This window comes from Ascidiella aspersa, chromosome 7 (genome assembly GCF_963924565.1).
Source record: "Ascidiella aspersa chromosome 7, kaAscAspe10.2, whole genome shotgun sequence".
Classification (NCBI taxonomy): domain Eukaryota; kingdom Metazoa; phylum Chordata; class Ascidiacea; order Phlebobranchia; family Ascidiidae; genus Ascidiella; species Ascidiella aspersa.
Window position 1 is genome coordinate 15,356,393 of NC_139453.1, and position 124,514 is coordinate 15,480,906.

General features: G+C 36.1%; 5 protein-coding genes and 2 pseudogenes across 6 annotated transcripts; 1 reads left to right on the forward strand and 6 right to left on the reverse strand.

The window, feature by feature from the left end:
- Positions 1–2,113: 2,113 nt before the first annotated feature.
- Positions 2,114–15,864, reverse strand: LOC146137993 (uncharacterized). 2 transcript variants are annotated; one of them, XM_083393748.1, is made up of 19 exons: positions 15,378–15,864; positions 13,841–13,945; positions 13,146–13,317; positions 12,166–12,374; positions 10,580–10,691; positions 10,248–10,338; positions 9,673–9,762; positions 9,250–9,406; positions 8,589–8,747; positions 8,270–8,394; positions 7,165–7,345; positions 6,453–6,687; positions 5,314–5,495; positions 4,994–5,068; positions 4,837–4,927; positions 4,285–4,382; positions 4,045–4,162; positions 3,298–3,602; positions 2,114–2,896 (listed from the first exon to the last, which is right to left on the reverse strand). In XM_083393748.1, exons 2-19 carry the CDS (start codon positions 13,874–13,876, stop codon positions 2,768–2,770), a joined length of 2,565 nt encoding a protein of 854 aa, XP_083249874.1. In that variant the 5' UTR covers positions 13,877–13,945; positions 15,378–15,864; the 3' UTR covers positions 2,114–2,767. The 2 variants fall into 2 exon arrangements, with proteins under 2 accessions (XP_083249874.1, XP_083249875.1); XM_083393749.1 differs by lacking the exons at positions 13,146–13,317; positions 13,841–13,945; positions 15,378–15,864 and having other exon boundaries at positions 10,580–10,684; positions 12,166–12,344.
- Positions 15,865–18,616: 2,752 nt separating this feature from the next.
- On the reverse strand, positions 18,617–34,349 carry LOC146137994 (uncharacterized). The gene is made up of 15 exons (XM_083394885.1): positions 34,252–34,349; positions 32,549–32,744; positions 30,856–31,209; positions 29,703–29,909; positions 29,354–29,464; positions 28,791–28,853; positions 28,076–28,325; positions 25,012–25,251; positions 24,313–24,444; positions 23,903–24,064; positions 23,520–23,816; positions 22,731–22,911; positions 21,647–21,824; positions 21,094–21,311; positions 18,617–19,924 (listed from the first exon to the last, which is right to left on the reverse strand). Exons 2-15 carry the CDS (start codon positions 32,593–32,595, stop codon positions 19,653–19,655), a joined length of 2,712 nt encoding a protein of 903 aa, XP_083251011.1. The 5' UTR covers positions 32,596–32,744; positions 34,252–34,349; the 3' UTR covers positions 18,617–19,652.
- Positions 34,350–42,486: 8,137 nt separating this feature from the next.
- Positions 42,487–52,969, forward strand: LOC146137995 (uncharacterized). The gene is made up of 15 exons (XM_083393263.1): positions 42,487–42,567; positions 43,292–43,499; positions 43,771–44,124; positions 45,092–45,301; positions 46,171–46,284; positions 46,350–46,412; positions 47,519–47,747; positions 48,453–48,683; positions 49,250–49,381; positions 49,710–49,871; positions 50,458–50,754; positions 50,898–51,078; positions 51,398–51,575; positions 51,932–52,158; positions 52,437–52,969. Exons 1-15 carry the CDS (start codon positions 42,492–42,494, stop codon positions 52,709–52,711), a joined length of 2,937 nt encoding a protein of 978 aa, XP_083249389.1. The 5' UTR covers positions 42,487–42,491; the 3' UTR covers positions 52,712–52,969.
- Positions 52,970–64,868: 11,899 nt separating this feature from the next.
- On the reverse strand, positions 64,869–100,677 carry LOC146137996 (uncharacterized; annotated as a pseudogene).
- Positions 100,678–101,488: 811 nt separating this feature from the next.
- LOC146137997 (uncharacterized) lies at positions 101,489–103,681 on the reverse strand (annotated as a pseudogene).
- A 4,699-nt stretch (positions 103,682–108,380) lies between these two features.
- On the reverse strand, positions 108,381–114,186 carry LOC146137998 (plasminogen receptor (KT)-like). Its single transcript, XM_083393528.1, has 4 exons — positions 114,021–114,186; positions 113,428–113,534; positions 112,139–112,248; positions 108,381–108,763 (listed from the first exon to the last, which is right to left on the reverse strand). Exons 1-4 carry the CDS (start codon positions 114,144–114,146, stop codon positions 108,654–108,656), a joined length of 453 nt encoding a protein of 150 aa, XP_083249654.1. The 5' UTR covers positions 114,147–114,186; the 3' UTR covers positions 108,381–108,653.
- An 8-nt stretch (positions 114,187–114,194) lies between these two features.
- Positions 114,195–118,982, reverse strand: LOC146137999 (mRNA (2'-O-methyladenosine-N(6)-)-methyltransferase-like). Its single transcript, XM_083393527.1, has one exon. It carries the CDS (start codon positions 118,923–118,925, stop codon positions 117,387–117,389), a length of 1,539 nt encoding a protein of 512 aa, XP_083249653.1. The 5' UTR covers positions 118,926–118,982; the 3' UTR covers positions 114,195–117,386.
- Between the last annotated feature and the right edge of the window lie 5,532 nt (positions 118,983–124,514).

Below are 124,514 nucleotides of genomic sequence, written 5' to 3' on the forward strand. Positions count from 1 at the left end.
ATACATCTGCGTCGAAAGCCAAGACTTGTTACCAAATTGAAATGCACTAATTCTCTAGGGTTCGGTTTGTTTGAATGTATATGACGAAGGTATTAATTTTATACTTACATAAAAATATCTGCAATGGTATATATTTCTTAAATAGCTATAACTGTGAAGCAACAATAGACTTATATTATGGGCCTAATACTCTTTCCAATACCATACAGTTAAACAAGCTTTTTATTGCATATAACCGATTAAATAACTTATTTTTTTATCCGTATTTTCCTCCGCAACCCCTGAAACAAAATTTCGTCCCTAAATTTAAAAATTCCTCCCTGAGCCAATGGCTCCTTTTGAGAACTACTGTTGTAGAAAATCTACCTTTTCTAGATGGTTCTTAATCTAATCTGGATGTTCTTTCATAATCAGCTATTTTGTTACAAATTACAAACTACAAATTCATCAAAGGAAGCGCGATATTCATTGAAAAGTGTTTTTTGTGTATTTTTGGTCTGAATAACGAATTGCATAAAATATTGCCTAATTTGTTGTTAACAGTCTGTTAATCAAAAATATTATAGAATATATGTTATTTAAATTATCAACCAATTGTTACAGTCGCCTATGCAAAACGGCCATGCCATTGCCAAAACGACAAAGTTATTAAATTCAGGTTTATTCTCTCATGTAGGCTAAGTCCTATACAAATCACCCAACGAGAAAATTAGCCCAACACAACTTTGTGGCTTTTTAACATTCATGGTGAATTACAGCGTTTATCCTTTATTTGTGTATATTGACTAGCAATCTTTAGAAAAGTGTGAAAGTCACGTTCGCTACCTTAAAGGGCTCTCAGCTACGGTTTACGTTGCCTTGGATTTTGCTACTGCTTTTCATTATGTTTTACTGACACTCGATTGGCAAATAAAATGGCGGACAAGTTAGAATCGCGTTTGGTTTAGGATTGAGCTTTATTGTATTTCATTACTAGTTGCGAAAAAAAAATTATAGCCTACGTACCCTTTATTAAATTTACAATTGTAAGGTATATTATGAACAAATATTATTAATTTCGTAACGATCCGGTTTTGTTCTGCTCCCTAATTCTTTAATAAAAACTTATAATTTTACTGTTGCATTTTGTTCTGAAAAATAAAAAAACACGCCTAAGTGCATTTATTATTTTTTAATCTAACGTCGCCATAACGATGTCGTACGTTAACCAGTTTTACCACAATAGAAAAAAAAGATTTACAGAATTATTTTAAAGTGATACCATATTTTGTGAAAAACAATATTCGTGGTTTTAGTTAATTGATTAAATTATTATCAAAGATGTACTACGTTGTTTAGCTTTAATTGGGCAACTTGCAAGCTTTTTCCATTGAAACGCCACATTTCTTGAACTAAAGCTATTTTCAATTCGTATCTATTTTGCTGTTTTTTACACTGGGGTTAGAATGTATACCAGGAATTTCACTTAAATAATAAGGTGGAAAATTATCTCATAAATAGACGTTTACAACCATTCTTTGACAATCGAATAATTTGCAAAGTAATCTCCGTCTACGCCAATATCATTTTTTATATAGGTGTTAAACTATATTATCAATAAATGCACGAGACAGAATGTGTATTGTAAGTTGTAACACAATTAAAGTAATTATCCGGCGTTGGGATTTAATATATCGTATTTAATGCTGTATATGTTGCAGCACAAATTCCATTAAGTTTAGAATTAAAATTTGCGAATGTGAGGATCATTATACCACATTGCTCAATCGGCAAGTTAATGCCCCATTTGATGCGATTTAAACACAGCGCCAAATGCGAAGCGTGTTTGTTTTTCGAAGTTGGTGAAAGTGTTGAAAAATATTTGTTGATTTATTCGTCTGACGCTCGGCGTTAAACTCTTTACGTAAGCCCAAAGTGTCTGTTAGGGTGATAAAGCATTTCACCGAAATAACTGACATGTAAATATATATATATATATATATCGTTTTAGCGAAATGACTTAAACATAATAGCGTATCCTGTTTGCAACCTGCCTTAGAAATGCTATGATAAAAACACATAAACATGTGCACTTCACATGATTGTATATTTAAACATTATGAATAACGCAGCATTCAAGTAGCACGATTTCAAGAGTAGGCTATACAAAAATACACATTTACTAAAATCGGTGACGTGTACAGGGCAATCACACCTATTATATATGAGACGTCAATGAACATCAGCTTTAATACCTACATGTTTTTTCGTGTTGTATTAATAATGTGTTTATATATCCGTTTCATACAAGGTTTTTGCTACACGTTATTGAAATTATTGAGTGTAAATGTATATTGCACTTAAACTATAATGGTACATACAAGTAACGTGTTTGTAATGTTTCTTCAAATTCAACAGCTTTTTTCAACTAAAATCAATGTTTTTGTGATATACAAGCGTTTCAGATGAAAGTCGTTTAGTATCAATGTAGTTTACTTAAAAACCAAACAGATCAAAAACGCGCGCAAGCGCCACCAGGCGGCGAAATGAATTTGTCTACATTGGTGGAGTGTCAAGACCAAAGACATAAAAATAAACGACGTAACGGAATAGAGCCTCAAGTATTCGAATAATTTCATTTATGAAAAATTATACTACTTTCAGGGGAATACTAAGAACGATATTCGTAAAGATAATATCACAGACTCGCTCAGCAGCACTAGAAATGGATTTTGCAAGTGTTTCCTTTCTTCTCGTGTACTAGAAAAAATATATAATCTAGTACTGTTTAACTTTTAGATTTGTACATGCTCGGTTTGGGTTGGAGAACCGGTGGGGATAATATCGATGATGATACCTGGACCACTTCGACATCTTCATAGTTGTTACTTGCGGAGTTTTCTTCCGACTCTGTTTCCTATAATAAGCATACATGAAGCTAGTAACCCTGCTAAAATTCTTGTTTATTGTGTTTGCAATTTCCTTGTGTCGGTAGGTTATCCGTAATACAAACATGAAGATATTTTATGTTTATCCGGCCTCTTTATTTACGAAAAGCAACTTAAGACTATGTTAAAAGCAATAAACGATCTGTCCAATAAGTAACGCAGACTAATATATTATACAGCTTAACTTTTGATAATGAAATTTGGGTACATGTTTGCTGAGAGAGATTGACGGGAAGTAATAAGCTACTGTGAACGTAACCACACAACGTCGTCGGTTTAAATAATAAGAGATATAATAACTACAGATGTCTATTTACTTCGACCTTAGACTAAATGCAAAAGTTTCGACGCGATTGGGACAAACACTTACTCCGATGGCAGCAGCTGAACTTATTCGTCGCAGCGCGTCAAGGTCGAAGTTTGGCCTGTCGTTCTGTAACGACTTTCTAGGCGCCGGAATCGGCCTGGCTTCCTGCTGCTCTGCTGAGTTAGGTGGGGGCGCCGCTGGTCGCCTGGCTAGAGTGCCGTTCATGGAAAGGTACGTCGTGAAGTCGTCTGCGTTTGATGCCTCCGATTCCAACGACGGCGAAAGGCAGGGCAACACGTTGCTAGACGACGAGGTGCGAGACGAACCCCTGCTCTCCATTGAGTGGTCGCTAGGCTCGAAGCTTGAAGCTGTTGGCGAAAGACAGCTTCCAGAAAATGGTAGAGAGAGTATACAAACGTTTGTTGATGCCCGATTATACTTAAGCCGTGACCAAATGCCACCAGATAGTAGGTAACTATCGGACAAATCTCCTCATGCATATAATATAAAATACTTATTTTGGATAGAATTATATTAATGAAGGCGGTTATGCGTGAAGGCGGTTATGTTTAAAATTATTTTGCATGCATTTTCACTTGGCAGTCACGTCATCAATTTTCCTTACGCCATTGTCGACTTCTATGCTCACACTTTTACAGCTATCATCTCGCGTCTCAGAAAATAAAATACTTTACATTAGCTCCAAGCGGTCTGATTTACTTTTTGGAGATGTTAATTAAAATAGCTGATGCTCTCCAAAAATGGAAATCCCAGTCATACGCAAATATTGTGCTCCTTGCTGTCACTTACTGTGTGAGCTCTTCGAACCATCCCTGCTTGGGGGTTGAAAACGCGGATACACTGATGGAACGACATTGTCTGCGAATTTTGGACGATGCGTATTTGCGCTGTCGGGAACGCGGTCGCCCTGTTAAAAACTTTCCGTTTAATTAGTATTCTATTTACAAAAAAATTACAATGTCTAAAAATATTCTAGTAGCTTTAATTACTTATTCGATCTTTTAAATAACTTATAAATTGACAAGTTACCATGGACATGTAAATCGCTTCGTCGCTTTGTTGATCTGTATCGCTTTGTCCTGATGTCGAGCTGGACGTTTGCGAACAATCCGATTGCATAGAGGACGCTGTGGGTTAGAAAAAATAAAGTAGGTATGAAAGTTTAAGCACTTATCCTTGAGCTTGAGTATACTGTAGAAGCTTCGTCATTTAGTTGTCATGTACACTGCACGGAACGTTTACAAGAAAACCTTTTTGAACAGGGGCTCTTTAAATCGCCTTGAACTGAAATATCAAGTCAGAAATAGTAGGGTACCCAATTGAAAAGTTGAAGTATTATTGTCGCATTTTGTTTGTCTAAATGTGCTTTTTCACGGGTATCCCACATCAATTAAAATTGTAGAAATATAGGCAGATAACACAGGGTACTTGTCAATGATTTATCAATCTAATATAAAAAGGTGTTCGTGGATTTTAGGCTGCACAATTTACTTTAAGTTAAATAGCTTGTGTACACAAAAATAACTGCCTAAAATGATTTTAACTATTGCGTTAATCTTCGGTAATATGCCTATAAATCACCTCGATCTTTCGGTTCAGCGACATTCAGCTTTTCTGGTCTTGGTATCTTAAATTCAGAAATTTTTCTCTCACTAGTCAAACAAACAGGCACCTGCGAATGAAGAAATATATTATGTTATCAAATATTTTATAATCGCTTCGTCTTGCGTCAAGGTACCTCAACTGCTGTTCGCAATGAGGCTTGAACATTTTGGCTGGCATTCCGAAGGCAAACCACATCTCTTTCGGTGATCTAAAAACAAATCAAATTTGTACTGCAGAGTGTTAAGACTAAGTAAACCCCAATAAGTCGGCATTATATTTATGTCAGAAATTCACTTAGAAAAATAATTTTCCGACGATTTAGTCCCCACAACTATCTCCCTTTGGACAGTTATGGCAGTGGTTGCTTAGGTAGGGTAATTATTTTTTATCCTGAATTGATTGGTGTTAAGTAACCCACAACATACATGATTAGGCAAAGTATAGGTCACTTACAATTTCCACACATGGCAGCATTGTCACCCCAGGCCAATTGCGCAACTTTGGGTAGTTGTTAGTCTGCTGTTGCTCACTTGGATGACAAACTGTTAGAGAGCCCCGACAAGTGGCCACCTCGTGCAAGTTGCTACTGGCAATCGTTTCGTCTACGTGAGCGCTGCCGATAATCGCTGTTGTTTCTATTTTATTACAAAATAAACCAAATAATATTTCAATTCAAACATATATTTGATGTGTCTTGTAGGACAAGTGAGTTCCAGGTTTTGTGCATGCAACATAACATCGCAATTAGGTCTCAAATGTGGTTGATAAGAAATCGCCAACAACATTATTAACATATTTTTTTATATTTAGGAGCAGCAGTGCAGTGTTAAAGTCAGAACTATTGCAACATCGTAATCAGGTATGTGGAGTCGGTTTATTTGCCCGGTGTCAAACTGGGAACCCGGACTTCAGTACGACTACTCAAGTTTTTCCCTGGAGTCAGACACGGAACTCTTAACTCGAGTAGGACTACTCAAGGAAACTCGAGCAGGACTATTCGAGGCAGTTTCGCGAGTCCGATGTTCAGTTATGCAGTAGCTAGTTGACAATAGGGATAACCGCACAATGTACATTGCAAGGTAGAGTAGCAAAGAATGGTTTATTTTCCATCCACAAAATGTGGGTTGTTGAGATATGTGACACGTTTATCTTTGGGTTGTAGTATCGACTAATTTTACTTAGTTTTAGCTAAATTATTACTAAATCGTTGTTTTTTGTACTATTACTTTACCCTATGGCCACTCTTTGGCCTTTAGATGGCTCCTACCACCTGATTTCTCCTTCTGTGTAGAAGTGTGTTTGTTTGTTTATTTGAGAAACTCGTGGGAAAAACATAAATTACAAGCACCCTACGTCGGCGAAGGCGAGACTCGACTACTGCCGGAGTCGGAAGAGGGAGTCGGGCATTACTTTTCTAAACGAACTCCACAGCACAACCCTGGTTTTAAACAAGTCTATGGTTTTTCGAAAAACAAAATACCTTTATTCATCTTAGATAATTGCCTTGCCTTTAATGCGGGATGGCAACCTTTACATAACCGTTGGTAAGCCTGCAACAAACAAGTGAAAAAATATATGCGGTATGCGCTTACCAGTGACGATTTCGCGCACGATCAAGATTTTCTTCGTGGCGAGGGGATCGAATCCCAACATAGGATCGCACTTGTCCACTTTCACGCGACATGGCAGCGCTTGCTTAAACAGGTCACAGGTGCGCAAGTCGCATTCCGACTCGCCCGATAACTTGAAGCTGCCGCGCAGGTACATCGGGTAAGTAACGGAGTGTGCTGGCAGACCTACGCCCTCCGATACCATGCAGTGGAAAACCTATGCATGGCAAATGTGTATACTTTTGTTAAAAATTAACAAAACATTTGTTCCTTTTAAACTTTACCAGGATTTTAAACAGATTGACAGGCTTTTAAAGGCCTTGGTAACCTCTCAAAAATTTAAAGATATCGCAACTATTTGGTTTAAATATATGTAGCTATTAATTCTTTGCATAAATTGCCGAAGTTGGCTATATTTTGAAAGATTATTTCGGTTCCTTAAAAAATAAAAAATAAAGGAAAACATTGAAGGGAACATATTCTACACCAGCTGACACTGCTGTTTTGGCAATCAATTTTTTACAATCTTCCACTCCACTTTATCGATTTTATAATCCAACGATTTAAAAAAAAAAACTTTATTTAAATTAACAAAGATTTATTTAAATTAACAACTAAAATATCGTAAGCAAACGATTTTAGTTTTTGGCAACAAAGTATAGCCTGTAAGCATTGAAAATAAATATTATGCAACCTCAATCATTTGGTTGCTTTTTATTCTCGGAATGGTTGTTTTCTTGATAAACTTCACGATTTCTCCCTCCCGACACGCGTCCAAATCGTGTTCCTGAGGGTATGACGTATGCGTAGTGACGTAATGAGCATTGTTAAAATCACAGGGAACGTCACCAACTCGCTCATAAACCACGGGAACCCTTAAAACCGTAATAATTTTTGCGATAAAATAAGGTTACCACTCACATGGGATGACATAACACATTGCAGTCATTGCACCCATATGTACGTGTAGAGCAGGGGTGTCCAACAAGCGGCAGGGGTGTCCAACAAGCGGCAGGGGTGCCAAATGTGGCACGCGACCTAATAAAAAATGGCACGCAAGCCCTCCCCCCAAAATACTAAAATTGTTATTTAGCCAATTGCCAAAAAATCTCAATTTGTTATTCAGCCAATTGTCAGAAAATACTAAGTTTGTTATACAGCCAATTGCAATTGTTTGTTCACAATATACCTTTGTTTGTTCACAATATAAAACAATCGCGGCAATCACGACACCAACAATTACGTAAAAAAAAGCGCTTTTATGATTAAAAAGAACTGGTTCGGTTACGAAACTTTGGCACAGGAAGAAGTTATAGGATAAAAATTGGCACGCCGGCATGTTTGAGTTGAACACCCCTGGTGTAGAGGTATAAAACATTGTAATGTACGAGTAGATGTATAAAACATTGTGGGAAAGTTACAAAAAGTTTGTTTTACAATATTCAGCCTTATCCGTATAAATCAAAAGCGGCCTGCGATCTACAATAAAGGGACAGAACATGTCGCTAAGTATATGATATCAACCAGTATTTCAGCGGTTTTGACGTGATAACCAGAGATATAGTAACGCACGATTGAGGTCTCAGCATTATTATAAAAAAACAATATATTTTGAATATTATTTATTTAATATTTAAGGCCAATAGAATCCTTGCTTTAAATCTGACGCCATCGCCTGCCCTAACTAACATGTTTTATTGTATACTGTTCTGATGTGATCAATATCTTAACATTTCGGAAATCGTCCTTAATTTAACATGTTTGATTACATTTATGCAATTTTTATACAGTAAAATTACTTGATAAATGATCCTCCGTATTTAGCGGAAAGTAGGTAGTTTTGCGATTCTGGTGAAGAAAGTATCAGTTTTCTCACTTTTCGTGTACGATGTAGCGCAATCAGGTTGCCGTAACGAGTCGGTGACTGCAAACACAAGAGTATAGCATTTTTGGATTTGGTTTATATCGAAATAGTATAAACATCGACTATTTATAGTATATCAGTGTTTGTAACTTGGAATCATGTAATGTAACATAAAAGATTAAAATTTTCGTAATATAGTGAACACTATACAAACTTAAATCTATCAAAAAAATTTCGAATAATGATTTTCATACCTTTCGGTCCAAGGTAGCCTTGGCACCACTGGTCACGACAGCAATAATGGCGTCAGTTCTTTGCGATTGAGGTAAAAGAGATTCCAGGTCGAAATCCTGAAGTCTATTCCCCGAACTGGAATTGTCCTGCGTCGCTTCTTTGGGCTTGATTTCGGTTACCTGAGACAATAAAGCATACAAAACGATGATTTAAGTGAAAAACGTAACTAAAGGAATGACAGAAGTGCGTGCCAGAAACAAATGGGCTTTGTTTAATTCTTTATCGCTGTAATTTGACAAAGCTGCGAATTCTAGCAAATCAAACTATAACAATCATTACTCATAGGTGTCATAATGCTTGTTTAATTTCTCCAACGATGCACGCCATGTGGTTTTCTTTTCGAAACTGATCTGTTTTTGTTTACTCTCGCTATTTGTAATAAACATGTTTCCGTCTGATTTTTATTAAGACTTTCGTTATCAACTGAAACACACATAGATAATATTATCGTTGTCCTAGTATTGGGTTATACCAAGATGTGTTACTCAATGAAATGACTGAGCTTTTTGATGGTCAACTGTATATGTCGAAAATTACCGAGCAGTACACATTTTTAATTTAAAACCAACTTTAGAAAACATGTGTAATATTGCAGTTGCTATTACTGTTATGCACACTTACATCCATTTTGAAATCGGCGTTGATTGGAATGACTCGAGAATTTTCAGAAAGGGATTTGCTCACATGAACGAGCTTCACCGGCTGAAAGTTCATTGGCCCGTTCCTCCAGATTCGAGGAATCATCCAATGCTCTTCCGGTTTTGATTTTCTTTCTTCGCTGTACAGTTTTGTAAGCGTTGTTTTTAGCATAGAATATTTTGCCTGAAATTACTAATGTTACGCATAGGCCCTATATATTTCCTGTTTAAATAAAGTATTTGACAACCACAGTCTTTCCACCTATATTTTCTTTCTTTTGAGTTTTGTACAGTTTCTGTTGTTGTAAAATGTGCTCCGCTTTTACCATTTAGGTTTAAATTAAAAAAAACATGTTGATAAAATACGATTTTCATGGTTTCGCTGACTTTGTATTCACCACTATACCTTTGGGGCCTGTTTTTCTTTTTAAACCACGAGGATTTCTTGTTAGTTGTGGTAGCAGCACCGTCGTCGTCTTTATAAATAAGTTGGATCCTGAAACAATTTAAATAAACGGTAGGCAGGAAATTTTTACAACTTTCATAAATCGAACGCTACAAACTGTTAAGTAAGTTTAGGACATGGAACAGACCTATATGGACTTTGATTTTAGGCGCTACATCACGCTTAGCTGGAATTAATGAACTACTTTCTGTTTGACTTGATCGAATGGATTTATACATACTCGGTTCAATTTCGGTTGTGGTGGAAAGTACAGTTGAGGCAGTGACGTTCACAGATTTTGCCAACAACTCACCAGATCTTGATTAAATATTACCTTAAAACCTTATCATATAGTTTTTTCATCGTCCTGCCTTAATTAGAAGAAAAGTTTTCATCAAACCTACTTATTACGCGTTAATTGTCCGTTGTATTTTATTTTTTATATTACAAACCAATTTCTGTTAAATCCAAATAACGTGTGAATACTGCTAAATGCATTTTTGTTTTTAAATCAATTTAATCAAGTTTAATTTTACCTTAGCGGTAAATTAGAACGCCAGAGGCCACATAATTCCTGCAACGAGTATCCACGCTCTGGTATTGGTTCGTTCAGGAGCATTATTGGATCTGTTGTTTTGAAATAAATAGACAACATTTGACCTTTTCCGGATGTGGTTTCTAATCCACTATACCGATACTATACCATAAAGAACAATAACAGATAATTTAAGCCATTCATCATAATATATCTATTGAAAAAATTCAAATGCATTTGCATGTGTAGGCTATCAAAAAAAATAATAAAATTGGTGGAAAACAACACTAACTTTAAAAAATGGCATGGTTGTAAAACAACAGTAGAATTTACCAGTTTTCATTTGAACAAACGTCCTTTTAAGGTCCCCTGGAAGTAGAACTTTTGCTCCTAATTTTTCTATTTTAACTTCCAAAAACTCCTTGTGCGAAGTCGCATCTTGAACCTAGAAATTAACAAAAATAAGGAACCGCTTTGTAATCTAAACAGGCATTTGGTTGTTTATTTTTACGTGCAGTTATAGATAAAAACATATGTCGTACACATTAATTTTATATCATGGGTTTCAGACGCGACTGAGAACATTTTATGGCACTTTGTTTATACCTAAAAGTGCGATGTTTATTTAGAGAATTTTCTTGATTATTGAACTTTAACATTTCTAGCCACCAAACCCTGGTCAGATCGCCACTTGTGGCAAGAAACATCATTATCTGTGTCCCGCGGACACTGTTTGTTTTAGGGTGCGAAATACAGTGCTCGTGTTCCCCTATGTAGCCTACACAAAACAATGAAAATATTCATAAATGCATGACAGATTATAGAACGATGGAGGTACCAGCTAAAACCTCTTAAAATTGTTTTTTGTCAAGTTAACTATGTATTCTTTCGCACTTCGTGCAATTTTTTTAGTCAAAGGCGTAGATACAGAACGATAGGGGTACCTGCTAATAATACCTCTTAAAGTTATGTTTTGTCAAATTAACTATATTACCTTTTCGTACTTGATTGTTTAGTCAAAGGCGTGTGTTTTTTGCCAACATAAGCTGAATAAATTACGTTTTTATTGGTAACTTAAAATAAATAAACTATAAGACTTAATAAACCTTACAAATCCCGCTTCCTGAAATAATTTTTACGCCTATTCTGTGTGACCAGATGCTATAGTCCCATGTAAACTATCTTTCAAAAATCAAATTTCAGCAAAGATGTTCTACGCAATTTTTGCCGTTTATGCGAATGTATAACGTATTTCACATATGGTGATGATATGCTGATACTAGTGTACAACTTTTGAAGCAGAATAAACGGTTCTACGTTTTGCTACTTTTCACGAGGTTGCTGTGTAGCCTGACTGCTACTGTAAAAACCCTAATAAACAAAATTCATCGGGATAAACATCATTGTGTTGGGTGGGTTTTTATAGGTATCTTTCTGAAGTAAAAGTTTTTCTAATTTGAACCAAGTCAAAGCAATTCTTTGTGCAAAATTGGACTTTACTGCAGTTTGCCTGTTTGCGCACGATTTTTTTCCGTGGATTACTGGTTTCATGGCGTCACGTTTCACCATAGCAAACTAAACAAATACTAACCTACTGTATTTAGCCCGCGAAGAATACGCAGATGTAATTATGGCCTCAGGCATGACAAAAAATGAGGAATTTGAGATTGAAACACTTGCTATTATGTTTGTTGCGAATGTTTTGTCGGTGTCTTTAACAGGCTACTGTTAATATATACGATTTAAATCACAAAGCATCATGTTGGGACGTTTTTTTATGATAAAATAGTTTCAAAACTTACAGATATACTTGATAGAAAAAATTGGGGAAATTTTATTGGAAAAAATTCCAATTAACCATCGCCTTCTTTATAAGTTCAACAGGCGAATAAACACAAGCAATTTTTAATTTTATGTACCTTGCCAATTATGAGAAGCATTTGCCATTCTACTATTTGTAAGCCTTCCAATTCGAAGCTTTCGTTTGGGTAAATAACATCATCGACCGCCGGGTAAATATCGAGCAGTTCTCGGACAGACTTGAAGGCGTGTGTATCCGTAAAAAAGGGAAGGACGCGAAACTTGCTTCCTATCGTCACTGGGATCGTGATCGTTTCGCAATTTAAATCTGCGGTACAAGAGCGTCAATTCGTTCCTGTCTTAGTCAAACTTATTTTGTTCAAGACTTAACTCGACAATGCGTTTGGAATAATAGATATGATTAGTGTTTGTGTATAGCGGTGCTTATGATAGTTTAGGCGATGTTTTTATCACCCTCGAAAAGACAAACGTAATGCAAATATAGTTTTACTTTTTAGGAGTTTATCACCTATTTTTGTTTAATTATACTATATTTAGCAAGAGTAACACCCACAAAAACAAGCAAATTTAATTTACGGTGAATATTTGGCGTTTTACTTAAATTTGAATAGTGATCATTGCTAAAAAATATAACTAACACTTGACGAAAATGGATTTTTTACCTAACTAGGTTTGATCCCGAAGGTCACATAAAAATATAATTCTGCCAAAAATAAAAGCAAAAAACTTTTTCAGTGTGCTCGAAGGACCATATATATTTCTTTAAAAAAACGAGGGCAAATCCTTATTAAAAGAGGATGTATTATATCCTTACCATATAAGTTGTCCGCCTCAAATCCTCCCACCCTAACCCAAGTTCCACAACCTTAAACCGAACGATGTAATTCGTTGGTTGTACTTTGCATCAGTCTATAATTCGGGTTACTATTTTGGCACGAGTCAATTATTTCTCGGACGAAATTACATCGGTGCGAATTTATACGTTTTTCTGATATAATAGCATATTTGCATTTCTCAACAAAAATGTTTGTACCGAGTGTTCAGATAAAATGCAAGCTTACATGAGCAATTTGCCTACCTCCGTCAGTCTGTACAAGGCTCAGCTCGGCATGTGTGACAGTGACGTCACGAATAAATAGTTCGTCGCCGACTCGAATATCGGTGTCGTCACGGTCTGTCAGTTCGTTGATGGAGCAAACACGGACCCTTAGACGGGGATCTCCAGATAACAAGGCATTGTGTCTCTCAACCTACAAAAGATCAATTTAATAAATTGCAGATTCTTCTTTGATGTAAACACCGTGACGATTATGTCCTGGGATATTTGTGACAAATTTTCCATACGTTTGCCTGTATATCATACATTTATTGTCTTATGATTACTATGTAAAACTACTGACAGACACGTCATATAACATAATACGACATTGTAATTGTTAGAATAACGAAAAACATAGAAATTCGAGATAACGTACAATAGTTACGTCATAATATATGTTGTTTTTAGTCGAAGTCATGCGGAATGTACAAATAAAATCGACTTTACATATATATTTAAGAGGTCAAGATGTTCGCGCAAGGCGGGTAAAACATTTCGTTGATTTAAATTGATAAATTTTACTCACAAGAAGATTTGACAAATTGAGAATTTAGCGACATGATTTGAATTCGCCTGTACAAAATGTGATGTAACGTTGTTAATTTTTTTTATAATACTTAAAAGTACATAACAATGCAATAAACTAAATTTACGCATTCAGAAGCTTTTCTTACCACTTCTTTAAAAGAAAATGTTGTGTCCAGACACATGTCGCTTTTTCACTCCTTATTCAATCGTTTCTCACTTCAGGCGACTTTGAAAAAATCTAAACTCATTTCCTGTTGTGAAAGACAAACAAAATTGTTATTTAAGGTGTAATTTGTTCTCATCTAGGCTTATACCAGGGCTTTCAAATCTAAGTTCTTACATTTCATGGTGAACCCAATCTAACTTGCTTTCCAAGATTACAAACGCGCTATTGACAGATTTTCAAATCGCCAAGAAATTAAAATTTTGCCACGTCTGACTTCTATCAAGCATAGGCCAAAGGGTTAGATTGCACAGAACATAAGTGTACCAATCAACCTAAATTGAATCCAAATCCAACGTTCAAATCTCAGTAAGGAAAAACAATGATATTAAAACTTTATATAGCGATAAATTATTGCGAAAAAAATTCAAATACCATCTAATTTATTTATTAATAAAACGACGTCATTAATCTCTTCTCTCATCAACGATTGACAGATTTTAGAAAAACAATATCGATTTCGTGTTTTTTGTGGGCCACACACAATATAGGACGACCTATCTTGCGCACATTTGTTTATTAATTGTGCTTGTTTTGCTTTTGTTTTTATTGTGTATTTCGAGTTTATGCAGATATAGTAGTCAGCTAACACTGTACAAAACTTCCAAATGGTGGGCGATAAAAAAAGTAAGGATATCACTATATTAAACGATGTTTAGCGGGTCATTATAATGTTTCTGGCAACGGCTTGAATTCGGGACACCCTTGCGTTGGAAACTACAATTTAGTGTAGGCACAACTACGTCGTAAAACAATTTTATTGTTAAATTCCTGGTAAAGCAATATCAAATTGCCGCTCATGCTTGCATAGAGAACAGAGGTACTATCCTTAGAGGACATGGGTATTACTACCGTAGGGCGTAGACCCATGAACAAATAATCTAATGGAAAGCCAGAATCGTTTGATTAGCGCTCAAGTATATTTTAACTTTTCAAGCGTGCCTCAGTAAGAAAACACCAAATGTTGTGCTTTTTAACACTTGTCCACTTCTAATCTTTATTGCTGTTGCCGTTCTTCGCTGGTAAGAGTCAGCTCGTAGACTACTTGTTACGCTATTCACCATATTTCAAAAAATATTATGTAGGCCAGGGCATTGCTGCATAAAAAAACTATTTGATTTTCCTGGGGGAATTGATGCTCAATTGCTTCTACCAATGGTAACCTGCGTAGACCTAAACGACGTGACCGCTCGCAAGACTATATTTACACAATAAACCGAAAGTGTTGCAACACGCTTCAGGCCTACTCCAATTTTAAAATGCCTGCAATACAAAGAAATGGATGATGTTGGTTTGCTTGATATCAGCTGATACATTATAAATCACGAAGCCGCATTCATATAATTGTTTTGTACACACAAAGTTTTCACGATTTTTAATATAGTTTTAATGCATTTAAATAACATAAGTGCCGGTACAAACAATTTTAAATCAACTAAAGTTAGTTAAACAAGACTTACAAATGTCGTGCCTTTGGACGTCTCTTCGTATTTTATACACAGTTCTGTGGTGCACAAGTATACCAGTTTAATCAGATGGTTGGCAGACTCCTATTTACTTTTAAAACGTGGTATGACATTCAGTTATTTACAAAAAGCGAAGTACAACTTTACAAGTGGGTACAAAACCAAAAAGTGAGCTGGCACTTTTTAACAACAAATCATATTACAATATTGTCAAGCTTTCACACAACCGTTGTCCACAAGGTCAAAGTAGAAACATTTTCAACATTGTAGTACAAATACTTCGTTAATAGGTAACACCTCAGTTTAATTATACAAACACGGAAACAAAAAACAATGGTACATTTTTCAACTCGAATTTCCTTATAAATCCTTTCTGCATTACACTTCACGTTTAAAAAAAGATCAATCAAACCAGTTAGGCACAACTCGTGTAAGCATTTGGCAGTTATTGACATCGCGTACTTACAGATTACATAATGTACCAAAACAGACAAGCTTGTTAAATTTAACAGTTGTTTAGGAAGGTTTACCCCCAGCCTCATCGTAATCTAACACTAGAATCCACAAACAGAACATAATTATACTACTTCCTATTAACCTAGTATAAGTCTACGGCTCGCAGTCGGTTATCGCTCGACTGCACACATCAATATTTGCTAGAGCGTAACCCAGTTGTGCGCCTGGAAGCAGGTGCTAGTTGATGTAGCTAGACATTGATCTAAGGTTCATGCGTGTTATGTTTTCGCGCATGGTGGGGAAGCTTAAAAATATATTTTGTACATACGTTCAATTCTTTAAGCTATTGGTTCTTAAAAGTTTTTCGTTTGACGCCCTTGCAAAAGTTTTCTGGGCTTACGGCGCACCCAACTATACGAATTTTAGTGATATTTCATTATTAAAAAACACACAAGAAAAAACGCAAAAACCAAGTACACATATTATACAGTATACCTGTAACAGAAATTCATAATCTCAAAGTTATATTTATGGCTATAACCAGGGTTACCATCTGCCAAACCAAAAAATAAACACGCTACATCAAAAATAAAAGCACGCTACTGATGACCAGGGCAAGAGCCAGGATTCCGAAGGTGGAATCCAAGCTTTTAGGAATACCGTCATGAAATAAAGTAAAAAGTGCAAAACACGTATTTTGGTATGTGCAAAACGTAGCTTAGTCAAAAAAAAATTTTGATCGAAAATTGGTAAAACCTTTTATTTAAGGGACCCTTGGGTCCGGGGCATTTTGCTTGTAATAAAGTTTTTCTTATAATAAAATTATTTTCTTTGAATGATTTGCTGTAATTCCAAAATTTTTTGTCTTTTTCAGAGTAACATTGTGGGCGATAATTCATGTTTTTCCATATATAGGTCAGTGTTTTTCCTCTATATAGGTCAGTGTTTCTCAACGTTGGGCGGTACCGTCCCCCCCGCGGACAAACTGAGCACATAATTCTAAAATAAGCACGTTTCTTAGAAATAAGCACATTAGTGTTTTCCAAGACACTGCATCCGAAAATAAGCACAAATCTTAGAGATAAGCACGGTATGGCAACCCTGGCTATAACCATCAAATATCCGTTGTGACGTGGGGTATAGCTTATTTCTACAAACTTCATTGAATTTTGGAAAAATCTGTGAAACCGCCACTAACATTTTTTTGGCGTTTCTTCGTGATCGATAGTTTGTTTTAATCACGGCTGTGTCTGATCTGAACATTTTGCTTTACATAAATAAGAGGTGCCAAAAGGGATATAATGCGACAGAAAATAGTATCGTTAGATAGCGGTACGACAAACTTCACTATAGTTTCGTCGTGCTTACAAGATGAACTACTGCAGACAGAATAGAAGCTTCTTACCAAAGCTGTTAGGCTTTTTACACTCAGCAATTCGATACGTAACTTGTAAGACGTAATGCCCATGGGAGTTGCATGATTTTGGAAATGGTAGACACTTGCCTGCCAGAAGGTTTAATTGAGCAAAATGCTCTCCGGATTTATTTAGGAATTGCGGATGTAGATAACGCCTAAGTTTAATATTCACCATGCTCTTATGTCTAATACTATGCTGCAAATGACATACTGAGGTTTCTAACTTGCTATTTTCGCAAAGAACTGTAAACCCTTAATTTATGTAACTGGCATAATTATTGCGGACTTTTTGGTCGATCATTCTCGGATATAGAATTGTGCCTAGGTTTTAACATTCTCTCTTACTTTGCATTAATTTAATGACTACTATATAGCAGTGCTTTTCAGCCGGGTGTATCGTACACCCCAGGGTGTGCCATGATTTTTAAAGGGTGTACCACTTTGGTGGGGTGTACAGGGGTGTACCAGATAACGCATGACAATAGGCCGATGACTAGCTACATGATAGCAGTTGCGCTATTTTGCCGCCTCTTACTTCCCGTTGTGAGGTCATATTCCTATTATATTATATTATTGTGCGACCAGTTTGACCTGTAGTAACCTGTTGTTTTGACGTGACTTTGTGGCTATTCGACAAGCACAAAAAAATCACGCTGGCCTGATGTGATGACATACTTATACAAGGTTTTACGAAATCATTTCTCAAAATTGCGCTTTGAATAACGGCTTAAAATGGGTTAACACCAATTATTGCTCTAAAAAGGTAAACTTGAAAAAAGTAATAGTAGGTATAATTTTGATTTGACATGAGCAAATCATTTTTACATCAATCGCAAAAAATGTGATTTTGCTTACTTATTCTCTAGGTCTAACCTAACGTTTAGTCGGCAGTTACAACCATATGTCTGAATTTATCAGCTTTGACATGAAGAATCAAACGTCCAATGTACTTCAACTAAAAAAAAAAGCAAAGCACTTTAGGAAATAACTAACACATTACTTACTATTAGGCTACGTCATAATTCAGTAAGATAAATTATTGAGTGTAGAATGTTTTTCAATCCTAGTCAAAGTGTCCGAATTGATTGAAAACGTTCTTGTACAGGTAACGAAAACTAGGCACACAACTCATAACAGGCACGTGATACGCACGTTTCTTATAAATAATTAAATTAGGAATTTCTAAGACACTGCACTTAAAAATAAGTACAGAATTGTAACCCTGTAATACAATTTTCTATTAAAGGTTTAATTGTTTTTTTTCGTATAAAGTAAGGTACCGTATATTATGTTAATGTAATAGAAAATGTGATTAAACATATGGAGGAGAGGGCGCTAATTTTATAGCTTGCCACGGGCGCAAAAATAACATGGCTATACGCTTCTGCTCTGGTTTAGTTAAGAATGATCACTACGCAGCACTGTGCACTGTACAATCGCGATAGCGCTAGTAATTAAATAGAATATACAAATTGTATTCATTTTCATTTGAAGTACACAGAATTACAGCAGGTATTCAGGTTTATTGGAGTAACAAAAATTGCTAACAAACACCTTTTTTATTTTTATTTCGCTTTTTAGTACGTGCTTGTCGAGGATTTTGGAGAACAACTAGCCTGCAGTAAGATTTGAACTCACGACATCCGGCCATACCGGGACCGTTGCTTTAGCAACTGAGCTACAGGATCATAGGGAAGTGAGTAAAAACAACAAATATACGCCAATGATTGCTACATTCTGTTGGTACAAGCAACTTTTCATTGAAGGGTATCTACGATACCATATCATTCAATTAAAACAGGTTTTTGTGTTGTAAAACTTGACTTTTATCCTAATATGTTTTTTAAACCAGCATGGTTCCTCTTAAAAACGAAAAACAGATCAACGCCAATCTTCAAACCAAGAGGACACCGGGAACCAAGCGAATTTAAACCGTACTTCAATTGTAAATTGTTAACATTGTTTGGTTGTTTCGTTTTCTTGGTTGCTAAAGAGGACCTGAGTTGTGACGTCAATTTGTAGTCATTGTTCTGGTCGTTAGGGTTTGGTGACTTGTTTCCGGGCTTTTTTTTTTGTTTCCGGGCTTTTCTTTGTGTTGTATGTCTTGTTGTTACTTGTTGCTTGAAGCTGGTGTTGAATGGTTTGAGTTTGCTAGTAGAAGTTGTTTGACTAGTCGTTGTTGTTCATGGCTATTTTGGGTAGTATTTGTTGTTTGTTCGAATATTTAAACTTTTTAGGCTCTTTTGGATCTTATAGCATGTTATGATTAACAATTGACAGTTTTGGAGCAGGTTAGTCCAAATATAAACAATTAAATTATAAGAATTATATTTTTAACCTCGAACAGAAGTTGCTTTAACAAAAACGAAATTGATTTGATACAGAGTAAAAAGTTTTTATAGTCGCGTCGATGCAATATTGTTTGAAGTTGAAGTAGAAGGTTTTTTTTTTTTTATTAATTGCTTGCATTTTTCCAATACTAGTTCCCAAACGTTCGAGTATATAATTGGATTCAGGGCGCTGTTGATAGGCAATAGAACGATCGCTGACACGACGTATGCCACGCTGGGAACTTTAACTCCACTGAAGTTAATAAAGGCCATGATGGTAATAGGAACCCAACAACAAAAGTCAGTAAGCACCAGGCGAAATATTCTTTTTTGAATTTCTGAAAAAAAAATTGCGCAATTACAATACAGTTATTGCTGACAAAGGTTTGACAAAAACACTCCACAGCGGTATACAAAATATAGTGGGTTGATATGTAATCCCAACAGTTTATAAGTCTAAATCAGGGGTCACCAAACTATACGGACCAAGGGGAAAAATTAATTCTGCTGGCCCGCGGCCAATTTGTTTAACCAAAGTAGAGTACAGTTGAAATGCTGTGGGGTGCAATTAAAAACCAAGTTAATGAAGTTCGACCAATCCAGTTAATAAAGTTTGACGGAAATATCTAGCCCACGATCGTCAATCCTAATAGTTACTTAGACCGCGATAGCCAGGTTCTACGTTATCCAGCCCCTTGCTCAGAAAGCTCGTTGACCGCTAGTCTCAGCTTTGTCGGAAGGTCATTTATTAAAATAACAGAAATGTATAAAATGTAGTTCATTGTGAAAGGTTTGAAAGTAATAACATAAATTACACATGTTTAGACATATATGCTTATAAAAGGAAGGAACCAAAAGCTAAAGGTTGTCAAGGTTGATTCAACGCCCGCCTTATATTTACTTACCGAAAATAAATTAGGTCTCTATATTTCGTCATCACCAATTACAGCGTTACAATTTTTTGCCAACGATGTTGACGTGGCGAAAAACAAACGAAAATTGTATACCATGTAAATCAGAGGTTACCTGGAGGGACGCCGTATAATATGGAGGTACCAATAAATTTGCGGCGGCACAAGTAGTTTTACAGTTTTAGTTTTATAGTAGTTACTGTTGGTTCTATGTTACCCACCTACTGTTAGGCTTTCTTTTGTTCTTTTATACTTCACAATTTTCGTTAAAATTTGCATGTGAAGTCGATTTACGTTCGTGTTCCTTCACAAGAATTCGGGGAGGATGGTAGATTGTTTAGGGATTGTTTTGGGATACTATTTATTCTCACTTTTGCGGTGTTCGGGCTACTTATGAAGTGTATGTTTTAGTCAAAACAATCAGACGATAAAGAAAACTACAAAAGTGTGAGTAATAGAATCAAAATTGTGAATCGCTGGTCCACACTTGTAATACGTGTTGGTAATATACATACAATTTTACATAATGATAGGCATTATAATCGAATAAAATCTGTTTGACCCTTCAAACAAAGCACAGCAACTTGTTAACTCACCAACACTCTGATTTTTAGCTCCCGTGCTGGAACTTCTGCTATTCTCGTTTTTGAACTTTTGCATTGCAATAGATTTTGTGCCAATAAATGCATAGGCAGTGGCGAAGTAAAGGAAAACGATAAAGTTGAATGTGGTAACCGAGAACGAAAAGGACCATACTTTGTCTTTTGTTGTTACAAATATCTTCGGGATACAGACGCTACTTTCACTGTAATAACTAAAAACCGGCATGAAAACATTCATGCCATCATGGTTGGAAAATATTTAACGTTATACAAACTGAAAATTTATACATTTTATTAAACATATATATACAAGGGTCGTAACTAATCTGAAAGTACATTTTTAATTGTTGGATGTTTTTAATCACTAGAGTACGGTTACGTCGACCGACTACTACCGTCGTCAATAAGTACACCTTCACTATACATTGTACAAGATTAGGTATAAAATAAACTTGTTTGTAAAACAAAAAATCATTTAAAATAATATAGCTCCGTTTTTAGCAATGGTTTGACCATCGCTTTTTAATATGACAATAATTCAGCTTACCCGAATAAATAAGTTACGTTAAAATTCGGAAGTGTAACTGCTTCCTGCTTCAATAACGCTTCAAGCTGCTCCCATAAATAGGCATCACGGGCTTGACCAACAACAGATCCATAAAGTGGTGGTTTTTCATGGATGGTGGGTGAATAAATTGTCGCCCGCTTCAAAAGATTTTGAAAACCTGTAACAATGGTAAAAAAAACTAGAAATATTTTCTGGATAAAACTCGTATAGAGCAAAAGTTATAAACGGAAAACCTATGTATGATACTTCGCAATTTCGATTGAGAAGTGACACGGAATATCACCTGAAGTAGAATAATTGGTGAGGATATTGGTGCACGATCACGTTTTCTTGCAGAACCAAAACCTTGTTATGGAGGGATGATAACATAAACAACGATACTCGCTTCTTTGCCTTATTTGTTACACGTATACCATTCGTAATACAAAGGTTAACCCGTTTTGATTATCTTTGTCTATAAATGTAGAATGAATCTTTACACTAACAAGTTTGACTGCACTTAAGCCATAGGACCGAAATTAAAACAACATAAAGATCTTAATAGAATACAGTTGGAAATACGACGAAAATAAGACCTAATAGTTGTAACGTCTAATCGTAAGAGAGCTAAATTGCTTAAATCCAAACCCCACCAACTTCATCCCTAACTCCCCTAACAATCTCAACCTTTACCAAATTTATGACGCGCCCATTACCCGCTGCTAGCCCCAAACAAAAGCAAACAATCTGGTGCTAAAACAGCGGGGCCCCACGGCTTCGTACAAACTAAAGGGCAAAAACGTCAGAAAAAAAAATATCCTCAGCCAGACAGACGTCCCCAATCGTCCCATCTCTCTCCATACAGTTTTTGGCGTTATTGTGAAGGCCGTTAAATTTAAATCTTATTCAGACAGGTTTAAATCTTGTTCAGAGGATTTTAGATCTTACTTTTTGTGGATATAACTTCATATTTGGCTTTATTATGTCATTGGTCTTAATACTATGGTACCGGTATTACAGATTATGCTGCTTTGGACAGTTTATTGTTGCTTTGTAGGTCCTATTGTGTTTACTTTTAACTTACTAGAAAAATTTACAGTTGTTTTCTCAAAGAAAAGGTTATCTTTCATCAGGGCAGTGCTGGTGAAGGTACTCTGCATTCGCGGAACAGCTGGAAGCACGGCAATTAAAGTGCTTATCAACCAGCAAAGCAGAATAAGGTAGGTCACTATTCTCGGCTTGGGAGTCGTCATAGATTTGAATGGCTGTGAAGAGAAGGATGACAATTGCAAAGAGGGCAACATTTGTGTTGCACTTACTTAATTGAGTTAATAAATATGTATTTAGCGTTCAAACGCTATGCTTCAAATAGCAAAATATTCAATTGACGATATTAAAATGAGAAACTTTTAGGAACATACTTATAAAAGAGCATATCGAGAAACCCAAGACAGTTTAAAGTATATAATCATGTGCCCAAGGTGCTGTTTGTTTGCAAAAGAACACCTACATCCCCATCTACCAGCTTTGCCTCTTGTTCGTTGCGTAATGATTCACTTTTTGACCTGACGCGTATTCTGGTTTAGCAATGGCCGAGAACGATACATTTGTGAACATTCTATGTTCGCAAAAAAAAAAACTATTCTCAACTTGCAATACAAGAAATATAATAAACGCAAAAAAGCCAGTTTAAAGAGTTTATTCTAGCTAGGATTATTTGTGGAACACATACACACTCCACATACACCCTCCTAAATTTACATATTTTTCATAAAGGTGGCTAAATCTCGCTAATTGCCACGTGTTCGAAACTACACATGCTTAAAATCAAGTATATTATAATGAAACATCTCATAAAAAAAAAACATTTTACATTAAGAAGAGTGTAGAGTCTAAACGACGTTAGCAAACCCATAGTGATTACTGACGATTCGCTCGAGAGAACAACCAATATCCCCATCGCCAAACACGTGTTGCCCGACCTCCAAGCAAGGTCATTCGAGCAGTAAATCCCACTATAGCGTGCTCCAGCCGCACCGAGCATTAACAGATATATGCCCATCAATATGTCGGAAAAGGCCAAATTCAATACGAGCATGTGATTGATTTTGAGTGAACGTGATACGATATCCTTTGATCTCAGGAGACGCACAGTCCTGATCAGGACGACCTGAAAAAACAGGGTCGGAATTAATTTAACGAACACCTCGGCCTACAAAAAGACGCGGCGTAAGTAAAGCTATTAATAACCGGTACCATGTTTCCAGCTAATGCTAAGATTGCCATTATCCAAACGGCTGCACGTAAAACTGGATTTGCAATGAGTTCGTAACGCGACGAAAGGACATTATCGCCAGTAGATTGCTTGCTTGGACATTCGTCGCTCCAGTCACTGCAATCTCCGACGCCGTTGAACATCTTTATACAAATACAAACACTATTCATAAACGAATAGTTTACTCGAACACGCGAATTGTAGCAGTATAGGTTGGTTGCCACCAAGCGCGTTTTGCTCCTGGCGTCAAGCGCTATAGTATCAGCTAATTTTAAACAGGACGTGTGTTTTGGGTGGCATCAAAACAACAAATTACTAATAATATATGTTTTTTCATATGACGATATTTTCGAAGGCCGTACAAACAAAGGTGAATAATAGAATTACCCACCAACTTTCGTCGAATAAATAACGGTTTGCCATTTTCACAATAAAACCGCTTAGTAGTCGAGCAATTCATTTCATCACTAGCATTGTCGCAATTGATTACAAAGTCGCACTTTTCTTCCTTGGGAATCGATATCTAAAAACAAGAAGGTGTAGACATAGAATGTGTTGATTATGTTAAAATATGTGGCCTACGAAACCTACAAAGGTTTATATGTATCATACCTCGGTTATACTATTTAATAAATTAAGCAACCCCTAATTATACTTATATAAAGAACTTGTAACCAAACAGAATAAAAAACTTTGAGCGTCATTTCTAAAGGGTTTAGTTATATCTTTGTTTTTTGTTACCATAAGAAGTTAATATTGTCTTGGTAAGTTTAAGGGGGGATCCAGTGGGGGCACGTGGACGTACCCCCAAACTAGATTTTTTGTTGTCTATTATTCTTAAGGTTACTTTTATATGACGTCACGTTAAGATTTCAGTTTCAGGCGTCATGTTCTGAAGTTACTTTGTGACGTTGCGTTATAACGTAACTTTGAGACATCACGTCTGAAATTTTTAATAGACCCTCTAAACAAAACAAATCTGGATCCACGCCTGGTGAGTTGGCAACATTACTGGTAATTGAAAATGTACGTAAGTCGTAAGCGACAAGCGTGTAGCTAACATAGAGTTATTTGATGTTTCAGTTTTAACCTTGGTGTTATTTAACCCCTTGCAGTAATATCGCTTCTTGCACATTTTCCTCAGTTCGTCTGCCCGATTAATACAGTCGATAATTCCGTCACATCTTTTTGTTCGGGGTATACTTGACTTGTGATCGATGGATTTGCATCTGAAGCGACCGGGGCAGTGACTCTCGTCGTTTGCAATTCTATACTTTTTCGGTTGACAGTCAACAACGCTGTCGCACACTAGTGAAATGTTTATTCGGAGCTGTGGAAAACAAACAAACATCAATGAATGGATTGCTGCGTATCTACCCAGTTACAATTAATTACAATAGCATATAACTAAAACAGGGATCGAGTTGCAGATTGCTAACTATACACCCAATGTGTGTCTTCAACCCTAATACAATGTACCATAAAATGTATATTAAAGTATAAGTTTCGGTATATTGGTCTTGTTTAGAAATGTCAATGTAAAAAATCAGGGCATTGCTTGTAGTATGGACAATATTTTTACGGTCGTCATGTATCGGTTAAACTTAAAGTGGAGTTGCGACTCAACTTTGTTTTCTAGATCTGAGTCGGACTCATTTAGTCCGGCTCACAACCGTGATTTCGAAGCGATGAAGGTGATTTGATTTGTTAATCAACATTGAGCAAACTAAAAAAACTTTTACCTGTCAAAAAAGCTAATACAGTTGAAAACCACAAGTTTTCTGTAAAGCGAATAATAATGTTTTTCTTAATTTGCTGTAAGTCTAAAACGTCTAGATTTCTGGATGTTAAACCGTAACAAATAAGAACTTTGTGGCGAAGCAATAGGCGAGCGCTTTTTTAACGGAGCGTCGGAGCCCTGGTGCGGCAAGCAAGGTTGATAAATGAGCCACAGTAAAATAGAAATAACAAACAATGCTTTTAATATTATAAAATGTTTTTGGTTAGCTTGTTGAGCATGTACTTTAACGATTTATGCAACTAATAAGACCTATATGTTAAAAAGAGAGAGATATACTGGTGGTCTATAGCAGGGGCCCGCAAATCATTTTTGGCGCGACCCAAAATTACTAGTACCAAGGTCTCGCGACCCAAATAATTCTCGAATTGTTTTTAATAAATAGCTTTGTTAAAAAACACAGCAACTTATTGTGTCTCTATTTATTAAGACAAATCTGTGTTATGCGTTTTGTTAATTTTAAAAGAGAAAGAGTTCTGTAACACAACTGAAAAGCAGTCTTGAGTTTTACTACTTGTGATGTCTCATTCGGATGACAAATATGATTTAGCAACCAATATGAGTTCAGGGGTTGCAGCCCCATCAACTCCCCGCCATAACCCCTTCAACCACTTTTTGGCGCGGCTTACTAAAAATGCCCGACGTCTCGCAATCCTTTTAGGAAACTCAACATTATAAGGCGAGGATCTGGGGATTTTCGAGAAGGCAATATAAATTTTAAGACATGATGTTACAAAATTAAACCAAACGCGACATTTTAACACAAGAACGTTAAATAACCCTGCTTTGTCCAGCTTAACTCAATGCGCCAAGCGCAATCAGATTGCCTGCATCTGGTTTTAGTTAGCAAAACTTTTAATATAAAAGAAATGACTATAAGTTACATTTTCATCACCTAGTGTCCCACAACTGTATAGAACGCATTAAACACATAAAGATTCGCGTAAAACGAGAAAACGTTTGCATATATTTAATTGAGTGCAACCTGCTCACGACGCTTTGGTTAAAAAACAGAAAAAAAGGCAGATTAGTTTGGTGTTTCGGCAATGGCCAAAAATAGCGTCGGATTGCAAGCGCTTTTTTCTCCGCCAAATCGAACGAAGGTCTCGACATTTTATGGGGCTTAGTGTATAGATTTCGCGTGACAATGCTAGTCGCCCTTATAGTAAGACGGCTCTCTTGTATATAATTTAGTGCACTAATGAAAACAATAAAAACTTACCAAATATAGGCCGCAATTAAAATATATTAAGGCTTTCGCGACCCAAACTTAATGGTCCCGCGACTCAAATTTGGGTCGCTACCCACTATTTGCGGACCCTGGTCTATAGTACCCAAAAACAATTCGCGCTCGTTTTGCTCTCCTCGTGCGCTTACAATGCTTTTAGAGTTCTGCACATGCGCCTTGACTTACCACAGGTAGTTTAACAAACACTGGAATATACATTAAACTAAGTTAAAAAAAAATTGGTTCACACGGATACCTTTTAAATATTCGATTTACAAGGTTTCACAAACACGGGTAGTGGTAGCAAGACCTGGGCAAAATACGGCCCTTCAAGCATTTTAATCCGGCTCGCGGCTCATTTATCTTAAAATACAAACCAGGGAGACTTTCTACATTTGGTTAAAACATAAACATTCACTCTTTCCAGGGACGGATTTATGTCCCCGCCAAACTCTATTTTTAACCTGTTTTAAGGACTAAAATGGAAAATATTTTTCCCTTTTTTCGCGATCTGTTTTGTCTTTCTCATAAGTTCAACGTATTTTTTGAGCGTCTTTACAGACAAAAGTCGCCCTCTGCACTGTGCCACTCTTTCAAACGAAAACATTGTGAAACTATACGAACGTACATTAGTAAAACTTAAAACTTAAAGACTCAAAAAGCAAAAAAGGCATTGTAAGTTATTGTGTGTGAAGTTTTTACGTTTTTAGCCTTGAACTGTTGGGTTAATGTCCCCCTCAACTTGATCATGCTAACATATCAAAAAGAGCACATATACTTTTTCTGTGTTCAATGCTTCGCATCCCCTCCGCAATGCGTCAATTTTGAATTAAATATTGCATTTTAAACGAAATAGCCGCGATTTTTTCGCACTTTGCGAAATGCATTGCGTCGCCTTTTCTTCAAATTGTGTTCTTTAGCTTACTTGTTTTATAACGTCATAGTGTGACGTCATATTACCTGTATTTAAAATCCTCTTTATGACCAGGCCCGCCACATCATTTTATGTTTCTTATGCGGCGCGCGGTAAAAATACTTGCCCACCCAGGTCCTATATAGAACATACCAAACAAATCTGACAAAAACTTTTTTGGTCGCACGAAATAATTTAATATAAGTGAATAATACCCGTTTTCCACGAAAACCCTTGCAAACAAAGGTTGTGCGGTTTGTTGGAGGTCTCCACGTACAATCAATGCTCAGTTTGCTGCTACTGGAATTTTTTCCACTGCTGATTGCAAGACACTTTCCCGTGCATTCATCCTCGGCCGGTTGATTAAACAAAACGCGTTTTCGACTCTTGAGTATACATTGTTGAACTTCGTCACAATAGACAGCAGACCTTCTGAAGCACGTTTTGGCAGCAAGATGTGAACAACTGTCAGACAACATTGTTTCATTGTCAAATAAAGAATTTTTGACGACAATTATGTAGAAAAAGGACCTTCCGTACAATAGGCGTACGAAATTGAACAAATTTCGTATAAAAAAAGGATTAGGCGAATCTCATTCAAACAGTCGACTATCAATAATTTAAATGCCATAGTCAATATTATTCCTACATCGAACACAGCAACTTGCCCCACTCGGGAATTTCAAAATGCGATTATTATTATTGTGTGTAGGTTTCATTATTATTTATTAGTTTTACTTAGTTACTCATGGAATAATATCGTTGTGTATATAAATTTATACTGATATAAAATCGCATGTACGTATTAATATCATAGGTCGGCCTACTAAAGGCATTTATTTTGTATATATTCGTATGGCCAATTTATTAGAAGGAACATGACATTAAAAAAACTGATAAAAATATCATGCAGTATATTAATTTACGTACCGACATCTTTCATACGGTTTTGTAGCGTTAGCACATGGAATTGTTCCACGACAGAATGCTGCACTGTAAGAAAAATATGATTCATGGAGTGAGACTCGGTAGATGCATAAGCATGTTGAATTATACTTTGGGTAAAAACTAATTTGATTTGCGATAACATAACTCATTTTTGAGCCATTTATTTTTAAAGGCTAAACACAAATGTTATAGTTATCGTTGATAAAAACGTATCGCGTAAACACACTTAAAATATTCAAATTTGTTTGATTCGTAACTAACGAACAACTTGTTGATAGAGCAAAAAAAGTTCGACATAATTAGACTTGCAGTAATTTGTCGGCTGGCCGATAGAGCTGGAATACCTAAACTTCGAATTACAAAGTCAGCTTTTTAGCAGCCAATGCACCTCATAAATAAAACTCCCTGGCTGATTTTGGTGATACTTTAAAAGCAATTATGGTTACATACGGGCATTCATCTGTTCATACAACGTAATGACAAGACAAAAAAGGGTACGGTATGCCAGAACGAATATATTACAATAACAGTCGACCTTCGCTTACTTTTCGTCAATTGCATTTGCACAGTCAACTTTTCCATCGCAAACTTCGCTTCGATTTATACATTTATTCTCAGGACAAATCACTTGGCCCGGTAAACAAAGCATTTTGGTCCTTTGAGAAATGAAATAGTTTAGTATTCTGATAATATAATGTGATAGTTGTAAAGCTGTTATTTTATGGAAACTTTACCACGATTAACATTCAAGCTAAAAAAGACCGGTGAAAAAAAATATACCAGTATTCATTCAAACTGGAAGACTGATGAGACATTTTCAAATACCATCTAATGAAATGACAATGTTTACTAACTTAAAACAACCTTTTCAATTGTAAATAAAAAATATTTTACCTTTTTGATACTGATTTTTCATTAAATGGCATTTCAACATTGGCGCAAATCGTTGGAATATTTCCTTGACAAAGACACTCGTCACTTAAGTCGGGGCAGTCGAAAATACCGTCACATATGCTTTGCTTGTTTATGATCATGGAATCGTCAAGACATTTGAAGCAACGTCGCCAGTTAAATTGTACTCCACTTAAATTGCGTATGTCCCTGTACGATAAAACAGGTTGGTGGGGTACATACCAATTCCCAATCACTTGAAATCTTAGTCCTGAATCACGGGTTTTCAAACCGGGGAACGCGTACCTCCAGGGGAGAAGTTCACATGTACGCAAGCAAGTCCATTTTAATGGAAGACGATTTTTAGTAACATTAATTCAAAGAATTTGCTGATAGAAGTAACGATTTTTCGAAGTATTTAATTTTACTTACAGGGTTTAAAACTAAAACGACTATGCAGCTCATAATTTGGTTTGCCTCTAGACGTAACAAATTATTAAATATTTTCACAATACGTAACCAACATTTTGTTTTAACAATAATTTCTCGCCTTTGGAAATAATTATAGTTGATCGTAAGAAATGAGCGTGACGTTACTCACCATCATTATGCAACTGTAACAAATATCAGATTTGATTATAATGTAAGACAAGAATATTTGATAAATTTCGGCACTTTTATAATAGTATACCGGTAATAGGCCGCAAATTACCTTTGAATAATGTTTATGGTTATATTGCAAGGAGACCACATTATGGTTTCTAACCCTAAAAACTGTTTATTCTTTTTTTTAATGTTTAGTCTTTTTTAAGTTTAAGAACCCCTGCCTTAGCTTATTCAATAGCCTGACAAAATACAACAATGATTTGTCTTAAGATCGTGTTGCTTTAGTTAAAATGAAAAACTTCATCAAAAAAACTTTCCAAAGATCTATCTAATCTAACAAAAGAAATTAAATCTATTTATCTGGCAAAATATAGACGCAAAACACCTTGTCTTGTTTAAACATTTAATCACCATGTTAATTGGCAAGGCTGAAGATAATTACAGGAAAAACAGGTAAGGAGAACCGGAGAGGTGAAATTAATAGACCAAAAAACATTGCAATAAAATGTCTTTAGACCAATTGAAAAAAAAAATTATTTTTAAAACTCACGTTGGAACACCACTTAAGCTACCATTGGGTTTTTCGTAACACAAATCAGCTCCGTCGTCACAATCTTGAATCCCGTCCCAGAGCAGCAGTTGAGGCAAGTTGCATTTAATAGAATTCTTTACGCATTTAAAGCCAGGGCCGTTTGGCCAACTGTCTAAGGTTGGACAGTCGTTACAGGTGACTCGGTCACAGACAGTCGAACGCTTTAGGCACGTTTTACCGTCCGGACAAAGAAAGTGCGTCGAACAGCCGTGGTCGCACGGGGAGTAGCCAACGCATGTAAAAAATCCACTGCAAAATTGTTTCTCCTTCAGGAGACAAGTTTTGTTTACCGGCGTTTCGGCGTTGTTGCACCTGTCAAGTAGATAAAATCACCACGAAACACATATGCTATGTTACATCTAGATTAGTAATTCTCAAACTGTGTGCCGCGACACGCCTGTGTGTTATGAATGATTCTTCCGTGTTTTGTGATTTTTTTGTTCCGGTAACAATGAAAAATAAACTATTATATTACGTTTAGGTATGTAAGCAAGCAAACTATTTCTTAACTGACAATATTAATGTATTTACCTCTTGCCTTGCCATGCATTTTAAGCGTGCACTCTAATCTAAAATTTGAGATAGTAAAGAAGTGCATATTCTTATTTTGGTACCATATATAATTAAATCATTCGAATATTTAAATCAAATTTATAATTAACAAACAAATACTCGTTGCTGTTGAAATTAGGTTTAGGCTGCCAGTACATAAGTTTTCAAACTTTTTTTTCGTAACCCTTCTGCATTTATGGCGTACTTCTTAAAACACTAAATTAAAAAGACAAAACACGCACGCGTTTTTAAGGTTGGAAGCCGTGAGCCCGTGACTTTAGTGTATCCGCTGTAAAAGTATAAATTTTGGCAAAAATAAACTTTCGGCCTTTATCGTGAGCCTAAATTGCCTAAAGAACCTTGACTTACCTCATCAGCCCTATCAAACAAGTATTCTTGACCAACACAAAAACGTTAGCAACGAATTATTTTAATCACTGTTTAAAAAAATGGTCAATGCGGCAGTAAATGAACACGTTCGCGAACCGACTAAAATTACCCCTTTGGGTAAGCGTACTCCGGTTGATATTATGGAACTCGTCAGGTGTTTAAATCATAGGGTAAATACTATGCCACTTAAATTGCGATAAACTATATACACATATATGTGTTCAATAACTGTGCTCTAGCCCTTCTGAAGCTGCTTTTTGATCAAGGATTGCGGTTGTGGCAAGCCTAGGCCTATGGTTGTTTCTCGACTCGCTCCTTTATGAACCTTTCTAAATCAGTTCGTAGAGCGACGGTCCCGGTATTACCGGAGGTCGTGAGTTAGAACCTCACTGCAGGAGATGTGTTTTTTAACCTGCCTTACTTGTATCATTAATAGACAGATTTGGTTCGTCTGCGTTGGCTTTCGGTGTACCGTGTACCATATTGCGAGAGTAATTGATTGAACTAATCGCTGAGGTTTCGACCATTCTGGAATTGTACACATCTCATGTATGTTTTGAACATATAGGCACAACGAGTAAACTATTATAACAAATATAATAGGGTTACATTTTTTGTCAGAAACGTCACTCGAAAAGATGACAGACTTTGTAACTTCCGTAACTTTAGAAACATTTACACCTGACAATATCATGTTAATTAAACTTACCTCACAACATTGTAGTTTAGGTTTAAGGAAATGTTTTTCGGAACCATTTCGTCAATACCATTCCGACAATCAGTGGAGTTGTTGCAGAATAATTTTGTTCTCATTCGTGACCATTTGCGACACTTTCGATTGGATTTTTGACGTTTTGGAACGTTATGTTTTAAAATGCCATTCAGATTGCGCTTTCTTTCTTTCTCTGAATAACATACCCAAAATAAATATTTTGCTTATGTTGCTTAGAAGCAGTTTTGTATAATGACTTAAGTCAATGACTTGAAGTGCACTTAAGTATTTTGTGCAAAATGACTTAACTTGACTTAAGTCTTTCGGACAAAAATGACTTTTCTTGAACAAATAACTTGGGTTAAAACCAAATGTTTCATTATGGGTTATTTATCTGATTTTTGCAAATAAAACAATTTTCTTTATCGCGCTTTTCTTGTTTTTTAAGTTGAGTTATTGCTCATAATGGACGAGTTTCTGAGTGTAATAGATAACATTTAATTTTGTATGACAAGGATTTGGACTTGAAATTCACTTGCTCAAATTATGACTTGGCTGGAACTTGACATGTTTTCCGAGAGAATTGGGAAAGAAAAAGGCACGCACAATGCAGTACATAGAACTTTTGTGATCTGTAGAGAGGCAAAGCTTGGCACAGCCTCTCGCGTATTTCAACGATTTTGAACGCTTGATATGAATAAGGCAACAGAAATTGGAAAAAATAAAGCACGCTTTAGGTATAAAAAACGTAAAATTTGCGGGAGAAGGAATATGGACTATAGGAATTCATACAAATTAAATCACCCAAAAACATGCAATGTGTACTATACTTTAGCAAATAATATATATTCTGTGATAACCATCTCTTTAATATACGTTTGGCTTTGCCAGATGGTGGCAGGAGAGGCACTGCCTCCCCTGACCGCACGTCCCTGCCTGTAACGCATAACCGGGCGCACCAGCTTATTAGATTACTTAATTAACATAATGACAAATAATAATATGCACTATATTCATCCGCACTTTCATCCGTACGACGTTTGTCATCCGTATTACAATTTTCTTTATCCGCATAAATGCGTACCATCCCACGGGAAAAGCACTGGTTTAAACTAACAAAATATTTTTAATGAGTGTTTTTATAAACAAAACGCTTTATGTTTCCCAAGGTCAAAAATCAAATGTTGACAACCGGTAGTTATAATAATCAAGCAACGGGTTTATACCAACCAATGTAAGCCGGCAAACTCATTAAACTCATATAAACAACAAACTTGTATAACAAATTGTTAGCCTATGTCTGGCAAAGAAGAGAGCAATGATTCTCAAACTGTAAACTGCCGGCACACAAGTGTGCCTCAAGAAATTGTTGCTCGCCAGTATTAGAAAAAAACATGGAAGCAAGCATGCGAGGTTTTAATGCACAACAATAAAAAACTAGTAGTACTTTAATATTTACCGAATACATTACATGTAGTAAAGGAGATGGTTAGTTTTGGTATATATATGTGTGTTTTGCAGAAAGGTACCGCGTTATTTGTTTCACTTTCTTAGTGTGCAACTGTGCATCAACGAAATTAAGCTTGGAAACCACTATGCTACAGAATCGGTTTCAGATTCTTTGTTGTTTTGTTATACGTAATGCAAACTAAATCAGTATGTAAATAGGAATCTAAAAATAACAAAATATGGTTGCTTACTCTTTGTAACCTTTGCGCTTGATAATACAAGTAGAACCAAAGCCAGGACTATATAAAATCTCATGTTGCAAATACAAATTTAATGTAAAAATAGCTCTGAAAGTAGTGCAATTAAATATAACACAGATATGAACTGGTAATGATGTTATAAAAAGGCAATATTTTCGCATTACTGCAAAAACATATGGTCTGCTGTTAGATGGTTCTGAGACCTGATGTTAATTAAGTGAAGCTAGCGATATGATCCACTAACGACTAACGTGGATTGGCTTTCCAGAATTGCGTTTAAACTATCGAAAAACGATAAATAAACATAATTAATGCGAGATTGCTGTGATAACGTTTATTGTTTTATACAGCCTTGCTCCTGCACATCATTCACACTTTTCAGTTTTGTGGCTCACTGGGTTGCTCTCATGCAGTCTTATAAACTTTACCGGATAAACTTTATGTTGCAATGTATTCATCACGTTCGCAACGAATTAAATCGCTCCCAGCTACAGCTCGATCGCTCTAACAATGTCTAACGACGTTTTGCGGTCTTTCGGTTAAGCTGTAGCTTATAGAGAAAGAGATCAGTTTCAGTAGAATGCCTTTCTAAGAAAATGGTAGTTCGGCACGTAATTTAGCTGTAATGATGAACATAATTTTTAGCCAAAAGCTCTAAAAAGGCACAACTGTTTAAGAATTTATAATTGGTCTTAGCTGCTGATATCATAAATAAAAAACTGGAATTATTGACCCTTGCCATACTGCAGGTTTTCAAACTGAACATGCACCCATTCATTCATGGCGGTATAGCCCACTTCCTTTTTAAACGGCCACAGGTAACAGAATCCTTTTACATAAATAGTGAGTGGAGATAGTGGTTGATTAACACGTGCACCTGACCGACCACGTACATCTAAATAAGGCATGAATAACTCAAAACAGTTTAGGGCCGTCAAACAAAAAAACGTTTTTTAAGGGACGCATGATAACATTATTAATATGATATGTTAACAAGGGAGGCGAGGGTCTCACTAACAAACCTTAATATATTGTCGTTGTCAGATAGGTACTCACCTTAAAATTTAGCCCAATGGAAGCCAAATATATCCAAATTCCTTCTCGGTTGATATTTTAAACCAAAGGTCGGCAACCTACGGCCCACGGGCCGGATCCAGCCCGCCTATGTGATTTATCCGGCCCGCCGCCCCTTTGACAAACTAAAGACACTAGTCCATTTCAATACTTTTTGACTATTTTAACTACGTAAGTGCGAAAATTTTCGCGACAATGATGTTTCTACGCCTGGTTTGTTTAGGTTTGGATGCTGTCTTTTGAACTATAGATCAGCGCGTGTTTACCGTTGTGGCGCGAAAGGTTGCCAAATCGGGAAACGTATTCAAAAATATTGGATAGATATTTTTTAACTTTTTTATTTTTTATATTCGGCAATGTAATAAAAACTTGCCTGAAATTTTAAAGGAATGCCAAAAAAATAATCGCGCTCGATCGCTCGCCAGGTGCGCCCGGACTAAAAAAGATTAACAAACACTGAACTAGATTAACTTCGCTGGAGCATATTATGAAGATTAGTTGTCTTACGACTTCACGTTATGACGCTACTTTGTAACGTAATCTTGGATAATACCTCCTTGATTGTATAGTCGAATAGGTTGTAGCTTCAATTTGCCCTAACCAAAATTGAAACAACTCGCAAAAAGTTCACGACCCAACTAAAATTACTTCTCAGCCCACTATAATAGTTGAGCAGCGCTATTCTAAAGCGCTGATGTGTTTTACCGTCACAACAGGGGTTAGGGTAGAATATTTTTTTTTACTGGAAAAGATTATGTCATTACAGGAAGCCTGCAGTTATCGTACTACACAAAATTCTCTAACTAAAAACCTAGTTAAATACATTCAACGAGATGGTGAGTTTGACTGTTGAAATATAACAATGGCCCGGTGAAAAGAACATTTTTTACTGGGACTATGTATTAAAAATATTGTTTTGCCGAAACGCCGTTCCCAACCGCCTAATACTTTCTCCACTGCTTCACAAGTAACGATACGCTAACAATATATGCAATCATTAAACGTGCTATTCGTAACAATGCGAAAAGTCGTGTTCTGTGTGTTATATTGCGTTCTAAGGCAAACGTAACGTATATCTAGACCAGATCCACAGTGTTCGCTTTATATATAAACGCAGAATTACTTGAAAATATCAAGTAAACGAGAAATTTCCTAAGTAAGTTATACGATAGGTTTTTAAGTAAGTATTTAGGCCATTACTAAACTCAAACCCACTCATGCGCGTTTAAGATTACAGTGAAAATGTTGTTTATTTAACTACACTAATCGTTTATATCTAATGTGTTTTTTTTTTTATTTAAAATTCATTCCCTTCAAAAATTTTGCAGTAGAAAAGATCGTTAATATACCATTACATGGGGCTGCAGTTTCATTTCCTTTAAAGTGAGTTTTAGCAGTTTAGGAAATGCTATCGTCCAAACTACGAGGTTCGTTCGTTTTTTCTTAATTGGGCGTTATCGTGGCCCGTATTTTACTTAGACTGCATCCTTAATTGTTTCCTGCACCATCCTATGAGGAAAATGCGATCGAGCGCATTTTGAACTGAGGTATTGGAGGCTTGATTTGTAATCCTGCGTTGTCACGTAAAGACATCTGAGTAGCGTCGCTTTACTTGAAACAACAGATTTTTCATCTGAATGGTTTTCAGAATTGTATGTTTTTGTCATGCAGCTTATATAAATTAGGCTACATCAAAATGTGTTGGCCGCGCAGGTTATCAAAAACGAAAAAGAGGAACGCCAATACAAAATGGTCAATATACAAACCAAATAGTATATTTATACTAGTTTGCTAAAATACTTCTAGAGAATAAGTTAAAAAAAGGTCAGTTTTGTTTGCCGTATTTTTCAATCTATTTGCCGTATTTGGCTAAACAAATTGTATTTTACCTTTAAGCCTTCAAACGACTTTAAGGATCAAACGAATGCAAATAAAATACACAACATAGAGGTACAAGCGCTAGTGGTACACGTTCGCAAGTACGTGGTCGGCTGGTCGCGGACTGACGCAAAAACAAAGAAAAAATGGAAGGTCAGTGCTTATAGGCGTACTTTGGATGTTATGAACGCTTGCTATACGGCATAATGTGACAGAAAAAACAAATGCCGATGATATCCAGCGTTAATAGTAACGATTTTGAGAAAAAAAATTAGCAACACAAATTGTGTCAACAGTGCCCCCTGATTTCCAGAAGTTATGGTCGTTGGCCTACAAAAAATCTTCAGCCAACAAATTCTTTCGATGTTCTCCCAGGCTTTGTAAACTGATATATATATGTTTAAATCAGGGGTCGGCAAACTTTTTCTAGTCGCGGGCCAAACCAAACTCAGAAAGGTCTCTGCGAGGAAACGCGATAACCATTAATAGTTAATCTAGTTAAGTGTTTATTAACATTTTTGTGTCCACCTGGCGAGCGAAGCTCTAGCGATTTTTTTTTGCTATACGGACATCTCTTTTAAATTTCGTTTTTATTACATTGCCAAAAGAAAAACAAATTACAAATATATTCCCAATATTTTTGAATACGCTTTCCGTTTGTCCGCGACGCACTTGACAGTCTTTCACGGCGTAACGGTAAAGAAGCCCTAATCTAGATAAAAAGATAGCCTTAAAACGTAAACGAACCGGACGCACAAAGATGATTCGCGCCAAGCGCGAAAATTTTTTGCTCTTACGTAGTTAAAATAGTCAAAAAGTAATTGTAATGGACTCGTGTCTATAGTTTGTCCAAAGAGGCGGCGGGCCGGATGATTACATTGGCGGGCCGTAGGTTGCCGACCCCTGGTTTAATTAGTCTGTCAAATGTTAGAATATTTACGTTTATTTGACTAACTTACTTTTTTTAATAATATATTTTTGTTGCCCTTCATTTATTTCAGCGATATACAAAGGTTTGTTGGTGCGATACTTTCAAATGACTTACAGTTAGTAAAAACAACTAGCATTATATCGATTTTCGTGTAGCAGCCTTAATGTACTGAGTTCAATCCAAAATCTCGTACTTTTAACAGATTATAGTGGTTTGCAATTAATGTAATTTTGATTTACTCGTATTTAATATGCCAAAAGTTGAATCGGGCCCGCTTTGTTGTCGTGAAACTTTGTGTTATTGACAGTAAACAGATATCCTGTGCAGTTGCACGACATATGTCTGTTTGTGTTTATGCTTTCGAAACGCAGTAGTTATAGCAACAGGTTTTCTGCGTCGTGCTCTGACACAAATTTGGACACTCACGCTGTCGAAGTGCGTCATTCGAAAACAGGTCTAAATAGGCCAGATAACTCCTAAATGTGAACATTGTAATCTTCGCGTCGAGCACGTGGTTTGAGCGTTTAATACTTACTCATTTCCTATTGCTGCCTTCAGGCCATACTGCTTATAGAAATATATACAAGCTTTAAGTCTCCAGCTCCTTTTGGGAAAAATAGCAGAAACAGAGCAGATCAAACACAGAGTCGTTGTTACGGTCATTTAGTGAAATGTTTGTGTGTTTAGGTAGGTCAGGTTTTGTACTATATTTGCCTTATTTATCGATAGAAAGGACAATGTGTAGCCACAGGGTATACGAACACTGATGTTAAAAGTGGAAACACTTTAATAAATATTTTGCAGATTTTAGGTAACCACTTAAATATTAAGACAACGACAATAATAATTGATTGCACATTTCTTTTTAGGTCAATTGTTTTATGAGCTCACGATTACGTACTTTATACAAACATGCAGTTGGCTGCAACTATATACGCTTGTCATATCAAATCAACCACTATTTCTAGCCCACAAGTTATTTTATTTAAGCTACTATGTATATAACGTACAAACAAAAATAATATCATTTTAACCAATTTAGAACAAGCCATTTTTACGCAAAGTGGAGCGAATATGTCATATCTCAAACAATAGGCCCTCGACCGTGTGAACATTTTGTGCAACCCGCGATGCACTTTAAAGTACCGGTATATCATAATACTTTCGTTTCTAGTGCCTCATGTGTTTCTTAGGCGAAATACCTTTTATGAGTTTTAACCTAATATTGAGATGTTTATCTTTGCTATTTCTTGCTTATTGACCTTTTGGTTTGCAATTTTTACTTTTTGACGTAATAGTTGTTATCACAAATATAATTGACTAGACGAAATACCCGGCGTTGCACAGGTTAAATAGAATATTTACCAGTTATTTTAACTGGGTAAAAGTTAATTACACCACAACAATCACCATAATGTACGAAGTCTACCTGAATTTTGTCTGGTTAAACAAAATGAAACTATCCAACATACTATGTGCTCTTTATCACTATTGCACGTTACGTTGTTGCGTGTTAAACTACTGGCCTCATGTTATACACCATTAATATGGAAGATAAATATGGTAATCAGAATAAACCCAAAAAGTAATTGTTACGGATAGCGTAAGAACTTCGTAAGAGGCATAAATAATGCAAACATATTTTTGTAATGTCATAACAAATTTGCTTATGCCTAAACGTTTACACTGCGTGTCACTAAATAGAAATTTTAAATCAAGTGATGTGTGTCAAACCATGTCATATCGTGTGACGAAAAAAAAGGTTAACCTAATGCTTCCCCACAATCAGAGTAACACTCCACAGCCTATGTGAAAGCGGCATTAATGGAATGGCGTGTTCAATTATGTGATTTATCTGCGTGGCTCTAAAGATCTAATTCTTGGTTTCCGTAAATTGCCATTTATTTTTGCATTTGGTTAAAACAGTGTAAAATTAACGTATAAAAAGCATTTTTGTGTCTGAAATAGGTCACTAAGGGTAAGGCGCGAACGCGCTCTGACCATTTAATCACTAATCACGTGTTGCCAGCATTGTATAATCTTTTTCCGGAAGCCACATGTTATAGCCGATAATTAAAAAAATACATTTAACATCATACCAAATTGCAACGTTTTGTCTTTTTTAAATGGAGCTACTAAACACACAACCTTGGCTAAACGTCTCGCACATTTTACGTAACGAAAACCCTTGACATATGTCGATCAAAAATTACCAACAAACCTTAAATAGTCGTAGCACCAATTGTTCAAATTGCGCGAAACAAGCAAATGCGTCATCCCGGTAGGTACCATGCATCCAACGAAAGAAAGTCCCGTTCGAAAAGACAATGTGCTTAGTGTTCAAACCGCTGCACACGATACTTTGCAAACTCAGCATGTCACACATCTTTCAAGTAACGAAACCCAGTAACATTTGCCAATTGGGAACAACTCTTAGACGTAAAACTTTAAGTTGTAGCAGCAATTGTTTAGACCTCCTTGATAGGGTATATTTAGGCAAATACGTAATCCCGGTGCTAAGCTGCGTCCAACGTCAGACAAACCCGTAACCCGTTAAAAAATATAAATTTATTACTGTTAAAACTGCGACAACAAACGCGATATTTTGCGAACTCTGCCTAAATTTGGCCTTGTTAAACGTACGTCTTTACTTGGAACTTTGCGCACGTTCGTTAACATGAATTATAACACCTGGTGTGCTTTTTACGTAATCCCGGTACCATACTTCTTTGAACGTAAGTAAAATCTCGCTTGAAACTAAAAATTGGTTACTATAAAAAAAACAATATGTCCGCGCGCGCCCGGGGAGAGGCAAGCACACGACGGGGAGTCGCCACTCCTTTTGTTAGTCGACGACGACGTGGCTTCTCACAAATCTTCTCTTTTATATATATAAAGATGTACGCTTTCAACATCTGCAGCATAGCTGCAAGCGAGAAAGTAAATAAATTTATTTCGGTAGGGCCAATAAGTTGTGTTATCAACTGCTCTCGGTGTATAATGTATATGTTTACAAACAAAACACAGACATGCGCCACGTCCGCGACCTAAAAGCTAAAAACCAAAATATATTTGCGTTTGAACGACGTAAACGCAAAAATCTTTCGCTTTTTGCATGATCTATTTAGCTTGGTAGTATGTTTTAGTCCGTTTGAGGTTATTGTTTTACCCTAAAGGCGCCGTGCACATCATGACAAATTCACACCAAGTTTTAAAAACTTAATAAATGCCTTATTTTTTTTTATTTGGCCCTAAAGTCTTGTCAAAGTCATTTTGATTAATGCTATTACATGAAGAAGTATGCAAATATTTTTTGTGTACTAAATGCGCCACGTCTCTTTTTAAATATTGTCTTGTCAAGTTTAAAAAACGCATTTTAACAGTGTTAAAAAACGCATTTTTATGCTACACAGCGTAGCGCATGCAACGTCTTATCTCGGCGCTTCTGCATTATGTGTTTTCGTTCGGCCAGTCTGCATTCTGTGACAGGTACACACCAGTGCTTTTTTCTTTTTTAACGCAATTTGTTTGTCTATTTAAATCACGGAAAACGTTTTGCTAGAAATTCGAACGTGAGGTGGGCATACAACCTGGATTGCACAACTGCAAAACTAAAATTTGACGATGCACACATGACTTCGGCGAGAAGTGCCGTGAAAAGCAGCCTGACTTGACTATAGCTATAGGCCTATAGCTATAGCTTGTATAAGGTCTGTTTGACAACACATAGATTTCTGTTCAGTTTCATATCTAAAAAAAGGTGTCAATGTAATTAAACGTAGCGCAGCTTTAAAATTTAGACTTATAGAAAAGTCATACAGGTGTGTTTTTATTTGAAAAGCAAGACGCCTTCAGCTATAATAGTCGCAAATAAATTGCCTGCATTTTAATGCTTTGCGCCTTGCCGGTTCAAAAATCGCTTTTAATTTTTTTCAATTAAAATCCCTTCAGTATATGGCGTTACAACTCCAGCCTGTAATATTCGCATTTTGTTAACGTAGTGGCCATTTTTCCAAGAAAAGGAAACACGAAATCCTTCGTCGATAGAAGCCTACTGATAAACATTTGGAGAATGGAGTTTAGGTCGTGAAAGTAAATCGAATCGGCCTATAAACCGTATGCACATATATATTTAACCCGTTGGCTAATCCGGATACGCATATTTGCCCCGTCGAACACATAAACAAAACACAAAAAGCTCTGAGAAAAGGAGATAGTTTGCAAATCAGGCAAATGCTCGCTAAATTGTTTGTCGAAGTTGTTTTGTCTGTCATATTCAGAATGTTGATTCTTATCCTTTCAAAAAAACATGTTATGGTTTGTCCTTTGTTGCAGAAGTAATGCCAAAATGCGAATATTTTATGAGGTTTTGTTAATCATGATTGTCATATTAAGTTCGACGTCGATGCGCGCTAAACGGAAAAGTAAGTGATGTTATATATATACTGAGTTTTCCGTTTTTCCTAAATGTACTATTGCCAAGGTAAACGAATCTTTTTAATGGTAAAAACCGCAGTGTAAAATGGTTTATCGCATGGCAGGTCCTCCATTGGTGAATACAAGGACGGGAGGGGAAGCACATCAAACGATTCAGCCATGTTTAATCACGCATGACTTTATTGTTCATATAATTGCCATTATAATGGAAATCAACTGTGTCCTATATTCTGTTCCAACCTACTTATGTATTTAGCCGATTAAGTACCGTAGAAATGCACAAAGACTGCGTATCGAATCGTAAAATCATGTGAGACTTAAATTTTTTTTGAAGGATTGCGCAAATACTGTTTGGAAAAAAAACTTTTTGCTTACAAAAATCTATAGTTTGCTTAGAACGCATTTTAAATAATAGTAATTTGTTTTAAACGTAGTTCTGCGGTTTGGATAAAAATAAGGAAAAGGGGGATTTTTAACAAAAAATTAAAATAATACAAACACAACTTTTCACATCTTTTATATATTTGATAAACATTTGTTTTGGTCTCAGGGGCTATTTTTACTATAATTTACCAAAATTGGCAAATCCCTGAAAAGGTTTTGACGTTGGTTTGAATCTCATGTGAACATTCTGGAATTTCGAATCTCTGGTTAACATTTCTGAATTGTTCTACTAATTTAATATAATTTATCGAACGCTACATCTTTCAGAACGCATGAAACCACCCAGAATGCCAGGAAAATCGAATTCACCGAAAATACAGCATCTTCCTGACATGGCTTTTCCGTCGGAGTGCACTAGTTGGTCAACATTAAACAATAAAGACTTTTGCGACAACACGGTTCACTGTCCAAAAGGACTAGACGAGATGAGCCCCTACACCAATATAAGCCTTAACCTCACCTATCCAGTCGTACAGTAAGCTGCTTTTATTTCTATATTATATACCTAGCTTGCGTGATTGATAAATCTACGCAGGTTCAAAAGGGCTGAGCTACGCAGGTTCAAAGGGCTCGAAAATACATCCCCATATTTAAAAGGGCTAGAAAACAGTGTTTGTACACGTATGTCAATGTATCGTTCATCGAATATCAAACGGTTTGATTCAATCCAACATTGAATTAAAGCAATTTTCGTTTTGTAAAATATCCTATGCCCTATGCATTTCACAAAAAAGTTAAACATTTAGTTGCAACAACATGGCCTCGTCTATCAACAAAACTTGTCTCCTGAAAGAGGAACAGTTTTGCAGCGGAGCGATTTCCTGCGTTGGCTATTCCCCGTGCGACCACGGCTGTTCCACGCACTTTCTTTGTCCGGACGGTAGAACTTGCCTGAAACGTTCGACTGTCTGTGACCGGGACACTTGTAACGACTGTCCGTCCTTGGACAGTTGGCCAAACGGCCCGGGCTTTAAATGCGTAAGGAATTCGTTGAAATGCAACCTGCCTCAACTGCTGCTCTGGGACGGGGTTCAAGATTGCGACGACGGATCTGATTTATGTTACGGAGAGCCTGATGGACGTACAAATGGTATTGCAACGTAAGTGATGGATTTCCGAAGCAAAATGGTTGTTGGCAGAGTATAGTTGATGGTGTTTAACAAAAGAACATGTCCTAAAAACAAATAACAGTTGATCAAAGCCTAGTGGTGTGAAATACAAAATATTAAAGAGTTCATTTTAACGTAGTAGGTTTTTTGTAATTACAAACTCCATTAGAAGACCAGGGCACCCGATTTGATGTAACTTATAATACATACTTGCTATATATTCACTTTGGCTTCTATAAAAAATATGTTAAATAACTTCAGGTAAACTTCGCCAGCCGTCCTGTTATTTTTTACTCCTCAGGCTACAGGCATGTTTATAGCAATGCAACCATATGGCACGTCTTGCTTTTTTTCCACCAACATATTCACACAAGAGTAATATTTTATTGTTTTCCCCCTTACTACAATTACATTTCGTTGATACCAAGGCCTAATGTGCGGTTGCAAAATAAGCGGGTTACCCACAAAGGAAGAACCGTAGCCACCATCTGCTGATCCCTAAATAGATACAGTAATTATAAATTACGCGTTAATCATAATCCAAGGAAATATATTAGGAAATAATATAAAGTCATCATGTCTATGCAAAAAAGTAATTAGCATGGTCACGCCAAAGTGTGCACTTGTTCTGTTTGGAGTCATTCCAAGTTGAAATTTTAATTAAAACTACATGAACGAACGATATTGCGGCTGGTGTTAGAACATGGGGGTAGCCATAAAACGTCTATAATAAGTGATTTTAGTATGGACAATAACTGTTTATTAACGATCTTCTCACAAAAGCTTAAAATTTGATATTTTAACTAAATCTTCGTTTTTAAAGTAATTTTGAAAAAGAATAAACTGAAGAAAGTAAATAAACATTTCAAACAAAAATAACAATTTATATTTTTTAATCTGGGGTTCAGCTTCGAAATTGTTTATTAGAAAAAAGTTTCACAAATTTTATTTATTTCAGCGATATACGCAACGAAAACGGAGTAAAGTTGAACACGGATCGCTGCTTTGAATGTCTTGACGGTACAACGATTATAAACAAGCAAAGCATATGCGACGGAATCTTCGATTGTCCTGATCTGGCTGACGAATGCCTATGTGACGGTGATATCCCAAGTATATGCAATAACGTCGTGAAGCCCCTAATTAGTACCAATGAGGAAACAAAAAGGTTAATTTGTTAATGCAAATAACATACAAAATAAGAGCCCAATTCATAGGCGTCCACCCTGCTTGTAAAGGGCTGAATTTGCGTTAGATTTTTGGGGACCATAATTTAGCCAAACTGTGCAGTTTATTTGTTGTTCATGCTTTCATCAAGACAAAACATGTGACATGCCTAGCTTTCGGAGCAAGGCTCTTATTTAATGGAAATCCCAAACTCTTAGACAAGCTGCACAATGCTTTGCTTATAAGGGGTTATTTTTTTCAATGTTGTTTCTTATATTTATCGTCATGCAAAAGTAACTTGCATCTTTTTGCGATCAATGCGGTCACAATATAACTAATATAATTGAAAAAACACATTCTTGCTGAAGGAAAACTCGGTAAACAAAATCTGCCGTCAAACAAGCCCTCTTTTAGGTTTATTTGCTCGTTACACAGTTATGCGTTTACTAATTTCCTATGGTTATACGTTTACTAATTCCCTTTAGGCAAGACACCATATTGACTTGACAAAAAATTTTCTTCGATGTAGATAAATTGAGAAGACGAAATTTTAGATTTAAACGTCATATTGCGAAGAACTTCGCAGAAAAAATAATAGATTGTTTTAACACCCGAATCGTATGATTAAATCGAAATTACAAGCATATTAAGATCGCCTAAAAGTTTGCTGATCTACTTATTTTTACATAAGGCAATAGTTGAAGAAGAATTCCTGTTGTACATCACCAATTTTTATTTTAAGTCGTCCAAGCAATTTTTGTATCATTAAATTGTGCTTCCGAATAAGGTTTTCCTTTGACATGTTATCGAAATGGCGAAAAGCCTTTGAAAAAGCTTTTTTAACATTTTATCATGTTGTCGTGAACTCAGATTAAATTCTTCTGCCTGTTTAACTGGTCAAGTGATGTGCGGTGAGAATGAATGTATAATTCGAAGTGATGTTTGCGACGGTAAAATCGATTGCACAGATGCCATTGATGAAAGGTATGTTCACAGCATAATTTACGCAATATAAAGTTTTTTTTCAACCTTGTGTATTGCATTCTCAGCGTAAGCTTTTGTGATGGAACAAAGCCGTGCGCTGACGTCACTACTCCATTGGAGCTGTGCAGGTTAGTACATTTTATACTTGTGTATGTCGTTAAAAACGCTTCAGAGAACATTAGGAATGTTTTATCTTTTATGACTAACCCAAATACATTTGCGATTTGCCAAAAAAAGTAATTCCCCCTGAACAATTCACGTTTTACACAAGCCAATTCCAATTGCCCATCGACCTGTTCGATAATATCTATAAGCCTATATAGGCTATAGCAGTAATTGACATCCTTTTTTGGGAATAGTACACTTTTATGTTTGCTGAAGAACTTGTACACACCATACTTCGCAATGCATTAACTTAGAAACATACGAACAAAATCCTTAGTGTGAGCGTTGCTGTTCAATTTCATCAGCCATTTCAGCAAGGCGAGGTAGTAGCCTGTTTCGAGTAGGCCTACCTTACTGTAGCTACGTATTCCTATACAAGTTGAATAGCTAGGTATTCTTAAGTTGCAGCATGTATTGTAGGCTACAGTCCAGCGAATCTGGTCATAAACCTGTCAATTTATTGTGATGCAATATCATACGCTTATGATATTGTGGTTTCCTGTACCTCCCGGTAGTACACCCCATCAAGGTAATACACCCATAAATAATGTTGGTAAAACCTAAAGTTACACCTCGTTAAAAAGCACTAACGTACAATATATATGCTCTATTTTACGAATAAACCCTTGAAACCAATACGACTAAATTAACATTGCCCAATTTAATAAACACGCGGTCTTTTATGATTTTATGCAAATCCTAAACTAGAGGTATCTATATTAAATCAAATGTGGCTTTTCGCGCAAAAAGCTATCAGTAATTCATATGTAGGTTAAGAATAGGGACTGGGTATTTTTTTTAATTTCGTATACCCATAGAGCACTAAGAGCACTAAAGTATTAGTGCTGTATGGTTTACCACAAATCGTTCTCCGAGATTTTGTACAATTTTAAAAATATTTAAGCTTTTTGAAATAACTTAGTTTAAAATATAAATGTAATATGCAAAAAATACATTAGTTTGGTGTTTATGTTCGTGTATACACCAATATAGCATTTTAAAATTAGTTAATTAACAAGTTCTATTTCTTTGAAACAAAATTAATATATCATATATGACGATTCTGCAGATGTTCTCATCTTGCCAACAACACTTGCTTCCAAAAAACAGCGACTTATTGCGATGATGAAACAGAGTGTCAAGCTTTACGTTATAAGTACGACTATCCAGCGGAGGACGAATGTTTTGGAAACTGCCAAACCAACAAAAGTGATTCATTTCACAACTCTTCAGATGTCGATTGCTCCCTACCGGATAGAACGCGCGACTCATTTAACTGTCGAGGAAATGGGACAGTGGTAAGTTTTGGACTAAATGACTAGTCCAAGCAAAGTCATTAGTCCAAAATACTAAAGTAAAGTCATTTAAAGAAAATAACTAAAGTGCACTTAAGTAAAGCAATTGACAAGTCATTAAAACAATGGTATTTTTTAACTACATTTTAATATTTTTTGGGGGAAATAAAGGTATTTATTTAAAGAACAGAAGGAGATATACTCTAGTTTAGTTTAGTACAAAAAATGTAAGTAAGAAAAGTCCAGTAAATCGACATCATCTTATAAAGACGTTTCGATACGCACTTGTATCCTAATCAGTTAATGTGACTGAAATATGTTTAAACCTCATTTATAAAAGGTTCTCATTTTTCATTAAAACAGTTCTCATTTTTCATTAGGAGTTTCTAATCGTTCGGTCCGCATAAATTAGCACCTTCACTTCAGGTGTTAAACAAGTATAGCTGTATTGATAATAAGTTGTCAACGTTCAATTTTGGGCGTACATTCTTGTAGACAGCGACTTTATAGTAGCCACAATCTTAACTCGTCTAACTCGTCTAAAGCCCCTCTGACCACTTCAGATTTGCAAAAATTAACATCATGGGTGGAATGCTGCAGAAAAAGTTTGTACACTTTCTTTAACCATATATATTTTTAATGCTCAATAATAGATTACTCCGGGTAATGTAGAAAGGAGATAATAATACCTGCATGTTTTATTTACAGCTAAAAATAAATATAACCAAGCTATGCGACGGAATACTTGACTGCGGAGACAGTTACGTCATTCGCAACGACGAGGGAAAATGCCCGACTCGGTTCAGCTGTTCAGCCATGGACGGTAAAGTCAGCATCCTAAAGGTTCAAAGGTGCAATGGATACACAGATTGCATCCATGGACTTGACGAAAGCAATTGCCGCGGAAGATATCAATGTTCAGCACTGAATGGAACAAAGGCGAGTCCGTTTACTAATTGTTGGTCGAAGTCAGTGGTTTTTATTCAGTGGTGCGCCACCCTAGAGGTACGTTAAACAATTATTTGGGGTGAGGGGGCGCGAGCAATACTCAACAATAGTAAAATAGTGATTTTCGCGCTTGCTGTTGACACTTTTTTAATGCAATCTTACGCCTTGTTGGGTTGAGGTGTCAGGCTATACCCCAACATTAATATTTGTACCACGTATATTTTTATGTAAGCTATAATTTTCTTCGGTGATTAGGACTCAGTTTAAGTTTCATATATGCCCGAAAGTTTGGTCGATAACAGCATTTTTCTTTTTTTATGTCTTATTACGTCATGGTACGACGTAGCTTTGGTACGTCGACTCTAAAAAATTAAAAAAGTGTCTAGTAAATTATTTTCAACAATGGATTTTCTAGCGGCATGGTCAGTATAGCAAGTTTCCAAAAATTAGTTTATTTCTCATTTTCTTTATAATTCAGTAATTTCTAATCAACAAACATCCTAGTCATTTCAAAATGCTGATGTATTTTTTATTAAAATTTGTTTTTTTATTACTAGGAGTCTATAGCAGAACGCGAAAAGTGCGACTTTGTGATTAACTGTGATGACAGCAGTGATGAATTAAATTGCACAACAACAAAAAGGTTCTATTGTGAAAACGGTCAACCGCTGTTCGTTAGAGCTCGGCAGGTGATACCTAATTTAGCGCATTTTATTAACATTTTGATTAAATAAAATTAATAAACGTATTTGTATTTATCATTCGGACAGTATGTGTATACACTTGCTTATGTTTGAAAGTAAGGTCAATTGTTCGCCAAAACTAAACGAAAATACTAAACTTGTTTTACTTTCTAATCGTCGGTGTATGATAGGAAGGGAATTGTTTTGGCTAAAAGTCATATTGTCCTCAACAAATCAATATTTTTGACAGCCTATACTATTTTGTAAATGTTATGTGTTTCATGGAGCCTATCAATGCTGCCAGATTTATGTAAAAATTAACAAACCAACACAGATGTTTAACGGAGTTGGAGATTGTAGCGATTGGAGTGACGAATGTCCCTCTGACAGAGCAAACGACGACAATGTTCTTTCGTCTCGTTACGAACTCATAGCGAATCCCGTTTTACGCGTTCTCGTGTGGATAATGGGAATCCTTGCCCTGGTTGGAAACTCGGTATGTTATTTCATCTTTTTTATAAACAAGCCGTGAAACAAAAAATTATTTTTACAAGGCACTTATTCCTCCAATGTTTATCTTTTTTATAATAACTTGCACAAATATTTTTGACCTAAAAAATGAGAACTTTTCGCCCTGAAGTCTAAAAGAAAAGTTTTTGACATATCATAATACATCGATTTAAATACATTGCATTTGTAAAACATTTTGGCGATAAAACTGTTTTGACAAACTTTCACCGATTTTTGACTTTTTTGCCAAATTACAAAATAATCGCCCTAATCACAAGTTCATATTATGCATGTATTGTAACATTTATAAACATCAACACGTATTGGACATTGCATTTTTTAAATTTTAATCTTAATATAGTAATAATATAGGCAAAAATGTATGCACAAATTCGGATATTCTCTATTTTAAAACGACAAAATTCCCCAAAAATATATATTTGTTATGGCTATATGTTAATTTTGATAAAGCTGTATAATCGGTTCGACCTACAATATTTCTTCATTCAATAATGATTCACTAAAGTACTAAACTATATCATTTTTCATAACACTAAACTGTTTTTGAACAGGTTGTTTTAGTTACTACTCTTCGTATACTTTGGTCGATGGACCCGTCATCTACGTCACTTCGAATCAATCACTTACTCGTGTTAAATCTAGCGGTGTCTGACATACTGATGGGAATTTATCTCATTATTCTCGGATCTGCTGGAGTTCAATACAGCGGGGTTTATTGCTCGAATGACCTTGCCTGGAGGTCAGGCAACACGTGTACGGCTTTGGGGATTTTGGTTGTTCTCTCAAGCGAATCGTCGGTTATGACAATGATTTTATTGACGTCATTCAGACTGTACACAATTTTTAATGTAAGCTATTTCGTTGATTTGTTCTTTTGAAATGAAACATAAGCCATTCTTTAAAAATTAGCTCGGTTGTATGTGTTTGCGCATTTGTAGTGTATATTTGATCTATTTCAGTAGAAACATAACGACTATATTTTGCTTTTCAGCCGCTTAGATCAATAACTACGCCAAAACCGAGAATAGCGATACTTCTTATAATGCTCTGTTGGTTGATTAGTGCTATTCTGGCATTTCTTCCAATCAGTTATCAATTCCAAAGTACCTTCAGCAGGACCGCACTTATAGAGAACAATCCATTTTTCTCGAACGCAATTGTTGGATTTTCAAGTAAGTCTATAAGACGACAAAGGAATCGCAATAACGTTAATATACGTTGGCCTGTAGTTAAAAACACTATTTTTCACGTTACGGTATGAATGTTACGTTTATAATGTTTTATGAAAATACATAACGAAACTACGATTCAATTGAGAGCTATTTTTAATGTTATATTTAGTTAAGGGACACCTTTTTGTAGATTTAAAATTATAACGTGGTATCTTTTAGTCATTTTAATGAGTTGGGTATAATCCATCGTATTAAAGCCTTATAAAAACTATTGGGTTAGGTGTTTAACTAAACTAGTACTATTTAACTTTTTATTTAGATTTCAAACATTTTTTGGATCGATTTGTACCCTATGCAACATATAACAGATCAGAAGCAGTGACATTTCAGCCTCTAATAACAAATATACGAGGAGCCTCAAGCTGGTTCCAATTGCAAGAGATATTTAATTCAACGAAACTTCATTTGCCGAATTTTAACTTTATCAACTACTTCGGGTAAATGTAAAACTAAAAATATTTAACATTATTCGAAAAAAAATTATTTAACTATAGGGAAGAATATTTAACAAACCCATTGTAATCCGTACTTCTACTGTATGTAGATGTAGTACTGAAAGAGTATAAAAAAGTTACATTAACGTGTTCTTACCTATTTTGGCTTCCGTTAGACTTTTATGCTAAACATAACAAAATGGTGGGGTCTCACTTCAAACCGCCGACCCCTAACATTTATACCTTTAAAAAATACCAACAATAATAATTTCATAAACATTGAGTCCCGGGGTAACAATAGCAAGATTTGAGTGTGATGCATTGCTTAAATAATAAAAATGACATTATTTCTTGCACAGATATTACAGTGAAAGTAGCGTGTGCATACCGAAGATATTCGTGACAACAAGAGACACGGCTTGGTCGTTTTCTATCGCTATAACCACTTTCAATTTTATAGCTTTTGTTTATGTCGCCTCTGCCTACGTGGCTATTTACGTAAAATCTGTTACTGGAAATGCAATTCGAAAAGAAAACACAAGGATCACCAATGCGGCAAAAGGCAAAGCAAATAGTCAAACAAAACGTACGTAAAATGCAAAAGGAGCGTAATTTAATTTCACATTCCTCCTTTAATAAGTTTGCACGTTCGTTAGGTTTTAAGTTCGAATCTTATCACTAGCTATTTGTTTCTTTGCTCATCCATAAAAATGCTAATATATCTCAGTTAGTAAAGCTAACATAATCTCAGCAAAGGACCCTGATTTATATTGACATACCAATAACCCGTGTCCATTTCCTGTTTCAGCACATTATTAGCACGTTTAAGGTTATTTAGGTGCAAATTACACATGTTATTTGTAGGAATTCAGAGGAAAGTACTTCGGCTTGTGGTAACCGACTTTTGTTGTTGGGTTCCTATTACCATCATGGCCTTTATCAACTTTAGTGGAGTTCAAGTTCCCAGCGTGGCATACGCTGTGTCAGCGATCGTTCTATTGCCTATCAACAGCGCACTCAATCCAATTATATATTCAAACATTTGGGAGATTATTTTCAAAACGATCAAGAACAAAAAGAAAAAAAAAGCTTCACCTCCAACGAAAAGCTCACAGCAAATATCTTCAACGAATCTGTAAAGCGAAAGCCAATTGCTTTGTATTTCATGTGTTCGGTCAGGGTGGTCCAACTTCTTTTCATCGCGGGCCAAAAACAAGGTTTATTTTATCTTGCCGGCCAATGTTTTTAAATTACATAATCTATTTGTTCAGTTCGGTAGTTATGAAATAATTTCAACACCAAAAAATTAAAAAAACAAAAATTGAAGTGATATTGCCAGATTGAACCAAAGCTGACTATCAGTTCGCGGGCCAAAAAAGCTGAACTCGCGGGCCTGCAGTTGGACCACGCTGTGTTCGGTCATCTGTCTCACTTAGACACTAATATACACAGAAATAAATGTTTGTGATACACACTTTAAGCACAAAAGTAAGTAAGTAAGGGAGTAAGTAAGCAATGTTTATTCTCTGGTTGCGCTGAAATTGAAGTAGTACTCAGAAGAAACGGATTCGTGTGCCATACGGCCGAAGCAGCGATAAGTCTAATAGACCAGTGGTTCTCAACCGCTGGTCCGCGGACCAGTGCAACTCCGCGTCAACTTTTCTGCCGGTCCGCCAAATATTTACAATGTTATATCTCAATTGCAAAATGCAAGATGTTAAAAGCTTATTCACCAAATTAAGAACTTCGCCAGTTTAGTAATTTGCAGCATTGTGACGTAACATAAAGTTAATTGTCTACTTTGGACTTACCCTACGTTACAATGAGCAGTGTTGTGCCCAACGGTTTATAAGTAGGCTACACATCGTTGAAGCCTTCTACTTTAAGATAGTTGTACGAGAAAAACTTTCGTATACCACGTATGATATAAGAAAGACAGCAGAAAATTGCTAATTTAATTGAAATTTGCAGTCTTTGCTTTTAAGTTGCATACTTTTGTAGTAATTACATTTTGGGTTGATTTTAATTTTTAAAGGTCCACCGGTCCGCAAAATTTGTATTGAAATTTCACTGGTCCGTAAGCTAAAAAAGGTTGAGAACCACTGCAATAGACCTTCCAGTCAGCTGCACGGTAAGTCAGCTGCAAAAGTGTTTTAAACACTTATGAAATTAGTTAGGCTACGCCACGGTTTTTCACAAATATTCATAAGGCAAAAGTAGGTTGAAAAGCACACTACCCCTGACGAGATTTATGTATAAGTACCCGCACTATAGAGAAGCGGTTCCCAAACTGTTTAAAAAATTTGCACGCTCGCTCGCGTCATTTGCGTTTATAACGACATAAATTCATTTATTTTAGAAACAAAACACTGATTCTTGGGTACGTATGCATCGTACATTGCTTTAGCTATACAGTAAGGTAAAAGTTTTAACTATAAGCAAAGTCTTTACTGCTTAGGCTTGGAAAAAACACATAGTGCAACATTTAGGCATGGCATAAGAGAAAAAGTCATTTTATTGCCTTCCACTGGAATTTCAGGAAGATTTTGCAAATTATTGCGCTTATTGCAGCTGTAATTATTTAACTTTCCCGACAACACTATCCTTTACCAGTTCGGCAACTGCCTGTAAATACTTTTTAACCTAGGCAGCGCTGGGTATTTCGTCTGGACTTTAAATATATTTGACATGTTTGTCCGCCGGATACCTGTTCTTCGAAGCAATAAGGGCATAGTAGCTCACTAATATAGTTACTCTTAATATAGGGAAGCATTTAGTTAAACAATTTCAGATACAATCAGTGCCAAACAGCATAGAAACTTTTCTGTTTTACAATGTATGCTTTATGCATACATTTACCGAACATGCAGCGTCGAAAGAAACATTTTTCTGTTGCTCGAGTTATATATTACTAATCAAGCAACTGATGACCAGATTACATTCTATGATTTGTGACAGCCAAGGATTCACCGGGAGTAGGCTACGTGTTTGCATATATATACCCCCAAGTTGAATATTTATATCCTTGGCATACTTGTATAACGCCTATATTTATGTCAACTGCGTAAAATTTAGGTAGATTTGGCAAGTTATCGCGCTTATTGTAGCCGTAATTAACTAACATAGTCGGTAAAACACCAATAGGTCCAACATTATGGAGAGGATATAGATCGACCTGGGGTTTGGCAACTGCTTGACGTTTGGGCTAGAGGTGAATAATTAGTTGGGTTAAAATTGGGTTTGTAAGGATTATTGATGAAATTAGGGGATGTTTTGGGGGGTGGGAGAATGGGTGTTTATATAGACCTTATTCTGACGGGTTATAGGGTTTTATTCTGATTTATACCTTATTTCAAATTTCCAACTAGCTACTAATCCTATTTTATCCCGATCTATGTTTTATTCGGATATTGATTTTATTCTAATTTCATGTCTTAATCCTGGAGTCATACTTTCACTTGCTGCATGATGCAACGCAGCGGAACTAGATACGACACACACATGTACAAACTTGTAAAACTAAGGTTACTTGCTTTAACATTGCTGGTGTCCGTGTATGGCACTATGACAATGGTTTTAACAGATAAAATTACTTCAAAAATAATTGACGTTTTGTTTAGTACAGAAGGGATATTGGTATCTGCATCAATGGTGGAATGATTTTTTCCGGCAGTTTATTTCTTCTTTTTTGCATTTATTAGATAGAAAAAACTACAGCCTAACTTGTTGATATCGTTTTGAGCTTTTGATAAAGCAGGGCAGTATTTCATATTATACCTAAATCAGTAGAATATACAACCCATAAGTAGCTTGAAACGAGTTTTTGTTATTGTTTATCTAGATTTGTGAATGCTTACTGGATCATTTAACAAGAATGAAAAAATTATATCAATGGTAAAGCTCTATCAAGCTCAATGAAATTCTTTATAAAACTGAGGATAATGTTTTTGTAATGAAATATGCTTGACAAAAATATACTTGCGTTAACCAAGAGTGAACACATATATAATTTGCATAGGGTTTGTTAATTGTTTTATGTCGTGGTGCTTGCTGATTGTTTTTACTACCATAAACAATTAGCAAATCCGCTGTATTATGATAATAGAAGATTGTCCTAAAGTAGGCATAGGCTAAAGCGGGCCCGCGGACCACCAGTGCCAACAGCTAAGAAAATAAATTTAGCCAGCGATTTACCTTGGAAAAACATTTTCATTTTTCTTCTTAATTTTATGCGGTAATTTGACGACTCATCTGCCTTAATTTCGTAGCGTACTTAATTTCGTAGCATACAAAAATAAATTAATATGACTATACATTTTTTAAATTTTGTAAACGATTTATGTGCATTTTTAATCGATTTTGACTTAAAACAATTTTGACAAATTTTGACTTAACGTGTAAATTTTGAAAAAAATTTGACTTTTTTGACAAGTCAAAAAATAATTGCCCAATTATAACATATATATATATATATATATATATATAAACCCTTACCCTAACAGGGGCGCATCCAGGCATAGTCCGCGAAAATGACATACTTTTGCTTACTTTGACTGTATTTTGTTTTGCGTCAATCTACTTTTTCTAGGTCTTGGGAAGGTGTTCTTAAACATTAGGGGCCGCGCCACCTTGACACAATTTATCGAAACTCGCGCCCACCTATGCGAATATTATGTTTTATAGTCACAATGATCAGTATTCTACAGGCAGTGTTTTAAGATAAATAGAAACATTAAATTTAAACAGTGTGTTGATACCTGTGGCTTTATTTATCTAAAACTTAGTTCGGCCATATAATTGTGTACGTCAGCATCGAACATTTAAGCTGTTTATTATGTCGCAATTACGAATTATATGAAGTGTTAAGCTGTTTATTATGTCACAATTGCGAATTATATGAAGTGATTTATAGATTGCTTGGTAATCATTGTCATTCCAGAAAATTTGATTTTACACAGCACAACTTATGTAATAGTGTACATGGCGTTTTTTTGACTGACAAACTGTCGTTTAAACGGTAAAAAATTAGTAAAATAAGAAACGTAATTTTTAAAAATTTTTAGTAAATTGTTTTAAATTTAACCAATGTACGCATTTTTTCGGCCAATTTGTTCATTTACGTCAACTCTTATAAATCCAACTCTGGCTGGTTTCCGGGTTAGGAAAATGGTTGTTTAATGCTTATAGATCCTACTCTGACGAGTAATTATCCTATATTATCACGAACTATGTTTTAATCGGAAATCGATTTCATTCTACTTTTATGTCTAATGCTTGAACCATATTTTCACTTACTGCATGATGCAACACAGCGGAACTAAATACAACGCACAAATGTACAAACTTGTAAAACTACGGTTAGTTTGCTTTAACATTGCTGGTGTCCGTGTATGACACTATGACAATGATTTGAACAAACAAATTCGTTCAAAAATAAATGACATTTTGTTTAATGCAGAAGGGATATTGGCATCTGCATTTATTTTTTGGTGAAATGATTTTGTTTTTCCAGGAATTTGTTAGTTCTTCTTCGCATTTATTACTTAAAAAACTTACGTAAATGCTTACTTAACCACAGCTTTATTTTGTGACATCGTTTTAAGCATTTGATAGAGCAGGGCATTTCATACCACAACCTATATCCGAATACAACCTATATAACACCTATATATTTTGCTTACGATTTGGTACTTGTTTTGTGTCGTGTTTTTTGCTGATTGATTTTACCTAAAGCATGCCTAGGTCAACGCAGGCCCGCGCACCAGGGTAAATTCGGCCCGCGAATTACTTTTCAAAAACTTTTCTTCTTGTTATTTAATGTGTTCATTTGACGCCGCATCTACCATACTTTCGTACCGTGTTTTCTACAAAATTGATTTAATTAAAAATATTAAGTCATATTTAAAGCAATCTAACTTTTCATTATTTGATTATAACATATATATTAAACCCTTACCCAAACAACCACTTTGCAAACCTTTTACACGTGCAGATCATTTGCGCACGATTTCGCTAGAAAAAACAACTATTTTTTATTTTGGAATAGGTAACATAAAGATTTTACCACTGATGTTTTCTAAGTTGACTAATATGCTAATGAAAATCAATCAAATTATTTGGTTGTTGTTGTTCGCGTTTTGCATTCCTACAAATGCTAACTGTAGCGAAGAAGAATTCATGTGCGACAATGGAGGGATCTGTGTTGATATAACCTGGAAGTGTGATTGGGAAATGGACTGCGACGACGGAAGCGATGAAACAAATTGCACAACTTGCAATGATGGGGCAAAGTTTTGCGATGATGGTAAAAGTTGTGTTGATATAAATTGGTGGTGCGACTGGGAAATTGATTGTGAAGATGGAAGCGATGAAATAAATTGCACAACTTGCAATAATGGGGCAAAGCTTTGCGAAGATGGAAACGGTTGTGTTGATATAAATTGGTGGTGCGACCGGGAAATAGATTGTGAAGATGAAAGCGATGAAATAAATTGCACAACTTGCAATAATGGGGCAAATTTTTGCGATGATGGTAAAAGTTGTGTTGATATGAGTTGGTGGTGCGACTGGGAAATTGACTGTGAAGATGGAAGCGATGAAATAAATTGCACAACTTGCAATGATGGGGCAAATTTTTGCGATGATGGTAAAAGTTGTGTTGATATGAGTTGGTGGTGCGACTGGGAAATTGACTGTGAAGATGGAAGCGATGAAATAAATTGCACAACTTGCAAAGATGGGGAAAAGTTTTGCGATGATGATAAAGGCTGTGTTGATATAAATTGGTGGTGCGACTGGGAAATAGATTGTGAAGATGGAAGATATGAAATGAATTGCAAGACTTGCAATGATGAGGAAAAGATTTGCGATGATGGTAAAAGTTGTGTTAATATAAGTTGGTGGTGCGACTGGGAAATTGACTGTGAAGATGGAAGCGATGAAATAAATTGCATAACTTGCAATAATGGGGCAAAGTTTTGCGAAGATGGAAACGGTTGTGTTGATATAAATTGGTGGTGCGACCGGGAAATAGATTGTGAAGATGGAAGCGACGAAACAAATTGCACAACTTGCAATGATGAGGAAAAGATTTGCGATGATGGTAAAAGTTGTGTTCATATAAGTTGGTGGTGCGACTGGGAAATTGACTGCTACGATGGAAGCGATGAAACAAATTGCACAACTTGCAATGATTGGGCAAAGTTTTGCGATGATGGTAAAAGTTGTGTTGATATGAGTTGGTGGTGCGACTGGGAAATTGACTGTGAAGATGGAAGCGATGAAATAAATTGCACAACTTGCAAAGATGGGGAAAAGTTTTGCGATGATGATAAAGGCTGTGTTGATATAAATTGGTGGTGCGACTGGGAAATAGATTGTGAAGATGGAAGAGATGAAATGAATTGCAAGACTTGCAATGATGGGGAAAAGTTTTGCGATGATGGTAATAGTTGTATTTATATAAATTGGTGGTGCGACTGGGAAATTGACTGTGAAGATGGAAGCGATGAAATAAATTGTACAATATGCAATGATGGGGCAAAGATGTGCGATAACGCGACAAAATGTGTAAGAACAAGTTGGCTGTGTAATTTTATAATAGACTGTGACGATAAAAGCGATGAAATAAATTGTACAACTTGCAATGAAGAAACAAAAATGTGTCAAAATGTTGAAATTTGCATTCTTTCAAGTTGGTGGTGTGATGGATTACTCGACTGCAGCGATGGAAGCGATGAAAACAATTGTACCATTTGCAACAAAGGAGCAGAAATGTGCGTTGATGAAAAGCAATGTATTGTTTCCAAATGGAAGTGTGATGGGGAATATGACTGTCAAAATGGAAGTGATGAAATAAATTGTACAACTTGCAATAAAGGAGCAAAGTTGTGCAATGATGGAAGAAAATGCGTTGATGAGCACTTTTGGTGTGATGGATCGATACAGTGTAATGATGAAAGCGATGAACTGAATTGTACAACTTGTAACGAACCGGCCATGATGTGCAATGATAAGACAGAATGTTTGGATTCAAAATGGTGGTGCGACTGGGAGCTGGACTGTGACGATGGAAGCGATGAGTACAATTGTACAGAGTGCAACGGCGAAACAAAAATTTGTGATGATCAATTAAAATGTGTTCATTTGAGCTGGTTGTGTGATGGACTAATTGACTGCGCCGATAGAAGCGATGAAACAAATTGCACCTCGTGCAACGCGAACACAAATATGTGCCTTAATAATAACAGTTGCCTTCCCAAAACCGTTTGGTGCAATGGATTTCGGGATTGTGCCGACGGAAGCGATGAAAATAATTGCACAAGCTGTCAACAAGGAGCAAAAATGTGCAGTAATGGAAGACAGTGCGTTCTGAAAAACAATTGGTGCATTGGAATACGTGAATGTGATGATGGGAGCGATGAGACAAATTGCACAACTTGCCATCGTGATGCAAAGAAATGCAATGATGGAAAAGAGTGTGTGTTAGCAAAGTGGTGGTGCGATGGATGGCAAAATTGCCAAGATAACAGTGACGAGAACAATTGTACATCTTGCGCCGAAGTAGCGAAGAAGTGCTTTGATGCATCGGAGTGTGTTGGATTAAACATGTGGTGCGATGGGACGGCAAATTGCCCTGATGGAAGTGACGAAAAAAATTGCACAAATTGCAGCGAATCTGCTAAACATTGTAATGGAGAAGACGGTAAATGCTTTCCCTACTCTGGACAATGTGATGGTTCTTACCAATGTACAGATATGAGTGATGAAAGAAATTGTAAATCATGTAAAGAGGGTTTAGTATATTGCAATAATGGTGATCAGTGCGTTAGTAACCGTGAGGTATGCAACGGCGTCTTCGCCTGTTTGGATGGAAGCGACGAATTGTTTTGCACAACTTGTCAAAATCAAGTGGCTGATGGTAAAATACAATGCGTTAACAGAAATCTGCCCTGTAATTATTTGTTATTTGAAGTATGGCATTGTTCAAACGATATAGAAAAAAAAAACTTACAAGCCTTCTATAAAAACTTGACTTGTCATCAAATTGTTGGGCCATGTAAGAAACGAAAAGACAGGGTTTGTGGAAATGGTCAGTGGCTTTGTGAAGAGGAAACCCACATGCATTTAACAAGGTGCGGCAACGGTAATTTTATTTTGCCGCCTAAATTTTGTGACGATAAATTACATTGTGATGATGATGAAAAGGAAAGCGGATTAGGATTTAAATGTCCAGGAACAAGCAGAAAAGGAACTTGCGTATTACCACAAATAAACATATATGACGACGAGGCCAATTGTGCTGATGGCACAGATATTTGCTTTGTTGACGGAAAATTCAAATGTTTTTTGTGTTTGGACCAAAGGCTAGTGATATCGCAAAATCAGGTTTGTGATAAAATTATTGACTGTTTTGATGCTTCCGATGAATGCTTGTGTGATGATCAAACAGTCTGTGAAGCTATGCTCGGTAACGCTAAAAACAAATGTGCACCCAATCAAATGCATTGTTGGAATGATACGGACTGCGTAGATATGGACAAAGTGTTATGTAATGAATCAGTCTCCTGCATGAAGCAACAAAATCTACAACATTGCTTCAACGGTAAATCACCAGATGACCTGTTATTTTGTGCAAATGCATCTTATGGCGTAATCGCTGTGAGGTACGGTTTAAAATGTGATGGTAGACCTGAATGTTGGAACATGGACGATGAGTGCAAGAATTGTGATAATCGACCAAAATTTTGCGATGTAGAGTGTATGATTAACAAATCTAGAACTAGATACAAGGTATGCCAAGGCGTAAAGGATCCTTTATGTGATGAAAGAGGGTTATGTCCTATGAGACACGATTGTCCAAATGGTTTGTTAACAAGCATTAATATTGATAACGTCTGTGATGGCACAATCCAGTGTGATGATGAATCTGATGAGTACGAGTCGCTTTGCAGTACAAAAAGGTTTTACTGTCGTAATGGTGATCCACTATCAGTTGAAATTGACTTGGTTGAAGATGGAATTGCGCAATGCGTGGACGGAAGTGACGAATGCCCAGCCAAAAGTAAACACAGTTCGCCTTTCTCTGATCAAAAGGAAATGGTAGCAAATCCCGTTTTCAGAGCATTCTTTTGGATTATGGGAATAGTCGCTGCTATCGGAAATTTGGATGTTTTCATAATTACGGTCAAGGACATTATAAACAAAAAGAATGCCGATAACTTTACAAAGAGTACCTATACTTTTTTATTGAGCTTATCGTCTGCTGATTTTCTAATGGGATTATATCTAATTGCAATTTGTATAAAAGGACTACAGTTTTCGGGTGATTTTTGTTCATTTGAGAGACATTGGCGCACAGGTGTTACCTGTTCCATTCTAGGTTCCATTTGTGTCCTTTCTACAATGGCATCATCAGGAACAATGGCTGTCATGACAGCGTTTAGACTTATTACCGTATACAAGCCATTTGTCACTAGAACACTTGAGATTAAACGGATTTACATTTCATGTATATTGGCATGGGCTTTGGCAGCTCTATTTGCAATTTTACCAAACATTGATTACCCTTCGGGATATTTTGTTTCTCATGTTTTGTTTTCAAGCAGATTTTTTAAAACGGATGAAGTACCTAAAAACAAAATTATACAACTAGCTGAAAGATTAAAATCGCCAAACACGGCACCAATTTCTTGGCGTGAAGCCATCCAAATAATTAACAATAAGTTTCCCAATCAACCAATAAAAGGCGTATTTGGTTATTATGCTGAAACCAGTGTTTGTATGCCGAGATTTTTTTCCTCAGTAAATGACGCTTCTTGGCAATATTCTGTCTTTCTTATCACACTTAACTTCTTGACTTTTGTCTTTATGCTTGTAGCATATATACTTATATATTCACAAAGTAATAAAATGGCAAAAGCCAAAAACAAACAATCCAGTAACAAAACACAAAAACGTATTTCCAGATTAATTTTTACTGATTTTTGTTGTTGGATTCCAATGTGTGTGGTTAGCTACTTGGCTGTCTTTGGTGTCAGTTTGTCTAATGACGTTTATATTGTTAGTGCTGGTATATTACTTCCCATTAACAGCGCATTAAACCCAATACTATATTCCAAGGCAAAAAGCAGATTTTTTGGTCAACTCACGAAATGTAGACAACATTCAGACTCCTAACAATGTTATTAGAAATACACAGATATAGACGAATTTGTATATAGTCTGTACATATTGTTTATAAATGGTTTTGTTATACATAAATTTTTACTTTATTTTTATTTGTATTTAGCAATCAAAATAAATTGCAAATTTGCTACAGTTTTGTTTATGATAGAAATAAAAGAAATTTATTTGTAAATTAGGCCAACGCGTCTTGTAGGCTACACGGCTACTTCGAAACGTTTAACAGCCCTCGCAAAAATTTCACATCAATAAGTTTTAGTATTTGGAGAGAACGTTCGTTTTGTATGAAAATTAATGAGTAGGGGCAGACCCAAAGGACGGGATGTACGTCCAAAAAGATTGTCACGAACACAAATATTGTTCGGGTTATTTTGAGAAATATTTCGACGTTTTTTCCAGTCTGAATTCACAGAAGTGTTACCTCACAGTTAGATTTCTGAAGCACTCAAAAACACATGTTTTCACAGCCACGTTTAATGTAGACGTACCGGTTTTAACCGGTAAACATCACGCCACTTTTGGGGAATTATGGCATAACACGAAGGCAAATTGCAAACAACATAATAAAGTTAATCGCACAAGGAAAAGTTATACGGTTAGATACTAATTTGTGACATCACCCCCAATTCAAGAGAAATTATCCAAATTTCTGTCGCATAGCTAACCGGAAAGCACCTCCCATCGAGTTCTTGCATCAGCACAGCACCTAGTCCTTTGTCGGACGCATCAGTGCGCAATACAAATGGTTTAGTGATGTCAGGCAAATGAAGTATGGGGTCGTTTAACAGACTGCCCTTCAGTGAACGGAATGCGGCTTCCTGCGCACCACCCCAGTTCACCACATTCGGTTGACCCTTCTTTGTCAGGTCGGTCAACAGATAAGCAACCGCTGCATACTGTGGTATAAAATCCCGGTAGTATCCGGTAAGCCCGAGAAACGATCTAACTTCTTTCTTAGTTGATGGTCTTTGCGCCATTTTAAACTTTTGGACATACTGTGCCCCAGAAAATCGATGTTATCTGTACCAACCACGCACTTCGATGGCTTAATAGTGACACCTGTGTCATGGAGTCGCTGGAATAAGCTATCTAGAGCAGTTGGATGCTCCTCCCATGTCGTAGAGTGGACGATGATGTCATCAATATAATTTCCACGTTATTAAGTTCTTGCAGCAGAATCCTCATGCCCGAACAAATGTGGCACCGGAGTTCATCATTCCAAACGGCATTTTAAGAAACTCAAAACTTCCTTCGCTGGTCACAAACGCGGCCTTCTGTATATCATGTTTTGCAACAGGAACCTGCCAGTAGCCCTTCGTCAAATCGATCTTTGTGAGGAATCGATCACCTCCCAGTTTTTTAAAAACATCCGCTACTGTCGTCTTCGGCTCTGGGTCAAATACTGTCACTTTGCTTAATTTTCGATAGTCTATACAAATTCTGTTCGTCCCATCTTTCTTCGCTACAACCACCACTGGAGAGGGATATGCTGAATCGGATCGCCTAATTATGCCCAACCGTAGCATTTCGTCCATGTCCTTCTTTAAACTGTCGCGTAACTTGCATGGGACGGCGTAAGGCTTGGAACGAACTGGTCGTTCATCCGTTAACTTTACTTCGTGTTGAACGAAGTTAATGTTGCCAGGTACGTCGCTAAACACACTGCTGTTATTCTTAGCCAGTGCAGCTGCCTCTGCTACCTGAGTGTCCGTAAAGTTTTTGCCGTAACTCACGTCGTCCACAGTTCCTTTCCCGGAAAATGAACACAGCTCCAATAAATCGTCATCATTTCCCACTTCATCCGTAAGCGTCGCGCAACACGCATCAACATTTTTCGGCTTATCAGCTGGATCGTCAATTCGCGCGATGTATTGCTTCAACAAATTAATGTGAAACGTCTTTCTTTTTCCCCCAACATCGAGCACGTAGTCGCCAAGTCCGGTTCTCTTTTGCACAACAAATGGACCCTTCCACTGCATAAGCAGTTTGTTGTTATCCGTAGGCAACTACACGAGAGCCTTATCGCCTACTTCCAAACTTCTGAGCTTTGACTTTTTATCAAAGTACTTTTTATACCTCTCGTGTGACTGATCCAGCTCCACCTGTGCAATTTTTAGTATGTCCTCCATACGCTGCTTTAAATCAAAAACTACCCTCTAGCTATTCGCACACTGGGTTCCGTTGACGCGTTTGTTCACAATTCCTTCACAATAGACATGGGTCCACGGACAGCCCTTACAGCAATTCAAACGGCGCAATACCGGTAGATTCTTGCGGCACTTCACGGTAAGCAAATAACAGCGCGTTTATGTATCGATTCCACTGCTTAGCAGCACAGGCGTCTAAGCATCCTTTTCAATGTTCCATTAAACTTTTCCACCAGCCTGTTACACACCGGGTGGTACGGAGTCGTTGTCAAATGACGTATTCTTAGCAATCTTTCCACCTCCTTCATGCAGTCTGATATGAACTGAGTTCCCAAGTCGCTTAAAATCTCATCGGGTATTCCTAGGCGACTGTACATGTCAACTAAAGCTTCCGCCACCGCTTCGGTTGTGATCGCTTTCAATGGAACCGCTTTTGGATAGCGAGTCGCATAGTCCACTAGAGTAATTATAAAGCGGTGACCGTCCTCACTCGCAGGGTAGATTGGACCAATCAAATCAACTGCTAATTCCTATACAGTAACCCTTCATCCATTCCAAATACAGTAATCCGTTCACCTTTGACCCTTTCTTCATCCATTTATTTCAAAGCTTGCAAAGTTGTGTCTTTGCGGCACAATCTCGTTCCACATTGGATAGGGATCGTCAGGGTCCCTGACACCCGGTACGTTTCCTATTATCAAATCGTGCAAAGCGTCTGACACGCACAACGTACCCACGTCTCCCTTAAAGTATGGCGAATCGATATGAATTCGAGCCACATCTGCCTTAACCGTACTCGAGTCCAACAGCGTAACAAAACCACTGTGTCCTGTCAGTTGACCGTCTTCAACAAATTTCCGTTTAACCACAACTCCAATGCAGCCCGTATCACGCAAAGTGTCAACCATATGATCCCACAAGTCCTTTACGCACTGGTAGCGGCCCGACTTCCACGGGGTTTTCTTGCGGCGTCACAAACTGCCGTATCCGGGGTTGATTTGCCAATATCATCCAGAGAGGTTGCACCAGCTCCTCCACATTGCCTAACTGACCGTGACGGCGCCACCCCTGATCTGCAATCTCTCGCCAAATTCACAGTCTTATCACAAATAAAACATTTTCTTGAAGTACGGGAATCCCTTTTCAACAGTGGACACTCTCTTGCCAAATGCCAATGTTGTTTACAATTAAAGCATACGTCATAACCCTGCTGATCAACTTGCGTTAAATTTCTGCCAGCCGAAATTGACAAGTTTTTCCTGTGTGCAGTGAGAAACCGCTACCGTGGCGAGCAATTCCAACGATTTTGGCGCCTGCTCACGCAAATAAACTAAAAGTTCCTTAGAACACGATTTTATAAACTGTTCTTTTATAAACAGATCGCGAACTTCCTTCCATTCCGTAGAGAAACCAGACATTTCAACCCATTTTTGCAGGTAATTTTGTAAGCGCACGATGAATTGTGTAGAGCTTTCATCGGACTGAGGTTTCGCAGAACAGAATTTTGAGCGATAACCCTCCTCTGTGAGGTCACATCTATTTAACAATGCCTGCTTCAGCATGTTATAATTAATTGCTTCAATATCTGACAATCGAGAATACACGTCTAGCGCTCTACCTGAAACAAAGCACTGAGAGATGTTGCCCACTCGCGTTTGTCCCAATTGCTACTAGCAGCAAATCGTTTATACCTCAGTAAGTAGCTGTCCAATTCATCTTTTCCGTCGACGAACGGTGGTAACTTTGGAGCCTTAGCCTTACTTACTGCTGCCACATCCTTAGCGTTATTTGCTTCGGCTAGTTGTAACTCCAATATTTTCATTATATGGGCCGAAAATTTATTTTTCGTTTTTCGTTTTTGCTCGCAAGTGGCTGCTGGCATCCTGCTGAAAAAAAGAAAAATGAAAAATGAAAATAAAAAATAAAAAATAAAAAATAAAAAATAAAAAATAAAAAATAAAAAATAAAAAATAAAAAATAAAAAATAAAAAATAAAAAATAAAAAATAAAAAATAAAAAATAAAAAATAAAAAATAAAAAATAAAAAATAAAAAATAAAAAATAAAAAAATAAAACACTAAGCCCTGAAAATATACCCCCTGAAAAAATACACTACAACCGCACCCCCCCTCTAGTTATATGGGCCGAAAATTTATTTTCGGGACATATCTTGTTTTTGCCGTTATTATATGGGCCGAAAATTTATTTTCGGGACATATCTTGTTTTTGCCGTTATTATATGGGCCGAAAATTTATTTTCGGGACATATCTTGTTTTTGCCGTTATTCTTTTTTGGTTTCCTATGGTTTCCTATGGTTTCCTATGGTTTCCTATGGTATGTTTCAGACCGAGTTTTGTCCGAAGCTTTATAGAAAAAGTAGACATCGTAGAACCTTCAAATTTTCAGACATGGCGTAGAGTGGTATGTAGGTGCTTTGTAAAAGTTTATGAGGCTGCACTCCCAGGGGCCTTTGCTTGGGGGGTAAAAACCTGAAATATTGCATTTTAGCACTTTGTAGCTAACGACAGCCATCTAGCAGCAGAAAAACTTTCATACAGAATTCGTTCATATTCGCTTGCTTTGTCCAGCTCGCGTCGCGACGAGGCGGCTGCTGGCATCCCTGCTGCGCCCTATTGTCCCGCGCGTGCAACATTTGTGTTGGAAGTGGCTTGCCTAGTAAAACTATGCACATGCGACTTGCCTTTCATAAAGAGGCCTCTCTTAGTAAAAAAACCTATTGCTCTTACAACACAAAATATTTTACCACCGCAAATTTAAATGCGAATCCTACAGGCAGTGTACACATCTCTGTTAGCACATGTTGTAATTGTTGCACCATTCAAACATATCAACACCAGGTCTAAGCAAATATAATTATACAAGGGCCGCAACAACAAAAAGCTTAAGTTTAACGCATTCTTAACGACGACGTTACAAAGCTACGTCATAACATGGCGTCATAAATAAATAAATCTTGCGTCTATTGGATTTAAATTGGCAAAACTTTCAATATAAAACGTGGCTTATTAGGCACATAAACGTGTTTGCATATTGCTCAAAACTACAGATTTAAACTCTGTTTCAACAGTGATTGCTCAGACCAAGGCATGGTAAAAATTTACACAGTAAAAGTTGGAAAAAGTATAGCAAACCATAGACGTTAAATCATTTAGAGAGAATGAAAATATTGACTTTTTAAACATGCTAGCTGACCAAAATGTAATAACATGGCCGTAAGCATTATCTACGTAAATTTTTATTGATCAAATGTATGTTTCGATCATTTGCCAAAATCTACGCCATATTTGAACCCCCTTCGCTTCAAATCCATAAGTTATTATATTATTATACACAACTTATAATTGTGTGTAGATATGTTGGATTGGAGTAACATACAGAACAGGTGCAAATAGCAAATATTCTCCAAATCGTATTTCATCGTATTGTCGCGGTAATACACAAAGAGGTAAGGCCGTGAATAAAGTTTCACCCACCGTACAATTAACGGAGGGAAGCATTTCGAGTAGGGATGTTCAAGGCAGAATATCGGCGACGCATTTATAATGCTTGCTTTAAATGCGGCGTCAGCATTTTTGGGGCGACCAATTACTTCGCGATAAGCTTCGCCTAATAATTAAGTGTCAATAGGGTGTATTTACCGCCGCAAGTTTAAATGCGAAATCTTAAGGCAGTCTACGCCTCTCTGTTAGCACCTGTTGTGCATCTTGCTCCAACCAGCATACCAACATCAGGCCTAAACTTATCTAGCAAAACTTTCGATTTAATAGTTTGCGTATTAGGCACGTAATAGTGTTTTTCATATTGTTTGAAACGACAGATTTAAAGCCTGTTTTAACAGTGATTGCTCGGACCAAGCTATGGTAAAAAATTACCTAGTGAAAGTTTGCAAAAGTATAGCAAACCATAGGCGTTAAACCATTTTTAGTCTTTAAGAGAATGATAATATTTGATTTTCAAACACGTAAGCTGGTCAAAATTTAATAAAATAGCCATATGCATTATCTAAGTAAATTCTATTTATCAAATATATGTTTCGATCATTCCCCAAATTCTACGCCATATTTGAACCCCTTTCGCATCAAAGGCATATTTTAAGTGGGGAAGTTTTCGGCCCATATCTGTTTTTGCTTGCAGAAACAAGTTAAGGAAAATGAAAAACAAAATATATAATATAAAGTACATAATACAAAATATTAAAAAAAAATTAAAAAAAAAAAAATTAAAATAAAGTAAAAATTGAAAATAAACACTAAGCCCTGAAAATATATCCCCTGACAAAATATACAACAACCGCATCCCCGTCTAGTTTTTTTGTTTCCTATGGTTTCCTATGGTTTCCTATGGTTTCCTATGGTTTCCTATGGTTTCCTATGGTTTCCTATGGTTTCCTATGGTATGTTTCAGACCGATTTTTGTCCGAAGCTTTTTAGAAAAAGTAGACATCGTAGAACCTTCAAATTTTCAGACATGGCGTAGAGTGGTATGTAGGTGCTTTGTAAAAGTTTATGAGGCTGCACCCCCAGGGGCCTTTGCTTGGGGGGTAAAAACCTGAAATATTGCGTTTTAGCACTTTGTAGCTAACGACAGCCATCTAGCAGCAGAAAAACTTTCATACAGAATTCGTTCATATTCGCTTGCTTTGTCCAGCTTGTGAAGTGACGAAGCGACTCACCGCCTGCTGGGCTTTATTGTCCCGCGCGTGAGACTTTCATTGTGTGAAGTGGCACGTCCTAAACTGGGCTCGTGCGACTTGCATTTTAAAACGAGGCTTCTCTTTAGTAAAATTGCTTAATGCTGTTAAGAAACAACTTATTTTACCGCCGCAAATTTAAATGCGAAATCTGGTGGCAACTCTAATCCAACATATCAACACCAGGCCTACACAACTTAAAATTGTGTGTTGACATGTTGGATTGCAGTAACATACTATACAGGTGCAAATAGCAAATATTCTCCAAATACGATTTTTCCAATATTCTCCAAATCGTATTTCATCGTATTGTCGCGGTAATATACAAAGAGGTAAGGCCGTGAATAAAGTTTCACCAACGTACAATTAACGGAGGGAAGCATTGCGAGTAGAGATGTTCAATAAAGCAGAATATCGGCGAATCATTTATAATGCTTGCTTTCAATGCGGCGTTAGTTTTTTTTCGGGCGACCAATTACTTCGCGATAATCTACGCCTAATAATTAAGTGTCAATAGGGTGTATTTACCGCCGCAAGTTGAAATGCGAAATCTTAAGGCATTGTACGCCTCTCTGTTATCACCTGTTGTGCATGTTGCTCCAACCAACATACCAATATTAGGCCTAAACAACTAGCAAAACTTTCAATTTAATAGTTTGCGTATTAGGCACATAATAGTGTGTTTCATATTGTTTGAAACTACAGATTTAAAGTCTGTTTTAACAGTGATTGCTCGGACCAAGCCATGGTAAAAATTTACCGAGTAAAAGTTTGCAAAAGTATTGCAAACCATAGGCGTTAAACCATTTTAAGTCTTTAGGAGAATGATAATATTTGCTTTTCAAACACGTAAGCTGGCCAAAATGTAATAAAATGGCCATACACATTATCTACGTAAATTTTATTTATCAAATATATGTTTCGATCATTTCCCAAAATCTACGCCATATTTGAACCCCTTTCGCATCAAAGGCATAAGTTAAGTGGGGAATTTTTCGGCCCATATCTGTTTTTGCTTGCAGAAACAAGTTAAGGAAAATGAAAAACAAAATATATAATATGAAATACAAAATACAAAATATTGAAAAATAAAAAGTATTAAATAAAAAAAAAAATTAAAATTAAAATAAAACATAAAAAATGAAAAATAAAAAACAAAAAAATTGGAAATCAAAAAAAAAACTAAATCAAAAAAATAAAAAATAAAAATAATAAAAAATAAAAATATTGAAAAATACAAATAAATAATTAAGTCAACTAAAAATATTAAAAAAATAAAATTGAAAAAATAAAATAAAATTGATAAAAAATAACACTAAACCTTAAAAGTATACCCCCTGACAAAATAAACAACAACCACACCCCCGTCTAGTTCTTTTTTGGTTTCCTTTGGTTTCCTATGGTTTCCTATGGTATGTTTCAGACCGATTTTTGTCCGAAGCTTTTTAGAAAAAGTAGACATCGTAGAACCTTCAAATTTTCAGACATGGCGTAGAGTGGTATGTAGGTGCTTTGTAAAAGTTTATGAGGCTGCACCCCCAAGGGCCTTTGCTTGGGGTGGTAAAAACCTGAAATATTGCGTTTTAGCACTTTGTAGCTAACGACAGCCATCTAGCAGCAGAAAAACTTTCATACAGAATTCGTTCATATTCGCTTGCTTTGTCCAGCTTGTGAAGTGACGAAGCGACTTACCGCCTGCTGGGCTTTATTGTCCCGCGCGTGAGACTTTCATTGTGTGAAGTGGCACGTCCTAAACTGGGCTCGTGCGCCTTGCATTTTAAAACGAGGCTTCTCTTTAGTAAAATTGCTTAATGCTGTTAAGAAACAACTTATTTTACCGCCGCAAATTTAAATGCGAAATCTGGTGGCAACTCTAATCCAACATATCAACACCAGGCCTACACAACTTAAAATTGTGTGTTGATATGTTAGATTGGAGTAACATACTATACAGGTGCAAATAGCAAATATTCTCCAAATACGATTTTTCCAATAATCTCCAAATCGTATTTCATCGTATTGTCGCGGTAATGCACAAAGAGGTAAGGCCGTGAATCAAGTTTCACCTACCGTACAATTAACGGAGGGAAGCATTGCGAGTAGAGATGTTCAAAGCAGAATATCGGCGACTCATTTATAATGCTTGCTTTCAATGCGGCGTTAGTTTTTTTTTCGGGCGACCAATTACTTCGCGATAATCTTCGCCTAATAATTAAGTGTCAATAGGGTGTATTTACCGCCGCAAGTTTAAATGCGAAATCTTAAGGCAGTGTACGCCTCTCTGTTAGCACCTGTCGTGCATCTTGGTCCAACCAGCATACTACCAACATCAGGCCTAAACATCTAGCAAAACTTTCGATTTAATAGTTTGCGTATTGAGAACATAATAGTGTTTTTCATATTGTTTAAAACTACAGATTTAAAGCCTATTTTAACAGTGATTGCTCGGCCCAAGCCATGGTAAAAAATTACCGAGTAAAAGTTTGCAAAAGTATAGCAAACCATAGGCGTTAAACCATTTTTAGTCTCACCCCATCCGTCAGAAATCAGTGCAGTTCTAAGCAAAAAGGTCTACGACAATCAGTGCATTCAAAGGATCAAAAAGTCCGACTTTTAGACTTTGAGGTCTTGGACAATGCACTAATTTGCATTAACAAATGTGCATAAGAAGATTAAGTTTAACAATACTTGACCCAACCAAACCCAAACGCTCACCAGCGCCCTAACCCAAATAATGTGCGATAATTTAATAATTATAACGCTTCAGGCCCCAATACCTCAATTTGTGACGTAATAATCTTAAATACAATGGATGAGAAACCATCCGAGTTTGGGCTTTTTTTCCCCGCATTTAAAGAATTATTAAAATAACGCACATTATTTGGGTTAGGATTCGGGTTAGCGTTAGGGTTTAGGTGGGTCAAGTGTTATTAATCCTATCTCATATTTTTTGTTATCTTTTCTGATCTTTTTATGAATATTTTTAATTTATCTTCGCCGGGAGTTTACCTAATGGTCCAAATCAGTGCATTGCCAGGACCTCAAGGTCTAAAAGTCTAGACTTTTCTGCCATTGGATGCCCTGATTGTCGTAGACCTTTTTGCTTAGAAATGCACTGATTTCTAACGGATCGGGTGTTAGTCTTTAAGAGAATGATAATATTTGCTTTTCAAACACGTAAGCTGGTCAAAATTTAATAAAAGGACCATACGCATTATCTACGTAAATTCTATTTATCAAATATATGTTTCGATCATTCCCCAAATTCTACGCCATATTCGAACCCCTTTCGCATCAAAGGTATATTTTAAGTGGGGAAGTTTTCGGCCCATATCTGTTTTTGCTTGCAGAAACAAGTTAAGGAAAATAAAAAACAAAATATATAATATATAGTACACAAAACAAAACATTAAAAAAAAAATAAAATAAAATAAAATAAAAAAAATAAAATAAAGTAAAAATTGAAAATAAACACTAAGCCCTGAAAATATACCCCCTGACAAAATATACAACAACCGCACCCCCGTCTAGTTCTTTTTTGGTTTCCTATGGTTTCCTATGGTTTCCTATGGTTTGTTTCAGACCGACTTTTGTCCGAAGCTTTATAGAAAAAGTAGACATCGTAGAACCTTCAAATTTTCAGACATGGCGTAGAGTGGTATGTAGGTGCTTTGTAAAAGTTTATGAGGCTGCACTCCCAGGGGCCTTTGCTTGGGGGGTAAAAACCTGAAATAGTGCGTTTTAGCACTTTGTAGCTAACGACAGCCATCTAGCAGCAGAAAAACTTTCATACAGAATTCGTTCATATTCGCTTGCTTTGTCCAGCTCGCGTCGCGACGAGGCGGCTGCTGGCATCCCTGCTGCGCCCTATTGTCCCGCGCGTGCAACATTTGTGTTGAAAGTGGCTTGCCTAGTAAAACTATGCACATGCGACTTGCCTTTCATAAAGAGGCCTCTCTAAGTAAAAAAACCTATTGCTCTTACAACACAAAATATTTTACCACCGCAAATTTAAATGCGAATCCTACAGGCAGTGTACACATCTCTGTTAGCACATGTTGTAATTGTTGCACCATTCAAACATATCAACACCAGGTCTAAGCAATTATAATTATACAAGGGCCGCAACAACAAAAAGCTTAAGTTTAACGCATTCTTAACGACGACGTTACAAAGCTACGTCATAACATGGCGTCATAAATAAATAAATCTTGCGTTTATTGGATTTAAATTGGCAAAACTTTCAATATAAAACGTGGCTTATTAGGCACATAAACGTGTTTGCATATTGCTCAAAACTACAGATTTAAACTCTGTTTCAACAGTGATTGCTCAGACCAAGGCATGGTAAAAATTTACACAGTAAAAGTTGGAAAAAGTATAGCAAACCATAGACGTTAAATCATTTAGAGAGAATGAAAATATTGACTTTTTAAACATGCTAGCTGACCAAAATGTGATAACATGGCCGTAAGCATTATCTACGTAAATTTTTATTGATCAAATGTATGTTTCGATCATTTGTCAAAATCTACGCCATATTTGAACCCCCTTCGCTTCAAAGCCATAAGTTATTATATTATTATACACAACTTATAATTGTGTGTAGATATGTTGGATTGGAGTAACATACAGAACAGGTGCAAATAGCAAATATTCTCCAAATACGATGTTTCCAATATTCTCCAAATCGTATTTCATCGTATTGTCGCGGTAATACACAAAGAGGTAAGGCCGTGAATAAAGTTTCACCCACCGTACAATTAACGGAGGGAAGCATTTCGAGTAGGGATGTTCAAGGCAGAATATCGGCGACACATTTATAATGCTTGCTTTAAATGCGGCGTCAGCATTTTTTGGGGCGACCAATTACTTCGCGATAAGCTTCGCCTAATAATTAAGTGTCAATAGGGTGTATTTACCGCCGCAAGTTTAAATGCGAAATCTTAAGGCAGTCTACGCCTCTCTGTTAGCACCTGTTGTGCATCTTGCTCCAACCAGCATACCAACATCAGGCCTAAACTTATCTAGCAAAACTTTCGATTTAATAGTTTGCGTATTAGGCACGTAATAGTGTTTTTCATATTGTTTGAAACGACAGATTTAAAGCCTGTTTTAACAGTGATTGCTCGGACCAAGCTATGGTAAAAAATTACCTAGTGAAAGTTTGCAAAAGTATAGCAAACCATAGGCGTTAAACCATTTTTAGTCTTTAAGAGAATGATAATATTTGATTTTCAAACACGTAAGCTGGTCAAAATTTAATAAAATGACCATACGCATTATCTACGTAAATTCTATTTATCAAATATATGTTTCGATCATTCCTCAAATTCTACGCCATATTTGAACCCCTTTCGCATCAAAGGCATAAGTTAAGTGGGGAAGTTTTCGGCCCATATCTGTTTTTGCTTGCAGAAACAAGTTAAGGAAAATAAAAAACAAAATATATAATATAAAGTACACAATACAAAATATTAAAAAAAATAATAATAAATAAAATAAAATAAAATAAAATAAAATAAAAAAATAAAATAAAATAAAATAAAAATTGAAAATAAACACTAAGCACTGAAAATATACCCCCTGACAAAATATACAACAACCGCACCCCCGCTATGGCATGTTTCAGACCGATTTTTGTCCAGAGCATTATAGAAAAAGTGAACATCGTAGAACTTTCAAATTTTCAGACATGGCGTAGAGTGGTATGAAGGTGCTGTGTAGAGGTTTATGAGGCTGCACCCCTAGGCACCTCCAATTGGGGGACAAAAAACAAAAGTGTTATGTCATCGTTTTAGTTCATAACAGCTATCTACTGCTATCTAGCGGCAGAAAAACTTCAATACAGAATGCTTTCATTTCACTTGCTTTATTCAGCTCGCGTCGCGACGAGGCGGCTGCTGGTATCCCTGCTGCGCCCTATTGTCCCGCGCGTGCAACATTTGTGTTGGAAGTGGCTTGCCTAGTAAAACTATGCACATGCGACTTGCCTTTCATCAAGAGGCCTCTCTAAGTAAAAAAAACTATTGCTCTTACAACACAAAATATTTTACCACCGCAAATTTAAATGCGAATCCTACAGGCAGTGTACACATCTCTGTTAGCACCTGTTGTAATTGTTGCACCATTCAAACATATCAACACCAGGTCTAAGCAAATATAATTATACAAGGGCCGCAACAACAAAAAGCTTAAGTTTAACGCAATCTTAACGACGACGTTACAAAGCTACGTCATAACATGGCGTCATAAATAAATAAATCTTGCGTTTATTGGATTTAAAATTGATTTAAAAACTTTCAATATAAAACGTGGCTTATTAGGCACATAAACGTGTTTGCATATTGCTCAAAACTACAGATTTAAACTCTGTTTCAACAGTGATTGCTCAGACCAAGGCATGGTAAAAATTTACACAGTAAAAGTTGGAAAAAGTATAGCAAACCATAGACGTTAAATCATTTAGAGAGAATGAAAATATTGACTTTTTAAACATGCTAGCTGACCAAAATGTAATAACATGGCCGTAAGCATTATCTACGTAAATTTTTATTGATCAAATGTATGTTTCGATCATTTGCCAAAATCTACGCCATATTTGAAACCCCTTCGCTTCAAAGCCATAAGTTATTATATTATTATACACAACTTATAATTGTGTGTAGATATGTTGGATTGGAGTAACATACAGAACAGGTGCAAATAGCAAATATTCTCCAAATACGATGTTTCCAATATTCTCCAAATCGTATTTCATCGTATTGTCGCGGTAATACACAAAGAGGTAAGGCCGTGAATAAAGTTTCACCCACCGTACAATTAACGGAGGGAAGCATTTCGAGTAGGGATGTTCAAGGCAGAATATCGGCGACACATTTATAATGCTTGCTTTAAATGCGGCGTCAGCATTTTTGGGGGCGACCAATTACTTCGCGATAAGCTTCGCCTAAGTGTCAAATAGGGTGTATTTACCGCTGCAAATTTAAATGCGAAATCTTGAGGCAGTCTACGCCTCTCTGTTAGCACCTGTTGTGCATCTTGCTCCAACCAGCATACCAACATCAGGCCTAAACGTATCTAGCAAAACTTATTGTTTGAAACGACAGATTTAAAGCCTGTTTTAATTATATGGGCCGAAAATTTATTTTCGGGACATATCTTGTTTTTGCCGTTATTATATGGGCCGAAAATTTATTTTCGGGACATATCTTGTTTTTGCCGTTATTATATGGGCCGAAAATTTATTTTCGGGACATATCTTGTTTTTGCCGTTATTCTTTTTTGGTTTCCTATGGTTTCCTATGGTTTCCTATGGTTTGTTTCAGACCGAGTTTTGTCCGAAGCTTTATAGAAAAAGTAGACATCGTAGAACCTTCAAATTTTCAGACATGGCGTAGAGTGGTATGTAGGTGCTTTGTAAAAGTTTATGAGGCTGCACTCCCAGGGGCCTTTGCTTGGGGGGTAAAAACCTGAAATATTGCGTTTTAGCACTTTGTAGCTAACGACAGCCATCTAGCAGCAGAAAAACTTTCATACAGAATTCGTTCATATTCGCTTGCTTTGTCCAGCTCGCGTCGCGACGAGGCGGCTGCTGGCATCCCTGCTGCGCCCTATTGTCCCGCGCGTGCAACATTTGTGTTGGAAGTGGCTTGCCTAGTAAAACTATGCACATGCGACTTGCCTTTCATAAAGAGGCCTCTCTAAGTAAAAAAAACCTATTGCTCTTAAAACACAAAATATTTTACCACCGCAAATTTAAATGCGAATCCTACAGGCAGTGTACACATCTCTGTTAGCACATGTTGTAATTGTTGCACCATTCAAACATATCAACACCAGGTCTAAGCAAATATAATTATACAAGGGCCGCAACAACAAAAAGCTTAAGTTTAACGCATTCTTAACGACGACGTTACAAAGCTACGTCATAACATGGCGTCATAAATAAATAAATCTTGCGTTTATTGGATTTAAATTGGCAAAACTTTCAATATAAAACGTGGCTTATTAGGCACATAAACGTGTTTGCATATTGCTAAAAACTACAGATTTAAACTCTGTTTCAACAGTGATTGCTCAGACCAAGGCATGGTAAAAATTTACACAGTAAAAGTTGGAAAAAGTATAGCAAACCATAGACGTTAAATCATTTAGAGAGAATGAAAATATTGACTTTTTAAACATGCTAGCTGACCAAAATGTAATAACATGGCCGTAAGCATTATCTACGTAAATTTTTATTGATCAAATGTATGTTTCGATCATTTGCCAAAATCTACGCCATATTTGAACCCCCTTCGCTTCAAAGCCATAAGTTATTATATTATTATACACAACTTATAATTGTGTGTAGATATGTTGGATTGGAGTAACATACAGAACAGGTGCAAATAGCAAATATTCTCCAAATACGATGTTTCCAATATTCTCCAAATCGTATTTCATCGTATTGTCGCGGTAATACACAAAGAGGTAAGGCCGTGAATAAAGTTTCACCCACCGTACAATTAACGGAGGGAAGCATTGCGAGTAGAGATGTTCAAAGCAGAATATCGGCGACTCATTTATAATGCTTGCTTTAAATGCGGCGTCAGCATTTTTTGGGGCGACCAATTACTTTGCGATAAGCTTCGCCTAATAATCAAGTGTCAATAGGGTGTATTTACCGCCGCAAATTTAAATGCGAAATCTTAAGGCAGTGTACGCCTCTCTGTTAGCACCTGTTGTGTATGTTGCTCCAACCAACATACCAATATCAGGCCTAAACAACTAGCAAAACTTTCGATTTAATAGTTTGCGTATTAGGCACATAATAGTGTGTTTCATATTGTTTAAAACTACAGATTTAAAGTCTGTTTTAACAGTGATTGCTCGGACCAAGCCATGGTAAAAATTTACCGAGTAAAAGTTTGCAAAAGTATTGCAAACCATAGGCGTTAAACCATTTTAAGTCTTGAGGAGAATGATAATATTTGGTTTTCAAACACGTAAGCTCTGGCCAAAATGTAATAAAATGGCCATGTACATTATCTACGCAAATTCTATTTATCAAATATATGTTTCGATCATTCCCCAAATACTACGCCATATTTGAACCCCTTTCGCATCAAAGTGGGGAAGTTTTCGGCCCATATCTGTTTTTGCTTGCAGAAACAAGTTAAGGAAAATGAAAAACAAAATATGAAATATATAATATAAAATACACAATACAAAATACAAAATATTAAAAAATAAAAAGTGTAAAATAAAAAAAATATTAAATAAAAAAAAAAATAAAAAAATAAAAATAAAAAACACACAAAAAAAATAAAAAATAAAAATTAAAAAATGAATATGAAAAATAAAATTGAAAAAAAATAAATAAATAAATAAAATCAATTTAAAAAAAAAATTAAAACTAAATAAAAATAAACACTAAGCCCTGACAATATACCCCCTGACAAAATATACAACAACCGCACCCCCGTCTAGTTCTTTTTTGGTTTCCTATGGTTTCCTATGGTTTCCTATGGTTTGTTTCAGACCGAGTTTTGTCCGAAGCTTTATAGAAAAAGTAGACATCGTAGAACCTTCAAATTTTCAGACATGGCGTAGAGTGGTATGTAGGTGCTTTGTAAAAGTTTATGAGGCTGCACTCCCAGGGGCCTTTGCTTGGGGGGTTAAAACCTGAAATATTGCGTTTTAGCACTTTTTAGCTAACGACAGCCATCTAGCAGCAGAAAAACTTTCATACAGAATTCGTTCATATTCGCTTGCTTTGTCCAGCTCGCGTCGCGACGAGGCGGCTGCTGGCATCCCTGCCGCGCCCTATTGTCCTGCGCGTGCAACATTTGTGTTGGAAGTGGCTTGCCTAGTAAAACTATGCACACGCGACTTGCCTTTCATAAAGAGGCCTCTCTAAGTAAAAAAACCTATTGCTCTTACAACACAAAATATTTTACCACCGCAAATTTAAATGCGAATCCTACAGGCAGTGTACACATCTCTGTTAGCACATGTTGTAATTGTTGCACCATTCAAACATATCAACACCAGGTCTAAGCAAATATAATTATACAAGGGCCGCAACAACAAAAAGCTTAAGTTTAACGCATTCTTAACGACGACGTTACAAAGCTACGTCATAACATGGCGTCATAAATAAATAAATCTTGCGTTTATTGGATTTAAATTGGCAAAACTTTCAATATAAAACGTGGCTTATTAGGCACATAAACGTGTTTGCATATTGCTCAAAACTACAGATTTAAACTCTGTTTCAACAGTGATTGCTCAGACCAAGGCATGGTAAAAATTTACACAGTAAAAGTTGGAAAAAGTATAGCAAACCATAGACGTTAAATCATTTAGAGAGAATGAAAATATTGACTTTTTAAACATGCTAGCTGACCAAAATGTAATAACATGGCCGTAAGCATTATCTACGTAAATTTTTATTGATCAAATGTATGTTTCGATCATTTGCCAAAATCTACGCCATATTTGAACCCCCTTCGCTTCAAAGCCATAAGTTATTATATTATTATACACAACTTATAATTGTGTGTAGATATGTTGGATTGGAGTAACATACAGAACAGGTGCAAATAGCAAATATTCTCCAAATACGATGTTTCCAATATTCTCCAAATCGTATTTCATCGTATTGTCGCGGTAATACACAAAGAGGTAAGGCCGTGAATAAAGTTTCACCCACCGTACAATTAACGGAGGGAAGCATTTCGAGTAGGGATGTTCAAGGCAGAATATCGGCGACACATTTATAATGCTTGCTTTAAATGCGGCGTCAGCATTTTTTGGGGCGACCAATTACTTCGCGATAAGCTTCGCCTAATAATTAAGTGTCAATAGGGTGTATTTACCGCCGCAAGTTTAAATGCGAAATCTTGAGGCAGTCTACGCCTCTCTGTTAGCACCTGTTGTGCATCTTGCTCCAACCAGCATACCAACATCAGGCCTAAACTTATCTAGCAAAACTTTCGATTTAATAGTTTGCTTATTAGGCACGTAATAGTGTTTTTCATATTGTTTGAAACGACAGATTTAAAGCCTGTTTTAACAGTGATTGCTCGGACCAAGCTATGGTAAAAAATTACCTAGTGAAAGTTTGCAAAAGTATAGCAAACCATAGGCGTTAAACCATTTTTAGTCTTTAAGAGAATGATAATATTTGATTTTCAAACACGTAAGCTGGTCAAAATTGAATAAAATAGCCATATGCATTATCTAAGTAAATTCTATTTATCAAATATATGTTTCGATCATTCCCAAAATTCTACGCCATATTTGAACCCCTTTCGCATCAAAGGCATATTTTAAGTGGGGAAGTTTTCGGCCCATATCTGTTTTTGCTTGCAGAAACAAGTTAAGGAAAATGAAAAACAAAATATATAATATAAAGTACACAATACAAAATATTAAAAAAAAAATTTAAAAAAAAAAAATTAAAAATAAAGTAAAAATTGAAAATAAACACTAAGCCCTGAAAATATATCCCCTGACAAAATATACAACAACCGCACCCCCGTCTAGTTCTTTTTTGGTTTCCTATGGTTTCCTATGGTTTCCTATGGTTTCCTATGGTATGTTTCAGACCGAGTTTGTCCGAAGCTTTATAGAAAAAGTAGACATCGTAGAACCTTCAAATTTTCAGACATGGCGTAGAGTGGTATGTAGGTGCTTTGTAAAAGTTTATGAGGCTGCACTCCCAGGGGCCTTTGCTTGGGGGGTAAAAACCTGAAATATTGCGTTTTAGCACTTTGTAGCTAACGACAGCCATCTAGCAGCAGAAAAACTTTCATACAGAATTCGTTCATATTCGCTTGCTTTGTCCAGCTCGCGTCGCGACGAGGCGGCTGCTGGCATCCCTGCTGCGCCCTATTGTCCCGCGCGTGCAACATTTGTGTTGGAAGTGGCTTGCCTAGTGAAACTATGCACATGCGACTTGCCTTTCATAAAGAGGCCTCCCTAAGTAAAAAAACCTATTGCTCTTACAACACAAAATATTTTACCACCGCAAATTTAAATGCGAATCCTACAGGCAGTGTACACATCTCTGTTAGCACATGTTGTAATTGTTGCACCATTCAAACATATCAACACCAGGTCTAAGCAAATATAATTATACAAGGGCCGCAACAACAAAAAGCTTAAGTTTAACGCATTCTTAACGACGACGTTACAAAGCTACGTCATAACATGGCGTCATAAATAAATAAATCTTGCGTTTATTGGATTTAAATTGGCAAAACTTTCAATATAAAACGTGGCTTATTAGGCACATAAACGTGTTTGCATATTGCTCAAAACTACAGATTTAAACTCTGTTTCAACAGTGATTGCTCAGACCAAGGCATGGTAAAAATTTACACAGTAAAAGTTGGAAAAAGTATAGCAAACCATAGACGTTAAATCATTTAGAGAGAATGAAAATATTGACTTTTTAAACATGCTAGCTGACCAAAATGTAATAACATGGCCGTAAGCATTATCTACGTAAATTTTTATTGATCAAATGTATGTTTCGATCATTTGCCAAAATCTACGCCATATTTGAACCCCCTTCGCTTCAAAGCCATAAGTTATTATATTATTATACACAACTTATAATTGTGTGTAGATATGTTGGATTGGAGTAACATACAGAACAGGTGCAAATAGCAAATATTCTCCAAATACGATGTTTCCAATATTCTCCAAATCGTATTTCATCGTATTGTCGCGGTAATACACAAAGAGGTAAGGCCGTGAATAAAGTTTCACCCACCGTACAATTAACGGAGGGAAGCATTTCGAGAGGGATGTTCAAGGCAGAATATCGGCGACACATTTATAATGCTTGCTTTAAATGCGGCGTCAGCATTTTTTGGGGCGACCAATTACTTCGCGATAAGCTTCGCCTAATAATTAAGTGTCAATAGGGTGTATTTACCGCCGCAAGTTTAAATGCGAAATCTTAAGGCAGTCTACGCCTCTCTGTTAGCACCTGTTGTGCATCTTGCTCCAACCAGCATACCAACATCAGGCCTAAACTTATCTAGCAAAACTTTCGATTTAATAGTTTGCGTATTAGGCACGTAATAGTGTTTTTCATATTGTTTGAAACGACAGATTTAAAGCCTGTTTTAACAGTAATTGCTCGGACCAAGCTATGGTAAAAAATTACCTAGTGAAAGTTTGCAAAAGTATAGCAAACCATAGGCGTTAAACCATTTTTAGTCTTTAAGAGAATGATAATATTTGATTTTCAAACACGTAAGCTGGTCAAAATTTAATAAAATAGCCATATGCATTATCTAAGTAAATTCTATTTATCAAATATATGTTTCGATCATTCCTCAAATTCTACACCATATTTGAACCCCTTTCGCATCAAAGGCGCCGCAAATTTAAATGCGAAATCTGGTGGCAACTCTAATCCAACATATCAACACCAGGCCTACACAACTTAAAATTGTGTGTTGATATGTTGGATTGGAGTAACATACTATACAGGTGCAAATAGCAAATATTCTCCAAATACGATTTTCCCAATATTCTCCAAATCGTATTTCATCGTATTGTTGCGGTAATACACAAAGAGGTAAGGCCGTGAATAAAGTTTCACCCACCGTACAATTAACGGAGGGAAGCATTGCGAGTAGAGATGTTCAAAGCAGAATATCGGCGACTCATTTATAATGCTTGCTTTAAATGCGGCGTCAGCATTTTTTGGGGCGACCAATTACTTTGCGATAAGCTTCGCCTAATAATCAAGTGTCAATAGGGTGTATTTACCGCTGCAAATTTAAATGCGAAATCTTAAGGCAGTGTACGCCTCTCTGTTAGCACCTGTTGTGCATGTTGCTCCAACCAACATACCAATATCAGGCCTAAACAACTAGCAAAACTTTCGATTTAATAGTTTGCGTATTAGGCACATAATAGTGTGTTTCATATTGTTTAAAACTACAGATTTAAAGTCTGTTTTAACAGTGATTGCTCGGACCAAGCCATGGTAAAAATTTTCCGAGTAAAAGTTTGCAAAAGTATTGCAAACCATAGGCGTTAAACCATTTTAAGTCTTGAGGAGAATGATAATATTTGGTTTTCAAACACGTAAGCTCTGGCCAAAATGTAATAAAATGGCCATGTACATTATCTACGCAAATTCTATTTATCAAATATATGTTTCGATCATTCCCCAAATACTACGCCAAATTTGAACCCCTTTCGCATCAAAGTGGGGAAGTTTTCGGCCCATATCTGTTTTTGCTTGCAGAAACAAGTTAAGGAAAATGAAAAACAAAATATGAAATATATAATATAAAATACACAATAAAAAATACAAAATATTAAAAAGTAAAAAGTGTAAAATAAAAAAAATATTAAATAAAAAAAAAAATAAAAAAATAAAAATAAAAAACACACAAAAAAAATAAAAAATAAAAATTAAAAAATGAATATGAAAAAAAAAATTGAAAAAAATAAAATAAATAAATAAAATCAATTTAAAAAAAAAAATTAAAACTAAATAAAAATAAACACTAAGCCCTGACAATATACCCCCTGACAAAATATACAACAACCGCACCCCCGTCTAGTTCTTTTTTGGTTTCCTATGGTTTCCTATGGTATGTTTCAGACCGACTTTTGTCCGAAGCTTTATAGAAAAAGTAGACATCGTAGAACCTTCAAATTTTCAGACATGGCGTAGAGTGGTATGTAGGTGCTTTGTAAAAGTTTATGAGGCTGCACCCCCAGGGGCCTTTGTTTGGGGGGTAAAAACCTGATATATTGCGTTTTAGCACTTTGTAGCTAACGACAGCCATCTAGCAGCAGAAAAACTTTCATACAGAATTCGTTCATATTCGCTTGCTTTGTCCAGCTTGTGAAGTGAAGAAGCGATTCACCGCCTGCTGCGCTTTATTGTCCCGCGCGTGAGACTTTCATTGTGAGAAGTGGCACGTCCTAAACTGGGCTCGTGCGACTTGCATTTTAAAACGAGGCTTCTCTTTAGTTAAATTACTTAATGCTGTTAAGAAACAACTTATTTTACCGCCGCAAATTTAAATGCGAAATCTGGTGGCAACTCTAATCCAACATATCAACACCAGGCCTACATAACTTAAAATTGTGTGTTGATATGTTGGATTGGAGTAACATACTATACAGGTGCAAATAGCAAATATTCTCCAAATACGATTTTTCCAATATTCTCCAAATCGTATTTCATCGTATTGTCGCGGTAATACACAAAGAGGTAAGGCCGTGAATAAAGTTTCACCCACCGTACAATTAACGGAGGGAAGCATTGCGATTAGAGATGTTCAAAGCAGAATATCGTCGACTCATTTATAATGCTTGCTTTCAATGCGGCGTTAGTTTTTTTTCGGGCGATCAATTACTTCGCAATAATCTTCGCGATAATCTTCGCCTAATAATTAAGTGTCAATGGGGTGTATTTACCGCCGCAAGTTTAAATGCGAAATCTTAAGGCAGTCTACGCCTCTCTGTTAGCACCTGTTGTGCATCTTGCTCCAACCAGCATACCAACATCAGGCCTAAACTTATCTAGCAAAACTTTCGATTTAATAGTTTGCGTATTAGGCACGTAATAGTGTTTTTCATATTGTTTGAAACGACAGATTTAAAGCCTGTTTTAACAGTGATTGCTCGGACCAAGCTATGGTAAAAAATTACCTAGTGAAAGTTTGCAAAAGTATAGCAAACCATAGGCGTTAAACCATTTTTAGTCTTTAAGAGAATGATAATATTTGATTTTCAAACACGTAAGCTGGTCAAAATTTAATAAAATAGCCATATGCATTATCTAAGTAAATTCTATTTATCAAATATATGTTTCGATCATTCCCCAAATTCTACGCCATATTTGAACCCCTTTCGCATCAAAGGCATATTTTAAGTGGGGAAGTTTTCGGCCCATATCTGTTTTTGCTTGCAGAAACAAGTTAAGGAAAATGAAAAACAAAATATATAATATAAAGTACACAATACAAAATATTAAAAAAAAATTAAAAAAAAAAAAATTAAAATAAAGTAAAAATTGAAAATAAACACTAAGCCCTGAAAATATATCCCCTGACAAAATATACAACAACCGCACCCCCGTCTATTCTTTTTTGGTTTTTATGGTTTTTACGGTTTTTATGGTTTGCTTGGTATGTTTCAGACCGATTTTTGTCCGAAGCATTATAGAAAAAGTATACATCGTACAACTTTCAAATTTTCAGACATGGCGTAGAGTGGTATGAAGGTGCAATGTCGTGGTTTATTAGGCTGCACCCCTAGGTGCCTTCGATTGGGGGACGAAAAAAACAATAATGTGACGTCATCGCTTTAGTTTATAACGGCTATCTACTCCTATCTAGCGGCAGAAAAACTGCAATACAGAATGCTTTCATATCACTTGCATTATTCAGCTCGCGTCGCGCCAAGGGGGCTGCTGGTATCCTGCTGCGCTTTATTATTGTCCGGCGCGTGGAACGTTCATACAGTTTCATACAGAAGTGTTTTGTCGTAAACTAGGCGCATGCGACTTGCCTTTTAGAAAGAAGCTTCTCTTAGTAATAAAAACTATTGATCTTATAACACAACATATTTTACGGTCACAAATTTAAATGCGAATCCTGGAGACAGTGCACACCTCTCTGTTAGCACCTGTTGTAATTGTTGCTCCATCCAAACATATCAACACCAGGCGTGAGACTTATTGTGCGAAATGGCTTGTCTAGTAAAAGTGGACGCATGCGACTAGCCTTTTGAAAGAAGGCTTCACTTAGTAAAATAACTTATTGCTCCTACGAAACAACATATTTAGCGTCGCAAATTTAAATGCGAAATCTGGTGGCAGTGTACGTCTCTCTATTTGCCACTGTTGTGCATGTTACTCTAATTAAACATATCAACACCAGGCCTTAACAAATTAAAATTGTACAAGGGCACAGCAAGCCAAACATAAAGCTGAATGCATTATTAGGGAGCACGTTACAAAGTTACGTTATAACATGGCGCCATACTAAAATAAATATTAAGAACACTGCGTTTATTGGATTTCATTTGGCAAAACTTTCAATTTAAAAGATGGTTTATTAGGCACATAAACTTGTTTTATATATTGCTCGAAACTACAGATTTAAAGTCTGTTATAACTATGATTGCTCGGACCAAGCCATGGTAAAAATTTACCCAGTAAAAGTTGGCAAAAGTATTGCAAACCATGGACGTTAAACCATTTTAGGAGAATGATAATATTTGCTTTTTAAACATGTTAGCTGGCTAAAGTGTAATAACATGCTTGTACGCATTATCTACGCAAATTCCAAAATATAAAATATATAATATAAAATATACAATACTAAATATAAAAAAAAAACATAAAAAAAAAAAACACCAAGCCCTGAAAATATACCCCCTGACAAAATATACAACAACCGTACCCCTGTTTAGTTTCCAGTAGAAATTCACGCTCTGCCTGAGCGTCAGCTATTTTCTTTTCTTCTAGCCTGTTGGCTTCAGCTATTTTTAGTTCCTCATTTCGCTTAGCCTCAGCATCTAAGTCACGTTTCTCTTTTTGTTCCTCGCGCTCAATCGCTTGCTGTTCGTTTACCCACTTTAGCAAATTTTCACCAGTTAATTAGGCCTGTAGAGTGTCGTTTTATTATTGTATTCGCGACACGCGACATGCGTCTCTTATGCCTCGCTGTGTCTCGTTGTGTAGTGGTGTAAGCCTGTAAGGTCACTTGAATCTCTTTTATTATGAAGACTAGACGAAATACCCGGCGTTGCCCAGGTTAAATAGAATATATACCAGATATTTTAACTGGGTAAAAGTTAATTACACCAAAACAATCACCATAATGTACGAAGTCTACCTGAATTTTGTCTGGAAAAACTGCTGGCCCATGTTATATACCATGAATATGGAAGATAAATGTGGTAATCAGAATATCCCCAAAAAGTAATGTTACGGATAGCGTAAGAACTTCCTATAAGAGGCATAACTAATGCAAACATATTTTTGTAATGTCATAACAAATTTGCTTATTCCTAAACATTTGCACTGCGTGTCACTAAATAGAAATTTTAAATAATGTGAAGTGTTTCAAATCATGTCATATCGTGTGTCTAAAAAAAGTTAACCTAATGTTTCCCCACATTCAGAGTAACACCCCACAGTCTGTGCGAAAGCGGCATTAATAAAATGTCATGTTTAATATGTGACTTATTTGCGTGGCTCTAAAGATCTAATTCTTGGTTTCCGTAAATTGCCATTAATTTATGCATTTGTTAAAACAGTGTAAAATTAACGTATAAAAAGTGGTTTTGTGTCTAAAAAGGTCACTAAAGGTAAGGCGCGAACGCGCTCTGACCATTTAATTACTAATCAAGTGTTACCAGCATTGTATTGTGGAGGTATGGGTCCGGATTAATGAGTCTTCATTTATATAATTGCCAAGATGAATCGACCACACTCCTACAAGATTTGAGATGGCCTGTCTTCGTGAGGCCATTCAGGTCCAATTCTTTCCTTTAGTTCAGATACATGAACAGTCAATTTTTGCTGTCTTCAGTCAAAGCTGTAAAAGCCTCTCTTCTGGTTCAGTCACAAAAGCACTCAAGTTTGCTGTCTGAGTAGAAGCTATAAAAGCCTCTATCTCTCTCTCTCTCCCTCCCCGGTTTATATTGATTGAACACGCTATTTATAGACGAGAATCAGTTAAGAAAATTTCTGCGATAAAGAAAGATTTACGTCATTAATTCTTATAATACTTAACAAAATATCACGTGATAACAAGGCGTGGTTTAAACCTTTTTCACACTTATTTCTGACGCGAAACATACAAATTTTACGTCAAAATGCGATTGCGAAACAGCCTCTGTCTGCAGTTAAAATGTCAACAGTTTAAAAATCACACAACCGGGGAAACCGACTAATGTTCAGACAGCGGTGTTTTGAAACATATACAAAAAAACGGATGTAAATAACTTGACGCATAAAAATTGGTGTCAACAATTTGAAGTTTGCAAATTCGCTGCAAATATTATGTGGTTGCAAGAAATCTACGTAACGGAATTTTACCGAAAACTTTCCGCTTATCGTTTGCACATTGGCTGCAAGGAGTAACGTAAACATTAGAATATGGTTACAAAGAATTTAGGCCATAGATTTTTACTGAAAATTTTCCGTTACGACACATCGATTAAAAAACAAAAATTCTCTGTGTAAACACAATATGACAAAATGGCTTCTACAAATATTCCCACGCTAGATTTTGGAACAGCTTGCATATTAAAAGCTGGTTATTTGTTTGTGAAATGTGTGTGGACACGTGGACGCGAAAATTGTTCGATCACATAACGCATTTGCGCAATTGTTTTAGTCAGATTCCTGATTCCTCGAGAAAGTTTTCTCTTTGGTGCCTGAATTAGCAACCGAGGACTTTGATGTCAGCGTTCGCTGAGTTGCTCGAAATTGTTGTGTGCTTGACACACCATTGCATTGCTGTGGATTGAGCTTTTCAGGCGATCTGTGCGGCAGCAGGGGAAACTCCCTGTTTGGTGCGTTGTAATTTTGACGTCACCGGAAAGCCATTCATTGTGCGCTGCGCTGCGCTGTGCTGTGACCTTTCGCTGTCCAACGTGCTTTTGTATTCTGAAAAATGCGAAATATTTTTCGGCAGATGTGTGTTCGTATGTCTTGAACATTTTTACTGCAACACTTCAAACTTAGGTTATTAACATTTTGGTTATAGACACACATATTTTCTATACTTATATATATATATAGGCGCGACAGGTTACACTTAAAGTTTGAGACAATTAATTACTGGAATATATATTTACTCACGTTACATCTTTTGCGATTCAATACAAAATTAAATTCTATTGATTTTTAACATTGAGCAACATTTCCTTAAAAATTTGCATTTTTTTTTTTTTTTAGTTTGCACAATTCATTCAATGTAAGTTTAAAAATAACGACGCATCACAAGAAAATACGCTTTGAAGTTGCTGCTTATTCACTATTGCTTTCAACAAAAGGCAGGAAATGGGGTGTTCCTAAAGTTGTGATTTGAAAGCTAATGTTTCGCGTGTGGATAAATCATTATGCTTTTTGATACGAGGTATTTAAACTCGTGTGTAAACGCGGCTGCGTGATGAGAGAAAAACAGACAAAAACCCAAAACGTACCAAATGTTTAAAAGAATTCGGAAATTTAACACAAAATTATTTCGTGCACAACAAAATTAAATCATGATTCACAAGTTTAACGCGTTGATTTCAAACTATTGAGCTCCAAGCACAAAAAATTAAGCTCCTTTAACATTTATCAAAATATCGTGCGATCGACGTTTAAGCTTAGACTTCATAGATATAGACTATACATAATTTGCGAAATGCGATACATAATGGTTTAATAAAAAGTCGCACTAAAACAATTTACAGACCTTTCGGTCGGTATTTTAATAATTATACATATATATTAAAAGTATAATAGATTTTCACCTGATAAACTAGGCAGAATCAGTTATTGTGAAATCCATAATTCCGTTTCGTTTTCCATGATTCCAAACAGTGGTGATGTCTTTATCGGCAACGCTTGTTTGTATTTCGTGTTTCGAATTCCAAGCAAATGCTTTGCTGACGCTATGGAGCGTCTCTTCACGTATCTTTCGATGAGATTAATTTCTTCTAAAGCTGGCTTCTTGCAAGTTCCAAACATGACAGTTTTTAGGCGGCCGTTTGAAGGTGGTCCATACAGATTAAGGCACATATTTTTTTCTTTGAGCTTCGTTTCTTCAGTCTTCTTGGGAAAGTAGTTTGCAGGTGGTTCGTTCCTCACTCGGGTCGCGCCAATTTGTGGGGGTATGGGTCCGGATTAATGAGTCTTTATTTATATAATTGCCAAGATGAATCGACCACACTCCTACAAGATTTGAGATGGCCTGTCTTCGTGAGGCCATTCAGGTCCAATTCTTTCCTTTAGTTCAGATACATGAACAGTCAATTTTTGCTGTCTTCAGTCAAAGCTGTAAAAGCCTCTCTTCTGGTTCAGTCACAAAAGCACTCAAGTTTGCTGTCTGAGTAGAAGCTATAAAAGCCTCTATCTCTCTCTCTCTCCCTCCCCGGTTTATATTGATTGAACACGCTATTTATAGACGAGAATCAGTTAAGAAAATTTCTGCGATAAAGAAAGATTTACGTCATTAATTCTTATAATACTTAACAAAATATCACGTGATAACAAGGCGTGGTTTAAACCTTTTTCACACTTATTTCTGACGCGAAACATACAAATTTTACGTCAAAATGCGATTGCGAAACAGCCTCTGTCTGCAGTTAAAATGTCAACAGTTTAAAAATCACACAACCGGGGAAACCGACTAATGTTCAGACAGCGGTGTTTTGAAACATATACAAAAAAACGGATGTAAATAACTTGACGCATAAAAATTGGTGTCAACAATTTGAAGTTTGCAAATTCGCTGCAAATATTATGTGGTTGCAAGAAATCTACGTAACGGAATTTTACCGAAAACTTTCCGCTTATCGTTTGCACATTGGCTGCAAGGAGTAACGTAAACATTAGAATATGGTTACAAAGAATTTAGGCCATAGATTTTTACTGAAAATTTTCCGTTACGACACATCGATTAAAAAACAAAAATTCTCTGTGTAAACACAATATGACAAAATGGCTTCTACAGTATAATCTTCTTCCTGAAGCCACATGTTATAGCCGATAATTAAAAAATACATGTAACATCAAACCACATTGCAACGTACCATTAGGCTTAGGCCTCAATCACTGTCAAAATATTGTTCGGAAGGTTTCTTGTACGATACCGTGTAGGTTTCCTGATGTTTATTCAAAGTATGTTTATGAAAGTGAAAATTGCTAAACCTTTGTACTAAACGCCAAATTAAGCTGCGTCCAGCGTCAGACAAACCCGTAACCCGTTGAAATATAAATTGATTACTGTTAAAACTGCGACAACAAACGCGATATTTTTCGAACTCTGCCATTGTTAAACTTAAGTCTTTACTTGAAACGTTGCACACGTTCGTTAACATGAATTATAACATGTGATGTGATTTTTACGTAATCCCGGTACCATACTTCTTCGAACGTAAGTAAAATCTCGCTTGAAACTGAAAATTGGCTACTATTTAAACCTCTGCAAGGACTAAATAGCCAACGGCTAAGCACGTCAAACAACTTTTAAGTTAAAAACATTAAAATTTATTTTTTATAAGGGCAATATACCTAATTTGATTTTTTATGTCAATGCAGGTAATTGCGCCTGAAAAAAAGGTTTTGTGCGGTTTCGTTCTAAATTTTACGCGGTAACAGACATCATTAAGTTCCTAAACATAATAGTCTTTGGTTGGAAACATTAAAATTTTACTTTATTAAGGAAATATACTTACGTTGATTTTGTTATGTCCAGACAGGTAATTGCGCTGGAAAATAAGTTTTGAGCGGATACTTTAAATAATTTTAATAAAACAATATACTTAATTTGATTTTTTATGTCCAGATAGGTAATTGTGCTTAAAAAAAAGTTTTGCGCGGATATGTTAAATTTGTACTATCTTTTACGTGGTTAAATAAAATGCAAAACGCTATTAAACATAAAAGTATAAAATTTGTACGTTTCTTGATGTTTATTTAAAGTGTGTGTAGTATGTATACAGTGTTTGTTACGTCTGCACTTAACGCCAAATTAAGGTGCGTTCAACGTCAGACAAACCCGTAACCCGTTAAAAATTTGATTTTTTTAAGTCAGCGCAGGTCATTGCGCTTGCAAAAAGGTTTTGCGCGGTTACGTTAAGAGGTTTACGATGTGTCACGCGCGCGCCCGGGGAGAGGTAAGCACACGACGGGGAGCCGCCAGTCCTTTTGTTAGCCGACGTCGACGTTGCTCTGCCAGCGACGGAACGGGCGAACATTTTACAGACAGACAGACAAATCTTCTGTTATATTAATATAGATAATAGGACCTACATTATTTTTTCCTTTTGCAGTGCGCGTCCCGGCGCACCGGTTTGGGAAACGCTAGAGGGGAACGTCAAGCATTGAGCACAGATAAAATATATACATTGCTTGATATATTGGCGTTTATCAAGTTGTGGGTCGTGTTGAACTTACAATGTTTTTTTGGCTTTTGAGGCTTCAAGTTACCGATGTGTTATACTTGGGTACAATGGACATATTACAGAGAAGGTATAAATCGGGAGAAACACACAACATGACATTAACTAAATTAGGCTGACAAACGTGAATTTGTATGTTTCAGAGTTTAGAAAACGGCATGTATTTCGTTCACATTTTAAAGTTGGAATATATTCGAAAGCAGCGCAATATATCTTTATATATATATATATATAAACTAAGTTTGTTAAACTTTTGTTGGAGAAAGAGCCACAGCGAAGAGGACGCTTTTGATCTGCAAATATGGTCAAATAATTCGTGGAAGATACGAAAAAGACAAAAAAAGATTCATGCGAAGAAAAAATCATTTTAGTCTTTAAAACTGGCTTAAAATATAGAGTTTGGATCCGTCTAGAAATAGTGTTAACGAAACAACCAAACATGTAGAAATTACCCCTTGTTTTCGCTCGGCTTATGTATTTAGAAAACTAATCCGCGGGCCGGATTGATTTGCCTGGCGGGCCGGATCCGGCCTGCAGGCCGTATGTTGCCCAGGTCTGGGTTAGATACTAATTTGTGACAAATATATTGCTTGTCAACTTTAACAATGTTAATGCATTCGATTTTTCCGTACGTTTTTTTTTCCGCTTCTAGAATGTTCAACCCTTGAGAAACTTTTTTAACTAAAAACGCCTCTTACATGCCGTGTAGGGGCGTATCCACGGGGTCTCATAAAAATATATCAGAAAGTACAACTTGCAATTAAGGAGTTAAAATGTAACGCTACAAAGTTACGTTTAAATCAGGGGCGTATCTAGAAAATCAAAAAGGGGAGTCCCGAATTTTCAATTTAGGAAATTCCCCTATTTTCCGTCTATTGCACCGGTTTTCAACCAGTGGGCCATGGAAACTTTATAGGTGGGCCACAGACCAATTTAAAAAAGCTAGATTAAATGAAGAATTTAGTTTCATTTGTAACACTATACCTAATTTTACAGGAATAATTGCTTGAGATGAAATTGAGAAGAAATGTAAAGGAAAGTAAATTTATGGTTCAGATTCAGAAGCAAGTACCTCACTAATGCACGGTTGAATAAATAATCTGTTTTGATATATACTCTGCTATTTTTTGTTCTAAACCTTTTTTTATAGTTTGTTCTTTAATAAAAATTTATTGGGCCACAAAATTTGTGTGCAACGAAAATGGGCCACTAAAGAAAAAAAGGTTGAGAACCACTTATCTATTTTTAATGAATTATGTCGTCATAAGATAGTGACGGGTATGACATCAAAAATTGTGAATTGTAGTGACATTATGAAAAATAATCACACAAAAACGAATTCCGGAAAGCGAACGCGTGCGTCGAAGTTGCTTAGTGTGCAATCGTTTACTTCAGGCAAAAACCTAAACCAAGATGGTGAAATACGTGATTGATTTTGGTGGAATCATGTTTATCTGCAGCGCATTTTCCTAAGTTACATGTACATGACTACGCTAAATTACAAATACGTCTTTCGCCACTGCAATGCTCAACGAAGATCGGTTCTCCCGGGTGGTATTATAACACGATTAGCGGAACATATGCGCCGAGCATATGTTGCTAAAATACAAGATGCAGGTGAGAAAAAATTAAATTCTGGATTCCCCAGGTTAGTTTTCCATGGGCGCAGACGTAAAGCTTATTTTTTCCGACACTTACGTGCAACGTATAATATTTTGTAAGCGAAGTTCACGAGTAAATACACTTCGATATCACACTTTGGATAGGTTTTTCTGTACTTTGTAGGACTGCTAATGGGGATTCGCTTTTTATCATACGCAAGCATTTTTTATTTCTATAACCGAATTTTAGAAGTTCCTATTCAAACCACACTTGTTCTCAGCAGACAAAGCAGTTTGGACAGGGCCAGCGAGCCAAATGTAGTAATTTCACAAGGTTGAAGCATCTCGTCCGAAAATTATTAATCTAAAAGTCATTAATCACGGATTCCGGCATGGAATTTAATTAACATGAGCCATGTCTGCGTATTGCTTTAGCAATTATCAGATTTTACCACTGGAATCATTTCATATCAATCCATCAAAAATTAAGCAGCAATGCACTTTGCCAGCGGTTACGCATGTAACTTTCACATCTTTGCGTCGTTAAACCTTTTGGCGACCGTGTGTGTGTGAAACTGTTAGGCTGGATATATTTTGCACATACGCTGCTACTTTTTCGTGCATGTTAAACGCGTTGATTCTTACTTTTGCCTGATGAAGGACAGTTTACTAAGGCTTGCCAATGTTACTTCAATTTACATTCAAAGGATCTACCTAAAACAAATACGTCAGTTTTCGAATTTAAAATCAGGTAGTCTAATCGTTCGACTTTACGGTTCAGGTTAGGGTTCAATGATTTTGTCGGAATATGGTTCAGTTCCGATTTCGGTTCGGAGCAAATCATAAGTTCCGGTTTAGCTCGGCTCGATCATTGTTTAAAACCGGTTTATAAAGTTCCGGTTTGGATACAATAGAAAGGGCTTGGCCGGACCTTGTCAATATTGAATTCAGACGTCATCTGTTTCAGTATTTACTTATCAATGCGTTTTTTTCTTGGCAAACAATTGCTGCTGTTCATTGAAAACCCCTTTCTAGTAACGGACATTACATAATTTTCAGTTGAAGCGAAGGACATACCGCTAGGCAAATAATACCGTATTACATTATGTATGACCGTAAATCATTTCATGAAAGTTAACGGATCTAAGCAAATTTTCAACTTTTGTAATTGGACCTTTGCTAAAAATAGTTGAGTGGTCTGCAATAGAAGTTGCGTTAAATCTAAACATGTGGATCAATTAATGTAGAGAACAATTGATTATTGAGTTGTAACTCTAAGTTTCGGAGCACATTAAAAACCAAGCAGCTTGTTGCGGTCTTGCAACATCTTTAGCCGTTAGTAATTACTTAAGGAATACTAAATTAACACATTCAGTACCCCAATGGGTTTTAAACATTCGTGCATTTCATAGGCGCCGGTTACCACGATATTACCTCGCGAATCTGTGTATCACTATAGCATGTGAGATCACGCGAGGATTGTGAAATTGAGGCAAAAATTGTTTGATTATTTTTCGTATTATTTCAGTAGACATAAGTTATTGTTCGAGAATGTTATAGATTGCTAGCGTATTGTCGCTATGTATTGCTGCCGTTTTAAAGATATGTTCTATGATATGGGAAAATGTTATGTAAAAGTATTTAAATATAGTTGTTGATTGTTTAGTCGATAATGTATGTAAGTTACTGTAATGCTTAAGCTCGTTTTTGTTGTCAATAATTAATAATGGTATTTACGTTTCTTGGTATTTTTGAGAATCAGGCAGATAGTCTTACTGCGGCAGAACATTAGCGCTAAGATATAAATAATCAGAACTCACGCTAAATTTTTATTTACGATATATAAGGTCGTAAAATTGGTGCACCCGAGATCGTAGAATTGGTCCCCGAGTATCGTAAAACAGCTAATTACTTAAATATGTTAAAAATCAAAAAAGCAGCGTTTTTCCCTAAAGCGTCTGTTTTTCCCCGTCTGACTATTAGTCTATGTCTTGTTTACTGAATTCTACAGATGCCTATGCCATAGACCAGGATGTCCAACCTGTGGCCCGCTTGATATTTTCGTGCGGCCAACCACTTATTCTCACTTTCAGTAGCCTTTAATAAAATCAATTGTTTCGACTATCAACAAAACGTGTAGAACGCGCAGTATTTAATGTAGGCCTAATCTTTGAGACTATAATCGAGTCTATTGTCTCATTTTAACATCGATCGAATGCTTGTGCACCCATCATTGTTAAGCAAGATGTGTGTTTTTTTTAAATGTGTGTTTTGGCGGTCCGTTTTAAGGAAATATTTCAGCCAAACAACTCAAATTTTCGTGCTTCGCCATAATAAAATAAAATAAATAAGGTCGAGATTACTTGCATATTTGCGCATGAGTTCACTCTCGAAGAGCGGGTGTTGATAAGTTAAGCTGTTTTATGACGTCACGATATGACGTCACTTCTTTAATTTGATAGGTTTTGCGGACTATAGACATTTTTAAAGTGGCAATGCGGCCCATTCTGCTAAAAGGTTGGACATCCCTGTCATAGACTAATAGTCAGTGTTCCTTTTAAGAAAAAATTTCTACTGCAAAAAAATTATTTGTAGTGTACCGGTACAAAAATATGTAAAGCCTGAGTTGGTAGGGGCCCGCGGCAGATTAATGTTTTTTGTATGGGGGCGAGTCGTGAAAGTTTTAAAATGGCGTAACAAAGCGTGACGCCATGAAACTAATATTCTCAATAAATTGTATGCGCAACTTCAATCGAGTTTAAATACGTTCAAGGATATGGCAACAAAGCGGTCGCGCGGAAAATATCCGACTGTTTGGGTCAAATTGACAGAATGTTCAATTTAGCAATATAGGACATAAAATGCATTTAGCACACAATTAAGAATCGCGCACTATTATTTCATTTGCATTTATCAAGATGATTTTGTCCATTTACAAGGGCCATCGACCCCACAGCTGTATCTGTATAGAAACCACTTTTAAAGTGTGACTGTGTTGAAAAAAGGCCCCAAAAATGCTTTTCGGTTTCATGATCCCGAATTATTGTCAAACACTCAACTGCTGTGTTGGGCACTTTTCTAAAGTCATAGTTTTCCTTAGTTTTTCTACTTATTATAAACAAAACATACACCGCATGGGTGGTGAAAACCGATTAGACCAGTGGTTCTTAAACTTTTTTACCGCGGTCTCCCAAAAAAAATTTTTGTCTCGCGTGGACCACGGTAGGCAAAAAATTCAAAAACGACGTCATAAATTTACGTCACAATTTAAATAGACTTCATAAATCAGCTAATTTCGGTCCAAAAATGTAAAAGTGAAATCGAGTCTTAATGCATTCAGTGCAAAACTGTTTTATTTATTTCCTTTGATAAATAGTATTGTAGGGGCATGGGTCCGATTAATGAGTCTTCATTTATATAATTGCCAAGATGAATCGACCACACTCCTACAAGATTTGAGATGGCCTGTCTTCGTGAGGCCATTCAGGTCCAATTCTTTCCTTTAGTTCAGATACATGAACAGTCAATTTTTGCTGTCTTCAGTCAAAGCTGTAAAAGCCTCCTCTGCACTAGGCAGTACTGGGTGATACTGGGTGATACTGGTTGATACTGGTTGATACTGGTTGATACTGGTTCAGTCACAAAAGCACTCAAGTTTGCTGTCTGAGTAGAAGCTATAAAAGCCTCTATTTCTCTCTCTGCTTTATATTGATTGAACACGCTATTTATAGACGAGAATCAGTTAAGAAAATTTCTGCGATAAAGAAAGATTTACGTCATTAATTCTTATAATACTTAACAAAATATCACGTGATAACAAGGCGTGGTCTAAACCTTTTTCACACTTATTTCTGACGCGAAACATACAAATTTTACGTCAAAATGCGATTGCGAAACAGCCTCTGCCTCCAGTTAAAATGTCAACAGTTTGAAAATCACACAACCGGGAAACCGACTAATGTTCAGACCGCGGTGTTTTGAAACATATACAAAAAAAAACGGATGTAAATACCTTGACGCATAAAAATTGGTGTCAGCAATTTGAATTTTGCAAATTCGCTGCAAATATTATGTGGTTGCAAGAAATCTACGTAACGGAATTTTACCGAAAACTTTCCGCTTATCGTTTGCACATTGGCTGCAAGGAGTAACGTAAACATTAGAATATGGTTACAAAGAATTTAGGCCATAGATTTTTACTGAAAATTTTCCGTTACGACACATCGATTAAAAACAAAAATTCTCTGTGTAAACACAATATGACAAAATGGCTTCTACAGTATACTTGTTAAATATACACTAATATTTCAATTGGGCTTTCATGAACCACCTAAAACTAGTTCACGGACCCCCAAGGGTTCCATGGACCCCAGTTTAAGAACCCCTGGCTTAGACAAAGTAATTTACAGTAAAACATGTATTACTTTACAATCGTCAGTGCGGATTTGATTTGTTTACGTCCTTTTAACTACAAACATGAACTTAAAAATAGTCAATGCGAAATGCTCAAAATGTTGTGGCAAAAAAAATATATTTCGTTTTAATTTGAAAATGATGTAAGGTGCGTATATAAGGCAAGGTTTACAGTCTGACAGCTAGCAAAATCCTTACAAAAATTTAACCTTAAAAAAATTTAGGGCCGATTTTTTCAAGGGCCTAATTAAGGCTATAACCTTATTAGCCTATTGGTTAATCCGGCCCTGGGCGGTCCGCGTCAACTTTTCTGCCGTTCCGCCAAACATATTACAATTTTACATCTCAATTGCAAATGCAAGATGCTGAAGGCTTAAACATCAAATTTAAAACTTCGTCAGTTCCGTTGTTTGCAGCATTGTGACGTACCGTAACTTAGAGTTAACGATTTACTTAGGACTTTGTCATGTCACATGTGCCCAACTGTTTAAAAGTAGGCTACAACTCGTTTAAGCCTTAAACTTTAGAACCAGTTAATTGTCTTTGAAAAACTGCAATAGAACCACGTATAACACGTATGATATTCAAAAAGAAAGCAGAAAATTGCTCATTGAATTGAAGTTTCCAATATATGCTTTGCATAGTTTTGTCGTAATTACATGTTGGGTTGATTTTGATTTTTAAAGGTCCATCGGTCGGCAAAATTTGCTTTTAAATTTTACCGACCGGCCGGTAAACTAAACTGGTTGAGAACCACTGGTCTATACTATACAATTGCTGAAATGGAAAAGAATACCTTCTCATCCGGGCCGGATTAACATAGTGGCAGAAGTGGCAGCTGCTACGGGCCCCGCGCTTGGTGAGCAAACATTTTTTTTGGGCAAAAAAATGTCTAACATAGTTGAAACACTTTAGAAAGTAAGGATCTCCCGCGGACAATTAAATGTAAAAGAAAGATTCTTGTCTTCGTATCCAAAGATCTTAAGACTGTTTATTTATTAAAACAGATAAAACATAAAATCATTTCTTAAAATCTTACAGAAATATATATATTACGCCTATAAGGCATCATCAGTTTCTGTACAAAAAACAAACATGTAAAAATGCCAATATGGGTGGTTAAAAGGTAAAATATATAAAATTAAAAATAGTAGGGTAGCGTATAGGTCTAAAATCATAAAACACCTGCAGATGTCAGATGCAAAAGCAACAACTAGCGAATGGAATCAAACGACAACGTGACAAAACGGAAAGAAAGAGAAAAGAAAGAAAGAGAAAAGCGAGCTATCATTAATGACAAGAAATAAAACGGGACAAAACAAGCCCTGGGCAAAAAATTACCTTACGCGTGGTAGTATCATTTTTTGGATATTTATTTCAGCTTTGGTTTTATTAAGTCATTTATCTTCAAAAATATCCAAAAGATTGACTGGCGGCATTTGTACAAATACAACAGAAAAACATTGGTGTAATTGCGGCTTTCTTTGCAGTGTTGTGGTATGTTGATCTGCATAATGCCGTAAGAGCGCAGCTCGGTCGTTGTTGGCCGAATAATCAAACGTCTTCCAAGTTGCTTGATGAGCATTCCAACGTGTGGAACGACATACTGCTTGTCACACTTCTTGCAGGCGGCCACATAAATGCCGTAATGGCTACACGTCAAATTTTGACGTAGCTGCACACTACCTGTAGGTGTAGTTAAAACAGTAGTGTGTGGCACCATGCTTTGGTGTTTGCCAAACTTGCCACAAAGAGCACATTTACCACATGGACTCGAAGATCCAATTTCATTGCCAGTCTGCATCCTTGACATACCTTTAAAATTTGTGAGGAAATGTGCCAATGTGGGCGGTCTTTTGTATGCGATGCAGGCAAGGGGCTCCATCGCTTTATCCTTTTGCGTTAACGAAATGCGCGATGGAAAACCGGTAGCCCAAACAATGCGATGGTGAGGCTTTGTTTTACCTTTCGGCCCAAAACGTTCTTTCCAAAACTCTGCGATGTGAAGTACGTCCTCCGTCATTCCCCGATGAAAACCAGAAACGATGCATTTTTGCTTTAACCTGTTAAGGCTGTTTTTATAATCAACATCCAATTCGTTTAAGCGTCGCATGCAAATCGCTTCGCTATTCAAAAAATATTTCAAAAAAAAATGCGAAAATCGCTTTCGCTAAAATTCCAAAGCCTTTCCTTCTTCTGCAGTTGACACCTTTCTAAACGTAAGAGAGAGGCCATAATGTTCAAATCTTATTTGAAGAGAACTTTGTATCTGTCTCGTGTTGTCAGTTCCTGAAGATATCCATAGTATGTAGTCTATGTATCTTTTGAAAAAATGGACAGTGGTGATCACATCCTTAAGAGATTGAATGATATAATGGACGGCTATATTGGCAACTAAAACAGAATGATTGTCGCCTGTTACAATTCCATTTGTTTGCCTGTAGTAAAAGCCCTTGTACTCCGTATAAGTACGCTTGCCAAACAGAATACAACGAGTTGAGTAAGTAAAGTTCTTCCTTTAACACTGAAATTAGTATGTTTGCTTAGTAGGGCTTCGGATAAACGCTTTGCCAATTCACGGCGAAGGTTTGGATACAGACCTGTTACATCTGCAGCAACTAGGTTTACTGGTTTGCAGTAGTTAACACTTACGGGCTTGAGTACGTATTCTAGAAAAGCGGTGACTCTGGAGGTAGTTATTTGACCTGCTGCTTGTAGAAATCGAGTTGGAATATCAATTGCTTCGACTGTACGCAGTTGTTCTTCCAATAGCTTATGAGTCTTGAATAGTGGGTATGCATAAGCTGTGTTAGAAACAGAAAAATATTTAGCGGACGGTCCAGATATGTGTCTGTAAATTCCTTTTTCAAATTTTATACCAATAGTATGCAAAAGAAAATCTTCATTTATAACTCCAGCAGCATGCAGCTTTTTTAGAATACACTAACATTTTACCCTTATTTCGATCAAATGTTGTTCAGCTGAACCTTGAGGGATGTCCATCTTTACAAATTGTTTTAATTCACGTTTCATAATAAGGTCATAATCGGCGTGGTTGATGATTACAATCTTTCCATCTTTATCAGCACTTCAAATAACGATTTGCTTACGTCTTACCATATTCTTCAAATGAATAAAGCTTTTTTCCATTGCTGGGTCCAAGTTATTTATTTTGATGTATTGACGATTTACACCCATGCCAAGATTTCTCATCTTAGCCATCACCCCTTCGTATAAGCTATAGTTGTATCATTTAGTTGTTCCCTTGGCGGTCTGGAGAATTTTTGCAACTTTAATTTAGGTGGAATATTGTTTTGGTCCTCTTCATTACTGTCATTTGCGAAGTAATTTGACCATTCAATTCTACGTATATGACTCATTGCGTTTAGCCATTCTTGTGATTCAATCTTTTCTGTCCATCTGGGCGTGGGTACGAAATTTAGTCCTTTTAATAGAAAAATCTTGTCGTCCAAGGTCAGGTTGAAACTGGATTTGTTTAGGATCATACAGTTTTTATAGGTGTAATATATATATTTCTGTAAGATTTTAAGAAATGATTTTATGTTTTATCTGTTTGAATAAATAAACAGTCTTAAGATCTAACATAGTTGGTAAGAAATTTTTGGCTTGCAAACTGGAATGGCGTAGGAAAATATTATAGTTGTAACTTGTAAATTTAAAATATTAGACCCAAAATGGAGGCAACTGCCTTGATCGAGTGCTTTTACGAACACAATAATGTGACCGCTACTTTGGAAATACTTAGACACATTTCAGCCTGTATACCCAGAAGTGTCAACTATTAGTTTTGCTTTCAGTTTGGTTTCCCAATCGCACAAAAATCACTCATGCTAGCTCGCATTTTTCTTACATCGAACGCTCTGCTTTGCACCATTGTCATTTCGGCGAAATAAGTTTTTGTAATTTTTTTAGGACCCGTTTACCATAAATAAAATTTTTTTGGCCTATTTATGATTTAAGAAAGGCTAAATTCAATCAAAATAATGAGTTATTATAAGTTCGTTGTAATAAATTATAAAACTCGTGATATTATATTTTTTGAAATCTTGTATTTAATCTTTAAACATCTATTGTTGCTAAGTAAAGGCAATTAATTCAGGGTGATATCCAATAACTATCCATAATGTAGAATTTGCTGAAAATTGCTGTGTTGCAACTTAAAACAACCCTTAACAAGGTGGCATAGGATTGTAACACCACTCATTAACCGTTTTGCAACGAAATATTATTTTCGAAGCCTAATTATGACCCAATTACGTAATTATTTGGGTGGCGTAAAACAAAGTTCAGGGCGATATCCAATAACTATCCATAATGTAGAATTCGCTGAAAATTGCTGTGTTGCAACTTAAAACAACCCTTAACAAGGTGACATAGGTCTCCAACACCACTCATTAAACCGTTTTAGAACTAAATAATATTTTCGAAGCCTAATTATGACCCAAATACATTATTATTTGGTTGGCGTAAAACAAAGTTTAGGGCGATATTCAATAACCATCCAATATGTTGAATAAACACGACCCTAACCGAAATCATTAGCAGAGAAAAAAGCCAATGAAAAAGTGGGAACAGCACATTGAGGTCCTGACACCAAAGAGCTAATGGCGCTGCCAAACCTTGCAAACAAGCCACAGCATTCATTTATAAACAAACTTGCCGTGCTGTGTAGCCCCAAGTAACTTTGGCCCATAGACTGTGTTCTGTCCCCCTTACTAGCAACTCCACTACCCTTGGGTCCAAAAATATAATAATATTTCGTTGTAAAACGGTGAATGAGTGGTGTTAGAGACTTATGTCACCTTGTTAAGGGTTGTAATAAGTTGCATCACAGCAACGCAGTAAACATCACGCCACTTTTGAGACATTATGACGTAATGCGAACGGTTTTAGTCGTAAACAAGTTTAATATGGTATTCTTTATCTGAAAAGAATGTTAAATACCACTGTTAGATTCTAATTGTGACAAGGGCCACGACACCATTGTCATTTCGGCAAAATAATTTTTGGTATTTTTTTTTATTTTGTACATCTGTTTACCAAAAACCTTAATGTCTATTTTTTTATACTTACTTCAAAATAAGTGAAAATTGCAGAAATGCGATTCTAAACATCTCTCATCTAAATGACATTTGTCTCTAACTCTACCCATTCACCGTTTTCTTACGAAATAACTTTTTCGAAGACTAATTGCTGCGAATTACGCAAAATAACGCCACCTAACCAAGTTTAACATAGAACAATATTTTTTCTTATTGCAAAATAAGCTGAAAATTGCAGAAATGCAATTCTAAACATCTCTCATCTAAATGACATTGGTCTCTAACTCTACCCATTCACCGTTTTCTTGCGAAATAACTTTTTCGAAGACTTATTGCTGCGAATTACGCAAAATAACGCCACCTAACCAAGTTTAGCGAACGACAAATATTTTTCCTTATTGCAAAATAAGCTGAAAATTGCAGAAATGCATTCTAAACATCTCTCATCTAAATGACATTGGTCTCTAACTTTACCCATTCACTGAAAGACACACATAGACATATGTGTTTAATAACATCTGTGATCTAGCCCCTCGGAAGTTGCTTTATGTCCAACGATTACGGCTTCCGTATCAATAGTACACCGAAAAGCCATCGCAGACTCGCCGAATCTGTCGATCTATGATGCAAGCAGAGCAAGCCAGAAAAACAACTGGCCTGCAGTGAGGTTCGAACTCACGACCTCCGGTCAAGACCTCCGGCCTCTCTGAGCCTGCATAGCTCAGTTGGTAGAGCGACGGTCCCGGCTTGACCGGAGGTCGTGAGTTCGAACCTCACTGCAGGCCAGTTGTTTTTCTGGCTTGCTCTGCTTGCATCATAGATCGACAGATTCGGCGAGTCTGCGATGGCTTTTCGGTCTACCCATTCACCGTTTTCCAACGAATTAACTTTTTCGAAGACTAATTATGGCAAAAATCGCAAAATAAAGGCGGTAAACCAAGTTTAGCAAACAAATATTTTTCCTTATTGCAGAATGAGCTGAAAATTGCTGAAATGCAATTGTTAGAGGCCAATGTCGATTAGATGAGAGATGTTTAGAATTGCATTTCTGCAATTTTCAGCTCATTCTGCAATAAGGAAAAATATTTGTCGTTTGTTAAACTTGGTTTACCGCCTTTATTTTGTGATTTTTGCCATAATTAGTCTTCGAAAAAGTTATTTCGTTGAAAAACGGTGAATGGGTAGAGTCAGAGACCAATGTCATTTATATGAGAGATGTTTAGAATTGCGTAGCGTACTGGAGCGCTTTCAGGCACCGCAAGCTTCTCTTTAATCAAAGCACCAAAACCTCAACATTGCTTCAGCATTGTGTGCCTCTTTGGCAGAATCCCTACAGACTTAAAGAGAACAATTCGTTAAGTTTGAGTCAGAGGCGCAGAAGCTGACTCAAGAGCCAGATTACCGAACAACAAGAACAAGAAGAAATGTCCGAAATCGAAGACGCGATGATGAGGATGTAGGCAGTGGACGTTTAGTTCCAGATGCAGATGCAATCAATCACCTAAAGACAGATTTTGGGTAGAAGTTTTTCTTGCAGTATTTGACAGCCTATTATCTGCGCTGGAGAAACGTCGCGAGGCATACACCCAATTGAACACACGGTTTAGTTTTTTACTAAATCTGCATGACCTAAACACCTGCGCAGATCCAAGAAAGTGCTGACAGACTTTTAGAAGCATATCCACAGGATTTGGAAGACGGTTTAAAAGATGAACTATATCAGTTTTCAGAATTCCTAAAGCACATTGGTATTGATTGTTCCTCTTCAGGGCTCAACTATTTCACTTTGATCAAAGAAAACAATATTGACACCACGTTTCCTGACATTGACAATTTGTTACGTATTTATCTATGTATGATCGTAACTAATTGTACTGGATAAAGATAGTTTTTATTATTGAAGTTAATTAAAAACTATGTGCGAAACACAATGGGGGAAGAGCGGCTACACTATTTAACTCTTTTGAATATAGAAAATGACGTTCTCGAAATAATTGCCAAATTTGCAGAAATCAAAATGCGTCGAAAATACATTTAAATTATAGCAGCCACTTCGTCATATTGTGTTTACACAGAGAATTTTTGTTTTAATCGATGTGTCGTAACGGAAAATTTTCAGTAAAAATCTATGGCCTAAATTCTTTGCAATCCTTTCAATGTTTGCGTTACTTCTTGCAGCCAATGTGCAAACGATAAACGGAAAGTTTTCGGTAAAATTCCGTTACGTAGATTTCTTGCAACCACATTCTAATGTTTGCGATATCCTTGCAGCGAATTTGCAAAAATTCAAATTGCTGACACCAATTTTTATGCGTCAAGGCATTTACATCCGTTTTAGTATATGTTTTCAAAACACCGCGGTCTGAACATTAATCGGTTCCCCCGGGAACTGTTGACATTTAACTGAAGTCAGAAGCTGTTTCGCAATCGCATTTTGACGTAAAAATTGTATGTTTCGCGTCAGAAATAAGTGTGAAAAAGGCTTGAGATACGCCCTTTTTGTCACGTGGTATTTTGTTAAGTATTATAAGAATTAATGACGTAAATCTTTCTTTATTTGCAGAAATTTTCTTAACTGATTCTCGTCTATAAATAGCGTGTTCAATCAATATAAAATGGCTTTTACAGCTTTTACTCAGACAGCAAACTCAGTGCTTTTGTGACTGAAGACAGCAAAATTGACTGTTCATGTATCTGAACTAAAGGAAAGAATTGGACCTATCTGGCCTCACGAAGACAGGCCATCTCAAATCTTGAAGGAGTGTGGTCGATTCATCTTGGCAATTATATAAATGAAGACTCATTAATCCGACCCACCCCCTCAAGATAATGTTATTGAAGTTTTATATTTCTTGCAAATGAAACATTACATAGGACTTTTTTGTTGTACAATGTACATTAAATTCATAAAATATTTAATTACTTTCGGTGATTGTTTTTGTATCAGATCAATCCGCCACGCAAAATTACAATTTGTTTGTTGCCTTGAAACACGATTAAGTCCTATGTAAATTGCCAATGCACAATAGAGTTACGATCCAAAGCAAATTTATAACAGCTTTATAGCTATTCTCACTAGGAGTAACGGCTCACAATTCCACGGTACGACAAAATGGGCGCAGATTCCATTGGCTTATATCAGGGTTGCAAAATACGACCTAAGTTTCGCAAACCAAAGCAGTTCATTTTGGGATGCAACAAAGCAATTTATGTACGGGTTGCAAGTGCGATTATATGTATTCAATTTTTTTCAGTATCACCCCAATTGGGCTCAAATCTTAAAAGTAGGCGTCCACTTCACAGTTTGCAATGCCCTACCAGAAAGACTTGACTTGACTTATGTCTTTCGGACAAATTACTTGACTTGACTTAAGTCATTTGGACAAATGACTTGGGTTAAAATAAAGCGTTTTTTTCAAATATTTTTTTATAAAATTGAGCTATTTATCCAAATTTTAGCACATAAAACAAACGGCTTGCTATATGTTTTTTTAGTTCAGTTATTGCTCATAATCATACAAATTTAAAAATTTTAATTGTTTAAAATTTTATTTTTTAACAAGGACATGACTTAAAGTTGACTTGCTCTAATTATGACTTGACTGGGACTTAACTTGTGCAACTGATGACTTGGACTGGGACTTGACTTGTTATTTATTCAAAAACACTTGACTTGGACTTAAGTTGTTTTACAAATGACTTGACTGGGACTTAAGTCAATTTAAAATGACTCGTTTACAACACTGCAGGTCACACACGTAATATAAAGCCTGTACAGTTGTGACAATTGTATGGGCTCGGTATCACAGTTCTGCTATCCTCAAAACAAAACTTGTTTATATAACCATTTGACGCGAAGCAAAAACTGGGTTTGGCAATTATTAAGGCAACCAAGAAAACTATAAATAGATTTTTTATAAAGCAAATAAACTTTTGGATTTGTTTCCAATAAACCCTTAAAAGCATTCTTAGTGTTCAAAATACGATCGTTGACCGGTTAATAGACAAAAAGGAGGTATTGTTAAAAAAATTTTTGTAAATTTAAGGTCTTAAATTTTAATTTTTAACTGTTACGTTCGCAATCGCAAGTTTTAAAAATGAAACTGCAACAGTGAAAGTGGTCTGTTTGATTTTTCGAAACAACCCACGATTTTATATCATGTAATTCTCGTATATTTAAAAGATCCATTATGAAATATTTGAAACATTTATGGTGATACGAAACAACACTGAGCAAACATGACAAAGACAATAAAGGCTTCGATCATTTAAAACACGATTTATATCAACAACAAAAAGCTATTATTGATCACGTCCATATTCGTCAGGTTAACAAGTTTAAAAGCTGTAAGCACGTAGCGGCTGTGGTGTTCACACACAAATTATATTAAAGAGGCATTTTTGACAACTTGTACTATACAGTACAATGTGTTTGTCAAAAGTGTCACCTGATTAACAGGACAAGATTCGTTTGACACCGATTGCCAGTTCAAACACCTCTAAATTGCTACACATAATATAGATATCAAGTGCACATATATAGTTTATTGGTAAGAGTGATTAAGAGGACATAAAACGTATCACCTAATTATTTTTATGCAGTTAAGATAAATCGTTTTGTGACGCAAATTAAAAACGGAAAACTAAATAATTGTATTAACCTAAAGATTCTAATTAAAAAATTATAAACATAACACAGCACAAAAACAACACGTGTTTAGAGTCAGGTCACATGTTTAGTTGGTTAACATTCGACAAATCTCAAAACTAGGAATTTTCTTCAATTTGTCTAAAAATGTTATTGTTTTTTCGCTTGCAAACGTTTTGCTTCAATCGTATCGAAGGTGGGCATGTCGTTTGGCAGACGCAGCATATTGCGTTCTTCCATCATAATCCTCTCAGCCTCCGCTGTACACGAAACAGAATAGAACATTATATGAGAACATATACATCAATGTAAACCAAAAATACCTTATTAATAGTCAAAAAAATTACGTCGACTCGCTCATAGAATTTCTCAGGGTGCAAGACATAGGCATAATGTTTCATCATATTACAAAATATTTTTATCAGTACTTAATTGTTGCAATACAGATTCCTTGGTAAGAACAGAACAAGCAAGAAAACAAACGAGATATCTATCCATAAATATAAATCGCTCTTCTGGTGTAAACGAAGTATAAACCGGATGGTGATAAGTAGGGCGATTATTTTTAACTCGTCAAAAAAAGGCAAAATTTGCACGTTAGATCAAAATTTGTCGAAATTATTTCAAGTCAAAATCGATCAAAAATGTACATAAATCGTTGTCAGATTTTTGGAATTGTCGTTTAATTAAAATGTTATCATAAAAAATTTAGCTTTAAATTATACTCATTCTAACTATATTATATATTGACTAAAGTGATATTATGGTATATGCGAGCCGGAGGAATTAACCACCCAGGTCTAGTTTATAGATTTAGCTAGAACTTCATTTTTGCTTAAGGTCTATGTAGTTGTGTATTGCTAAATGGCTAAATGTACTGAACATTATTTGCTGTCTTTTGTCATTTGTGAATTGTTTTTTTACCTTGTAGTTCAACTGTTCACACAACATTTTTCTAAAATACCCAGCGTTTTGTTTTTCTTTGCCATTTTTATAGTTGTTAGTTATTTTTAAAAAAATATCAGCTATAAGCATTTACATGAGTTTACATAAACCAGAAAAAATAGCTGATTTGTGTTCGACAAATATCATGTGACGGAATCTATATGGTACAGCATAAACGAATTAGTTCCTAAACGAAATCATATTAAACACGCACGTCCGTACGTAATGCAATATATATTACCAAAATGGTCGCGATCGTACTTCGTATTCAGTACGATACTTTCGCAGTGTATTGGCTGTAAAAAAAGTCTCGATTGCTTGAGAGTCGAGTGTTAACTTACATCAACAGCAATGTGAAATGTGAAATGTGAATGGGGCAACTTCTGTCGTAAGCAAATGAGTTAATATATAATCCCTTTGCAACCGAGCCAACTTGTTTTAAAATACATTTATAGTCCTAGATTTCGTCACTTTGCAAAAAGTAACTTGAAAGTTAGCACTGCCTCGACGTAGCTTGCGGGTATACAGAAACCAGTCATGACAACAGTATTTTGGCGTTTTACATACCCTGGACAAGTATGGTAAAGGTTCTATGAATACTGTATCAGCGTGTCAACCAAAGTTTAAAGATTACTGAACATTCGCTGTTTTATCACAGTTATTTTCTGCTTTAAAGTGATTCCTTGAATTAGTGGTACTTTCGAATTAAAAACGAGGTCTCTGGGATTGGTTACAACTTTCTTAGTGAAGAAAGTTGCGCATAAATTTAAAACGAGGCCACTGGTTTCAATCTGTAATCAATTCCTGGTTTATCAGCTTGAATAGCATTATTGATAATGTAAGTGATTAGTGTTGACCAACTCTTTATAGGGAAAGGTGTATATCAGTAATTTTGAGGAGGGTTTATATCACATTTTTTTGATTATTATAAATTATGAGGACCGTAAAAAATGATTTAACACACTTGCAAGGCTTTATTCGTGCTCTGTGCGTTTGTTAAGTCCAGGTTAAGGAATTTTGATGTACGCAATTAAGCACTTCGTTTACAAGCGCTATATGTCAACAAAACTACGTTATTTTGTAATCAAAGTGGAATCTTAAGATTTATGTTTCATCGGATCCTTGAACAGGAAACAACCGAGCGCACGAAATTGCATAAAAACTATCGCTAGGCTGTACAATATAAACATGTGACCTAGTTCAGATCACGTTTATAAAATACCACTTTTTTCGATGGTTGATTTCCGATAACCAAGCCAGGCACTACGCAAACAATTATTATTATTTCAAATTTTCTCGTGTCATAATAAAATATGCGACACAAAGCTATAGCAATTGCATGGTGTACGTTATTTTGTAAAGGGATCACGGGTTTGCTTGAATATCACACAAGTCGAAAAAGCACTACTACACGCCAGGGGTCGCATACTAAACCAACTATGTCCGTAAAAATAAAATTAAAGGCATCGCCTTTGCAAGGTTACAACTTTTATGCCCAGTTCTTCCAAAAAAAGGTGGCTTTTCAAATAGCTTATAATACGCGACTTTAAAAACTTACTCTAGAATTATGTTAAATTTCCATTTACCGACCGTGTATCGCTATCTTGATAACTTCAAGGTTGAAAAACGTTGAAGACCGTTTGCGTTTCCGACTTTAAAAACCTACCCCAGAATAACATAACACGCAATGGTGATGAACAACTTAGAGCATAATGGATTGCTTCATTTTGTTTAAACACGCAAAATTCAGGTTGATTTCGTAAATTATGGCGCGCATTGCGGGTGTAATATATTTTCATATCAGGTATAACTATACCCTATTCCTTTATCAGTTAGAAATTCTATTTAACCTGGGCAACGCAGTGTGTTTCATGTAGTACGTTATATTTTTTGTTATAAAACAAAACGACAAACTGGTAATTACGTATATTTATTAGGCTACATACGTTACAGAAAATTTATATACTCTTGACGGAGTTATACTTGCTAGAAAATGATCAAAAAATACACATTGAAATAATAGTGTTTTATTTGAGAATTTAAATGTAAGTCTACTGCCGATTTTTCGTCTGCAATATAAGGGTGGCCATTATAGCACACTACATGTATTAAAAGCGTTAAAAATAGCCCAGCACAACAACGGCCGTCAAACATTTTAAGCGAATATGATGTAAAAACAATCGCTTTATAACTTCAAATATGTACTTGCTTATGTATTGTATTGTGACCTTTTAGGCAGATGACATTTTTAGGCAATTGTGAAATTTTGTGTGCGGTTTAAACCTATACCTGCGCTGGGTATTAGTTTCCTAGTGGCTTTACGTTGAACCGAAGCTAGATATAAATAAACCCTTATGCCAATTCTGGAAAAAAAATACCTTTTTAGTAGTTAAAAAACTTTGGACTCTTTCTATGCCCAAAAGGTTCAGTTGTTTTAAGTAATGCAGCAGTTTACCAAAAAAGCTATCTAGGTTTTAAGTGACCTATAAGTTTCTGTCAATGCCCAATATATTCCGAATAAAAAATGTCCTGATGAGTCTATTTCTAAAACCCAATAAGATCCCTGTTTTGTAGACAGGCATGGCTTTAATATTACAATATGCAAAACACTGATTTCTGTTAGTTGCATGGCAATATGTTGAACTTTGCCCTTATTGCCAAACATTTAAGTTGTATACCAAACCACATACTTCGTGCTCTTTGTAATAGACTCCCATATGCTGCATCCAATTGAAATGCAAGAACAAATCCCAGGGGAACCAAGGGTATAAGTGGAGTGGCTTTTTTTGTCTTTATAGCACTAAAAAAAATTGTCAGTAAAATTTAGGCTGATGAAAGTAAAAAACTTGCAGTAAAAGAGGGAGAAAACATCAAGTATATTTAGGTGCAATATATGTCAATACATACATATATATACCACTTGGACCCACATTATTTATACTGGCTGCCACAAAAAAATGCATAAATTTCTTATTTCAAAAACAGCAGTGTGGTCAGTCTCTAGGTCAGACCTGGGCAACATCCGGCCCGCGGGCCGGATCCGGCCCGCCAAGCAGTTTAATCTGGCCTGCGGCTTATTTTCAATAAAATACATAGGCTAAGCGAAAACCAGGGCAAGTTGACAGATCTTAGCAAGACCCCGCCAAATTCGATTTTTAGCCTGTTCTAAATGATAAAACGGAAATTCTTTTCGCGCTTCGCGCGAATCTCTTCTGTGTTGCTTGTATGTTCCACACTATTTTTTGGCAACTTCACAGACAAATAGCGTCCTCTGCTCAGTGGCACTCTCTCCAACGAAAGTTTAACAAACTTAGCCTAATATTTAAAATATATATAAATATTAGGCTAAGTTTGTTAAACTTTGTAACACATCGGTAACTTAAAGTTTTAAAAAGGAAGAAAAAACATATAGGTAAGTTTTTCGTACGAAATTTTCATGTATTTTAATCTTAAGTTTTGGGTCAACGCGCCCCACAACTTAATAAACGCTAATATATCAAGCAATATACATTTTTAGTCGGTGCTCAATGCTTCACGACTTCACGTACCATCTAAATTAAAGTTTGTATTTTCAAACAAACATGGGCGCAAATTTTTCGCGCTTCGCGCTACGTTTTTCTTTAAATCCAACTTAAATTGCACATTTTCGCACAACTCTAAACGTAATAACAAATTGGTTGATTATTTGTTTTACCCCGTCAGAGTATGACGTCATATTGTATGTATTTTAGATCCTATATTTGACCCAGCCCGCCACAATATTTTAGGTTTGTCATGCGGCCCGTGGCTAAAAATAATTGCCCTCCCCTGCTCTAGGTGCACATCATGCTAGTTTTAGCTATAGGAAAATATTAGATTGTGAGAAATCTCATCTAAAGAAACACTAAAATCGCTTTTTAGTTTAATGTTACTTTATAAAATCTACTTTTATAAAATTTTTAAATATCAACAACAAAAAATAAATAATTAAAATCAATACCCCATTGTACACCCCACGGCCAGAAGACTGTAAAAAGAGCCATAGTATTTAACAATTTCTCTTGCTCTTGCAAGCTGCATGCTCATTTGTCTTTCCCGGATTTCATTCTGAAATTGAAGTGCAAAGGTGATTGTAACTAGACAGATTTGTGGTTATTGTATATTTGTCAGAGGGTATATTTTTAGAAGTTAGTTTTGATGTGTGGTTTGGTAGTGCAAGTGGACAGTTGTAAATAGCGTTATTTACATGGGTTACTTTCAAATAATTAATTTTACTTGGTTGGTGATTTAGTATATATGTTGGATGTTCTTTACTTTCCTGAACTTGTTTGTGCAATCAAAAACAGACATTCTTTTTTCCAATTTGAATTAGTAGAGATAACTCTCTAAGAACTAGATATCAATTAGATTCTTGTTTATTGTCTAAACATGGCAAGGTTTATACATTTGTTGGCAAACACATTTTTACTTCAGGGTGTTGGCAAAAACTCCAAAGAATTTGAGACGAAAATGCTGGCAAGATTCTGCCAGCTTGTAAGTGTTATATAACACCTGGTAACAGTTAACGACTTATCCAGAAAACTATTAATTTACCTGCATTGCCAATTGCCTTTCCAGTTGCATTTGAAAAGCTTCCAACTGAAAGTTAATGGTTTTTTTGAATTGCTCATCCATTGTAGATTTCATTCCAGAAGCTACTCCACTAGCAACTTGACCCATGATGAAAGTTGGTATTTACAAATTTATCTATGACAGAATCAATTCTGCGAAAAAAAAAACAAAGGGCGATTACAGGCGAGATGCACATAAATAAAATAAGTAAATATTTTGTTAATATTGAGTTGGGTGGAATCGTCCTTTCTCTTTAACAAAATTCCAATAACCATGCATAGCCGGTAACAAAACCAACCACAAACACATACACACATATGTATACATATATTGCAGTATTAAACAAAACAAAAAATATATATATACAAGGGTTTTATTCCATATTTAGGTAAAAAGCACATAATTTTATCTTTAATAATGCACAATTGTAGGCATATATATACATTTAAATAAATCATAGCAGTTACTGGCAAATAAATTTAGGCAACTATTGAAAACTTAATAAGTCATACAAATAGCCAAGTGTCCCTGTGAGCGTATTGTTTATTAAAGTTAAAAAAGAAAAGTAAAAAAAAAATATATTTATGAGATTTAAAATACCAAATGTCATTTAGTAAAAAATATTTCTGTTTACCAACAAAAATGTAAATTGCTATTGGAATTTGTTTGCAACATAAATTATATATATACAGAGATTATAAAACATAACTTTATGTGTTTCAAATATTGTGTGCACAAATACTATTTGCCATCTATTAAATGGTAGCTTACCAATGGTCTAAATCAGTGGTTCTTAAACTTTTCTTGTCAATTACCACCAAGTTCCGGTTTAGGAACCTTTTTAGCTAATGGAACAATAAAAGTTGAATATTTTTTGTTGTATCTTCATAAGAGCCATATAATATTTTTCAACATCTAGATGAGGTTGGCAAAAATAGTGTTTTAAATAGGGCCATTAATTTTGTATTACTTTCAAGACATATTAAATGCAAGAAATGCATTCCCTAAGTTTGCTAAACCTGATTATAAAGTTCCATGGTACGAACAGGACCTTTTAAATAAATGAGATTGCCTTTAACGAGCTAACAATCCCGAAAAGACAAAACACCACTAAGATTTCTGTATTAAAAGAGCGATATGGCGCCATCAAAAGAGTTATAGGTTACCGACACCTGACCTAGTGCTTTTATACTACCACTAGATGGCACTTTGTTTTTAAAAGCATGTTTATTAAACCTTTTGTGGCCATTTATTTTTTTTTTAAATCTGCTTATGACACAAATCAAAATAAGGCTGATTTACACTATATGTTGATTGCTGCTTTGTAAAAGCTTTTTTTCAAAAATTTAAATAACATCAAGAAGCTGCTTGCAAATCACCTGGAACGCTTCCTCGATAATAGACATTAAAATTTCATGTGTGTTTCATTTTTGTTTTCTTGTAAAAAATAAAGGATACATTATAACAGTTAATCGTGAGCAGAGCAGCTATATAAAAAAATAATAGGCTTGCAAATTAAAGTCCAGCATCAGCAATCTCTATAAATAACATTTAAACATAGCACTAGGGAATAGGGATGTCTGATAATACCTGATCAGAGCCGATAACCGATGCTTAGTGATAGTATCGGTACACACCCAATATCAGGCACCAAATTATTATAGCAATTTCAGCAATGATCTTCGATCATTCAAATGCATCAATTTCTACTTTAAAAGGTGAACTTATCAAAAAAACAACAATTTAACAAGTAAAGGTAACTAAACTTCTTTCCCCTAGAGGGAAATTGGTGCAACAACCAAAAAATTATTAATATGGACTGTTTCCATTTTTACTTTTGTTTGTTTAAGCATTGTAATGACGTCATTTGGAATTGGATTGTGATACTTTTAGCCTCAAAATCAGGTATTGTTATAACAATAAAATATACAGTATTGGATATCCCTACATAGCACTATATAGTGAATGTAATTGTTGAACTGTGGGTCATTACAACAAAGGGTGGTAGTTTGACTCAGTTGGGGTTTATTTTGGTAATAAATAGGATTATATGGTATCATTGCCCCTCAAAAAGCAGTTCATGGCTTTTAATTTTGTAAATTTGTATTATTATTATTAACGGGTGGTTATACTAAAAGTTTAGGAACCACAGAGGAACTTATCATACCAGTTAGCATACTTCCATGTTGATAAGCAATCTAAATACGAAACACAAAACGCAATTGAACACAACAAATTTCAAGGAATCACAGGCAGTGGAAATGTAGTGTGAACATTTCAAGTAAATCAATGGAAAAGTAGTTAAAAAGGCTATTTACTTAATTACTGCTCCTTAGCCAATATTATTCCAATAGATACACACAACATCTATCAGTAAGGGAGTACCAAAAACAGAATGGAAGGTAAACTAAAAGTCTGTAAAAAAAATTGTGCAAAGGTATGACAATTAAATATGAACTTATACTGTACACTTTTTTTTAACAAAATGTACAAAGACTTGCAAACAAATTTTTAAAGTGTTTGGCCCAGGATAAAAATACATATCAAATTATTAAAAAATAACTGTTTCATAAATGCTTTGCTTCCAGTTTATATATATCGTCGCTAATAACAAAAAATGTCTTAAGTCCAAAAACGCCAAAATTTTTGCGCGTTTTTTGCGAATACTGTTGTATCTCTAGCTTCTTTGATTCAATTAAGAAAAACTGTCGTAACTCCATAAAAAACAAATTTAATATAGAATATTAGATGCCTGACTACTTTTAGTGTGTACTACTTAATAATATATATTAAAAAATTTAAGACTATTCTTTTTTGTCAACAAAAACAAAACGTGTCAACAAAAACCAAAAAATTTCTAAAAGAAAACACATTTTTTCTCAAAACCATAAATTTGGACTTACAACAGTTATTTTTCTATTAGCGATGATATGTATACTTTAATTTAAATACTCAAGTAATCTGTTTTTCAACTTTAATAATAAGGAACCTATAGGAAATACCTTTGCAGTATCTGGAATTTGATACAGACGATTAGCAAAGCACTAGTATAGGTTCTTTGAATTGAAATAAAATTTAATCAGCGCTTTATTATTTTTTGGAAATTAGTATAATCTTCACAAAAATACAACTTCCTTATAAAAATTATTTTGATGATGATTTCAACTGCCATAATTTACAGAAGAATTAGCCAAAAAATTGTAGATTGTTTAACACAAATGCGGGATGTAATAATAAGTAAACATGATACTATTAATGGCAGCAAACCTTAAAATGCTGTGTGTCCTAAAAAGAAGATCATTAAATATCAGAAAAACAACTTTTGATATATATTGAAATCTATAAACCTTAAGATCTGGCATCTGGACAAAAAGCATTAAACAACTTACGCAACTTAGTTTGTGCGGGTGGCCATTTAGCAAACCCTTCATTGTTTTGTAAGAAAAACACCATGGTGCCATGAACAGCTTTAAAATAAACTTCCTTTACAACAGAGGTAACATGTTGAAGTCCACTTCTGTATTGGTGCTCAAAAGCTGGAATCAGAACTTGCTTTCTTTTAAATCGGCTGCTTTCCATTCTTAAAATGGACAATGGAGTGGGATCTCTCCATTCTGGGATGAAAATAACAAACGACAGTGGGCTGTTTGACTGGGCCAAAAGCTTTTCAAAATGTTCAACCATGGCTTCCATTAGTTCCTCACAAAATGGCGGATTTGCCTCAAATGATCCCTGAACAGGAAAAAACTGCATTACAGGGCCACTTGATCCAAAATATGAGTCTGTATCAAAAAAAGCTGAAAGGTATTGCTTGTAGAAACAATTTAACGGAGAAGCAAAGCATTCCATTGTTACTCCAAATTCCTCATTGAGGCACTTAAACACTTCGGTGGGCAAAGATCCATGAAGCATAATACCTTCATATTGATTTGGTCCGAAAAAGGTGTGGTAACGCTGCAATAAACACCACATTCTTGCATGAATCAATTCCATAGTAGGATCATCTTGACAATTAATTCGATACAAATGTTCTAGTTTCTGATAGTGAATGGCGTTTAGCTTCACCATATCAGAGTTAAAAGTTAATGAGACAATACCTTTATCCTTTACAACTTTAATATTTGATAGTTTCGGACTTGGGCAAATCAATGTCCTTGGCCTAACGGGCACAATATTACCCTGCGGACTAACATTCGGAGGTATTGTAATATTGTTTTGTCTTAAGATACTCAAATGTTTATCCAGAAGAGCCTTTGCCTTCCCTTGGGCCATGAAATACATTTCCCTGCATATGTCCTCTACAGACTGCTTTGATGCTTTTGTTAGATGTGGCCCACACTCCCTCCGCAAACTGTGCAAATATTCTAAGTAATCCTCTAAAGAGGCATTTTGGTCTTTTCTTAACCACTTCAGTGCTTCATCAGTATGCCATCTTATGATTTTACTACTTTCAAAATTCACACATCTTTTTTCAATCAGTTTTCTTGCTCCTTCCGCATACTGAAACAAGTCTTTTCGTGCATCGGAGAGATTTCGAATTTTTGACAATCGTATTGGAATGTCATGAATCACTTCACGAAACATAGCAGGTGACACCTCTTCTCTGCACTGCGTCGGAAGTAGGGGATCAAAACCAGTATCAAATACTTTTCTTTCCATAATCCACCTATTAAAAGATTCCGCTGGTGCATCAATACTTTCACGTGACATGCACAGGTTCTGGTAGTGCTCTCGCATTTCTTTGACAACTTTGCCTCTGAGTTGTTCAACCTCAGGAATCGGGGGAAGAAGTGAACTTGTTACACCTTCTATTACTTCAGCATCAGCCTCAATTGAAAAATTCCACAGTTTTTCCAATTTGATAGAGGTGATATGATCGGTGTCCATTTCCTCAATTTACGCTCTCCTGAGTCACATTCGCAATTAGGTGAACAAAGAAATGGTACACAATGTATGGGTCTATGATAAAAATGTACAATAATTATATCATTGCAATATATAGCTGTTAATAATGTGCTATATAGAAAGTCAAAAGTGTAAGCTGCAAACGTTTTATACATAATTTGTTATATGTTTATATAACTATTTAAATGAATAGTCCTATATTTTAAATAATCAAACGTTTACCTAAAACCTACTTTGTATACATTGTGATATTTTGGTACATACACTGAACAGTGCATAGGCATAAGTTTTAGTAATGTGTACTATATGTGCTGATTATGACAAACTTATGGCATGAAATTAAACTCAAATATAAATTCAAGTTTGTTGTTGTCTAACTGTCAACAAGCTTGCAATAAATTGAATTAAGGTTTAAATATAATAAGGTATAATAGGTTTTGGCGTTGGTATACAATCCTAACACAACAAATATTAAATTACTGCACGATATTTGGGTTAGGGTGCAGGTTAGCGTTTGGGTGGTTGATTTTAAAATAGTTTGAACGCCGTGGTGGGACTCTAGACCAGCGGCAGCAACTGCATTCATAATACCTAACTCCTAACATAACCTGAAACTACTGATAAGTCTACCAATGGGCTTACGGCACAACGAAGGGTCAACTGAAAACGTAAAACTGTACATATTTACATCAATATCGAAACATAAAATACACTATTATTAACATTACATTTGGGTAAGTCGTTGGAAAACGCTTAAAAGTTTTCGTGGTTGAAGGCTAAGTGAAGTAGCCCAATAGTAAATTCATTAAATCTCTTCGTCTTCTAAATTATGTGTTAGTTTATTACCAAAGTTTCATTTGCTTAACATACCACGCACTACACACATTATTGCGATTACAAACTGTGCTTTCGTTTGTTAAACCCTGTGAATGCTGTGCACAATGTGCAATGTATGCATAGATTCAGCAAGATCGTTTTCTAAACTGGGCTGCGTCGCCCTCTGGAGGCCCTTGTGGCCGTGCGACAGGGTGCTAAAGACAAACATAAAAACAATAAAAACAAGGACAAACAACCACCGTTTAGTACGTCATTCATGTTACTAATCGATTATTTGTATATCTATTTCTGATAGAAAGCATTTACCATTTTTGACCTCCGTACTAGAGATTAAGGGTTAACCCAGGAGGCTATGTCGCCCTACAACTACATATTTGCCTATTAAAACTTAGCGAATGCACACATTTTCGCGCAATTGTTCTATATCTTTAATATACGTAACACCGAGAAGAAACAGAAACAGTAAATATACAGTAACCGCCTCATGCAAACGAATTTACTTTCATTATACTCTTTCTATGTTATTATAGGCTAGCACCATTTGTAGGTAGGCTACTCCGTTTCTTTCCAAATACTTAATTTCTCCTAAATAATATGATGTGTAGGCTACACCTAATATAATTTTTTTTGCGATTTTCGGGCAATAACGTATGGCAACCTATGTCAAATGTATTTAAGCAGATCCTAACCTAGAACTTTCACAATCAAACTATATTATTTTTGCATTTTGCTGGTTAAACAACTTAATTGCTAAATACATCACATTAAGATGACATTAGGGAAACACTGAATGAAAGCCATTGCAGACTCACCGAATCTTTCGATCAATGATGCAAGCAGAGCAGGCTAGAAAAACAACTAGCCTGCAGTGAGGTTCGCTTACGACCTTCGGTGAAACAGATGTACACACATATCTGCTTGCATCATTGATCGACAGATTCGGTGAGTCTACAATGGCTTTCAGTGTACTATGATATGTAAGCCGTAATCGTCAGCTTCAGAAGGGCTAGATTCCAGTTGTTAACACGCATATATGTGTACATATGTTTCATTGAATAAATGATAGGGTAGGCTACTGTGGATCCCCTTCAATATGAAGTTGCTTGTACTAACAGATTGAGCAAGCATTGGCGTATTGTTGTTTCTCGACTTTCTCCTCTCTGAGTCTGCATAGCTCACTTGGTAGAGCGACGGTCCCGGCTTGACCGGAGGCCTTAAGTTCGAACCTCACTGCAGGCTAGTTGTTGTTTAGCCTGCTCTGCTTGCATCGTTGATCGACAAATTCGGTCAGTCTGCAATGGCTTTCAGTGTGCTATGATATGTAAGCCGTAATCGTTGGTCTAAAAGCAGCTTCAGAAGGGCTAGATTCGAGTTGTTAACATACATGTGTGTGTACATATTTTTCATTGGACATTAGGAAAAGCTTGTTATATGTAGGCTATCCATTGCGTCACTGATACTAAAATAGTTGATCATTTAATCCGTATAAAGCAGGGGTTCCCAACCTGTGGGCCATGGACCCCTAGGGGGCCACGAGCCTTTTTCAAGGGGGCCATGAAAAAAATTCAAAAATAATATGTTCTTTTAGTTGATTATTTCTAAGTCTACTCCACTATAAACAAAAGAAATTGAAGCCGTAAGAAGAGACGGCAACCCGATTGAGCTTTGAGAAAGATAGTTTGACCACATTTTGGGCAAAACTTAGCAATTCGCACCCTAAGCTTAATGAAATTGTTATGCTGGTTGCCTTTCCCATTAATATATAGCCTAGTTGCAGGGCCGGATTAAGGTTTTTATGGACCTGGGGCTGTATGGTAGTCGGAGGCCTATTGGTCTTTTTTCATTTTGTTTCTTGTTTCACAATTCATAGGCGTAGCCAGGGAGGCGCAGGGGCCATGTCCCCCCAAAATTTATAAATATTTTATTCCTAATAATTTGTTTTGTAGCATTTATGAGCAGTGCCACAACAGTCGATCACAGACATGTCACGCCTTCAATTGTCATGCACTGTTACGTCATAAACGATGTAGTTATTATTACTTTTGCTATACATTAATGTAGTTTTACTTTTACTACTTATTTTAGTCTGCTCTTTGAATGGTTTGTGAGTATTGCGAACACTAAGTCAGCTGCTGCTCGAAACGGTTTGCTAACATTGTTATTTGTGTTCGTTACGGCAGTTAATACTCTGGTAAAGGCTAAACAAAAAAGTTAAAACTTTTTGGCGCCCCCCAAAAAAATTTTCGGCTGGCTACGCCACTACCACAATTACCATAAAATAACATTGCTTTATTCACTTATCAAACTGATCAAATTAACGTGTTTTTCCAGCTGTTCATGACATCATCGCTGTATGTTTTTTCTCCAAAATCTCGTTTTTTATACAAAAGTAGAGCTAAGGAATGCAACCTACTTAGACTAACGCATTTGATTCTTTAGTCTTTTAAGGACTGAAAATAGGCGTTTGCCAGAACAATTAGTAATCATCATCAGACACAGATACATTCTTAAAACAACAGATAGCCCATTTTCGTTAATAAATCTAAACGTTTTAGCTTCTTTGCTACTTTTGACGTTGAAATGGTGGTATTTTAGCGCTGCAAAAAATGAATCATTTCTTCAGGCAGTGATTTGTCTTTAAACAAGTTTATGTAGCTCTTTGTGATTTGTTTTAGCATATAGCCTATAGTCTTCTCATAGTAGCTTCATTTTGTGAAGTAACAAACACGCACTGACGTCAAAAGCTAGTCGTCTTATAAAAGCCTCAAAATAAATATGATGGATATTTCTTTAAACCAGGGGTCGGCAACCTAAGGCCCGCGGGCCGGATCTTGCCCAACCATGAAAATCATCCGGTTCGCGACCTGTTTTTACAAGCTGGACACAAGGTCATCCTCATTTTAACTAACTATGTTTAAAATACTTGAAAGCCATACGTTTTATAAAATTGTTTTATTACGGACCGCCGAGAACTTACTGAGTTTGCTGCCTGGCACCAGTGGCGATAACACTAGATTTTAGCTTTACAGTTATTTTACAAAGATAACCGTCGGTTGGTCCTATTAATTTGTTAGTGATGAGCCTATTTTTTGTGGTGGGCCTGGGGCTGCACCCCACTCAGCCCCCGCCTTAATCCGCCCCTGCCTAGTTGTGAATGTTGGTTTTAACAATAGTACTTTTGAAGACAACGCAGCGCAGTGTCTTGGGATATTCAATATGACATGCGGCTGGCTCTTTCCACCACTCTACTAGCAATTAAGACATTGTCAGAACAAAAAAACAAAAACAAGCTAAACCATCACATTAACTGAATATGTAATAACTAATTAATGTACTATCATGTTTATTGCGTGTTGTATTTATATCATTTAATCATTTAACCGGTTACTGTATAAACCAGGGATCGGCAACTTTTTTCTAGTCGCGGGCCAAAACCAAACTCGGATAAATCTCTGCGGGCCGCACAAAATCGCATATGTGGGCAAAAATCAGCAAGGAAAGTATGGATAAGTTGTTTAATTACCTTTCTAACTCTGTTTCGCAGGATACATTGCAAAAATGTATTAATTACGCGGAAGTAAATCGGGAAAATCTCTATCAAAAGTATAGAAAACAACATGACGACAAGTTACAAAAGCTTAAAATGAACCCAAGAAATAGACCTGTCAACCAAGGTAATGGTAAGAATTGGGTTAAGAATTTATCTAGCACTCAGCTAACCCTAGCCCAGACGAACGTCCTCTCTCTTGGCTTAAATTTTGCCGTAGCACCTGCCAAGGTACCTACTCAACAAATTTTAGCCTCAATTTAAGGAGGGCTCTGGAGATTAACACCCCCCCCCCCCCCCCCCCGGTGAAGTTTAAAATCCCACCAAACAATCGAACCCAACCTCCAACTGGACGAAAAACAAGCCTTAAAAGAGCTCAAAAATAACACAGGTTTGGTAATTCAACGGGCGGACAAAGGTAATGTTACAGTTTTTATGGATAAATCTGAGTACGATAATAAACTTCACAATATGTTGGCAGACAAGGACACTTACTGTCCTGTCACGGTTAATCCCACTAAAGGTATAGAAAAACCACTTAACAGGTACATGCAACGGATGAAGAAAGAAGAGAAGGTGAACAACTACGAATGGAACCTTCTCAAAAGTTCTGATGCTACATCACCATTACTTTATGGGTTACCCAAAATACACAAACCTGAAATCCCGCTTAGGCCTATTGTTTCATTCATTGGGTCCCCCACGTATAACTTAGCTAAACGTATTTCTTTAATTTTATCCCCTCTTTTAGGTCAAACAGAATATCATGTTAAAAACTCGAATGGTTTCGTTGAAGAAATTACAAATTTTCAAATAAAAGAAGGTGAAAGCATAGTCTCGTTCGACGTTGTCTCCCTGTTCACCAATGTCCCCGCTAACCTGGCTATACAAGTAGCTAAAGAACGTCTTAACCAAGACAACACACTGGAAAACAGGACTAAGTTTAATATTAATGATATACTAGAAGGGTTAACTATATGCCTAGAATCTACATACCTTAAATTGAAAGGAAAACATTATAAACAGATATTTGGAACAGCTATGGGGTCACCGGTTTCAGTAACAGTGGCAAACTTGGTTATGGAGGACATCGAACAACGGGCCATGAATTCATTCCATACCAACGTCAAGGGGCTGTTTATGAGATTCCCTGTGGAGGTTGTTCAGCAACATACATAGGGGAAACT

Excerpts from the sequence above, each read along its gene's own strand:
- LOC146137993 (XM_083393748.1), bottom strand. The coding sequence starts at position 13,876 with ATGTGTCTGGACACAACATTTTCTTTTAAAGAAGTG. Across the intron at positions 12,375-13,145 it reads CCTTGTACAGACTGACGGAG|ATTTAAATTGCGAAACGATC; the intron begins GTAGGCAAATTG and ends CTTGTACCGCAG. Across the intron at positions 4,163-4,284 it reads AAGCGATTTACATGTCCATG|GGCGACCGCGTTCCCGACAG; the intron begins GTAACTTGTCAA and ends AGTTTTTAACAG.
- LOC146137994 (XM_083394885.1), bottom strand. The coding sequence starts at position 32,595 with ATGGTTCCGAAAAACATTTCCTTAAACCTAAACTACAATGTTGTGAG. Across the intron at positions 25,252-28,075 it reads AGGGTTTTCGTGGAAAACGG|CTCCGAATAAACATTTCACT; the intron begins GTATTATTCACT and ends TGTTTTCCACAG. Across the intron at positions 22,912-23,519 it reads GACTCTACACTCTTCTTAAT|CCATTCAAATCTATGACGAC; the intron begins GTAAAATGTTTT and ends TTCTCTTCACAG.
- LOC146137995 (XM_083393263.1), top strand. The coding sequence starts at position 42,492 with ATGCGAATATTTTATGAGGTTTTGTTAATCATGATTGTCATATTAAGT. Across the intron at positions 48,684-49,249 it reads CAGCACTGAATGGAACAAAG|GAGTCTATAGCAGAACGCGA; the intron begins GCGAGTCCGTTT and ends TTTTATTACTAG. Across the intron at positions 51,576-51,931 it reads AACTTTATCAACTACTTCGG|ATATTACAGTGAAAGTAGCG; the intron begins GTAAATGTAAAA and ends TTTCTTGCACAG.
- LOC146137998 (XM_083393528.1), bottom strand. The coding sequence starts at position 114,146 with ATGGGTCAAGTTGCTAGTGGAGTAGCTTCTGGAATGAAATCTACAATG. Across the intron at positions 112,249-113,427 it reads GCCGTGGGGTGTACAATGGG|TGCTATAAAGACAAAAAAAG; the intron begins GTATTGATTTTA and ends AATTTTTTTTAG. Across the intron at positions 108,764-112,138 it reads TCTATTACAAAGAGCACGAA|CGGAGGCTGAGAGGATTATG; the intron begins GTATGTGGTTTG and ends TTTCGTGTACAG.
- LOC146137999 (XM_083393527.1), bottom strand. The coding sequence starts at position 118,925 with ATGGACACCGATCATATCACCTCTATCAAATTGGAAAAACTGTGGAAT.